The 144179-nt window shown below is 39.4% G+C and overlaps 3 protein-coding genes across 21 annotated transcripts in view; all 3 read left to right on the forward strand.

Annotated features, from left to right (window-relative positions):
* The first annotated feature begins 16227 nt into the window (after positions 1-16227).
* Positions 16228-80540, forward strand: VAT1L (vesicle amine transport 1 like). Its single transcript, XM_072873194.1, has 9 exons — positions 16228-16614; positions 23233-23362; positions 27410-27625; positions 38695-38837; positions 42417-42520; positions 43740-43795; positions 45552-45746; positions 75333-75416; positions 77486-80540. The coding sequence occupies exons 1-9, from the start codon at positions 16385-16387 to the stop codon at positions 77582-77584; spliced, it is 1257 nt and encodes a 418-aa protein (XP_072729295.1). The 5' UTR covers positions 16228-16384; the 3' UTR covers positions 77585-80540.
* A 14336-nt stretch (positions 80541-94876) lies between these two features.
* Positions 94877-100734, forward strand: CLEC3A (C-type lectin domain family 3 member A). The gene is made up of 3 exons (XM_072873450.1): positions 94877-94991; positions 97116-97196; positions 100343-100734. The coding sequence occupies exons 1-3, from the start codon at positions 94877-94879 to the stop codon at positions 100732-100734; spliced, it is 588 nt and encodes a 195-aa protein (XP_072729551.1).
* A 21322-nt stretch (positions 100735-122056) lies between these two features.
* WWOX (WW domain containing oxidoreductase) overlaps positions 122057-144179 on the forward strand; it is a 541832-nt gene continuing 519709 nt past the window's right edge. For all 19 annotated transcript variants that reach the window (XM_072872386.1, XM_072872390.1, XM_072872387.1 and 16 more), the window contains exons 1-4: positions 122057-122226; positions 124889-124953; positions 126235-126292; positions 127501-127679. In XM_072872386.1, coding sequence (XP_072728487.1) covers positions 122120-122226; positions 124889-124953; positions 126235-126292; positions 127501-127679 — 409 coding nt within the window. In that variant the 5' untranslated portion in view covers positions 122057-122119. The remainder of the gene's footprint in view (positions 122227-124888; positions 124954-126234; positions 126293-127500; positions 127680-144179) is intronic.

Below are 144179 nucleotides of genomic sequence, written 5' to 3' on the forward strand. Positions count from 1 at the left end.
GATGAAGCAATGTAACAGATGTGAACGAAGGTCCACCAATGCTTGGAAAACTGGGAATACTGTTAACAGAAAGGAAGTTGATGTTATACACCTGGCATCAAATTGTTCCTTACTTGAGGAAAAGAAAAAAGGTGTGTGCAGTGGATGGAGCACATTCTCTACAATCATCAGGCTGAAAAGGGCTAAAAGGCAGCTGATGTGATTGAGAGCTTTGTGTCTGTGAGAGCCTGTTAACCTGGACAGAGCTCTAGAAGGCTGCAAAAAAAGACTGAGAAAAAATGAGATGATTTGGATGTAAGAGCGCAAGAGTTCTGTGATTAAGAAACAGGATCTGTCTGGTGAGGGGAAATAGCAAGGGGCTGCTCTAGCAGAGGCTATGGTTAGATGTCCCTTCCAGTAAGGGGAAAAGACCAAAGAACTAGAAAGGTGCCTAATGTCAAGGAAGTGATGTGTGCCTGGAGAAAAGAAGGGATGAGCAGCCAGCATCTCAGCATACCGCCACGAGAGGGTGCCACCTCCCAGGTGCTTCAGAGCCAGCCTGGCCCAGCCTCCAGGCCAGCACAGGTAACCCTCAGGCAGCAGCTGGCTAGAACTACCTTAGACTGGCTGTTGTGTTCTGTGGGGCACCTAGATACAGGGTTATCCAAACAACATGATATATAGCTATTTAGAATGGGACTATATTCGTATATCTCCTCACCAGGACATGATTGACCACATATAACTTTCTGGTTTGCTCATATTATGACATCTGGGATGATAGATTTACTAAATAATTCTCCTGGAATTTGTTCTAATGTGCTAGAAATAATGATGTTCTTCCGATTCATTCAGACTGACTGTACATCAATGGCTGAGCAGCCTGAAGATACACTATAACCCTGGATTCATGCTTTTCTTCAAGACTGAACGAATAGCAGATGTCAAATATCCCTAGCCTGCCTTGTTCAGTCTGTCTTACTAGTCTGTTATATGGCTGTTTAGTGAAGCCATGCAAATTGATAATTGGTTTTCTTAAGCCCAAGAAATGAGCAAGAAAGAGCGCTCTGCTAGTAAAAATATTTCTCTCAAGTAGAAGGAAAAAATCTCTTTGGTCTAAGAACAGTCTTCCGAATATATTCCTGTTATTTAAAACTATAACACTGATTTTCATTATTAGAGTTTGCTGTGGTATTTACTCTAGCTTTGACTAAAGATAACTGATGACCACACTAATTTACGTACTACATAAAACATTGCTCTGAATTTAAGAACATCATTCAAAATAAATATTCCAGTAAAACTTTATTGAATAGTGTTGTTAGTTAGATTCTTCCCAGATAGCCCAGATGGGCGCTGGTATCTAATATTGCTAATATGCCACATTTAGATACATCCTTGGGTCTTAACTGTCAGTAAGGAAGCTCTTTTGACATCCTCCAAGTTGCGTCTTTTATATCTGAACTGGTTATTCACAGGTATCCAAGCTGAAAAGTTTTAGGTGAGCATTTTTACCAGTTTATGTTGTAAGTGTAACATGAAGAAAAAGAAGTGAATTTAGAATTCAAAGAGAGAAGCAGGGAAGGATGGAGGATGGTGAATGGGAACAAAGAGAGGGGGAAAAAGTTTCTTAGTTGCTTGAACTATTTGATCCTATTTATTAGTACCTACATTTGTGTCCAAATGCCCTGCTTAAGATATAAGCATCCTTCTGCTGAAGAAAAACATAGGAAAACCTTCTTCTCTTGAAGCCAGCTCATTAAGAAACGTTAATTTCAGAAAGCGTCTGGCATCAGAGGAGTTCCTCAGCTACATCCACAGAGGCAGAAATGCAGCTGTGTACGTTCCGTTAGCCATTTTGCACTTGGCAACTGTGCAGCCTGATTTCTGTAAATATTAAATATTTCATTTACTTATTAAACATTAAGGCTTATTAAGCAGGACAGACAGATGGTTCACAATTTTGTGTGGTGGGCAGTCATATGGTTCCTGGAGATGTATTGCAGAGCTCAGGATATAAAGACATTTCAGTCACATTTAAGCACTGTGAGTCAGATCTGCAGCTGGTGGAAATTAGTGCAGTTCCAGAGATACTGATGATTCGTCTACTGTGTGGAGCTGTCCATTAGAAAAGGCATGGTAAATTCTAGCTTTATTCACTACAAAAAAATGTGCTTTGTTCAAAAGCTTGAAGAAGTTTTCCTTGCTTTCAGTGAGACTGATCAGATAAATAGGACCAGAGCTCTTACTGAATTGGTAATCCAAATTTTCTCGCAGGTGCCTGTCAGCATGAGCCCTTTTACACTGACACAGAAGTCGGTGTCTTTCAGCCATCAGGGACTCAGAGTCCTGGGCTACCTTGCAAAGGCAGACAAAGCAGAGGAACACCTAATTCCCTCACACCAGCCTGGGCAGCAAAACTTATCCTTTTCACAGTCTCTCATAACATTTCTGAAATTCTTCAGAATAATCATCGGTCTTTTATTTCCACTCTATACAATTAAACCTTCTCTGGTCTGAATTACTTCAATTTGTCACTTTCTATTGACTTTCAGGTATATGTGCCTGAGAACAACAGACTCTGAATCCTTAGGCTTCAACCTTTCACAGTAGCACAATGGCATGATGCACCTCAAAAACAGTCATAACATATGTCTATTCTCCTGGAGTGAGGGTTGTATCTTAAGTAAATGCTGACTTAGTTCATCTGTCATTCTGTGCTTGAATCTGACAGCCCAGAAATGTGATACTGAAATGTTATCTTTTGAGATTACACTATTTGAGCTTTATGTGGCATTTTGGGGATGATTGTTGCTGGGGTTTTGAGGAAGGAGTTGGCTCTTACGCTCTATCTCTGTGTTTTTAAAGCAGGAAAAATATTAAAGGTAGAATTATTTCCTTTTTCTAATTTTTTAAAAATTACAATTCAAGTGATGCCAGGTAAGCTCACAGAGCCAGCCTGTTTAAAACTTTACTAGTTGAATCACTAGGTGCTTGAGTCAGAAAAAAATCCCTACTTAAAAGAAAATCAGTATTTAATTTTACACATTAACTTATATCCCATTAGAAAAACACCAAAGCCAAGAAGGGCAAAAGTAAGTGGCTTAAATGCTTTCCTGAATGAGAACCTATATTATATTCTTTAAAATTTCCACTATCCTATCAGACTCAATATTGGATAAAATTCACCTCGGTGTAAACTGTTCTGCACAGAATAATGCAAACCAGAGAAGGGCCACTTAAGTCCCCTCTTAAAATTCAAATGTGATTTCACTGAACATTTCCCTGGGCTAAACAGGACTTTGTCATAGATCTGATGCTTCTTTTAGGATCAAAAATCAGTCTGCGCACTACCAGGATGTGACAGAGATGAAAATAATGATGATGGTGCTAACAGTTAAAGTCTATCGGGTGCTCTGTTAAGACTATGGCATGTACCTTTGTGCTTTGTTTTGTTATTTCTCATCCATCTTCCTTCTGGTTTATGCCTCACTTACCTGGGCTCTATTTATTGCTATTGTTAAGGCCCTCACAATAATATTTTCTGACAGATAACTATACAGTAGGTAAAAGATGGAACATGAAAATAGATGTGCTCAAACATAAAAAAAAGCCATTGGTGCTAGATGATTGCAGGTGGATGTTATCTGTTCTTTATATTGCATTTAAGGCCTCAACCTCCAGAAACCACAACAACTTTCAAATAAAGAACCTTTCTTTTTTATCTATTCTTTTCCTTGGTGCTTTGTGTTTTGAGGGAGATATTGGAACAGTTATTCCTTTATGAAGCAACATTACATTCCTTTTGTAGTGAAAGCAATTAAAACTTAGTTGTGACCTGAGCATTCACTTAGATATGTCAGTTATTCCAGAGCCCATAGATCTTTGGTGAGTGGAGCTATCAGAGTAACTTAAGTTGCTATGCTACATATTTCTAAAAGAGCATGCATTACCAAAACCTGCTGATTTAAAGACAACCTCAGGCTGGCAGTCATATTTGATTGTACTAGTTCTTTATGTAAAACCAGATTTTATTGACAAGCAGGTAGTTTACTGTGTATTTATCCACAAACTGCCCTTTTTATCCTTTAATTATAGTAGAACTAGAAGCCAGTTCTGGAAAGGTGACCTAATCAGCCAACCTCAAGGGGAGAATAGGGAGGAGTGGGAGGAAGAGGAAGATGACGACTTGACCTGCATTTCCGCACTGTCAGAAGCAGCTAAACTCCTGTAACGATCCCAGTTGAGGTGCTCAGGAGAAGTGAGCAGTACCGGCGGTACCACATTTTCATCATTGCCTCGTTGGGAGGGGAGGAGGAGAGGCGAAGAGGTGGGGGAACAAGTTCATTTGCACATATACTCAAAATGCTTTGTGCTGAGGTAAAGATGATGCAGAGGACATGAGCTGCTGCTGCATACAGATATGTTTATTTAGTTAATTGAGTTGTCATGACAACTACTTCACCTAAACTTCTACGGTGTATAGGTTGTCATTGGCACTTGATGACTCTACACAAACCGTTATACTTTCCAACAAAATCAGCAAACTCTGTTCGGCCTACTTAGAACGAGTGTTAAAGAACGTAGTTTTAATGTCGTTTTAAGGGGGGGGGGGAAGGACTTAGTTGTTAATAGTAGGTCACCACAGCTTAATTTTAGTGAGTTCAGCTTCAGGCTGGAAGCACTCTTCTGGCTCATCCAGAAGAGCTGGCATTTCATCTCGTAACCCACAAAATATGAAACAACGGAGAGTTGCTCAGAACCTACAAAATAAGCCAGTAAAGAATAGAAGAGACTGATGATGCTTAGAAGAGCCTCTGAGTATATAATGTAGATGACGGACTTGCTCGATGTTAAATACACTGTAACCTGAAGGAAAGATAGAGCAGTTTAAATTTGAGTCAAGAAATAAAATACTATAATTTTTCACATGAAGTGAATATTGTTTCATTTATGGGGAGCTAGGATTTGTTGTGATAATGCTTATCACTGAACAAAGTGCAACTGGAATATCCCTGTCCTAGCACAATCTGGCAAGTATTCACAGCTAGAAATCCACGTTCCCTGGCACAACTGGCACGTCTGCAGTTAGAGTCAGGAGCTAGAGACATGCAAAAATGGATGCTCATGGGCATGCTCCTCTTGTTAAGCTCAGAAGCAAAGTGGCACAAGTTATAGCAGCAATTTTCATTTTAGAGTATCCTTGCCTTTGGGAGTGCACCTTACTGAGGCTTCTCCTCTTGAGTTTGAAATCTCAGTATTGATTGATGGGAAAGTGGAAGGTAGTGGAAGAGCTGCAGCATCAGGCCCAGTCCTGGCTGTAGGTTACCTTTGTAACTGCAGAGAGGGGGAAAATATTTAACAGCAGGAATCCTGTACCTTTGCTTGTCCTCAGCTTGGCACATAAGGTGACATATTTTATGGAAGAGGGTCTGTGGTACCACATGGGAAATGAAAAGGTCTGGGAAAGAGATCATTGAGTGAAAAAGTTTGGAAACTATTCTAAGTTCTTGTTGCATGGACGTTTATTTTCCTGTAGTTGACACTCTGGGGCATTTTCAGCCCCAGCAATTCCGTGGTGTGTCTCAGTGTGGCCACATACGCAGCTGGGCCAGCCCAGCTGAGGAGGCAACACCTTGCGGCAGGTTGAGGGAATAAGCAGCGAGCAGCTGAACAAGGGGTAAGTGAGAATACCCTAAACCAGTGGAAACTTTGTCTTCATGAGTTGCAGCTTGATTTATAGTTAGTTAGTTCCTGACAGCTAATCTTCCATAACTCTTTGTGGACTAATAATGTGCTCTTTTCCTACCCAGCTGTGAGGTACAATGTGTTGGGCTGGTTGAAAAAGAGGTCTACCTCATAGATTGGGTGATCTGTGGATGTGCAAAATCCACAAGAGCAGTTCAAATGAGAGGAAGTAACTCAGCAAGGCATGATATCGATCACAGGCATAAATCAATAAGAGGAGGACTGCAAGTTGTGACTTAGGGGTTGTTTTAAGCTTTGTCACTGATTAGCAGCATATGCATGTTGTGAAGGTTGCGATACAGGTGTCGTGAACACACTGGATGGTGTATTGCGAGATCTACTGCACAAACACTTCCTTCTTAGATGGCACAATTCAAAGGAGAGAGCAAGGATAAAGGGGAGTTACTATCAGGATGTACCATTAAGCATATCCTGTAATTCTGTCAAGGAGCACGTATGTTCAGGATAAGGATGCGCTGCTGTTAGGCTGGACTAACCCTCTCAGAATGGCTTTTTCCTGATGAAGGAATTTCCTGTTCTCCATTCTGGCAAAGAAACCCAGCTCCTGGCTGAGGTGCTCAAGCAGAAAAATCAGAGTCTGGCAGGAACCTATTCCTTCTGGGACCATTCTGTCTCTTGCGCAGCAATACTGTATGATGGGGCTAATGTACTGTCACTTTTGTTGACATTGACATGTCTATGTCACAGTTTCCCAATTAAAGGCCTCTTAATTTCCTTTTATTTTAATGTTTAAAATTATCTCTTCCCTTTTAACTTCTGTTGTTCCATTTCTGATGTTGCTCACCAGCAGCATGGGCTGTGATCACTGTAACTGTCCATCAGAATCTTTGCTAAAATTCTTGGCAGTTCCCTCCAAAATTTGACAAGACTTGGCTCTGTATTTTTATTTGAGGAGGACTTTGGTCACAAAATTCATGGCTGCTTGGTCATCCAGGAAGCTTGCTGATAGGTGTTCTGTTCAATTGTTTCTGTATAACTTTTGAAGTCTCCTCCAGAGGTCGGTCTCTGTAGCCGTGAAGCTGGAGCATCACTAAAGGAAGTATTGTTCTGTGTCCCTGATGTTTCTCACCCGCAGTACCTCAGACCACTGAACACTCATCCTGCTATCTAAAAGATTTCTTGCCTATCTTAAAGGAAAGTTTTATTTGGATAGGGCATGCATTTTCAAAAGTAACTCATGAACTGTTTTTGAACAGCTTCACATGGATTTCTCTTTTGATGTGCTTGCTTCCCAGGAAACGATACCAGATTCTTTTACTTAGGTGTGTCTGTAGGGCACTGCCTTCTCTCTTCATTCCTTCATGTCCTACCCACACTTCTTTCTCAAAATATAGCAAGTTCAACACCCCCACCACCACCACCTTGTTAAAATTTATTGCAATAAGAGAAAAATTCTACAGTGTTGACTTTCTGGAGCACTGTTCATCTTTTCTGAACCTAGGTAATAATTGTGGATAGGTTCTTGCTCCTCTTTTAACTTGATTAACCCAACAGTAGCTTTATCTTTTCTAAACCGGAGAAATTAAACCCTTCAGTTAAAGACTTGAAAGTAGTTTAGGCCTCCTCCATCTTCCTACTAAGGAGGTGACTTCAAGGTGACTAGAGGTCTGGCCTCTTATTGGAAAAATTCATTTTTTCATAGTCTTTTGGGACTACGTATGCCTGACAATCCCGCTGATTTCAAGGTCTCTGAGTAAACTTGGGTGACATTCAGCAGAAATAATTCTGATGCTGCAGCTTCACCAAGATAGTATTGGTATTTGGATCTGATTTAGTAACACAATCCCCCTTCTCCTCTACGTGAGACTCCAAACACTAGTCAGCATCTCCACATTTAAAGACAGATGCTGGCTGGTTACCTACCATGAAAGGACATTACTTAGCTCATGGTTAAAATATCAAGCAGAAAAGTTTCTGTTTATTTTTCTTGCACAACAAAAAAAGGAAGAGCTTTTCTATTTGTATAGTGCAAAATACCAATTTCCCTAGAAATCTCAATTTCCTTTGCCCTGACTTCTCTCTCCGTGTTAGCCCTTCCTGACTTTTATTTTTAACTGTACATATAGACTGCATTTTGAATTATTTCTTTTAAGACTAAGGCAAATGCCAGCACTTGTGTAGTCCACCTTGTACTGTGATTTCACAAAGTGACTCTTGGCTGCATTCCAAACTCTTGCCTCAAACGGTTTCCAATTTTAATTTAGATCATCTGATATATTGACCAGCTAGACTTTCGATATAAAATTTTCTCAAAGTGAGGGGGAATCAAACTGCATGCTCAGGAAGTAGTTGTGGCCCTTCCATTTTACCCTGAAAGAAAAAGATTTATCCAGAGTGCACAAATTTCCTTGCAGTTTTTCTTAGACTGTACAAAAGATCAAGCCAGTGATTGTTTACATGGATATCTAATTGTGTTAGGTCATACAGGGACATAGATGGTATGATCTAAAGCTTCCACATAAAAGATCATTTCATCAGGACTTCAAAGCCCTTTAACAATGTCTCAAAAAGACAGACATTTTTGAAATGCACTGCAATCACAATCATACAATGCGATTACATCATAGTAGTAAGCAGTCCCCACTTTGACCCCTTAGTTGGGACTTCAAGGTCTAATGTCCACTGTGGCCAAGTTCTACAATTCATGTTTAAGTACTTTCTCTGAATACTTATTCCTGATAGTTCACAAGTTATCAAATTAGAATCCATCTGCACAGTTTCTAGAGGGAGAAAAATACGAATGCTTCCCTTATGCAACAAGATATGTTGTCTACCTTGAGTCTACAACCCCGTCTTGCCCTGCTACCAAGATGCCTCTTGCCACACAGACTTAGTATCAGTGAAAGAAGCGTGAGAAAGCTGTACGGGCTCTTGACTCCTGACTTTTTTTCCCACAGAAATTCCAAATGCACTTACAAACCATGGAGTCTATTGGACCAGGTCTGATTTCTCAAAAGACTGGAGCACTGAAGAATCATTTGTCTCAGTTGCAGCTATGAAGGTTTGCTATGCAAGGTTTACATTAATTTTACAAGGTCTCCAGAAATCACCTTGATCTAACATTTAGCTTATTGTTATTGAAAAGCACATTGGAAATTAAGCCAGTTAAGCCCCTAAGAAACAGAATGGCATAGTCAGTCCTCTTCTGTAGTAACACTGGTGTCAGCAAACAGGCCCCATTTCAGACTACAGTACTTGTTTTTCAGTTATCTTCCAGTAATGTGAAATACAGCTACAGATGCAACAAATAAGTTGTAAAACTAGAACACTTATTCTATTGCTAATATAACTATTGGGTACAGTGCCATTATCAATAGTATAAGCTTACGTAAAGTACTTCACTAGTGTGCTTAACTGTAGGCCAAGGAACTACTTCTCTAGGTGGAAAAGGCATTAAGATTTTTCAAGCCTGTTTCCTAATTTATCAGTTTATGTGTTAAAATTACTATAAAAAGAAGACAGCTGTCTTTTTGGTTGTGTTGTGGGTTAACTCCGACAGGCAGATAAGCCCTACACAGCTGCTCGTTCTCTCCCCTGCAGTGGGATGGGGGAGAGAACTGGAAGGGCGAAATTGAGAAAACTCATGGGTTGAGATAAAGACAGATTAATAAGTGAAGCAAAGCTTCACGTGCAAGCAAAGCAAAGTAAGGAATTTATTCACTACTTCCCAGGCAGGCAGATGTTTAGCCATTTCCAGGAAAGCAAGGCCTCAGCCGTAACCCCAAATGTCCCCCCTCCCTCCTTCTTTCCCCAGCTTTTATTGCTCAGCACGATGTCATATGGTATAGGATACCCCTTCCATCAGTTGGGGTCAGCTGTCCCAGCTGTGTCCCCTCCCAGCTTCTTGTGCACCCCCAGCCTCCTTGCCGCTGGCCCAGCGTGAGAAACAGAGGAGGCCTTGACGCTGTGTAAGCGCTGCTGAGCAATAGGTAAAACATTGGTGTGTTATCAGCACTGTTGTTGTCACAAATCCAAAACACAGCATCATATGAGCTGCTGTGAAGAAAATTAACTCCATCCCAGCAAAAAAGAGTACAGGTTCTAAACCTTGCTTGCAAACTCATATGCTTTTATTCAGTGAAAATCCCTGTTTCTGCCAGCCCAAGTGAGATCTAACCTCGCAGCTTTGTAATGAATAGTTCCATTAGCATCTTAAGAGTGCTCAGAGTAAACCAATCTCCTAATAAGCTGGCGTTTATGTTTTGGTTATGTTTTTTTTTTTTCTCCAGAGGGAGAGTAGAAGAGAATACAGTGGCACGCTCAGTTGGTTTATTAAAATCAATGAGTTAGAAAGCAGTAACTAGCCATGGAACTGAGGAAGAGAGACCATTAATAGACCATGATAAAACACTCCACACAAAACACAATAATGCTAAAGAGCATCCTGTTCCTTTCTTCAGAAGGCCCACCACAGAGAGCACAACCAGAGTGGTACTGAAAGCTGCATCAAGAGTTTGTGGGGGAAACGGGGAGTTCATTGTATTGTAAACCCTACAGATATTCTGTGCTGTGACAGAGCTCTCACAAGAGCTGTACATTAGTATGATGCCTTCAAGTTTAAATTCAGGCTAGAAGCATCACTGCTTCCAGAGCAGCCACCTTTATGTCGCATGCTCTCGGACTGCAGCATCAGAAATATGCAAAACAGAGCTCAGCTTAGGAAACCTAAAAGCTCACTTTCATTTCCTTGAGCAGATTCAGGAGCTACCTGTATTATACGTATAAATACTTAACAAGAAAAAAACAAGAGCCACAAAAAGGTAAAATAGCTTGGTAATTTGTGGAAGGTAATTTTGATCAAAAATACAATGCATTATTAGATGTAATCAGTCTGGCAGATAACATTCACAGACGTGTTCCTGATGATATTGTGCACTGTACTGTAACATTGGATAACAACTGGATATAACCAGTATAATAACTGGATATATCCAGTATAGCATCGGCATATGCTTTTCAAACTTATTCTCAGTATTCATTGAATTCTCATTCTTTTGCACACTTCAGCTCTGTTGTAAAGTTCAGAGACATTTTTTCACAAGGTTCTAACAAGTTAGTCTGGATCCATAATTACTGAGGCCAAATTGAGTCAAAATGCCAAGCGGGATTACTCTTTCTCAATGCCTGGAGTCACACAGAATGAATAAGTACATAAAGCATCGTGTGCATCCCCAGATATCTAACAGTACAGTTACTGACCACAGTACTTTCAACAGATTTAACATGTGCAATATTTTTTTACTTTTGCTATGAATTACCTTAAAGAACAAGGTATCAATAATGTCTTGAACCTGCTGGAATTCAGGGATGGCATTGTAATAGCCTAAAAATGTCTCAGGGTACTTACTGTTTGCACAGTACTACAAGTGAACTGTAAGTGTGTGTTACTAGTCATCATTCATATGGGGTAAACGCGATTGAGCTCTGCTTTACAAAGAGGGAAACGAGTCATAAAGAGTTGAAATGATGGAGTTGGGACAGTATAGCCAGTCTGCTTATGTCCTGAGTGAAGCTTTTAAGCAAAGACAGTACTACTAATGTACTCATCTCCTGTAACTTTGCTCATTGTGATTTATGCTCATTGTGATTTGCTATCCAACTCTGTAATTGTTTCCTGCCTTTTTTTTCTTAATTTCTCAGAGTTGAGTCCAAAAAGGAAACATATAGCTTCAATTTTACTATAAAAAATAATACAATAGTATCTTTTTCAGTGTAAAAAATACTCAGAGCTTTCAGAAAACACAACAGAAGTGTTAGAATGTACAGACAGCAGGCAAAGATACTGAACAGTATTTTTTTCATTATACCAGGTATTCAGTTAGCCAAACAAATGCATAGTATGGCTCTAAAAATAAATAAATGAGGCTTTGTTAAAAGGGGTTATTTTGGTCTGTCTGTGTTTATTGATGACTGTCATCACCATGATGTAAAGATTTCACAATCTATTTCAATTTTCTTAAATTGTATTATTTCTTGATCAACAATAATGTGATCCCTTTATTTAATTTCTATTGTACCCATCACTGAATTATCTGAGCACGATTTCCATACAAGACAAATGGTAAAATAATGAAGGAATACAACAACTGAGCAGTCAACAGGATAAGTCATACTGGCATATATTGGCCTTGCCAAATCCTGCGTGAATGCTTTAATTTCTTTTCCTCTTAAATTTAAAACACAACACATTTTCATTACTCCTGAGGATTCTGAGGAGCTTTAAACTGCTTCTCTCTACTGTAGGCAAATGTACGGTTCTTTTCCATGAGAATTGCTTCATTCCTTCTATGATTCATACGTAGCTCCACCAGTAAGAGAAGGCCCCTGGCTAAGATAAAATAAAATAAAACAATTATCTCAATGTGAATCAACCTTACGAAATAGAGGTCTCCTTTGTTTTTAAAAAACCCAGAGAAATAAATCTAGCATCCTATACCCTTAGAGATTCCTTTGGAAATTTCTTTCTTTGTTAATACATTCTATGCACAAATACAGGGGGGGAAAGTCACTAAAGCCATTTTCTTATTGAGAGGAGATGTTGTGGACTATAGGTTAGAACAACAGCTGAAATATGTATTCTGAACATGCTCTCTAAACATAATACATAAGATGCATCTTCTGTCAAGCAATATGGATGTTTTATAGCATACAAAGCTGTAGGGAGAAGCTGTTGAGTAAGATTGAAAAGTAACAATGTTTTGGATGCAATGTATTAAAAGCTGCCCTGTTTACGCATTAAAGCAGCCCAAACATATATCAATATGATTTTACTAATGTTATTTATAACTATTAGAAAAATGCATCATTTAGCTTAAAAATATTTTTAATACTTTATTCTCTAAGACAAAATGTGATTTATGCCCCAGAGAAAACTACTGAGACAAAAAAGTGCAATATTATCCATTCTAACTGAGGGTTTGGTTTTGCCATCTGTGTGTTACTTCCTTTGAGCAAAGTGATTAGCCCTTATTTAGGGTCTTAAATGTTGCTCCTGCTAGGAAGGGAAACTGATACAATGATATCAAGTCCTTCTTGAATACAAACCTCGTTGTTCTTCCCCAAAAAACCTGACACAAAGTACATAATAGGTATCCAATATAGGATAGTTCTATTCCACCAAGGTCCAAGGGTTGTTTGGTTTGGTTTGGTTTGATTTGGTTTTTTTCATCTCCACACAGAATCAAACCTTGCATTTAACTCATCTACATTAGGTTTTGATTGACCTTTCACATGGTCTGTGTTTCCAGTAACAACTTCTATTTCTTCAGCTATCTTACTCGCAAAGTATGGTAATACTACAATTAGATTTACCCTGAATGGCTGCTCCCCTCCATGAAATTCAGGCACAAACCCTCCAAACAGTATCTGTGAAGACGACTGTTTTGTCCCAGACACAGGTTCTTTTGCTGAATAAATGATTATGTTCTGAAAATAAAGGATCTGAATCAGGAAGAGACGTTGACTGCAACTGCCAGCATTTATCCACAAGTACACTGTTCTATTTCCCTTCTTTTCTAGATAGCATTTTTAAAAATCACTATTGCAAAGAATAGATCGTACCAACTTGACCAGCAGATAAAGATGGTGATCAAAGAACTCTTAATTCCCTTTTGTTCAGGTTGTCGCAGTATGTTCATTAATATTGTCACTACTCGACTACACCCATCAAATTGAGTCCCATGTTTTCACTTTTAGAGGTCTAATCCACCGACCGCTGAAGTCAATGGAAAGCCACCATTAGCATGTTTTTATTGAAGTCTTAAGTGATATGAATGGCCATCCCACAGCCTATTTCTAGAGTGGTTAAATTTACAGTCAACTGTCAGAATAAATCCTGCTTTTACATCTTAATGTAAGCTTCTGTACTGCATCATCTAGTATTCTTAAAGAAGTGGTTATGAATGAAATCAAAATAATGGAATCAGGATTATGCAAAAATATCTGCTACATGGTACCTCAGTTGCCACAACTGATGCATGCAAGTACTGGTTCTACCATAAGCAAGACATTATGTTTCTACAAAATGGCCATCCTTCAATCATTTTGACTTGCAAACAGTACATGGTTAAATCACTTAGGACAAATTACTTTTGGTTCAGGATCAAGGAGGAATAGCTTTAAATAGCTTTAAATCATTATGGGTAGGGTCAATCAGAAAAATCCCAAGTCATCAGCATAAAACAGGACTACAATAGCAGACAAACTAATGCAAAACAAATGCAGTCTAAAGGTCCAGATTCGCTTCTTTGGATGTTTCAGGCTGCTGGAGTGATGCGAGCAAGCTGCCCCACGGCCTCTTCATTATTCTGGATGTCACTTAGTTGACATATGCTATCTGCTTTACTTTCCCCAGTCATTCTGCACTTGACCATTCATTTGAGTTAGAACTGTAATACGATGCCAGCTGAGTGAATCATTTGGAGTCAAATGCATGTTATTCTTTATTCAGCTGCTGCCTGCCTGGTCATGCATTCAAATGGCCAGATCTGAAGTGACAGAACTTTGTATTCCCTATTACAGCACTGAATTAGCCAAGTATAGGGAACAGAGAAGGGAATATTCATGGTATTGCCAGGGGAGCAAGGGAGGAGAAAAAGCTTCCTGACCTTTAAAACAGTTAGATCCCTCCGCGAGCTGTTACTCAGAATGAATCGGATGGCATCACTTTAATACATCACATAGAAAATTCTCGATGGTGTTAATGAGCTGGTTTTGAATCTTTGTCCAAAACATATCTGAAGGACAACGTAAGAGGTGTCTGAGGCATCAGACTTCACTTTTGATAAAATCTGTTTGAACTTCTTCTGATAATGAAGCTAGTGAAGTTTCCCTGTGGCTAGTACTCCTTTGCTCCTAACATGTATTTGTTTGCTGCTTCATTTATGACAGGCTTAGATGACAAATTCTCAGAAATAGGCTTTAAAAAATACTTTGTCTGCAAACTTTTTACAGACTAGACAGAAAAAAACCAAAAGTGTTACATACTAAGCACAAAGAAATACGAAAACTCTATCCATTCATCCGCTATCTCACTTTGTTAACGGGAATGAAAGTATTTTACCCCATTACTCGTCATAGCTAAGACATTTCCAAGTTTTTTTGCTTCCTCTAAATACAATACACTGAATACATAACCCAAGATGAAATAAATGCATATTGTGAAGTTCAGGAATCTTGATGAACTCAGACTGCAACAAATCCACAGCCCAAAGAGGGGGTGGTGATAATCCCTAGTCAGAAAGGTCCTGAAACTTCTTAAGCAGAACTCAGTTGCTGCAGGGGGGTTGATGGCAGAGCTGTGTCCACAAAGAGGTCTGCAGGAATGCTCACTATACACACAGCATGCTGCAATGAATTTTGAAACTCCATAAATACATGCATAATTTTAGGCATGTAAGATGTGGCTTTATTTAGAGCGAGGGGCCATCAACAACAAACTGATGCAGGCATCTAATACTGAACTCAACAGACAAAATTTAGACAGCTATGGAACCACAACTAGCGATCCCCCCAAATCCACGTTCAGCTGTCATAGGTGAGGCTGCAGGCACCCGCCCTCATTAACACAGAGCTAAGTGGCTGATGCCCGAGCCTCGTTAGGGGCCCCAGACAAGGCCAGTCCCAGGATGCTCCAGCTCGTGGGTGTCTTACAGTACACCGTGCGCTCGCATTAAAGGATAAAGCTCCCTGCAGAAACCAGCAAACACCAGCATCAATCACCAGGAAGAGACCTGTTGTATAAAGGCTTAAATGTTCATTACAGCAGAGTTTCAAGCTTGGGTCTCTTGCTTGCAAGTGTGTGTGTCAGTTGTGAGGCTACCGCCTGCCTGTATGATTTTCCTAACCCTAAGAGTATTCACTTCCTTGGCCCTGAGAACAGTTTCGGGACAAGGAATGGGGAAGGAGTAACTTTGCACACCCGGTTCCCCAGCAATGATCAAGACCTGGGCGCCTTAAGTGGAGATTTAAGCCACGATGCCATGAGGTGTGGGGCACGGAGGGGATGAGGGCGTTGGAGGGAGGCCAGTCGGATCAGACTACCTTCACCCGGCCCCAACTTGCACGCCAAGCTCCTCGGGGGCTTCGGGCTGTACCCAGGCCTAAGATGAAAGTATCGGGGGGATTTTACGGCTTTGCCTCGCAGGGGCGTGGAAGCACCTCCAGCACCGGACCCCTGCTCGGTGGGGAGGAGGGCGAGAGGTAGGGCGGCGGCTGCAGGCTCCCACCTGCGGCTGCAGGCGCTGCGCTCCCGTTCGCGGGCCCAGCCCGTGAGGAGAGGAGCCCGGCTGCCTCCGGAGGGGGGGATGCCGCCCGCAGCCTCGGCAGCCCCTCGCCCAGGAGCGAGCGCCGGGCCCGTCCGAGGCCGCCTCGGGGGACCGCCCGCCCCGCCCGGCCGCAGGGTGCGATTTTCGGCACGGCGGCGGCGCCGGGCGCTCCCCCCTCCTCCCGCTCGGGCGGCCGGGCAAGGACAGGGGACCGGCGGGGCGGCGGATGGCGCTGCGCAGCTAGTCGGTGCATTGCGGCGGGCGGGCGGACCCGCCGTGCCGCTCCGCGCCGCGCCCGCGGCCATTCCACTCGGCGGCACCGCGCCTCGCACAGGAGCAGCCGGCGGGAGCCGCGCCGCCGCAGCCCCGCCATGGCCAAGGAGGGAGCGCAGCGAGCGGAGGAGACGGAGCAGATGATCGAGAAGGAGGGCGGCAAGGAAGCCGCCGAGGGCAGCGCCGCCGGCAGCCTGCGGTCTGGGGACACGAAGGAGATGAGAGCCGTGGTGCTGTCCGCTTTCGGGGGGCTCAACAAGCTCCGCGTGTCCAAGAAAGCCATGCCGGAGCCGCAGGAGGGGGAGCTGAAGATCCGCGTCAAAGCCTGGTCCAGTATCGCCTCGCGCCCTCTCCTTCCCCCTGGGGCGGCCGAGGGGCCGCAGCCCCGCGGGGGGCGGGCGGGTGCGGATCCCCCTCAGGCGGGCGGGAGGCCGGGGGGTCCCCCCGCGCACCCGCGTCGCGCCAGCCGCCTCTCGCCGTGCTGGCGGCTTTGCCCTGCGGCGGGGCTTGCCTGGCCTCGGAGGGGGGCCGGGGGCGGCGGGCGGGGGCTCCCGGAGGGCCGGGGTGCGGGTGCGAGCCCCGCAGCCTCCCCTCCCGCTGCCCGGGGCGGGCGGGCGGCTGTTGCGCGAAGTTCCCTCACTTGTGGCTTCCCCCTCGGTGGGGAGCCCCGCTCCGAGCTGCCTCTGCAGCTTCCTGCCCCGCTGCCGCCAGGTACCGGCTGTTCTCGGCGGCAGCACCTGAGAAACCCACGCCGGGGTCGGGGCTGAGCTCCGAGCCACTGGGTACCAGACGGGCGTGGAGTAAAGCCGGGGTTTGTGTGCTGTCAGCAGCAGCTATGAGGGGGGAAAAAAAAAAAAAGTCATTGATTTTGGCGGTACCAGCAGGGAGAAATGGGGAAAAAAACCTGGCCAACTGTGTTCAGGGTTTTGTTGTTTTCTTTCTGAGAAATGTGGATGCCAGCTTGCGTGTGTTGCTCAGCACCTGTCCCTTTCCCTTCTGATACTAGCTGTTATTTTTCTCCTGGGAATCACTTACTTCAGTGATCATAATTTGTCTTTGGAGCTGGTGTGACAGCGTAGCCAGAGCTGAGGATAACTTACCAGTGTTTAATTCCTGTGCCCAGTGGACAAGTGGCTAGCAATCTGGTAGCATCCTGAAACGAGCTATCCTAGAAGGCTCATTCTTTTTTTCCCAGACAATTGAAGCAGACTGTTCTTCCTACATAGCTGGTTCTCAGTGCACATGCTCCTTCATGAAAATAGGGTTATTTTTTTAAGTGCTAGAAGCAACATTAGGGTCTTATGACACAACTTGATGTGTACCAAAGACCAAATTAATTTCACCTCAGCAGGGATTTGTTATCTTTTGTTGTCCTCTTCTGCTATGTGAAAACATGGTGCTTCCAGAAGATAAATTCCAAGGTGAAGGCCAAGTTGTTTATTTTAGAAGTAACTTGCATAAAAAATTATACTGGTATGGGGCAGTGAGCTTGTTTTGAACGACGTATCCAGTGGATGTGCCTCAGATCTTGGAACATCCTGGTAGGTTAATGTAGCTGAGTGTCTTGGCCTGTTCAGACACTGGGCTTGCCATCCTGTACTTAAAGGGGATCACAAGGTTTGTGACCTCTGCGAGTATTCCCCACCACGACCCCAAGGTGTTGCCCGTGAAAAATGGTGATATCCATCAATCCAAATGAGGACTAATAAATGAAGGACTGAGATTTTTTTTCATTCTCATTTGTTTATTTTTTTTCTCTACTAGTCACAATGGGAAATGCAAGAAATTCCATGCTACGTGAATGTAAGAAATAACGGTAGCACAGTAGCTGCTGGGTAGCTCATTTTGCTATCAAGCAGGGCTGTAATTCCATTTGAGAATAGGCTGTGTTTTCTGAGTGATTTTTTTTTTTCAGCCATTGAGTTAACAAAAGTAATATGCAAAACTTAAAATGTTCTGAGCACGTGGACATATTCCTTTAAATGCCTAAGGGGTTTACGGCACTCTCCAGTACCTGTATGAATTCCATTTTCATCAAAGCAGTAGATATGTGTGTATCATAAATAGCAAGTTACCTGCAAAAGAACAGTTGGTTGTAAAATACAAATATTCGGCTCTGCTACAACTACAGTTGCTTTCCAGGGTTGCATTATCACTAGTGAGCTGTGCAAGTTGCACGCTTGCTGTTTGACATCAGCATACCCGCTCAACTGCTTCGGAGTTACTGCCAGGTTGCACAATACCATGTGTGTTTCGGAAGCTTCCCTTCATGCCAGAGGAGCCGGTAGGCTGTATAGCATCCGCTTGTCATTCCTGGCTGGAAATGGCCATAGGGCTGAAATGTGATCAGGTCACCAAAGTGTGCTTCCAAACAAGGCAAAATCAATTTGCCGATCTTCTTGACCCGAGTTTGTAAATACAGAGTATCGATCAGGATGATGACGGACTTGCAGTCTAGTCTGGGAGACTGAGAAAAATGCCTGTTGGCTTTGCCCAGTGTAGTATGCACATGTTAATGCATGCCGTGCTGAACGCACCAAAGATGGGCTGCTCTAGTAAGACACATTGATGACAAATAATGTATTTAGTTGAATTAGTTTTGCAGTTGACCACCATTATAGATGATGATTATTTTTCTTCATCAACTTGTGGAGAAAAATAATCTTTATTTTAAGAAGAATGTGTGCATGCATGATGGATAGTATGTATCGGTAAAAAGTGCAAGTTCTATGTAGTCTCTGCATTCACTGGGGGATGAAACCAGTTGAATCATATGTATACACCAGTTAAATCATATGTATATGTTTTGTAGTATGGTACTATAAATGGAGGAGATGGAGAATATGTTGCCGTTAGCACTAAGCCAGATGAATAATTCTTTTGAAGGTCTGGAATATCAGTGATCCAATTGAAAATGTGTCAGCTGAGATGAGTCATGTGTTAGCCTCATTCAGTGACTAAGAAATGGAACAGCCATCGATGTCCAAGCTGAGTCACAGCTTCTGCATATTTCCTGAAATAATTTTTGATTGATAATGATGGAGCAGTTGAAATTGCTGTATTTGTTTGTATTGTAATTTGCAGTCTGCAGAACACTAGTGTACATGTTGTTTAAAAGCTCAGACAAGTAGCTAGAACAAACTGAAACAGTATTTCACATAGGGTGTGTGAATAAGAAATGGTGTCCCGTAATTACCTCCCTTTATTTTTCTTTTCTCTGTTATAAATATTTCTTCCTTGTGCCGCTAGACATATGCGTCATGAGGAATGAGGCAGAAGTGACCCTTCTGACTCTGTGACTGTGAGATAACAAGATTTTAAAAAACTGGTAGCAAATAAAAGAAATCCTAAGTATAGCAGAGTAGCGGACAGTGTATCAGTTTTGTTCTTAAAGGCAGTCTTGTTCATATGCTGTGGGTGTTTCTGGATAAAAAGGATGAGATCTGATAATTTTAAACCTTTCCAGGTTTTTTTGTTTGTTGTTTTTTTTTTTAAAGGTTGTCAGGCAATTCGCTAGCTAGGGGTAAGAGGAGGGATTTGAAGAATGTAAAACTTAGTGGTCCTCTTATTTGCTCTGTTGTGTTTCATTAACTTCAGTAATTCATTTCAGTGGAGTCTTACAGTGAAATAAGAAAGACAGATCAAAAGCAGCGCCTCTCCAAACCAAAGTGTGAAGGATGGTCTGCATGATTCAGTATTTTGCAGTGGAAGGTATTGGGCATGCTCGATTGCATGGGACAGAGCAAGGAGAACCAAGATGACCTGTGCTGGTCTGATGGTGAAAGAAGTCTAGAATACGGCTTTCTATCTGCAGGACTTGCCACACTTAAAAAAAAGAAAATAAAAATGCAGCAAAGCTAAACCACAAGTATAGAAAATAATATTCAAGATCCTCAAAATTGGTGTTAAGGCAGAGCACTGCAGACTTAGAAAGTCAGATTCAAAGATACTTCCATGTTTGATAAACTCTGCCTCCAGAGATGAACAGGTAATTCAGTCTATGCAGTTCACACCAATATCCCTGCTCTTTCACAGGAAGGTTCTTGCAGAATCCCTATGTCAATGTATTGATTTTGGTAATTCCTATCCTTCCCTATCTTTATGTGCATCCAACTCTTGATTTAGGATTAAAAACGCACAACTGCAAGAAGCTGTGCACTTTTTGTCACCGGATCTCTTTGCATTTACACTTCTCCCCCTGCTTATGCCCTTACTTAAAGTTCAGGAGTCACTTTCTCTGGCTAACACACCAGAACAGGCTATGCTGGTTTATACTGATACAAGAAATAAATTGTGCTTAGTCTCTAAAACCATCACTCTTCATGAGACATATTTTCTTGTGATATTCTGTGCAGACAAACTTCCGTTTTTCTGTGTCTGCTGTAGGTTGAATCTCAACGAAGGACTTGAAAAGGTTGGGTGTATTGGAGGTGGTTACTAAACTAGCCATTCATCTTTGGTCCCTCCAGGTTATTCAAGGGGAAAAAAAAATATAAATTGCTGGTTTTACCATACAACATAATTTTGCTTTCAGGTCTATTGGTGTTGATAAGGCTTGTTCAAATTTGGCAGGTAAAATAAAATAACTTATTTCTGTCCTTGTTTGAAAGTAGAGAAGAAGGGAAGCAAATGTGTGTAACAGGGATGTGACAACATGTAGACATATAGGAGATTAAAGATGAAGTGAATGAAGAGGAAAGTCTCTGGAAAGTGACTAGAAATTATTAGAAATGCTGATCAACACTCTGTTCCAGCTAGTAATTAAAATGATAAAAACATGTGACTTAGGTATTACGTACCTTGTGCAGTGTTTTTTCTCTCCTTATCGCACCTGTTCTAGCATCAAGTGTTGTAAGTTCATTGTAATAGAGATGAACTCTCTATTTTATTTACTATTGCTGCCTTTTATTGAGGATAAAGACAGACAAAAGAGAAATGGAACTAAAACAGAACTGAATTGGTAGTATTATGTCGTTAGATGCAAAACTGTATATGTGCCCTTTCAAAAATTGTCTGACAAGTTATTTAGTAAGAATGAATGTTTCTAGAAAGAGCTGCAGTAATGCATTTGTTATCGTACGTCATTATCAAATAGCTATGGTCTTTGCCATATCCATCTCTCTACTTGTTGCCTACTTGTTAGGACATCATGGTGTGTGTTCCTACACAGGTTTCCACATCACAGTTCTGCCTCCAGCTGCCCTTTCTTGCAGGAATGTAGAAAAAGTTAACTTTTTGTAAAATGCTCACAGTGTGGAAAGGTGTCTTCAAAAGATCATCACTGAAGTTAATGTACACAGACAGTGGTTGCCACCATCTATGTTGTGGGGTTTTTGGTTTTGTGGTGGGGTTTTGTTGTTTGTTATTCCCCCCCCCCCTCCCCCCCAAATGGTGACGCCTTGCAAGCATTTTGTTGCTTAGAATTTCTCTTTTGTTATCAACATTACAGTGGTGATACAGGAGGTGGTCTCAGGCACTGGATAAGAAGTGGCCTTTCCAAAATAATTTCAAAGCTCCCAACTTAATTGTGCCAAACCCCTCCTAACCTTCTATATGGTTAATGTTATGAGCTTTGTGTATGAGCATGTTGGGTTTTTTTTTTGTTTGGTATTTTTTATTTTTAATTTTTCTCCTGAGTTTGCCAAGCTAGATTGTCAAAGTCATGTTTTTCAAAAATAATCTATAATCTTGCTTTTACAGAGCTAAAAGTTGTGTGTTCAGGTTGCTCTTAAACCCTCCACCACAATTACAAATATTTAAATTTGGTGGATTTTCCTCCCCCTCCCCCCCCAGTGACCCACATCTCATGAATGCTGTCTTGTCTTCGTGCTTATGCTGTGTGTCTACTCCGTCTTTTTGTTTGTTGGGTCTGTTCAGTCTGTTTGTGTCTTGATTAGTATCTGACTAAAGCTCTATCTTATAAATACTTGTGCACATCAGTAATTTTATGTATCCAAGCAGTTGCTGGTATCATATGCATGAGTAGGACTGGCTGTGTGCATAGCTATCATAGAGTCGGGGGAGTTAGTATGCAGCAATTTCAGCTAACAATAAATACAGGGCTGTGTTTTGGAACAATGGATTAATGCTGAAGCATATTTTAGCTAGTTAGGAGTTTTAGAAGTTTTAACTACATGTGGCATTTGTGCCAGTAATCAGTATATGCACATAGTAGATAAACGGTACCTTTTTTAGTTGGGTTTTTTTTTGTGGCTGCCTAGAAAACCACAAAATTTTACTTAATAATATAAAAAACAAAGCAAAGATGCTTCAAGTTTTCTGCAATATTGGGAGTACAGGGGAAGACCTGTATTTTTTCTGAGCAGCAATCCTGAGGGCTCCAAATACCTAAATAACCTTTGCAAAACTGTACAGAAGTGATCCAGGAGGAACAGTTTTAAAACAGCAGCCTATCCGATACTTAATAAGTTCATGTCAAGGTTTGGACTCCCGCCTGGGATGAACACAGTATTCATTCCTGGAGTCACATCAGAGGTTAGGACAGTTACATCAGGTTGCTCTTGGCCCAAAACATCTATAATGTGTGAGGTTTGGGGTTTTCTTCTTAAATTGAACTGGGTTTACTTGCCAGCTAGTAATGCATTCATAGAAATCATAATGTTTCACTGTACTGAATTTTTAAATGCACTTTGTGAATTTCTACATGTGACTCCTAAACAGTCTTGTAAGCTCTGGGGCTAATGACAGTTGTGGTTGCCTTGCATGTGTACTCTTCTGCCCGAGGCCTGCACGGCACGGTGTAAAGTCAGTCTGTTCCACGCATGAAGAATGTGAATGTTTGCTGGGTTCCTCTTATGCTGTGGAGCCCAGCTTTTTAATGCTGCCCTGACATTTTCTGGCTTTCCCATCACTCAGGTCAAGTTTTTCTCCTCTGCTTTGATCTATGGTAATAGTCTTGATTTTATTTTTTTCCTGTGTCTTACAGTGGTTTGAACTTTATTGATTTGATGGTGCGACAGGGGAATATCGACAACCCTCCTAAGACACCACTTATTCCTGGGTTTGAATGTTCTGGAATTGTAGAAGCTCTTGGAGATAGCGTGAAAGGATTTGAGGTAATATTTTCTTTATTTGCAGAGCAAGACTAAATAATCACCAGTTCACTGAGTATGTTGTCCCTAATCCCTTCTGTTCTGCCAGTGACAGCAGCCTTCACCACCCTGTTGAGATTTGAAAGGTCAATTTTTCCTTGCTGCTTCCCAAGCATGAGAATGACCTCTTGAATTAGTTTCTAAAGCCACCACTGTCAGCTCCTTCAAATCCTTCCTGAAGAGTCACTTGTGCCATGTGCATATCCTGATGGCTAAGTAGGAACTGGAAAGCATGACTGGTGTGCTTTAAGAAAGTAAAAGAAATTGAGTTAACTTAAGTTTCTTTTCTTGGCCATGTTTGCTATCATTGTTGCACGGGCTTTGAGGAACAGAACACTGCTGATTCTAATTCCAACTTTTGATCTTGAGTTAATGAGACCCCCATCTACAATAAGCATTGCTTCTTACAACCATGTGCATTCATGAGATGCAGATAAAATTGGGACCCTGATTCTGGGTATGTGACTTATTCTCGTCACTCAGCATAAGGATCTATTTCACCTAACAGAATAGTGATAAATGACAAATAGTTAATGTATATAATAAAGCTTTCATAACTGGTTGGCATTATGTACTCTTTGGTATCTCTTATTACATATAAACAGCATTCTGTCCTACCTGCTATTCCATTATTGATGTTAAACATCTATATTCCCTCCAATCTTGCACTTTATTTCTTAAGTAGATAGGATTGATGTGCATTAACTCAGTTTTTATTTCAAAATTTTTCTATGATGTTAGCTATTTGCTGAGTCAGTCATGTCATCAAGTAACTGCATTTTCTGAATTCTTATTGTATCTTGATCTTAAGAAGGCAATCACCTAAAATATTTTTATTTAAAGGTAACATTTTTGCTCTTCTAGAAGAGCTGTAAAATTTCTCAGTTGAGTAAAGATAATGGCCAATTTAGTTTCTGGTAGGGCCTCAGTGATGAGCTCTTCTTAGGACATTTCTCTGCCTTCCCCCTCCTGCCCCACCTCTGCTTTGAAACAAGTCATAATCTTCCAATGCTTTTTGTGACAAACAATAACTTTGTTTGAAAAACTCTATTGCTTCAGCTGTTCCACTCTAGTATCTGTGTTTTATAGTTATGCTCCATACCAAATAATATTCTATGAAAGCTGTGTAGAAAGTCTCTGCTCTAGATCAGTATTCTCAGTTTAAAAGTTCTTGCTGTTTTCAAAGGGCATCATGAGGCTACAGCATTTGGTACTTGTTTGAATAACATTGCACCTGACTGAATATACTGGGTCTCTTTTAAAGTTATATCTTTGTTCTGACTATAGAACATGTTTGTACTCTGGTGTACTCCCTGAAATTGAAACAAGCTGTGGTATTTTATTTTTTGCATATAATCTGCATAGCCATGGTAGTGTTTGAGTGATCTAGAAGAAGGGTCGACACTCAGAATAACTGCTGTGCACAGGTATGAACCCATCAACAGGAGAACGTACCATGAGGAAGGTGCAAGAACATTCTGTCCGTTTCTTTATGGATTTCTTGCACAGAATAGCACGCCAGATGCTTGTTGTCTCCTTGACATGTGCTGTTACCACTGTCCATAGGATGGCAGGAATGGCAAAGATTGCACCCTACATCTTCTGACCTTCTTTCCCTTTGTAGGTCTCTTCCAGTTCAAGTCACGTTAAAGTTGTGGGGATTTAATGCTCTGGAAAAATGTGTCTTACTGGCCCTTAGTCTGTACTACCTGAGATCCTACACCTGAGATACTGCCAGCCGCTTATTGTCTTCATTTGCTGTGATTGTGTTACCGTATGACAAATGACAGCATTGAATGGCAGTCCATTTTGGCAGCGATATGTAAGAACATATTTTACATTGAAAGAAAGCCTTTTTTTAATGGAATAATGGTGTAAATGCCTATTCCTTCTCCCATTAAAAGAAAAAGCTGATTTCTACTGAGCTCAAATGTATCGGGCCTGATCTCCCTCTAGTTGTGGGAATGATTCTCAGGAGCTACAGCCTAATCTGACATGATGACTCGGCACTGTACAGTGTTTGTAGTAAAACATGGTATTTATTATTACTAAGAAACCCCTTGGGAATCACCAAGAGGGACTTCTCTGCATTCTTTTTGTAATAATTTACGTTTGTTTGCAAGGATATAGGACATATTAACATCTTCACTAATTAATCCTAGCAGACTTTAGATTTTAGACGCTTCTCTAACAGCAAAAGGGAACGACAGAGTAGTTACCAGTGAGGCGTTGTTAATTTGAATGTGTTTTTCAAAAGGAGGAGGCATTTTGGTGAAATTGGAATGACAGTTCTGTTTCAGCATTCTCATTCTAAAAGAGTCAAACCCTTCAGAACTGTCAGCAGCACCTTGGCTTTTAGCAAGCCTGCAATATCCCAAAGCCAAAGTGATGACAAGTACTTGGGAGACCAAAATGTGCTTGTGCTATAAACATTTGCCTGAAGGTACGAGTGTTGTGCTTTACTCCATTGCTGTGGAATATAGTTGAAATAGTCCAAGAACAACCTGTAGTATTTCTAAAGCATTAGTGGGTAGTAGTAGAATGTAAGATAGAGAATATCAGGCAGGTAAGCAAAGGTATTTTAGAGGGACAGCTTCTGTTAGTTTTAGTTAAAACATGAAGTCCTGAAGTTTGATGCTATCCTGCCTTATTACTTATACTGTGGCTCCATTGAAGAGCTCCTTTCATGTTTAAGGATGCTATATCTGTTGGTGTATTATAGAAAGGCAAAGAGGTCTAAGACAAGATAAAAGATGCGTAGGGACTGCTGGGGACAAGCCATTATCGAGCGTTTGTAAGAGTCGTGCCTATGAAGGTTTCAATATATATTCGCCAAACGTTTGCTCGCTGTGGCTCTCCCTAGTAGCCCCAGTAGACTAATTTCTACTTTGCGAGTGTTGCTTTCCAAGTCTGGTTGTACCCCTGCAGGAGCCTCAGAGCTCCAGTTGCCTTGTTATTATTCTTGTCTGTCTGTGGGGAGTCACTATCTCCATTTTAAGAAAGTGAAGTTGCGATGAAGGCCGTTGTACAAATGTATGAATTTGGTGTGCCTGGACCTCTGCAAGGTTCCTAGGAGCAGCCAACTGTATCTAATATTAACATAAAATCTTTATTTCTCCATAGTGAAATACCCTTTCACTACTATATATTTTCCAAAGAAATGGAGTATAGAAATGTTGCATTTGAAGAGAATATTTCATTGCTCCTTTAAATCCTGTCAAATTCACTTTGTAGGCTTAGTAGTGCCTCAGAATCCAGAGGTATATTTTTGATGTTTAAGGTGGCTTATTTGAAGTTGCAGGATCAAATTCTGCTCTGACACATGGCTGTAGAAATGACAATCATGGAAATGTTTTGGTAGAATCTGTTATTAAGGTAATAAAAATAGAGAGTGGATACAGATGGTGTTATCTTCTAAATGAGTGGTTTCCAAACCCTTTCATGTGCTCTATCTACCAGAGTACAAGGCCTCCCCTTCTCAATCCACAGAGAGGAAAAGTAGCTCTAAATTAGTGTGAAGACTGAGAAAGCAAAGTGAGAATTATCTTAGGTGTACTTTTATTTATTCCATGGATCTCATCAATATAATTATAATCCTCTTTCCCTTTTTTTTTTTTCTTTTTTCTGTAAGCAAATTTCCTGGTTATTAGTAAGAATGCTGTTTTCATTGTTTACAGCCCCATTTGTTATTTAGGAGCTCTGCTAGCAAAATATGATCTGTATTAGTGATGATGGAAGACTGCTCCGTCAGAGAAACTGTGTAGCAAAAAAGAAGAGGTGGCTTAACTGTGTTTGGATATTTTTGTTAAATTCAACTTTTTAAATAAATAAAAGTAAAAAATGGTAAAAGCCCAAAGCTGAGCAGCTTAACTGCTTTTTTGCCAAAGATGTAGAGCACCGTTATCTTCACAGTCAGTCAGTCACCCACAGCTTGAACAGGGAGAGTTGCAGGTCTTACAAGTTTCTCTCTACAGTCTCAACTGTACCTGTTGTTTTCTTCCTTGTTTGTAGATTGGAGACAGAGTCATGGCTTTTGTAAACTACAATGCATGGGCTGAAGTAGTATGTACCCCAGTAGAATTTGTCTACAAGATCCCAGATGACATGAGTTTTTCTGAAGCTGCTGCGTTTCCCATGAACTTTGTAACTGCCTACATGATGCTCTTTGAAGTTGCTAACCTAAGAGAAGGCATGTCTGTGCTGGTTCATTCGGCAGGAGGTGGGGTGGTAAGTTGGAACTTTTCTTACTTTCTTGTCATCAAGTAACTGAAGCAGTCTGATGTGTATTGATTTCTGAAATGAGCCAGACCCTGCAGTTTGATTCGATGTCAGACTTCCCTACGTGAGGGACTGTGGTGGGAGGAACTGCATCTGTTTTCCCATCAAAACACTGATGTGAATGGTTGACAGGAGCTTTTGGTGAAATAAAAATGTTCTGATAATAAACTTTACCCAAAACCCCCTCCAAAATCCCCTAATTGGTTGTCAGAGATCAAGGAGCAAGCGTTGTCCCAAACATTGCATTCCTGAACTTATGCACCTTGTACTTCTTCTATGTAAAAGAAGGCTGTAATGAAAGTAATAAATAAATCAACTCCCTGCACAAGGTATTTGTAGGTAACCATATTCCTCCTTGCAGTAAATGGCCCTCTTGGAATACTCCTGCAAATACCATGTGCAAGTGTGTGTGATGCTTTCTCTGTGAAAGCCTTTTTTTTTTTTCTTTTTTTTTTTTTTCCTTTGTTGTGGAGGGATTGAAAGCAATGAAAAGCATTATCATGCCAGCCCTGAGGAAAATATACAAATGCTGAATTTGGGTCAGTGGTGGCTGCTGCATGTCATAGTTTGGATCAGTAGTAAGGAGGTGTTGCGTTGCATGAGCAAAGCAACAGTAGGATGAATTTGGTGGAATACTAGGCTACACAATGAAATAAAAAGTCAGCATTTTGTGTACTGGTTCCTTGAACTATCTTTTAGGAAAATCTCTCTCTTTTGGAAAGTATTTAAGCTTGTGCAAAATATTAAGACACTGACAGGGGAGTTTGTTTACATTTGAAATTATGCAGTCCTTTTCCATAAGACAGATTTTATTACCTGAGAACATTAGCAGATTTTAGCCTTTTCAAATTGGAGTACCTCTTCTATTTTCCTGTTATGCCTTATTTATGCTAAATTAGTATTCTGTTGTCTACTGAGGTCTGGTGGGCAGCCCCAAACACCTTGTCCCTAATTCTATGCCCTTAGACCTTCTTTCAGGTTCTCATATAAAAGAAGGCTGTAATCAAAGGAATAAATCATGAGTTCCCTGTACTAAGTATTTTTAGCTAACGATAATCCTTCTTGCAGTAAATGGTCCTCTTGGAATACTTCTGTAAATGAAAGGAATTTATAATCGTATTATGCTTCAGCACAGTACAACCTAGAGCGTTATGGCTGACACTATTGTTCTTTTAATATTAATCTTTTCATGTGGAATTTAGGACTGTTAAAGCAACATGAGGCCACACATTCAGGGGGACTGTGTATTCTTCAGGAACTGAAGGCTCAGCTTTAGCTGTAAGGCTGTTTGTCCAGCTGACACTGTACAGACCCAGGCTGAGCCTACAGAATTAGCAAAAAACCCAAAAGCAATTCCTGCGCATCTGCACGTATCTAGAGAAAATGAACTCCTCCTCTTTATTAAGATAAAGCGTCCTTGCTAAATTTATTTATTTCTTTCTCTCTTCCTTTTTCTAACCTCACTTGCCTCTGTTATTTTTTCCTTCTCTTCCTGAAGCAGTGTTAATGCTCTACCAACTCTCACGTAGTTGTCTTCACTAGCATCCAACCTCTGTGCTGGGCCGTTCCTGTAAGAAGCTGCTGGCTTCCTCTGTTTTATCGCAGATGCTCAAAGAGCAGCTTTTGACTGGTCCTCTGCCGTGGCTGCTTGTGGACCTTCTCTGAGAGAAGCTAAAGGATGGGTCCTGGTTGGCTGCCAGGAGAAGAAGGAGAAACCAGATCCATCACGTGCTAAGTAGTTAAATAAAACAGAGTTTCTTAGGGAAGACCAGAGATGCAGGAAGAACAGCCAAGTTGGCCAATAACTGATATAGTACTGTGTATGATCCAGGGGGGACTGTACATAAGAGGGAAATGGGGCTGGCTGGCCTGCAAGGCAGGATGCCGATTGCTGCGTCACCGGGGAGAATGCCTCATGCAGCCTGTTGTTCCTTGTTAGGGAAGAGCATGTATAGCTAGAATTGGAAAGGAAAGCCTTTTTCCATTGCTTGATAGCTCTTACAGGTAAAATATCACTCTGGAGATGCATGGAATTTTTTCCTTTCTGCTAACTAGACATAAAGATTTCAGAGGGATCTGTATTACTCTTTAAACCGCTCTAATAATCTGTCTATTAATCCTTTGAAAAGTTGAACAGCCTCAGTTGAACAAATCACTCTCACAAAGTTCTTGGTTAATAAAACGGAAAACTGGCACTGAAATCACTATGGGAAGAGGTATTTTTTGTGCTGTTGCTTTAATAGATAGAAGGCCCATTCCCACTTTGAGCAAGTAGGAAACCTGTCCACTTTGTTTCTAAATGTCATATAAATTCCAGAATGCTTCAATGAGACAATAGGCTCCCTGTGGGACTAGACGTTTGTAATTGTTCTGTTCTCATTATGCAAGATCATTATTTTAGCTGCTTCAGGCAGTTTATGAAAAAGAGCTTGTTGCTTCAAAAATGTTTGTGAGGTTCTTTGTTCTGGCTCCCCAGTCCCCTTCAGGAGGATCCTGCAGCTTTTTCAGTAAATTGAGTCAGGGAAAATTCTCTAGGACCTTTACTTATGTATTGCCTCAGTTTATTTATGTGGCCTTATTTTTGTTTATAGATATTTTTGGTAGTGAGGTAACTATAGCAATTGTCTTCCCATCTGTTCCTGGGGTATGATTAGTATGTGATGGTATCCGTTAATGTCTGACAAGATCCTTTAGATAAGTCAGTTTACTTCTTTCCGGAAGTTCCAGGGGACATCCAAAGAGGATGTAGAGAAAAAGGAAATGTACCAAGATAATTTATCTTGAAAAAAGTCTCGCGTACCTGTCTCTCTGTTACAGAGGCTTGAATCCTGTTCCACGTACCAAATGAGTACCTGTCCTGCCGCCCACTCAACTGAACGGGCAGGGCATCATGCGATCTTCCCTGTTCATGGTAGGAAACGTGTCTAGTTGTAGGGAAGCACCTTCTCTCTCTGAGCCTGGAGGAGAGAGGTGGACACTCACAAACTCTGCTTCTGACACTTGGTATATTGTAGCCTTCCATCTGAAGAGGAGGACTCGGTGCAGTGCATAGAAAGGGGGTTTGAAAGGAGAGATTGTATTTGCTTTTGTTTGCTAGGGCCAGCTTGTTGATTTTGATTGTTTGGAAAGGGGGCTGCTTTGCAGGTTAGTTTGGTTTTCCTGTCTTTTTTTTTTCCCCTCTTGAGATAGGGGCGGTTAAGAGAGACTGACTGTCGGCTCTCAACCTGGACAGTGAATTAAGCTGGAGAAATTTCAGGGGCCTTCGAGGAAAGTATGGTACAGGCTTATAGTTGCATTGCATGATTCAATCAGACTTCAACGAGAAATTAATACCTTGCAAAGCATTCTGTTATCATTGCTCGAGCTGCTGCTGACCAAGACCTAACAAGGACAACGGTTGTCATATGCTCTTTTTCAGGCCTCTGCTTGGCAGGACACTTAACACTTCTGCTTAAACTGTTATATTGAGTAGCAGGGCAGTTCAATAATTGACAAAAGATATAATTGTGTAATACAAATAGAGTTTAAATGCTTAAAGCTACAGAAATGTTGAAGTGTCCTTCTGAACTGATGGCTAAAAATAAGGAGAAAGTCAGCTAACAATGAACTTCAAAAACTTCCTATTATCCGTACGTAGAAACGAATGCTCAGAAATATGAGTTTGCAAGAACATATCACTTACTGTAGGACATATATTGGCCTATCTTAACTGTAAAACACTGTAATTAATGTTTGAAATGACTGTAAGACAATGGTGGAGTAGCTCCCTTCACAAATATACTCCCACGTCTTTTTTTCAAGTGAAGCAAAGTGGTGATTGAAGAAAATACACTGAGAAGACTGAGCAGTAGCATGCACCCCGCTGGGACTGATCTGCTGTATGAAGCAATTAGTTCTTTAAAATGAAGACTGTTTAAGTTGGTGCATTCAGTGCAAGTCACAGCACAGGCTTGTATGAGATTTAAAAGTTGCTCTTAAAGTTATTAATGTAAACTTGTAAACTGTATCCTGGATTAGTTGAATTAGTATAAATACAGGACTGTTGTATTAAAAACAAACAAACAAAAGCAAAAAAACCCTAGGCTATTCTCTTCTAGCTTTAATAAATCCAGTCTCTATCTCTGATATCTACCTGGAAAATGAATTCTTCCAGGGATTTAGATTTGTGAGAGACAGCCATTATGCCCATTTGCTTATTTGTATGCTCTTTATGTACTTCCTAGTCTGAATATTTAGAGCACAAGACTTTGGTCATTTAGGAAGATTGTGTAAACACTTCGATTTCATTACTTAACCCCTCAGACACATGGCAGAATTATTAGCCAGTTCTTTAGCATTTCGATCCTACAGATGCTAAAATTAAGCTGCCTTTCATGCAGGAGCATCAGTTGCTATCCTGAAGCTGTGATCTGACCTTCCCTTTCAGGCTCAGCAGCAGAGGAAGTGCAAGCAGAGTAAGTTACAGATGCAGCTCTCATGTTTGAATTTGAAGGGTAAATCTGACTTGGCAACAGATTCAGGTCATCCTGGCAGGATTGGTTACTGCTTGGCAGGAACCCTCTTTTTTATTGTGTCTCCCCTGCATAAACTGCAAATATTTGAGGATGTGTTCCAAACTGGATCACTGAAGTGGTGATATTTTATCTGACAAAGAACTGGCACTCCTTAGTAAATCTAGTCACCCGCTATAACAGGCAGCATATAGGAACCCTTTCAAGAGGATGATCGCATTTCTTCTTAAAAAAATACCTGTGTGTTTATCCCTTCAAATTCTCTCTGCTCTGTCTCGCTTGGTGAGAAATCTTTCTCAATTTCCAGACTTCATTTGTGGCCAGTTAATGTATCTTTGTTCTTCTACTGATGTTGTCCATTAATTAAAATTAGCTATTCTTTCCTCTTGGGGCACTTCTTTCAGATCTTTTTGGTAGGATGGGTATGTGTTTATGGCTAGAACAAGCTCAAAATCAAATCTCTCCTTGGCCTGTATTTTTCAGGCTGAAAGCAGGTTTGTTTGTTCATACCCCTTTTTTGTAAGGTCAGATGTCTTTTTCCTTGATCATCCTACAGACACTGGTCCAGGCAGATACATACACATTTCCTGGACTCTGAGCTGGTTGGCAGCAAAGCAGCAGTAAGCTGGTATGAAAGCCAGAGCCTTTTAAAATAGGTCTCGCAGCATCCCTGATCCTTTTAAACATTGTATGGGTAGACTGAATTTAGGTCTGTCTGCACTTAGCAGGTAGGAGCACATTAAATAGCACTCTTGTGTTTGAGTCAGTCCTTCCTGAATGTGAATAATTAGAATTTACTCCACTCTTCTGACGATCCCGACCAGCATACTGTACCATGGCATTAATACTTCCCACTTTGCTGAAATCTTCACCTGATACCTCCCAGGACTGCACTTGCTATTTTCATATTAGCAGTTCATAGCGGTTCTGCATTTGATGAAGTGCTTTGCTCTTTACTTCATCTCCAGCAGCCAAGGAAGGGAATAAATCAGCTCACACAGAGCTCTATGTAACCAAGTCTAGGCTGCTTTAAGTACCCAAGCTACCTCACTTAAAGCCAGACAGGGTATCTCGACGCTGAGCTGCCCTGTGCCACTGAATGCCTCTAACGCAATGGATGTGCTCCCTCAGCAGCTCAGGAGAGTCCCGGTGCCATGCCTGAGTGTATTTCCAGACACTGCCTCAGAGCATAATCTGTTAATCAAACACAAAAGCCTGGCGAGTCATACACAAAAACCAATTTCCCTGACCAAAGCAGGCTGTAGTCTCTGAAGGCCTTTATTTTGCCTCTGGAAGCCCTGTGAAGCCCTGCACTCCCCAGAGGATGTGTCCTTTCCCTGAATCCCCTGCTGAGTCATGTCACAGACAGGCAGCGCTTAACTCTTCCTTGGCTGTTCTGCCTTTTCAGATAGAGCTTACATCCTCTGCGCAAGGATCTCAGCTGGGGTCCGTTGTCGTAGCTCCACTAAACCGAAGATGATTATACCAGATGGAGATTCAGCCCTGAGTTTGGGATGCACCTCAGCTGCACAATTTTGCAAGGGGGTAGGAAAAAAAACACACCCTGCTAATTGTTGCAGAAAATAAGAGATTTTGAGGGTAAAAGAGATCATTATCTCATGGTGACTCTTTCTTCCCCTCCCTCTACTCCAAAACTTATTTGTGGTGCACTGAGTGTAGCAGATGCTGCCTTATGCTTGTTCAGGAATTACGTTTTAGTTTGTCCACTCTGCAGTGTTCATCTTCATGTTTGGTTTCCAATTTCCTCTGCCGTAATTGGAAAAATGACACCTTCAGGAGATGGAGTGTTGTGTATCTGACTTCTCCTAACACCAGAGAAAAGTTTTCCTTGATGCCAGGAGATTAGTAGATGTCTTCTCTTGCCATTTTCTTACTATGTTTGTGTACTTTGTACCACCTTCAGATATGGTTATGTGGCATCAAAGCATTTTGGAAATGTGGATTCTCCTCACGTTTGGTTCCAGACAGGTTTCTTGTGCAAGATTAAGTCTGAATGATTTTTTTTTTTAAACTGCTGTAGCACCTTTGGGCTGCAAAAATATATCCTAGAAATGATAATTTCTTATGGATGCTATTGGTTCTAATAGATGTAGTTTTGCAGGGTGGTATCTTTTAGATGGTTTGTTCTCTCCTGCTATAAAGCTGGGCTCAGTTTACATAATAGCAAAAAAGATGCTTTCTTGAAAGTATACTGATCTATAACTGCTGTAATTCAGTGCACAGACTGAGGTCTGGCTTGTGCCATTAGGTCAGCCCCTTTCGGAAATCCACTAACTTATACCCCTTATTTATATTTCATCCAGTGTTAAGTTAGTATTAATAAGCTAATTAGATTAGTAAGTTTTCTTCTGTTCTTGTTTTCTATATTGACTTTTAAATGCCAATGACTTTTTTTTACTCTGAAATTGTTTAAATGCAAAGAACAGTCTATTTCATTTTTACTTCTTAAACATCTACTTTTCTGTTCTTTTATGTGATTATCTCAGTATGAGAAGTTTCCAATCCTGCAAGTTTAAAGTTGGGTTTTAAAGCAAAGGAATGTAAAGAAATCTCAATCTTTTTACTGGATCTGAAATGGCTATAAGCATATCCATTTATAATAAATTCTGTAATAATCATATACGTAGATTAGGTTCAACATACTGGCTTTATAAATTGACAGGATACCTTGAAAAGGAATCCATCAAACAGACTTTGAAGCTAAAGAGACACAAGACTTCTATGCTAAGTCCGGTATTAGGAGACATGCTTCATTTCCACAGAATGATTTAATCCAAGTTATTAATTTCTTTGAGGACTCACTGTGTGGAGTTCTGCATGATAAGTAGTATATAAAACATATATATTTTAAAGGAGATTAATTCCATTTTAAGGGAATATTTTGTAACCATGTCTATCCCTTCAGTGAAGCAATTGATCAGTTTTTTCAAAGACTGCTAAATCCTGTTAAAGTTAAAATTAAATGTCCAAGTGAGAATTATTTTTTGCCACTTATTAATTTTCCCAGGTTCAGGAAGCAAGAATCTAGTCTGTACTTATATGTAGAAATTTGCATCGTATATGAAAAATTAGATGTGTGAAGAGTTTTATTTTTATTTTTCAAATCCTGCTTATCTAATTAGACACTCTGTTGGAAGGTTTTAGAGTTCATACACTATTTCTGATAACATGGTGCCTGTTTCCATATCCACGTGGGCTCCACCGGGAAAGCTGGCAGCAGAGATGATGTGGTTCTGTCTGGGCAGGGAGGAGACAGAAAGCTCTCTTGTCTGTCTACCACAAAGCAGTTTTTAGGGGGGGAATGGCTTTGGAATCCAAAAGACAGGACGGGGCTCGTGTGCCCCCGTGATCAAAGGATGCTTCCCGGTGAGAGTGTGCGGTGGGACAGGAGCCGGCACGGATACCACGCCTGCCCCTCCACGGCCCTGGGAAGAGGATGTTCTTCCTTCCAGCTGCAAAACCCTTTGTGCATACTTCATTTGTGAACTATGGACGTTCTGAACACCGGGGCCTCACATACTTGCAATTAAAATGTATAGCCCTCTAAACACTAGCTACTAATCCAGAGGTAGCTAGATGACTTGAGGGATTAAGAGTGACTTGCGTAGCTACAGTGCTGTTTTGGAGCTTAGTTGAATTCCACAGAAATTAGTGAAATGTTTGAGTTCATAGGTTGAGTTCAATTCTCCTGTTTTGGTGGGGAAAGCCTGAAAGGTCCAATATTGGCCTTTATTCCAAGATTTCTGAAATACAAATACTAAGAATACTTTGCACAAAAATAAGTAAGAGTTGACGTCAAATTAAGATCTTCAGAAAGCTGTAGAAGAATGTTTTGTGGAATTGCCTCAAAATACTTCAGTGATTTTTTTCATCCAGTTATAAAAGTACTGGTCATATGAGTCAGTTTTAGGCTTTAAATATCTCCAGAAAGCTGGAAAGTATTCTGATCTGGGGTTTTAGATAAGCTTAACTCTACAGGGGAAGGGAGGGGTGTACTACCGAGTTTGAGTCAGGAGGAAAATAGGTTGTGCACATCCTGGGGTTTTTTGTGCCTTTCTCCTATTCATCTGACTGTCAGTTTGTTAAATGTTAATCATCTTGGGCAAGATAAAAATCAACATGTTTTCTACTCTAATATTTGACCTTTTAAACATTCATGTTTTTGGTTCAGGATATACTCATTATCCCTTGTCTTCCCAAGTTAGATTGAAAATGCAGAAAACTATTAGAGAATAGATCAATAATGTCAGAATTTCACTCAACTAGCATACACTATAAAATACCGACTTATCTAAATCGCTATGAGTGATGGTTTTCTGCGAGACGCAGAAAGTGAGAAAAGAGGATTGCTAGTGAAAATGACTAAGAAAAGGAGAGATACAAAATCCAGATTAATTTTTTTCTTGTAGTTTTATGTTACAATATTTGTGGAGGCTAAAACCTGGGCTTCAGAATGAGATGGTAAGTAGTAGAGAAATGAAGTATGAGATGAGTGAAACGTTTTCTGCTCCCCAAAGACATTACATCGTGTGAGATGAGGCCCCTCAGGAATGGATTTTCCTATGATTTCTAAGAGATTAGGGATTCCAACCCAGGAAAATGGTGGGTGATTTTAAAAGGAAAAGGTCATTTATGTTTGGTATTGGATTACCATTCTACGAATCAGCATTCATGCCTGGGTCCTGGTATAAGTTTCTGTGAGCTGTTGGACAGGTTGTTCAATTTGCTGTGCTATTCCATTTCTCAGCTGTAAAGTAAGAATGAGAACGCATCCCTTCTCCTGCTCTCTTCTCTGTGTCTATTGGTACCTGTCCAAAGGATCACATAAACTGTACCTTGCTGCGTAGCTATTTACTGACTAATCCAGTAGGAAACCAATCTGAAACTCCTGGATGCCACCATATATAAATAATAATACTGTTCTCTCTTGCAATGTTCAGCTCAGAGGATTGTCACTAGCAATTACCTTCAGCATTATATGTGAGGATGCCAAGACCCCCAGGGTATGCAGGGTTATCTAATTATTCTACTGTAAATAAAACCCAAGCACTGATTACTGGTATTTACATACTAATAATCAGGGTTTCTGGTTGGAATGAACAGAAATGTGTTTATCCATGGATGATTTTACTGGTCATGCATACAGTTTGCAAATGACAATCATTTGGCCGTAAATGTAAGTAAGAATCTGCTGAATTCCATCAGACATTATTTTTAGAACGGCAGTGCCATTTCTTGCTTCTGGGCATATCTGTGTAACCGTGCTAGCTCTAGTGGAATAATGTGGTTACAGCAAGAGGCAGGATGTGGCTACCAAAAATCTGTCTTCCATTCATTAGTGTGTTAAGAGTAAAACAAAACACCCAGGGTTGTAAAAAGACGACCTGTTAGGCTCTTTTTTGAAATCTAGATGGCTCAGCATTTATGCAGTGCTTCCCTTCTTTTCTCAGCCTGATGAAATTAGAGGTTAAAACTTAGAGAAGTTCTGGTGCCCGAAGCTAGAAAGTCGAAGTACAAATTCTCTAATGCCCAAGTCCTACCTAAACACTGACATAGCACCTGATTGCCTCCACTGGATTCCTGCCCAGGTGCAGGAGGAGTACACTAGGAGAATGATTTTCTTATACATGCTCTAGGCTGTTTTATCCCCTTTGCTGTTGATCAGTTTTGAGGTTGGGGCACTGGCCTAAGCAAACCTGTTAGTGTCACTCAAGGCTATTTCTGCATTTTGAATAATCAGTAATAATTATTGTTATTAATAAGAGGTAAACCAGATTTGCTTTACTGTGCAGTATTTGTTATACCAACTTGCTGTCTCCCGCTGAAACCATAAGAAAATGTGATTGCTTAGGAATGGTAGACTACATGCTGTCCTGGGACTGACTACCCTAGACCTTCTGTATTAGGACTGCAAAAACCTGAAGCATAAAAGCTGTATCTGAGTACCAGAGGACTCAAGTACTTTTATGTTATTTGCCAGAAATTCTGTTCTGGCATCTCACCCGTGAGCAGAGAGGATTTGAATCATGTGCGGAAGCAGTCAACACTGTTCTGAGGTATGAAGTGCAAAGAGGATTGCTGACGTTACTCAAGGGGCTCTGGGGAAAATGCACATAGGATGCAAGTGGCAGATGAGAAATATTTCTCTAGCACTCTTTGAGTAATCATTTTTGGTGGTCCTTGTAAATTAATGCCTTTTCCCTTAAATTACGCTGCCTTTGTTAAAAGAGTAAGAACAACTCTTTTCCAATACAATTTTTGATACATTAAATTACTTTTATCCCTGCAGTTGCTTTGTCTTCAGAATATCCTTTTAAGTGTATTTGTTTCCTGTGGCTGAACTGCATTGCACTGGCAAGAAATTAGTTTGGGAAGTCCTTGCACATGTCTGGTCTTGGATTTTGCTGTGTCACGAGTGAATTGGCAGCTGCAAAGTCTGTCAACCAATTTCTATGTCCGTGAACTAACATAATAATGTGTTTGCAGGGTCAAGCTGTTGCTCAGCTCTGTTCAACCATTCCCAATGTTACTGTTTTTGGAACAGCTTCATCTTTCAAACATGAAGCAATCAAAGACTCAGTAACTCACCTGTTTGACAGAAATGCAGACTATGTTCAAGAAGTTAAAAGGTAATCTCTTATTTTCCTGAGTAAGGGTTGTATAGTATCTGGCAAAATACTATGAAAGACACAGGGCTGACCTTATTTGTGGGAACAAATTACATTTGTGAGTTTGGGAACTGTAGTTTATTCCAGATATTCCACCCGTCCACTACAAGGGACAAGACAGCAAGCATCTCCCTATTTCTTTATAAGCCGCATAAGCTTTGTTAGTCCATGTTCATACTTGGACATCTGTTGCGAGCAAAGTAAATTAAGTGAAAAAGAATAAAGGTCTTAACAGAAGGATGAACTTTGGTATTATCTGCATATGTAGTAGCTCACTGTAATGCACTGAGTAAGATATTTTCAGTGGATCTGTAAGTTATCCATGTTTTGGAGTTCTCTGTGTTTCTATCTGACTGGGTTTTATCCTCTGCCAGGGATTGATATCAGAGCACGTGATGTCTGTTTTAATTTCAGAGCCTGAGATTTTGTTTGTTTCCATTCAGATTAGAATCATCCTGTTGCCTTTTGAAGTCATCATGTGTGTTTCTATTTACATGCTTTCAAATACTTTGTTTTCCAATTTGTCTAACTGTTTTTAGATATTGATGTTGATACAGGTAGCAAAACTTCAGAATTGATAAGAAAGTCTTAGTAAAAAATGTCTTTTTGATTTTACTTGTCAGACAGCTAAGAATAATGTTTTCCCTTCATCTTGTATCTGTCAAAATACTAGATTATGTAGCTGGGCATAAAACAAGAAATTTCTCAAAGGGGCACCCCAAGGTAGTACAGTTCACAGGCTTCCTGTCAAACTTGCGCCTTCCTCAGTGTGACGTGCAAAGTCTCAGAAGGTCTTTTAGTATGCGGGTTACTAGCCCTCAAAGAGGGCCTTCGGTCTGTAGCAGACTTTTGTCTGAGCTGTTAGCAATCCAGACTGCTGCTGGCGGCGAAACCAGGGTGTCTTGCTCCTGTTTCTGGGGCACTCCCAAGGGCTTAAGAGAACATTTGAAATGATCCATTACAAAGGACGTTTTTATATCAAAGGAAAATTTTTCCATATGGGAATTTTCACTGGAAAAGATAGGACTTGTCCAGCAGATGACACCCCTACCATTTTCTTACAGCTCAGAAGAATTGCAGCACATTTCTTCAGCCCTTTTGATAGCTTTTCTCTTGGGGAGGTATACATACCTAAGTGTTTCGCTGCCCCTGGAAAATTGCTGCAGTGAGGTGAAGACTGAATTCTAGCAATCCCCGCTTTACAAACATTGATTCAGCAAGAAAGAGCACCTGAAGACATTAATCAGAGTTCAGCACCAACCGTAATCCTAACTCTTGACAGGGGCAGCAGAAGGTCTGATCTAAGTAGGTATGTGATGTGGGAGCAGATACAACAGAAATTGGTGCTTAAAAAAAGGCATAAAGCCCCTTTAACTTCTGATAACTATGATTGCAGATAACATTGGCTGCTTCTGCCTGTCATCAGGACAGTTCTTTTTGGGACAGTTCCCTGACACCACCCCTGACTCTGTGTAACAGACTGTAACTACTGAAATCTAAAGGAGACCTGGTTACGAAGGGGTGGAATTCTGCTCTGTTAAGTCTGATAAAATCCCTTTTGGTGATCCTGCATATTCACATACTTTTTCACCTCACAATAGACCAATGAGGCAGAGAACCAGTGGATACAAAAGATAAAATGTAGATGCAACAAGCTAGTTTGTCCTTCTTGCCTGCTATAGAGTTGCGTAATATTAGTACAATTGGTAGTCCTGACTAAAAGTCAGAATTGGCACCCTGTAGAATATGCCAATAATCTGTTTTGTTGCTCAGATCCATGTATTTTCACTTTGCATTGAAAAAATAAAAAAAAAAATACAGTGGTAATTCTGAGAATGCTATAAAGACAAATTATCTTTTGAAAGAGGCAGTGGGGAGAACAGTGTAGTTGTTTGGTTTGCTGGATATTAGCTGTATACTATGTTCTGCTTAAAATGTTTGGCTGGCCAGTGGGTAAGACAGCTAGTCTGCATTTGCCTGCTGCACCCTGGGTCGGGGGAGCCCTAAGGGAAGGGGAAGGCTCTTCATTTGTTGAGTTTGTGAGCAAGAAAGGGTGGGCCTGTGGTTGAGAAAGGATAGTGGTAGGAACCTGCTTTACTGCAGGTGACTGGGGTATTCCAGGGAAGAGCTTTCATCAGGGAGCAAAGTAAAAAAAAAAAATAAAAAATCCCCCCAAAACCCCAAACAAATGAACAAACAACAACAACAAAAAAAAAAAACCCCAGAGGTGATATGAATGTGTAAATGTTCCTAAGGGATGAGGAATCGGTTCAACTGTGGAAGCCACCGAAAGCTGTTTGATTGCAAAGTCATTATTCAGTTACAGTGAAAGCTCATCCAGTGGCCTGAATATAAAAATCTATTACCCCCCTCACGGCAGCAGTACCAAAGAGTAAAGTTGTCCGATTTTGTTGCTGTTTGTAACCAGCGGATGTCTGAGTATCACCTTTGTTTTGTGAGGAAACAGAAAGATGCATTATAAGCCATAAAGCTTTACCTCTTTCCTGACTTCTAATTGCAGTTATACCACTGCAGAAGGCATGGTCATGAGGAGCTAATTGATGTTCCTGGGGATTAGATGCTATTGACTGCCCCTTAAACCTTTGATAGTCTCCAGGTTGCAATTTTCTTGTAGTCTGCACCAGTTATTTGCATAATTTTTTAAGAATATTAATCAAGAATTTACTACTGTTTGGACTGTTTACTTGGTTAGGAGGTAGGATATTAGACTTAGATCAAACTAGTGATAGGATTTTGCAGACTGGTGTTTTGCCAGAAAAGAAGGACTGAATCAGAATATTCGAGTGTATTTTTTTCTTCTTCTTCAGCTTCATATTGACATTGCATTCACAAAGCTATTTATTGGAAAATTATAAATATGCAAACGATTTATTGAAACAGTATAAATACTTTCTGCTTTCTATAATATGGCCTGATTGTATCTTTAGAGCTGGGTTTTTATCTCTTGGTGACTTCTCATTATGCTTGATTTAACTCTTTGCTGACGTCTAGTTGCTACGAAGTCTGAAACGGAAGATTCTCTAAATAACTTTATAAGGATATAATTTTATCTGAGAAGAACTAGGATAAGATCATCTGTTTCCTTATGAATTCAGAAAAAGAATATAAGAATATCTGAATAACAAAAATGTCCTTTTTCTCTGACATTCATTGACAAAAAAAAAAGACATTCTCTGACATTCGCATTCACTCAAAAATAACTTTATATCCACCACCTGTTTTTTGATAACATAATTTTACTGAAAGCCCTCAAAAAAGGGGGAACAAGATGGTTTCTCACTCTTCTAAGCCTGAAAGGCGTGGGTTGACTAGCCCAACAAACTCGCATTCCAGCATTGAATGAGTTTGAATTGTCTTTTGATGAGGAGAAAGTTTCCCCGTAGTCAAAGCCTCAGCCTTAGAGTCCTTTCTAAAGTACCTGGAAAATGTTAGTATTATGTTAACAATCAGCCTGTATCATGCTGGCTCACCAGTCCTGTGGATCTTATTGCAAAGTGAGATTTCTTTCTTGCTTTTTAGAATCTCGACAGATGGAGTAGATATTGTTTTGGACTGTCTCTGTGGAGAAAATACTGGGAAAGGCCTCAGTCTTCTCAAACCACTTGGGACTTACATTTTATATGGTGAGTGGAAAAAGTCAGGTACATATTTCAAAACTAAAGCTTTGCAAAGGTTAAAATCTCTTAAAATCACCCATGCCACTCTTTCCAGAACTGGAGGCCACCGTGTTATACTTTCTCAGTTTGACCACTTCCAATCAAGGATTTTAGTGAAGCTGAGCATGGACTAAATTATTGAGAAACAATAGGTAATACAAAGAAACCCTTAAAAAGATTTAAAAATTCCAAAAGTGAAACCGAACATACATTTCAGATTGTTAAACATTGGGTGATACAGGAGAAGTGTAGGAGAAAACTTGGATCTCTCATTCTACACGCCATTGGAATCACAGTGTGGCCAAGGAAACTGTAACATAGTCCTTGTGGGAGGGAAGCTTGGAGGAAGATTTCGGGAAGAATGCTATCGTTTTTATTTGACATGACTTTGAGGAATTCAAGCTCAGGCTTCTGTTCACAAATTTCCATTCGTGTACATGGACTGCTCCACATACCGAGTAAACATGTCTTTCCTGCAGTTCTGCCAGGTTGCCATGTTGCGTGTTGATAAAGCAGGCCAAGCTCCTGTAGGAGGACAGCTGAAGGGATTGCTAAACTTTTGAAATGGAGAATATATCTGTATTGCAGTGGAAGGTGCAGTGGCATCATGGATAAGCATACCTGCTTCTCTGGGCTTTCATCTAGCTAGCAGGGTGGCAGTAACGAGTGCATCGTCACTCGGATATCTGCTTGGACTGTACAGGCCAACCTGGTTGCTTGTTTGTAATGAAGTCCCAGCCAGTGAATTGTCATTACATTTAACATGTAGTGTACAATGCATGGATGTTCACACGTGTAGTGGTCAGATAAATGTACCTTTACAGATACAGAGAAAGGACACCTGTGTGGTGATCGCTGCTAAATAATAGTGGGTCAGAGACTGCAGAGAAGGAGAGAGCTATAGAAGAGTGTTGGTGTCAGGATGCCTGGTAGCACTTAACCTGTTCCTGGTTTTAGAAGATTTGATAGATTGTTTTTGTCATCTCAGAATACCTATAAACTTGTAGGGCTCAGTCACCTTGGCCTCGTTATTTATTCCCAAAGTATAAAGATGTCTGCTAATCCCTTTTAAACCTGGGGAAATCTTTTTCTTAAATGTGAATCATGGAAAAGATTTTTACCTATAATAAATAGACTGCTTGTCAGCATGTAATACGTTGTATGTGACTGTACTCATCTTTTACAGGTTCATCTAACATGGTTACTGGGGAGACAAAAAGCTTCTTCAGTTTTGCAAAATCAGTAAGTGTCACAGTGCTGTGATTCTGCTCTTTCCTCTAATTTCAGTCTTTTCAGTAGCATTTTCATCTTTATCATTCTCACTTATCTCTACTAAGTTGTTGCTTCTGATGTTGCTAAAGAGACCGTTTTTCTGACTGCGATGTGGTCTGACATGTTTTCTTCTGATACGACAGCTAGACGGGAATTGGATCTGTGTGCAACGCATATTTAAATTGTTAGCGATCAGACATGTATCTGTTACACAGCTAAGTTTAAAGTTAGACTGCATTATTTATTTACTTATGGCAGAATATCATATCCATGGATATGGATAACTGTACCCTGTAGGTTCCTTGTATCTGAAAACACTGTCAGGACAGTGCAGTGAATTAAAGGAGATATATCTCTTAAGATGGGGCTTGTGTCCAGTCATTTCCAGCTTTTCAGAGTTTAGTTCTATACAGAAATACATTTTTCAGTTCTCCATGTTCATTTCAAGTGACATCAAAGAGATGGTGATGTTGCATTTATTTCCTAATTGATGATGTCAACAAATCCAAAAATAGAATGTTAAATTGTTTTTCTTCAGCTTACTACAACAACAAAAATCTACTCAGAAATCCTAGAGATTGAAAAAGGAACAAATACATCAAATAAACTGCTAGCGAGAAATAAGTTAACCAGGAGTGAAAGTGATTCGTTCAGACAAGAAAAACAGAGGGAGAAGTCATGACTGAAGATCTATTATACGATCTTTCTGCCAAGAGCTCATTTACAGCTTCCAGCAACAACCCCTTCGCAGGAGAAATTAGCTTCAAAAGTCTCTGTAGTTGAAAACAAGATAAATCAAAGACTGTAGCAAGAAGCTATTCTTTGCCTCCTACATTTTCTTAATGGTTGTAGTGGCACAATCTTTGTTATTGTCATGCGTTTGTGAACTAAAGCAAGATAATCTTTACTATGCAGCCTTTTTACTGTTAATATAAACATATCCAGTTGCGTATAATTTGTGGGTAGGTTGGCCCAATGAAATCAATTTCAACTGAAATGTTTTTCAGATAGTACTGGTATTTATTGACTGAATAAATATGAATAAATTGAATTAATAAAAAATAGCATATCAAATTTTGTATAGAAGTATAACTAGTTTCTTTATGTAATTATACTGCAAAATGAACTCATCAAAATTGTATGAAAATTTTAATTAAAAATTGACCCATTCAAATAAAACTTGCTAGGAAGTGGGATCTCAGTCTCAAGGATGCTCTTGGGCTAAATGAGATAAGATAATTTCATTAGATATTATGAGGCTTGCTCAAATGTCACAAACATAATAATGGGTGAAAAGTAAATGGAAGCTGATAAGCAGTGCACGGTTTCCTTGCTTTTGAGAGAAGAGTAATAGTCAAAAGTTGCTTGCGAACGTTTGGGAAGCTTGTATGGCTCTCTTGAGATAACAAAGAAGGATAGCAGAAGTAAGAAGGGAGGTCCAAGTTCCTTACTTCTAGACCCACATCCTAAAACCAGATCTGTTCACCATTCTTCTAACGCCCTAATCTCATGCAACACAAGTCTGTGTTTTATTTCTGCATGTCAGTCAGCTGCATGCTTTTTTGCCTCTTCCTTAAATAAAATCCTTACTGCTTCTCATGGCTGTTGCTTCAGATCCGACAGATGAGTCGTATATCACATCTGCCCAGACAGCTTTCTTGTGAACTTTCCTGTACATTTCTTGAAAAATGTTTTTCTAACCCTGCTGTTGTTTATTGCTTTCCAGTGGTGGCAGGTTGAGAAAGTAAATCCTATCAAGCTGTACGAGGAGAACAAAGTCATTGCTGGATTTTCCCTGTTGAATCTACTTTTCAAACAGAATCGAGGTGGCCTGATCAAGGGTGTGATGGACAAACTCCTAAATCTGTATAACACTAAGAAGATCAAGCCTGTGGTTGATTCGTTATGGGCTTTGGAAGAGGTAGGAGCAAAATTTCTTTCCCCATTTTGAAATTGCTGAAACATACACACTTTTAGATGTAAAATTAGATTTAAATATGTTTTCTAGTTATTAATATATTCTGCTTTTTAGCTAGCGCACAAGTTCTCTCCAAAGCCTCTGCTATTCAGAAACTTCACGATCCAGAGTTATCCACATATTTCTCTAATAAATACTTCCGGAGTTTCAAATGCTCTGTGCAAAGTTCTTGAAAATACTAATAATAAATGTGGTTTTTCAATCTTAGAAAATTGTTTCTGTTTCCTAAGTACATGAAACACGTGACTAACAAGTGCAGCGTGAAATGCAGGCATCATATTTGAAAACAACTTAAAATCTATTCTGAGGAAAAGATCTAATACATAAGCTTTAGTTTCAATGTAATATTTGTGCTAGCAAACCTTGGAAGCTTGGAGGTTTTCAGGAATTTACTGAAGAGATATCACAGGCAGTCAAATCAGCAATCACTTTTAATGTAAGTTACATTTGTGGAATGTGGGGGTTTTGGTTCTTTTTTTTTTCCCCCTCTAATTGCTCAGCTGTCCTTAAAGACATGTAAAGAAACTAATCTGATCATAGCCTGGGCAATTATAAGCCCCTTGACCAAAGCATTGTTTCTGAGACCTTTATACTTAAGATGCTGATAAATGAATGTAAGTGTTTTTGGAGGTGTGAACAGATGTTAACATATAAAGAAACAGCATGATTCTAGTAGCACCGCCAGATTAATATTTGTGTTTTATGTGTTTGTGAAGTGCACGGAGCCTGACACTTAAGATGCATGATCTCTAAGAGCTCTGCTGAATGTGGATTGTGGTTGTATCCTCATATGGTTGCTATTCAGAAGGTGCTGCGACAAAATTCTGTCTGTGTCTGGACACGTTAGCTGATACTACCATGCATCCATGAGGAAACAGTAACCATCAGACTGAATACATTAATAATATTGTATTTTATTAAGATTTTGAATGCCCTGTGAGCAAGTTTTTGAGCCCAGCATGTTGTTCATTATTCAAGTGGCATTGTAGCACCATCATTGTCACGGACACAGGTAAGATATCTTCAGTTGTGTGGTGGGACTCCACAGCCTATGACCGTTCTTGGAGCAGGATGCATTGCATGTTCACTGGGGCTTGTACGTGCCTGGGCCAGGTTATATGACAAGGCGTGTACTGCCTTAGGCTGTGCTAATGTGGGAACTAAATATCTCGTCATGCTATCGCTACCTCTGCCCCCGTGTACCCCAACATGCCACTTTATGTGGTACAGCAGATGCAAACGGTCCAGCACAATATAGGCTCCATTTATTCCTCTCCAGCAAAACAGAAGGGAATGACAACTTCCCCAGGAATCTCTTCTTCTTTCTCTAAAATGTCTACCTGAGGCCACACTGTCACTGATAGCAACTCAGTAACACCTCAGGGTTTTACCAGCCAGTGGCATGGGAGTGGCTAATTCTCATCATTGAACTGCTTAAGGGAAATCAGATGTTGTGATAAAGAGCAGCTGGCTCAGGCAAGATGAAACCTTCTGCTATTGTCTGAAAGGGAGAGCCCTTTGAAGAGCAGTGTAAAATAGAAATGGGATCAGATTTAGGTTTTTGATGTGTGGGGGGGGTTTATTTAATTATTAAATAAGCTTACAAAGCATTTTAAAAATTTAAGTGGCACAAGCCTCTAGATAGGCATTCTGCAATTTCTTTGTTCATGTAAATATGTAATTTTCATGTATTGGTGAGTAAAAAAAGGATAATTAAAATAGTAACAATAGCCTAAAAATTATTGATCAGGGACATAACATGAAAAATTACACATGGCAGGCTGATCTCAATAGTCAACATGATGGAAATTTGTTGGGAGACTTCTGTTTGATAACATTTAATCTAACATTTGGCAGTAACTCGCACCATCCCTACCGGTAGATTGTGAAATGTGTAAATACATCTGTTAAAAAGCGCAGTCTAGAAAACTACAGCTCATTTATCACGCCTGCTCACTTTCCATGAGCTATCTGGTAATTTAAAAAGGAAATGTCTGGCTAGTATCTTCAGGGATATAACAGTGCTAGAGGTGTCCTTAATTGATTGCAAAGTATTACTGAAATACTATACTCATTCAGGGCATTATCATTTTGGGGATATGTTTTTGTGGGTATAAAAATAACTTAGGGCTGACTCTTAAGTTAATGTGATACACAGAAAAATGTGTCATAGCTGAGGACAAAATGGAACCAGACTGAAGAAAGGTTGGTATGTATTTTTGTTCTGTTTTGGGAGGTTTCTTTTTTTAACTCCATAGCTCTAATGTCTTCCCCCTTCAGAGTTTGACATTTGGTTGCTTTTCATTTCCTATTGAGTAAGCCTGATTTTCTCCAAATGTCCACTTCCATTTGACCATTCTCAGTAGTCTTCATTAGAGACTAAACCAGTATGACCAATTTTTACCATTGATGTTTCCTGAGGAAATTTCCTGCCCCATAAGAGCATTGATAATAAATATGTTTAACTAGAGAGTGGCAGAAGGGCAGAATCCCTGCATGGCATTTGAAAATGAATGATTGAATAGTTTTCTATGGAAGAATATCACCCTCTCCAGAAGCTCACGAGAATCCATTTGTCCTCTCACTAGTAATCCTGCCATAGAGATGAGCTTGAATCCAGTAAGTGACATTCAAAATTAAAATATTTTAAGGAAAAATCTCAGCAGAGCCTTAACCATGGGACACCTTTCTAAATGTTTAATGTTAAATACCTGAATATATCATCACATACTTGAATATATCACATACTGAATATATCATACACATACAAGTTTTGAGCTATATATGAAAGGCATATCCCCAACATATCCCTTCAGCTTGCTTTATTTGCTCTGCATCTGCATTTGTTTTCATGTATTCCTTCTTTGTGCAAATATCAATTCACAAATTAATGCAGATTCTCTAAAGCCAACGTGGAAGACACCTGGTTTTCTTCCAAAACTGTATTACAGTACAAATACTTGTCTTTTCAATCCTGTATCAGTTGCAATAGCCATCCGTGTATCAGAGCTGAAAAGCATCTTTTCAGTCTTAGAAGACAATGAGTTATATCTACAGTGGTGTTCCCCTTTGCTGCTTAAGGCTGGTTGCTACAGGACTACTTCCTTGCATGATAACCCCCAAATTGAGGGCTTTATGTTCTAGTGCTTGTGAGAACAGCCAGAGAAAGGTTTTGTGCCTGTTTTAATAAGTCTCCGTGAACTGTGTAAAAAAGATTTCATTGTTCTAAAAGCCTGGTATGGTTCTTTGAACAGCATTTATTTCTTAATACTTTCTGCAGGAGTACACAGTTTGAATTCAAAAGAACACACTGATTAGAGAATATTGTAATTGCAGTGAGATTTTGCATTTTAAAGTGTTTCAAGTGGCAGTAATACAGGGTTTAGAGAAAGTTATTAGATTCCTATTTGTCTCTCACGTAGTGTGTGTTAAGTGATGTCTAGTTGATTGTTGAATAATATTCAAGATAGCAGTGTTCAGAAACTATTAGACAGAGTTAGCTTGATACTATGCCTGTTGAACAATGAAGGTTTGGCTGAGTGTCAATGAGATCATTCTAATTAGGATATAATCCTTTCTGGTGTTCTGATTTCTTTGTTTTAGGGCCTCATCCAAAGGCCGTGGAAGTCAGTGGAAGGACTCCTGGTTTCACTGGCCTTTGTTTTAGGATGAGGATTGTCCTGCCTCTTCAGTACAGGCTGCTTAAACGAATTTACCAATTGACTGAAGAGACAGTAGGACAGAATTTTTTCTGGATGGAAACTTAGAAGTGACTTCATTTTCTTCAGTGCATCAGATTATTGCTGACACAAGGGAGATCAGGATCTAGGCTATTGACTACTGCTGTGGAGCAAAACTATTTGTATTGCTGTGTCTTCTGTTGGTGTTGTCTTGGGAAGTGTAATTTTAATCTCAAACTTACATCCATAAAGCCTAGTAAAGTCAAGTCTGTTCTCAAGTAGGCCATTAGAGCCATTTTGTGATGTTAATGTAAGAAAGGTTTAACTAAGAGAGACAGTAACAAAATCCATAGATACTTTAAAATGAAAATCTAACTGGGGAATTATTCATCACGAGATGAGTGAAGTGATACAATAAACTAGCTGCTGTTGAGATGTCTCGCTATTTTGCAGCTATTTGTTTATGCGTTCAAGTGTTTAAAAGATGAGATAATTTGTAGATGGTGCGTGCTTAAAATACTGTTCTGTAGTAAAAAGCTGATTGTCTGGTAAGATTGCATTTCATTACAAATAGTAGAGTTTAAAACAGAATTAGTATTCAGTGAATATTTGTTGAGCTTTGTGGTTGTTTCTTTGTTAGTAACTACTTACCTAATCCTTAATTTGCAGTTAGTCACTCTTCTTAGTTCTGATTAATTTGTAGTGTGCATTTATGCATTAGCATTCTCCTGAGGGTCTGTGAATCTGGCTTTACACAGTCGATGATTCTAGATTATTAAGCAGGATGAAAACTGAAGGTTCTTAAAAAATCTAGTGTGTTGAATGAAAATGTACATGTTGCACTTTTCTATTAAAATTCTGTTTTCTTCAGCTTTTTATCATTGCAAAACAAAATATATACTCAATGTAGAACGGGTTATTGACATAGAAGTTATATGTGCCTTCTTTGATGATTTACAGCAGTTAAAAGTAGCACTAATAGCATGTAAAACAAAACTCACAAATTCTTGCAGATGAACTGCCAGTCAGGAAAGTGAGAATGCAAAATATGGTCCATGTCATCAAAATATCTGTAGGCCCCTTTCCCTCATGCCAGACTACCTGTTTCAGAAAGGATTCTCAGTACGTCGGAAAGTTTTCAGCCTTGGGCTATTTTGGTCCGTATGGATGACCAGTGAGATTACGGAGAAACATCCTGACTACAGATCTGTGTTGCGTACCGAAGGATTCATGGCATTCTTGTCTCTCAAATGATTTAAAGGAGTGCACTCTTACATAGTAATAATGGTATCGAAGACCTGTACTGCCTTAGGGCCAGTAAGAATGATGAAGATACTGAAACCTGTGGAATGGAGTTGCTACTTACTCTTAAAAGGTAAGAGGATAATCTGATAATCTTACAAGAGCAGGGCGGTACCTTATAGTGGGCACGGAACGTCACCCCACGTCATTGTTTTGTAGTGATAATGTAATAATGTCTTCAGCAACTCCTTACTTAGCAAATAGTAATGCAACAACTGTAGCCCAGATCCAGGAATATACAGTGGCACTGAGCTGTGATTGAAATCGGTGGAATCAAGGCATTGAATACACTTACGAATCAAGCCCTGTGGATCTTGATATGAGTATCAGCGGATTCTAATGACTGCCTCGTGGTCGGTGCATAGAATATTTTTGACTGGAAAGAGCCCTGCACCATAATTTAGTTTGTAAGGATCACTGCACTGTCAGTTACTGGGTTTTTTGGCTGAATAATTATGAGACATGTTGCAGGTCTAGCTGTAAATACAATTTTTTTATAAGTGAGATTTCCTTGTCTTGAAGACAGAGCATTTCTCTAGTAAATTGCTAAGGAAAAACCAAGCTGTGTTTAAGAACCTAAACCTAAAGGAGTGCAGTGCAACTGATCACGTTATAGTAACATTATAGAATACCTGCTGATACAATAATTTCCTTTAAAAGAAACATTTTCTCGTATGTTGCTGTTCTTACATACTTTTCTGTCCCCTGCATTGGCTTTCAATGTTGTTAGCATGCAAAAGAAATCAGTAGCAACCTTACATCTAAGATCACAGCCTTACCAAGATCCAATCCAGTGATGAGAGCTGGACGAAGGAATGCTTTCCATACAGAATTTATAGCATATTTTGGGGAGAACAAAGCCATCACAATATATTTGTTTTTAGCACTGCTCTGTGGCTTCAAAGGATTCTGGTACTGTAAACCTGTTTTTCTTTCCACTGGACTCTTCCTCTCATATAAATTACCATCAGTGCGTGCTTTTAGATATCAACAATATCAACATTATTTGGGGTGGGAGGATGGGAAATCTCAAACCCATGATAGCAGAATAGTAACAGTGAACCCCCTAAAGTGTAGAGACTTTAATTTAATCAAAAGCTATTCATGCCTTTCACTGCCCTTAGCTTTAGGGCAAAAAGCCTTTCCTGTATCACTATAGTAAGACATAGAGAAAATTGACCCATTAGTTATTTCTAACATAGTAGGAGGGCAATCTAATAATATCAGATCAGGCTGGTACTTTGTTATGAATACTAAATGCTGTCTTGTGTTTAATTTTTATTTTTTTAGTGATAATATAATAATGGCATGTGCAGGTTTTTCTTTTTTCTGCTTGATGAAAACTGATTCTTCAGCTGAACAAACTACACCTTTTTTGAAGTCAAGTGACTTCTATAGCATTTAGAACCTGTATTTGTTCTTCAAGGTATGCAAAATAATCTAGAGTAACATGATAAAAGTGGAAGTTCATTTATAACCAAAGTAATAACCCACCCTGAAATACAGAAAAGAATAATATTTTCATAAGCATAAACCAATTCACTTTGCAGTATTATATTGTAGAAAGAGGGAAATGTAACTCATTCTGTGAAAACTCCCATGAGCATATCGGTGTTTCCTTTGCTGTGATTGCTCCTCTAGCATCACAGTGCAGAGTCTGCTTGTTTTGATGCTGCGAATCTTTCTTTGACAGTACTTCTTTTGCAGTTGTTCGTGAACTACGTTCCTGATTTACAGGTATTAGCTGTGCGTACATACTGTCCTGTGATACTGCCTTAGAACTCTCTTTGTTCTTCCGATGTGTGAGATTCTGTTCCCTTTGACTGTATAAAATAAACATCTGTAGTTCAAAGTAAATGTAAATGTTTTAGCTGTACATCACTGTTTCTTTGTATACAAACAAGTCTAACACAAGTTTAATACAAGCTTCATCCAGATATCAAAGCGTACAAAAATGCAAGGAGCTGTGTCTTACTGATGTAACAGGTTTCAAAAGAGAGATGTGGGGAAAGCAGACTGAGAAGCAAAACCTGAATAATTCAGGGTAGCTTGCTTCTATGTTCATGATCAAATTATACACAGTTATAGGCCAAAATGTCTTTCAAATTTTGGGAAGAGTAAGGGGAAAGCTATTCCACTTGAATTTTACCTGACTAACATGAAAGGTAATGAACACAAGCTCTAAATGAATGAAAATTGAGCCATGAGTAAGGTGATTTTTAATAAAGACTATGCAAAGATTTTTTCCCAAGATGCTTCTCTGAAGTAAATATTTAATTAAAACTCCAAATAATTTTGGTGCTATATACTTAGAGGAATAAAACATACCTTGAAAGTACTGGAGATTAATTGGGTATTGCCATTTTTTTCCCTCTAAAACGTTGTGTATATCTGATTATGGGATCCTCCCTGCTCTTACATGAATTATTAAGTTCCTACTAAATGCCTGTATAATTTCATCTACATTTCTTCCCCATTTAATGCTGTTTAACAGGACTTCATATTACTTCATAATTCATTCTACCCTTCCTACCTGTATCAGCAAGTGATGGCATAATCCAGTAGCCTTTTTGGCTTCACACACTGTTGATGGCAGTGTAACGTGATTATGATTTTATTAAAAGAGTGAGATAAAAAGAAGCAAGACAAGACTTAGATATAAGCACTGTGGCTCCATAATAAGGCCTCAGATATATGACATTAGCTACGGTTACCACAAAATCAGGTTGGGTAAACGAGCTGTTTTAGGAAACTCAGACTTCACTTGTTAAGTCTGTTAAGTATGTAAGCAGAAGTCAATTATTTTCAATTGCTATATATTATTCATAAACACTGCATGAAATTCAAGCTACGTGAATGGAATTTAATTAAGTAACTTATTTCAGCTCTGTGCTTTCTTTTGTTTTCTTTACAGCTTCTGAAATTTAGCTTGTTTTCTCTAGCCTGCTAGTTGAATACCTGTGTTTAAACAATTTTGCCATCTAGAGTCTTCAGAACGTTCCTTTGTGCATGCTGAGAATATTCATGCTATAATACTCATTTAATAGATAAATAACAAGAGACGGTGGATATCTTCACTTGCCTGATGCCATGCAGCATGTTAGTGGAAAGATCATGGATCAGCCTGAAAATCTCTAATTTCCCATTCTGGCCTCTAACAGCCAAGCCCCTGGGCTGTGTCTCGGCATCTCTGCGAGCCTTTGTGATTCAGTGCATTTACTGGGGGCTCTAATCCCAGAATGGTATGTGTTCTACCAAATTTCAGTAAGCTGTTCCATTTCAGGGGAATGGTATCTTAATGTTTTGGAATTAAGTAGCAGACCTGGAAAAGTATTTTGGCAATATTTCTGATGAACATTGATTCTGTGTTCAAATGTTGCTGTTACAAAGGTTAGAAGGTGACTTAGTGTGAGACGAAACCTCTCTCAATTAACATAAATACAGCCCGCAGCTACAGCACTTTTCTAATCTACTTAGTAAGCACTCTGCTAAGAATTAATTAGTTATGGAGATACACAGGCAGAAAATACTTTTCTAGAAGGCATGAGACACTGGAAGTTGAAAGTGCAGTGGTGAGTCATGACACGTGTTTCTGGGTCAGGACAGATTGTCATTTCTGTTTGCCCTTGTGTGCCACAGAGAGAATACCTTTCTGTAACTGCAGGCCAAAGGAAAACAACATGCAGACTTGGTTCCTGATGGATACTGTGAGGGCGGGGGGAAATAGGCAGGAAAAGAATATAGGAAGCATTGATAGATTCCACTCAAGCAAGTGTGCACTATTACACTAGTCACACGCTTGCAGTTAATTAAATTGGCAACAGGAGGTTGTATATGGGGAAAACTGGTTTGTCATTTATTAGAAAAAATAAGAACAAAGCTGTGACATGGAGCTAGTTGCTGATTAATTACTGCGAATAAGCAGTATTTTACAGGAGCAGTCTGCTTACTGAAATATATTAGCTGGCTTTTGAATAATAAATTGGCACACAGTCCTCATGCATTGAACTGATACGGTGATACTGTACCCGTGCAAGAAAACCAGAGACCTAGCTAGGGAAAGCTTTACCAAAGCAGAGGGGACATACTTTAGACATCAAGGACACCTTTAAAAACACCAACATGTGTACATAGCTCCAGGAGATAGAGTATATTTCATGTTTATCTTGAATGTTTGACTCTAACGTGTTTGTTTTACACTTCATTTTTACTGTTTGTGTCATAGAATTTAAGCTGTTCTCAAGAGTCAGGAAAACAGGGTTTCATGGAGTCACTTCCGTATTCAAAAACAATTTCTAGACTCTTCATGAAGTATTAGAGAACAAAAGCTACTTGCTTTTATACCCTTGATCCAAACATGCTTCAATCCATTCCTTTTTATTTCTGCCTGATAATGCAGTGAAACATCTGCCTGTGTTCTCCCAGTCTTGCATGCAGGTTGATTAAATATATGCCAATACGCTATATCCACCAGCAGAAATAATTTTAAATGGATTCTCACAGAAAGTTTACTTTATCTCCTGTTCCACAGACTTGATAATACCACTAACTGCAAGGAATTCTTAAGATTTGGAACAGTGAGTGTTTCCTGTCACTCAGAGAAATAACTACTAGATGCCATAAATGAAAAACACGAGATAAATAGCAGGTACTAAAGGGCAAATATTAGAAACTAAGTTTTCAAAGACACATTTAGATGCTCTTTCATTCTTGTGCTATGTGCTATTAGTGTGTGTAGTTTAAGCCACAGAGCCTGTGAATGGAACCCAGGATTGTCCTCTGTGTCAAAAAATTCCACTCACGCTTCTTTGTTAATTAGTTGACTGGTTTGGAAAGAAAGCTCTCGGTTGTTCAAGTTGAACTGGCAGGGACTGCTAATGTGAGAAATTCAGCTTTCCTCCCAGGGTATCATGAAGGAGAAATTGGAGGTTTGTGTTGACAATTCCTGGTGATTGTTTTCATTCTCTCGGAAACTTTTTTTGGTCTCAGTTCAAATTCAAAAGACCTATTTTCCCAGGTGCTAAGGGGTTTAAAAAAACTGAGATAGAAATAATGAAGTCTACTTGGTGATGTTGAGAGAGCTGAGAGATGTCATCCTTATATGTCCGGCACAATACAGAACACAAATAATTCCGATTCTTCCTGCCTTTGAAACCTTCCCATTTTCAGACTGGGAAGAGATCCCTGATGATTTTGGATGACGTTTTGGCCTCTGATTTGCAAAAAATCAGACTAGTTATTTTGGGTTTTTTTCTAGCTATAATCTATGATTCTAATACTTCATTAATCAATGAATGCCTAGAAAGCCATCTAAGGAGTCACAGAAAAGAATCAAAAGGGCGTGGGAGATAAGAATAAGGAAAATATGTCTCTGTATTTAAATGTGATAGGTCCATTTTGTCTAAATGATGCTACATGGGTAGCATTGGTCCCTGTGGCCATCGTCCATGACTGACAGTGAGTGGAAAGGTTAGTGGAGCAGAAGGGAATGAGGTTCTTTCAGAGACTGCAAAATTTCTGTGGTAAGAACATCAGTAGATACCACACCTTCAGCCTTTCCGCTGTATATTCTAGCTCATATTTTTCTGCTTTTGGGGATTTTGGGTGCTTGGCCTATAAAGAGAGAATGTTGACAGAAGCTTTTAGCTATAGTAGAAGGATGTTTAGTTGTTGGTAGATGCTAAAATCTGGAAAATGAAATGAATTGGGCCTTTTTGGTTTTAGAAATGCCTTTCTAAAGTGAACATTCTAGCCCTTCTCCTGGGATCTGCTTATCAGTGTATCTATGTAACAATAGCCAAAGAAAAAGTAAATTATTAGTTCCATCAGCAAAACCAAGTTTGTCTCTCGGCAACTGATCATGTTGATGACTAGTTTTGGCAGACTGGTAGAATTTTTTGAAATCTCATGAGCAGTAACACGAAATTCATCTCCTGGGTTGTTGTTTTCATTTTTCTTTTTTATTTTCATACTACTAGTCTAATTAGGTTAGTAGATTCTCTTTATTGCAAAGAAGACACAAGTTTTGTGTTCTATTTCATACAACTTTGCCGATATCCCCAAAAAAGCACTTATTACTGTCTTATCTACAAGACTTGTAGGTAAGATAATTTTGTAGTTTTATGTAGATAATCTTCTACATATTATCCAGATGATCCATTGCTGTTATTGATTGTAATTAGGAAGGACAGTTGAATATTAGACTTCATGAGTGAACATATTCCAGTGTTTGAGTCCTGCCTTACACACCTTGAGATTCATTACTGGATCATAACAACATGCACCAATTCGTTACTCTCTAGAGAGCAAGAGAATGAATAACCCAGTCAGTGAAAAATAGCGTCTTCCAGGTTGTGCTTTAAGCCCACCCTTGGGGTTCACCTAGAAACTCACGCAGTTTCCCCAAAGGCTGTGAAAGCTGGTCATGGGCACTTACTCAGTAGTGGTAGCAGCACACACTATGTACAACTCTGTTCTGATACCACCGGATTATTAGGCTGTTCTGATTTGGAATTTTTTTTTTATTATCCAAAATTCCCTGTCATGTGATTTTTAAAGTCTTAAAGCTTTAAGATTTTATAACATTTGACAACATTAATGCATACTAAGATTAAATTCTCCTTCTCTAAGTATAGTGGGGAACTTAAGTTGGAAGCAAGTTTGCTTTTCTGGTTTTTAATTTTACCCTGAACAAAATGCAATGATTGTATCCAAAATAACACTTTATTTTAGTGCATTACAATCATTAATCAAGATAAATGTTTTCACCTAATGAAAATGGCTCATATACACTTTTCAATCATTTTAAACACAGATGAGTTTTAAAAGCAAAATTACTCTTGGGCATAAAGACATCTCTTAGCATAATATAATCCAAATTTAATGTGATAATTTGGAGTTTTATGTGGTATTGCAGTTTAGTAAGGATATTATTGCTCATTACAGATAATGATATAAATTAACACCAAGGCAGCAAAGCAGATATATTGTCGATACTAAAAGGTTCCTCTATATATTAGCCTGCTGTGAATGATTGAACAGAAAGAGATTTTGTAGGGCGAATCTGTATGTTATGATCACTGACTTTAGAGAAAACAATACTAAAAGGAAGAAATGTAATTTAAGATTTTCAAATGAGCAACTGATTTTCCACTGTTTTGATTTTACTGAATATGCTAGTTTGAATACCGAAGTTCAGGCTTTGCATGTGGTATTGAAGTGCATACATTTGAAAATGTAGGCCATGTCAATAAGAAATAAAGCCTCGCACATCACAGCTCCAAATTTTTGTTTAAATGCATTCAGTTTAGTAGAATAAAGATTGTGTAAAAGTGAATTCCCTACCATCACTGAATACCAACAACCTTAAGAAGAAACGCAGTTTCCTTCTATTATATGCTATGGTTATGTCCTGGGTAAAATATCTTAACTGTAGGGCATAAGATCTTTAAGCCTACATTAGCCTAGAGCTAGCAAAATGTGTGTTATTAAAGTTCTTGCCTATTTTCCTGAATTATTGTAGCTGTTTGCTTTTTTTGGTGCATCTACACATACAAGTTTAATTGAATTAAATTAGAAACTGTCTCAGCTGAATCAGTGACGTTCTGTTGCATGAACACTTCTGCTTTGGCTCCCTGCTACCAATTACAGAGCAATTTGATTTCAGTCGATACAATGTAATGCTAAGCTGAATGAGTATTCACACATGAGCGTTAAACTTGTTGTAATCAATTTTATAGCAATCACATTGGTACAATACTTATGTGGAGTTAAGATCTTTAATATAGGCTTAGAATGAGACATTTTTAACAGTGCCAGGAGAAATATTAAGTAATAAGGCAAATAGGACTGTAAAATATATTGTAAAAGTGTCAACTAGCAAACAAGATAAATTCAAATACCTTTCATCTTACCTAGATGAATGATTTCAATCTTACTGTAAACTGATGTAGCTCAAACTGAGGGTAAGCATGAATCATACTCTCTAACATTGCAACTGTATTACAGTTTAATATATCGGTGGTTTTTGTTTAAGTATAATTTTAATGACGTTACAGAGTGGCACCCAGGGGTAGGATCTGACTTAGAGAGCTTTTCGAATAATCAAAAAATATGATGATGGCTTATGAATAATTAGATTTGCAATCCTCATGGTACTATTTTCTGAAACAAAAAAAGAAATATACAAGAAATCAAAGGAGAAATATTTTCCTCCTCTCTTACTGAGAAATATTTTATCCTTTGGATACTTAGAGACCTTTGGGATTTACCTTGATGAGTTTCAACGATTTACACAATTGGTTTACTGATTAGGGATGGATTTTATTGGAGGTAATCCATTGTTACAAAAGAATGTGGAGATTTCTTTCAAAGACATAATATTAATGTGCTCTTGTAATCTGATCCTAGTAGATGGATTTGTATATGAAGCTTCTCAGACTTTGGAAATTATAGTGCCAAGGCTTTTTAATGAGTACATCTTTACTATCCAGAAGACTGAATGTTTACTGTATTTTGTAACCAGTAAGTTCAGTTCCCATGGTTTGGAATAGTGGTTCTGGAGTAGAGCACAGTTTCTTCTCCATAGTAGCTATAAAGGAAGACTTAAAGTTGCTTGGAATAAGCAGACAGGTAGTACAGGAATTGCTAATTTTTTATTACTGACTTTTAAGATCCCATATTGTGTAATAAATAACTCAAAATAGAGCTCAAGGAAGAGTCTGAGGAATATGTGATAGAAGATCTTTGGGAGTAAAAATATTTGACTCACTTGAATTGTTTAGAAAATATGATGAAAAGTTGCAGTGGCAGAAGTCATGTTGGTCACAGGTTTTGTGCCTGACTTCCAAAAAAATCACCTGCTATTTGGGAAAGGTAGGGGAAGAAGCACATGTTTTCATGAGGCAGAATCTTATTACAAGGTTCAAGTAGAAGAAAGCAAGGCACAGTCAGCAGCCCCTACTACTGCAAGACAAAGAAGAGAGGCCATGACAGGGAGGGTTAAGGGAGGAAGAAGGCAACTACTGTCATGCAGGTTGTAGTGCTTTAAGTCTGGATTTAAAGGTGTTGGTGAGAAATACTGAAAAAAACAGTGGTGCTGGTAAGCTATGGAGAAGTCTTGAATAGCAAGACTGTAGGCATGAGGTTTTTTTGTGAAAATCCAGTTATTGAATGATGGTTCTGGTGGATTAGAGAACTGGAACAAGCCTGAAAGACAAATGAGGTGGGAGTAATATAGGCCATCAGCATGGAGTGCTGGTCAAATAATATGAGATAAAGGGTATTCCTTTTGGAAAGTTTTCTGTAGTTTTGCAGCTTCCTAAAACAAAGCAAATGCTCTCTAGTGAGGTACACACAAAGAAATCTCTCTTTTATATAAAATGAACAGTTTTGTTGCCAATAAACAGAAATCTGAATAAACAGGTACTGATAAAAGCTTGGGAAAGAGCAAGAAAGTAAGCACATGTGGGTTTTTGGTTTTGTTGTATCCAGAAGGTACTTGGAAGGGCTTTTGGTCTAAACATACAACTGCAAAAAAGAATAGCTGTTTTTTCACCATAGTAGCAAAAAAGTGATAGTACAAATTATCTTTTGCATACGCACACAAACCCAAATGGTGTGTGTCAGTCTGCATCCTGGAAGGAGGCAGAGTAACCAGTATTAATAACACATAGGAGTTAAACATCCATCTTTATTCATGCCTCAGACTTCAATGTACTGGGGTGAGCTCAGGTTGCATTATCCCTAATTTGATTGCATTTGGAGCACATAAACAGTCATATGAGGTCAGAACAGGGTTTCATCTACACCAATATCCAGTTTCTAACATGACAAGGACTGTTGGGTAGAGAGACAATAAAAGAAACAGCTTATAGAACAGGGACTTTGAGCTTTCTGGAATAATTTTCTTATATTATTTGACTCTGAACACTGAAGATTGTAATAGCCTGTATAGTAAAGCTGTGGTATGGTTTAAAAGGCCACCTGGCTGATGCACTAGCACACAGCAGTATTCCTATGGACTATGTAAATGGTGTGTGTCGTTGTAAAGACAAAGAAACCAAGGCCTGTAATTCAAATGTTTTGCACACGGCCATAGAGTGAAGCAGTGTTAAATCCACAAATAATATCGAGAGGTGCTGTGACCGTGAAGGTTTAACACTGCCATTAATGTAAAGTCTGCTGTGCCTGGAAACCTTGGGAAGCAGGGCCCCGTAGTCCCAAGTGTTGCTCAGATGGAGTGGAGTCCCTGCAGAAAAGAGCCTAGTCTTTGGCATTCACTTATATTCTGGTGTAACTACATACATGTACAAAAACATGGTAGAATTGGCATTGATTCTTGATAAATGCATGTTGAAGAATCGCCTAGTATTTTGCAAGCTGGTTTGTTGGGTTCCCCCCCACCTCCGCAAGTGGCAATGATTGTGCCCATTTGCCCAGAGGAAGAGTTAAGACATGGATTGACTTGGAACACCTTGAAGCTAGTTAGCTCAGAGGCAGTTCAGGATATGGTGTCAAAGAAAAGATTCTTCGGTCTCTAAATAGTGTCCCGCAAGTGTCTAGGCGGTCTGTGTGAAAAGCTGTGGTTCTGGAAGTATTTCAGACTTGAGTTCTCATATGGCTGTGAAACAATATAGTTCCAGAAAGGCTGTCTGATCTTTCACTCGTGTGTGAAGAGGGATGTCTGTTTGCCAGATTCCCACAGAGAAGTAACTAGACAGGATTGCTGCTGGAAGGCTGTGCAGCGGAGATCGACAACATTCACCTTCCACAGTCTAGGCATTATAATTAGAAAGGCAACAATACAACACTACGCAAAGCAGTATACTTGTAATTAAGTCTGCATGTTCTGGGCGTGGAGGAGTGGGAGAGTTTAATGACACTCTAACTATGGGAGCATGCTTATGGGAAAGAGAACAATGAGACATACTTGTGGGTTGGTGCAGTTTTCTCCAAACGTTTTTTTTCAGAGATCATAAGGCAACATTGCTGAGGCAAGTTTAAAAACTGATGTCATGGAGCTTGATAGTCAATAACAACATAAAATGTCTTTTTTTAATTGCATAGTGATGAATGTAATAAAGTTTATTTCCTGCCATAAATTGTTATAACAGATGGCGACAGAATACAGGAATACACCAAACTGAACATTATATGTGAATTCAATTTAGGCAGGGGACTGCTGCATCTTAACCAAATACAGAGGGCCTGTTTCTTTTGCCTGCGACTGCCAAAACTCCTTTGCAGCCAAAGGAATTTTCCCTAGTGTAAGAGCTGCTGCTGCAGACCAAACCAGACTCACTAGAGTGGAATCTGAACCACTACACTTTTGAATACCCCAAGGTTCAGGAGTGTCTGGGACATCCCTGTGTGCATAGTTGGCTGCAGCTGAACAAGATGAATTATTGCTTAGAATGGAGAAAGTTACCATAATGTGACCAGTTCTGAGCTCCTCTGCTCGTGGCTTTGATGTGCTTAAAGCCATCTTCCTAGTAGAAATTGGGACCATGCTATTGTCATTTCTGCCAGCAATCCAAAGATTCAGACAGCAGCTGGGAGTCAGTGGCTCAGGCATATAGTGGCAACCAGAGGTGTGATGTAGGAGGGATCCCCCTTTGGTCAGTGGATTTGAGGACCTTTTTAACTTTATCACAATAGTTCTATATCCCTTCCACATAACACTGTGCTCGTCTTCAGACTGGTTAATCTCAGTGTAGAGTCAGTATGATTGTATTGTGCTATTGACTAGACAGGCTGCTGCAGAAGATTTGGGTCCAGGAGTTCTGGCTTTATTCTGCTCTAAAAGAAATTCCAGCGCAGGATCCTTAAAGCTTCATCCTTATTCACAAGATGTGGCTTTTCTGCTCGAGTGTGTTCCAGGGATTTCTTCACCAAATCTCTACCCTTCAGAAACAACCCTTGACTTGAAAGTAATAAAGTAATTATTTCCCATATTAATGCAGAAAAAATTTCCTTTTTCTTCAATCTTATGTTAATAACAAGTGATAATGAGAAAAGCTGTGCTGTGCCAGTTTAAATCAAAAATAGCTTCCCTTCTCACTCTGTGCAGGTTTTTCTAAGATAATGCACATAGTCATATAGAGATGTTCTTGCTATAGCACTTCACTTGCAACCAAAACACTAGTCTTTTAACTGTCAAAATGCTGAATACCCCTGGGCTGTCCTAACTTGCTGGAATTCTCTGTGTTGATGGATCAAATTTCAAGGTCTTTTCTCCTTTTTTACCATGTAGGAAAGCTCCCAGCAAATTGATAATCTAGGCACTGCTGTTTAGTACTTCTACATATTTAATTTGATGTTGGTTCTGCCTTTTTTGTGCTTTATCCCTGTTCACTCCGTAAGTAAAAGCTGGCAAGATTTGGCTCAGTTATTCTCTAATTACAAGGCTTTAAATCTCTTTTTCTTTGAATTTTACTGAGGCAAAACAAATACTCATTGACGTCAGCAGGAGCTTATAGGAAAAAGGAAAGAGTGAAAACAGCACAGTTGCGCAGCTGTAGCTCTCCGTCTAAAAGATGTATAACTTAATAGATATCTTCAGTAGCCGAGGGAGGACTCAGAGTCAGAATTTGCCTGTAGCGTCAGTTTTTATTCCTTTGACATTTTTCTCATCTTGGGTCTGGTTTTAGTCTTGCTGCCATGGCAACATACAGTGAGGCTAAAAGGTATTCCAGAGAAAAGGTCTCTCCTCGCTGACAGGCAACAGAAGGGAATAGAGGCCAGAGCTGCTGTTTGCAGCTGTGAATAGCAATGGGGGAATAAAAGGGATTTAAAAAGTACTTTCTGTTTGCATGTATGCAGGCTTTTTAAACCATTGGTGCAAAAGTTCAGCGTAACAGAGCATAAACAGGTGAGTTGGATAAAATCATTTTTGATTTCAGATGGATACTAGCAGGATGACATGACATGTTAGCTCCACAGCAAGGAAACAGACTCCATGACCCAAGTTGTTTTCCTGCTCCTGTGTCTAAAATACTCTAATCAGCTCAAAATCATTGCTAACGATCTTAACTTTTTAACACTTTAGCAGTTGATTTGGATTGTATCCGTGTTTTCCCCATGCACTTTTTTTTCAGTAGGTGTTTATGAAAACTGGGCCCCAGATACCCTGAGTTTGATGTGTCGTCTTGCATATGCTCAGTGCTTGATTTCTGCATGTTAAGAGCTGGCTGTATCCACCATGGGCAGGAACAGAGCCTATTCAAAATCCTGTAAATATTATGCTGCTTTTCCATCTGTCTTGCAAGATGCTGCATACCCTCAGCCTCCAGGAGAAAAAAGAGAGTTTGAGAGGTCTCTTTAGAATTAATGGTGTGGGTAAGAGAGGAGAATCAGCCTGGGAAAGAGAGGATAATCCAGGCCAATTGCAGATGCAGGTTTGCCAGCCTCCCACATACCCAGCTCTGATGCAAACAGATAATTGGAGGATTTTGTCACAGCAGTTAGGTCCATTAAATAGTAGAAGCACTTTTCCGTTACCTATACTGCTACATCGTCCAAGGAAAATATTCCTATCATGAATGCAGATCATTCCCATGGAAGTGCGTTGTGGTCAATACAGGTTATTCCATTGCTCCCAAGGGAAATAATCCCTACCGGCAAAAGGATGGTTTTGTCCAAATAACTGTGTCTGTGGTAGGGTAATTGTCAGTAATCACACCTAGGCAAACAGCTTTTCTGTAAAAGCTTGTACGGAAGACTCAGCCTGAGAAAGGAAAGTATTGCAAACTCATTTTAAAAAAAAAAAAAAGCTTTAAAAAAAAGTCAGCATGTTTCCCAATGAAATATTACTCCACTAAATCGTATTGCATAAACATGAGAGAGACATTTCAAGATTAGTGAGGAGGAAATATGCCAGCAAAAACAATAGGACTAAATTTTGACAGATCTCACTTTTGAGAGAAGGACACAGTCATTAGTGCAAAGGAGCCCAGTGACTGCTCACCGCGTGCGTGTCACAGGATATCCAGGGAGCCCATGTCCTGTCCCTTCTCTTAGCCCAAGCCACGTTAACAGGGCTGTGGCAAATGTAGCCTAAAAGGGAGATTTACTTTTGCTCTATACTTGCTGTGCCCTAACACCCTGGTAAAATCTGCAAGGAGTAATATACCAGTTCCCTTCCCTCAGAGATGCCAGCAAGTTAAGAAACTGTTATCCGTGGTTTCTTGAGTTTCCTCCTTTCCACAGACCAAAGCTAAACAGACATAATCCAGAAGACAGACTACATGATTTTTCTTCGTATGGAGTGCTGTGTTCAGTTTTAAAAGCCATATATGCCAATGACATGAAAGAAAACTCTTCTCCTGAATCTGAGAAGAGCATCTGCAATTATAATGCAACTCACAATTTATATTAAAGACAACTTTGTAATAGACCACAGCAGTGATTCTGATAATAAAAATCATGTTGTCTTATAGCACTAATGAAAGCTATAGTATTAAAGCTTTGCTTATGTGGTATCTCAGCTAGAATAGACTGCAGTATGCATCTTTTTCTTCATTACTGCATACAAATGATGCTTAAATAAATATTATTGATATTAGTGTTTGTAATTCTAATGGAGATAGCTCTGGGCTCATTGAAATAGTGTCTGTTATGAACAGCAACAGAACAGAACCAGCCCTAGAATGAAAAACGGGCAAGTTCTTAATTCAGATTATTCTTTCATAAATCTGAACAAGATTTGGATCATTACCTGTGACACTTGGGTTGCCAAAGTAACCTTGACTAGCCAGCTGATGTTTGCATACCGCATGACACTATCACCATGGAGATCCTGTCCATGTGATTTTGCAGACATGATGCAGTTGCAGGCTTCTCAGACACACGGCAGTGAGCAAGGGAAGAATTAATTATTAGTAAGGAATGCTCTTGCAGACAGCTCTTCTCTCTGTCAGAGAGCGCCTGCACAGAAGTGGTGCAGAAGCGAAACTTCTCTTTATTGTTTTAGCTGCATATAGAGGACCAGGGCAAGGGTAAGAGGAGGAAGCTCTCCTGGCTTTCATAAGGAAAATACTGAGTTCTCCTAATGGAAAGTTCATGCTCTGCTGAGATTGGAGGAGTGGTCAGAAGGTGCTGACCTGTGTGAAAACCATGTTTGAAGGATAATATTTATTTACAGAAGATATGTTTGAGTAATTGAAGCCTATTGAACACTACTAGTATTCCTCTATCAACTGAGACTTTTATCCTCTCTCAATACCTGCTCTTCTCATTCATGTGCAACCTAGTGATGTCAGGGAAATTACACCAGTGGAACAAGGAGTGAAATTTGTTCATACACACAGAATATTTCAAATTCTCCTCAAAAAGTAGCTGTCATGCTGTGCATTTTCCTTTCCAACATCTACTGAACCTCACAATAGCACTACGAAGTAGATTTTTGGACCTGTTCTTCACAGCAATACCAAACCAAAGACCATGCTGAGTGTTAGAAAGATCCCATGAGATAATCTATATTTCTTTGTCTTTTCCAACCTATGTCTGAACCAAGGCTTCTAATTTTAAGTTCTAGCACATGCCTGTCTGTTTAGACAATTATCTAAATCCCTTCACTAGTTTCTGCATTTCTTGTATTTGGCCTTTACATTACTGCTATTTTTTTCTCTCCTGAACTTGAAAGTTCTTTTATGGCCAATACAGTTAAAACAAACAAACAAACCAAACTTTTGAGAAAAGACATGATTCTGTTTCTGATGGTTAAGTGGGCTAAATGGGTGCTCCTTCCTTTCTCTCTATATTCTTTGGACAACAGAAGTAAGAGAGCCTCAGGATAAAGGTATTGCGCTGTTGCAAAATGCTTCGTTCCACCTCTTTTACTTATATATGAAATTGGCTGTACAATGACAGATGGTTAAAAGGTGCTGCTACTATTTCTGTGTGCTACAGCTGTGATTAGCAGGCTTGGCTATGATCAGGTGGGGGTTCTGTTGACATGATATATACACACCCCTAAGAAGACACAGTCCCTGCTTCAAAAACTGTCCAAGAGCATCACGTGGTACGAGCCACTGAGTGAGGGAGCATGGGGTAACTGTTACATGACTATGGCTGCTACTTCTCAAATAATCATCTGTTTTCAGCCTCCCATATACACACCAAAAGAGACTTAGGAAGAATTTGAGGGGTGTAGTGACATTGCCGTTTTGGGAATTACTGTAAAGAAGCACTAAGGCACCAGCTTTGGAGATGTCTTTGTTGGACTCTCTCTTATGTGTAAATGCAGCACAGGAAAAATCGTGCAGGTGCTTAAATAATACTGGGTAAAAGTGCTCGTAGGAGGTGATGTGGGCAGAAAAGACTTGAGTTGATGGCCAGAGAGTAAATGTTGCTACTTATGTCTTCGCTTTAGTCTGAAGAATCAGCTGAAGGACTAAGGAGGGAAGGGACATAGCTGTAAAAGTAAGACTTCGGGGTGATCTTTGCAGCTCAGGTTTCAATGGATGATGGGATTATTCCAGGGCCAGAGGGGAACTGTCTTGACATGCTGGAAGGCTTGGATGTTTTAGATGTGTAAACAGAGGACAAAAGGTGATTTTTTGAGATGATGTGTGAAAATAAACAGCAATATTGAACCTAAAGGTGTGGAACTAATGAGAGGGAAGAATTATGGTTGTACATCATAAACTAAATTGATGTTCTGTTCCACTGTGCCCATCTGGAGGTGAGGGACATTCCCTTTATTTGGGTGCTGATCACCTTTTTGACAACACGTGATGATACAGCGTTAGAACGATTGGTGAGTTTGACAGATGATACTGAGATAATTGAACTAATTTAAGTTCTGGCTTGGATTAAATTTGTAACCTTGGCATAAGATTCTTCAGCCTTTCATACTATGACCTAATTTACCAAAAAGAGGAAGGAAGGGTTCCTTTATTGTAAGCAGAGATCCTTTCATATACCTCAGGGAAATCCAGTATCACCAGAGGGGCCCAAGAAAAGAAAAGTACACAGTCCTCTGCCACCATCCAATAAACCTGCCTTAGCTGAGAGTGAGGGGGTAAAGAAGTCATCTGCAAAAATGAAACTGTAATCTGTAGATGGCAGTTTGTGCAACAAACTGCATTCAATGTCATGGAGTTAAAAGAATATCCACTCTTCTATTGCACCAGTGTCTTTCAATTCCATTTTTTTTCTGAAGTAAATGTATAAGTTTACTAAAAAAAAGAATTTATTAAATTCATTATATTACTGAAGCTGAACATTATATTACATGAGCTGAACAGCTTCATGTAGGATGATGAAAGCATTATGTTTTGATGTTCACACTAGGAAGTTTTTCTATGGCATGTTGCCTTCATTGTTTCTCTCTACTAAACATCCATATTACTAACATGGGCCTAAAGCCCCCAATGTGTTATATTGGCATAGCGAGCGGTTTAGTGTTCCAGCTTTGCAGTCTCTCTTATTTTACTCTTGAGCTTGGTTCCTTATAAGAGCCAAATGCAGAAATGGATCATTATGTTTAAAATAATATCCAAAGGCTTGAAAATAGCATCCGTTTCTTAGGCAGGCTGCATTTATCTTTCACACTGTGAAATGGTGCAACAGATAATTAGCAATACATTTTCCATTTAACTTGTCCTATATTTATAAAGCAGTAGACCGCTTTTTCTATATTCTAACAACAAAATAAAGTTCCAGAGACAACTGAATGTCAGCAAGCATTTATGAATACCTCAGTAGAGATTGCTGGTGGCTCTTGATTTCAAACACAGAACAGCCAACAAATTAGTTTGAACTAAAATGGGTAAATATGTGGAGGCTTGACTATAGCAATACAAAGTTGAAGCATAATTGTTTGTTTCAGGCATATACTATTATTAAGGGTCAGACTTACATCCAGGAAAACATCTCTATTCAGGAACTTTCCAAAGTAATCATGGTCTCGTACTGTTTGCAAGCTTGTTCTGTAATGGAGATCCAAGGTTAAATCAGAAGATATCTTCTGTAAGGCACTGCACTCCTCACTTTGTCTCACTTCAGTTGCAGTCTTCGGCAAATTGAAGGATCAGTGCCACAACGACCAGGACAGTAGAGGTGGAGACCTGAAATGGATGACTTAAGATGAAAAGCCAGACAAGAAATCTGTCCCAGTATACTAATTTCACCTGGGGAAAATACAGTGCTAAAAACAAACAAGAAAAATCCAAGGAGAACAAAGGAAAAAAACTAGTACTAAGGCAGGTGTACAAGATGCATTTCAGGGAAAAAAGTCTTTTAGTCAATTTAAAATTAACTGTTTTTACACACATCCATCAAAAGCTGTAGAAAACCAATGTAATCAGAAGCTAGCTGCAAATATCCAAATACAATGTCATAATCTGATAGCATATTATGTTACTTGCTCTGTTTGGAATATACTTTGTTTTTCATAATTTTAGAGTTGCAGAAATTATTTGAGTAAAAACGTGTTGTGGCTGCTATTTTTAATTTTAGTATGAAGATCTTTTTTCTGGTCTGAGTGGTTACAGGTAATAACATGCTTAATGTGGGGCTTTTTTTACATATATTTCTCACACAGAAATGTATTGCAAATTAGTCAGGAGTGCTGACAGAGCACTTCATTAAACTTATGTAAGTCAGTTGTGGATATAATGAGATTCCTCACAGAGCTGGTTTCTTGGTTGCAGTATTAGTACTCTGCTATTATTACTACTTTACTATTTTAGAAATGCTAGTAAGAAAACAAAATATTTTTTCTCTTTTTTTATGCAAGCTTGTACTTTATTTTAAGTTAGAATTGCTATCAGCTCACTAATGACAGAATGGCTACAATAAAATCATAACATGTTCCCAGTGCATACACTGCTGTTGTATTCAGTAGAGGAAAATAATTTATGGCTGTTACTGTAGTGCATTCTCTTTTGCTGTTAGTGAAATAAAAACTTTGCAAATCATATGGTCTGCCATGAGGTATTAGCTAAATAAATATGGAAATCTGTCTTTCTTTTAGAGACTCTATATCAATTTAGCGTATCATTACTACAAGGAACAGGAAATCTTTTGTATTTATAATACCACGCTATTTCTTTTTAACAATCTCTAGAGCTAATGTGATACTACTAAATTAGTTGTTTTGTTAAATTGAGACTATATAGGCATCTCTGTGAACTACAGCCTAGTTGAAAACATTCCCTTTGCTGCGGCGACAACTTAATTTTTTTACAAAAATATACCATTTTAAAATTTCACAGAGAAACTTTAAAATTATTTAATTTTTGTGTCTTCTTTTTTGGCTTATTTTGGTAATAGGTAGCATCAAGACCTAAGTATCAGTAATTTCAAGGTACATAATTAGTCTTTCTAAAATTATATCAAATTACCCAAATCCAATAGAATCAGCAACACTGAATGAATCATTTTAGCAACCTACTCCATTGGAAAGATATCTTAAAAAAAAAAACAACCACAAAGTAAAGACCAGACTAGTCTTTTCCCCATCACAAAGCACAGAAATAAACACTCACCCAATACACACAAACAGAATACCCCAAAATACATACACCTGTCTAGTCTAAGCATCGTCCTGAGATGTGCTGAGATTTTCCTGTTGATTTATTTGTGTTGCTCTTGTATGAACTGGACAGGATTATGATATTCAATAATTTTAATTTTTTAATTAGTGAAGGAAGGTTGAGCAGAATGTTGCATGCCATTACCCCGGGTGTGGCATCATTTCTGAATTTGCAAACAACTATGGGCACAGCTAGTTGTTGTCAAAGTTCTCATTGGGAGGGACAAGTGTTGAGCTTTCTCAATCCAGGTTTTAAAAGTCTGTTAGACCCACATGGAATTCCAGACTTATCCATCGTTAGAATTTCCAAAATCCTGTTCTTTAGTGTATATCATTATCTGCATTGTCTCCAAAAGCCTGTAGTGCTCACGTGTTTGAAAGTAGAAAGGCAAGGCAGATATCTGTCCCTTGAATCTAGAACCCAGTGTGCCTGGTCAACTCGCTTTTTCCTTGCTTTTCTGTTTTAGTTTGTGTGCAAAATTTTAAAAACACTAACTTTTTGCAATACTTCTCTGTATAAAAATTGTTAAGAGGGAGGCCTCCTTGTTACAGCTTGTTTTTGAAGACAGAGAAAATGTAGTCTGGTAGGAGATGAAAGTATTAAATGGTATTCTGAAAATTACCATTGTTGATTATGATAAGTGCCTCGGCTTGATTTTGAAAAGATTTGAGGCTGGAGAATATGAGCCTATTTAAAGCAGAATAAGAAATTTTAAAGAGGACACCACATCCAAAGGTCTCAATACTTTTGAGGAGTATCCCAAGAGAGAAACTACAGTGGTGTTGGAGGGGGTTCAGTACAGCTGTCAGACTTTATACTTCCAGAGAACACAGCTGTCGTGAAACCTCTTTTAGAACATTCTCTGACCGGTAACATGAAGGCATTTCTGCCTTACTCTCCTACCAAGGTCTATTGACAGTAATTGTTGCTCTTCTCAGTATGATACACAACACAGATGGACAGAAATGGCTCTGATCCAAGAGAAGCCCTGAGATCCCGACCATAACATCCCCTCAGGAAAATATACTTGAATAGGCTTTTTTACAACACGCCTTCTTTGCCAGCTTTGTGATTTTTTTCAATCCTGTGTTTGTATCAAGACTTCTTTGAAGAATTCTGTTGCTAACACTGGTAGCATAGCACCTCTTTAAATGTGCAAGTGTGTGTTAATAGATTAAAATCTTCCAAGAAATGTTAAAGGTGCTAAATTTTGCCTATAATGCTAACACAGTGCAATGGTTCTGTATGTTCCCAATTAAGCTCTGTATATTTTATATTCCTTGCCTCTCTGCTTGGGTCCAGCAGAGTGGTATAAGGAAGGAGCTCGTAGAAGGCTCAGAAAATCTGCAGCACTTGGGGAGTTATGATAGAAAATGAGAATTTGAATATTTCTCACAGGGCATGGTAAGCATGACTTGTAACGGACCTTGAGGTACATTGGTTTTGTCTTTCTAGACCATGTTTTTTGTTTTACAGATGACCTCATTATTGCATAGGTCATCTTAATTTCCAGATTCACTGTCATTGCTGAAAAACACTTGAAGAGGATATATGATAACATATCCATGGCTCTACCATTTGTAGAGCTGAAAGGGATAGGAGAAATCCACTTATTCAAAATTGTTTTTCCAATTATAAAAGCATATTCCCTAAAGCAAATGCAAATTGTTTCAAACTAGGTTAGAAAGGTCCTTTTCCTGTACTTGTTATCATTTTCCTGTAGACTGAACAGATAGGGGAGGGTGATTCTGCTCTAGAGTATGCTTAAAAACAGTATGCCACACTAATATACAAATTAATGCTAGTGTGCTTGAGGGAAAAGACAAACTTGGGATTCCTTTTACTTCTCCTTCGCTATTAATCATTTTCCTCTACTGCTGCCTAGGAGGGCCTATGTAGGATTCATCAGACAGCGTATGGCTGTGCAGCATTCTGGGTCTTGTTTTTCAGCAACTGGTTTGCCAGCTTTCCTTACATAAATAATACGGAAAGTGGAAACATTTTCCAATTGTCCACTAAGGTGTAAAAATAGTTCTGATTCTAGTGCAGAGCTCTGTGATACATCTTGTGTCAATTTGGGGCCTCTCAAGGATAAAATCTGTAGTTGAGCATTAGTTTAGACACAAACCCTCAAAGGGCTGAGCTATACCGAAAGCAAACAAAGGCCAACAGAATTTGTCCTTTATTCCAGTGGAAACTCCTTATATTAGTAAACACTCCCTTGCAATATTTCCAATCCAAGAGCCCTCTGCTGATGATACTGCACAAGAAGACATTCAATTAACTCGTCCATTTAAACAAGAGTACGTCAGATCCGTTTACTTGGATTTGAGCTGAGAAATGCAAATAGCAACCAATATAGAATAATTGGTGAAAAGTAATTTAGGGACACAATTCTGTAAGAAGAGGGAAACCCTTTTGATCCTTGCTACTGGAAGGGATATTTATTTTGAATCAAACTTCAACCACTTCAGAGAATCTCCAATAAATTCCAGGATTTCCACATGCCTCACTGTACTACCAGTTAAGCCGGGATCTGATTTTAACCGAGCGCAGGGTGATTCACCATCTTCATTGGTAATGTGCAAACACTCAGGCACAGACTTAGCCTAAGCTCCATACCACGCTCTGTGAAAGGCAGACTGTACGCAGCACTTAAATGTTCGCATGAAAAAGTAAATGCTTTTGTATAATCTGCATAGAACAACTTAAGCCTTAACCATACTTGCATAGCAAAGAAGGTTTTTAATGCTCTCTGCTCTCTGTAGTTCCATAATCCAAAACCATCCCATAAGAGGGAATGGTTTTAATATTCAGGCACCTTGGGAAACAAGTAGTTGCAGTCTTGGTTGAACAAGAGGACCGTTAGCAGCCATAAGCATAAAAATTACTCATTTATAAAATAGCTCATAGTCTGTTAACTCAGACATAGCATACGGAATGGCATTGCACCAGTATGGAATTTGACTAACTGGGTAGGTAAGTTGCAAATAACGCTAAAATATACAGATGTTGTATCAGCTCTTCAAACTTTTTTTCAAATTTTTAATATATTTTAATAGCTCTATCTGGATCCTATAGCCACTATTATTGTTATAAGTTTTATTGTTCCCTTTGCCTCTGCCTGCTGTTTGCATTTGCAAGCTACTTACAAGTGTCCTGGAAACAACTCCTGAACCTTTCTCCAGAGTCTTAAATTTGATACTGTGCATGTGAAAAATGCAGGGAAAGCACATTTTCTCAAATTTGCCTTGCTAAATATAATATGGTACAAATTAAAATAAATGTTGCATGTCCTGCTTTCCACATGATGTGCTGGTAATAAATTTCAATGGACGGGCAAGCGTGTTTGCTGATTTCTCCAATTCTGTCACATCTATGTTGGTTATTTATGCTGTGCTATAGACTCCTAAAAGCTTGATTTGGCTAATAAGAGTCATAAAAAATAATACAGCTGCTGCTTCTTCAGAGCTTTTGTTGGATATTCTTAAAGGAATATTGTCCACAGTGCAGAACAAGTCTTATAGGATAGTTAGGAATTGTTTATGCTGTAAGGTAACTTCATAAAAGTTATTGTGATTTTGTGGACTACATTTAGAGGTCAACCTTCTATCCAGTGGGATTCATAAGACTGTGTTTTCCAAGGTTAATTTACAATTATGCCCTAAGTTAGAAAGTCATTGTGTTTTGCAGTGCAATTTTTCTTTTGTTCTAACAGATTATTTTTTTTTTTAAGTCTGGTATTTACTAATTGAGGGAACCACTTGGCAAAATTAAGGTTGTAATATTGAGTTCACTGCAGTCAGCTTTCAAAATAAGGCTGACAGATGGTAAAGACATTTTGTGCCCAGCATCCATTAAATTTAATTGGAAGTTGAAAGCTGTATTTGCTTAATATCTTTAAAAATCTCATACCTCCTTCTCTATTAGACATTCAGTAATGATCTTAGGTGCCTGGACCCCAATTCAGGCTTTTAAATGTAGTGTGGGACCCACCTGTTCCCAAGTCAGCATATTGTTTCAAACTTCTATGCCATTATTCTTAAAATATTCAATAACACTATGTCACAGATGGTAGATCCTATTAACATAAAACTCTTTCTTGTCTCAACATATCCTGTTATGCCAGCAAAAAATAGTGTGATGAGGATATGAAACAGCCTTTATGTGTACATTTTCAGTTCCTGAAGTTTCCCACAATGAAAGTGAGGAAACTCTTGACATCTTCCAATTTTCAGTGATTTAATAGTGGTCTGCATGCTGCACATTGAACATTCAGTGCAACACACACAATTTCAATTCATCAACACTGAGTTCTCATGAGTTCTGAAACTTCATACATCAAAATAAGCTCCTCTCCAGTGCACTAGTAAGAAGAGGTTTTTGGTCCTTTCTCACGTGCTAATTGCAGCCAGCTGTTAAATGTCTAGTCTTAGTGGTATTTGTAGGACACTACTTATTTAAAACTAAAAAAAGTGGAAAAAAAAAGGAAAGAAATACTCACTTATGCAGCGAGAACCACAGTATTGCGTTAATCACAGCCACTGCCTGGATTTGGCATTCCCTCTACAGGAATGCAAAAGAAATTAATTGAAAAATATCATAGGTCAATTAGAAAAACATTTCATACTTTCAGTGAAAGTAGGGTTTCTTGATAAATACTCTGCAAAGAGAAAATCTAATGAACAACCTGTAAGGATTAACTCCCTGAGCCTGTATCTTTCTCTGTGCCTCAAAAGTAACTAACCGTTACTTTTGTACTACATTGACATTATCTATGTATTAGCTATTCAGAAACTGTCATCAAAACTCACATCTCATTTTTGCAAACACAATGCAAAAATCAAAATGCACAAAAATGTTTACCTATTAATTTTCTTTCAAACAGCTGTTTGAATGACCTTGCACATAGCATGCTTTAAATGTATTGCTGGTTTTGGAAGGAAGGAATTCAGGCTTCTCTTAGTGTGTGCCTGAAAATTATCAATAGGTTATCTTTCTTTCAGGTGAAGGAGGCCATGCAGAGAATCCATGACCGAGGAAATATAGGAAAACTAATTCTGGATGTGGAGAAAGCACCCACTCCCCTGGTGAGTGCAAAGCACTACGTACGTGGTGTACAGTCACACAAGTTAAAGCATAGTAGTAACCTTTGGAGAAATGTCCCTTACGATTTTTTTTAATGCTGTTTTCTTCTAAATCCGTAGCACCTAAATAGAACCAATAATCATCATCTATATTTTTAACCCAAAGTGAAATACAACTGTAATTCCTAGAGTCTCGGTAGTTAATTTTCTATGCTGAATGTCTATCTACCTCTCCAAATATGTGCCTGTGAGTCTTAGATCAAGGTAAAATTGCCACATCTATTTCTGCCCCTGTGATGGAAAACAAATAGACATTTCACGTAACACAAAATTCCCGTATTAATAAGTGAATTGAACAGAAAAAGACACAGTCAATATTACTTCAGTGTACAAACGTAGAAGTGCTTTCTGATTCCTATACAGAAGGCGGAGTGTACCTTTGGTAGGAATTTCTTTTACTTCTATTGTAATATAGGAAGTATAATATCGACATACTTGCTTCTAGAAATGTTCTGAAGGAAGATAGTTATGATTGAGCTCTGGTCCACTGGATTTGGAGCATTTAACATGGTGCTGAAACATTACAGAGAGCAGTAGGAAGCGAAAGTCAGGCTCCTGCCTAAACATTCCCTGATGATGTAGGAAAGAGCAGTAAAGAAGATAATGAAAAATTGACTTCAAATCAATACTGATGCATGAAGTTTGCTTTCAGACCTGAGATATCTCCTGTTTTGAAAGACCAGAAAAGAACCTGGAATTACAGTTAAGCTCTCACTTGCTCTTACTCTAAAATTGGCCCCAAATCTCAAACAAAATCACTGCAAGGAAAAGGAAGGCTTTTGGGGCCTCACACATGGAAACTGGGCATTATTTTGTAGCTAAATTGCATCTTAAAACTGTAAACAAGAATCCCTAACACAACATTAATACATTTATTCCATCTGTTCTCTTGATATTGTATATTCACCATAGCCATTGGTTAGAAGGTGAGAACAAATCTGATACACTTTCATGAACGGGTGTTAATTTAAAAATACGGGTAACTTCAGAGCATTGCTTTCTCCATTAAAATCAGGTTGTGTTTGAGCTTTTTATTTTTATTTCCAGCAGAGGCTAGTAATCAAACAGGGAAGGTATAATGTCACTGCATTTCTCTTTAAAAAGTAAATGCCCTTGCTTAGTTGATTTGAAATAGTTATAGGCTAATACAAGAATCTTCTTGTGTCCTAAGAGAGGTAATGTTGGTGTATAAGAAAATTCAGTCATAGTAATCTATGCTGTCAAACACCACCACCTGCCCAGTTAACCAGACTCTTCTTGTGCCTCCAGAGACAAGTCAAACTGACAAGGTGAAGTACAGGAGGCTCTTCCACCTTTACACAGCTTGTAATAAATATTCTCATGAAAAAACACTTAAATGCTATCTTGAACTACAAATTTCTGCAACTGCCTACTACCTGTACAGGCATCTTCAATGAAATATGGAAACGCAGTTTCTCCCCACTCTTGTACGATCCAAGATTTGCACTCTGTCATGGGTATATTCTGCCAGCATCTACATATCCACTGCTCTATACAGTGTCATTGTTTTGTGTATAAAACAGTTGCTCTCTGAGTTTTCATGACACAATGCCTCATGTGGGACCAGATCCCATCCGGTAGCTGGCGTTAAAGAATAGTGTTACCTGTTTCTGGAAGAGCAGATACAGAAGGAGTTGTAAACCAGAGGTCTCACACATTCTGTAAACTTCCTACACAGTCATACTTCCTATCTGAGAGCTTTAATACGAGTTTGCTACAAGTGCACGGATCAGAGTCTGCTTGTGCAACTGTCCTGCAAACAGCTTTCCGTTACATAATTCAGCTGTAAGCCGTGAGGGAACAGCTTACAATTGTAGCTGGAAGTGGTGTAGTGCCAACAAAACTTCTGCACAGACAGAATGTTTATTCTCATGTTGCAGCCATGTCTTCTTTCATTTTTAAAGTCGCTTTACCAAATGAATCAAACTGAAATAAGAATGAATAAAACAATGTGAAAGGTGCTGTGATGTCCTTCATCTTTCATCCTACAGATGGCCAACGACAGCACAGAGACAAGTGAGGCTGGAGAAGAGGAAGAAGACCATGAAGGGGACAATGAGAATAAAGAGCGCATGCCATTCATCCAGTAACAGCCAGAGGTAGTGGAAGCAGAAAAATTGATGAAGTAGAAGGGAACAAGACTGGGAAATCTATTCTGTGCATCAGTGAACAGTGCTGTAGTACAGTGTGTGTTGTATTTGTCTGCAGTCAGCTGAGCTATGAGCTGTTGATCATTGTTGTTTTGAACTCAAGTGCCATTCTCATCCAGTGCAGTATTATGACATTCCTGTGTAATACCCAGTTTCCCTGTAGGAGTCCCATGGATTTTTCTGTTCTGGTTTAAAAGCCTTATTAACTTACTGTGTAATTTTAGATGGCATCTTTCTCATGCAAATGCCAACATTTTGCATAAAGTTATTTGGGGGGTTTGGGCTTTTTTTGCAAGGTGGAAACAGTAACAAAAAAAATTCCCCACTTGCTATCTGGAAGATTCTAGTAACTGGAGGGAGGATTTTAAGTTTGTGGGTTTTCAGTGTTAAAATAGTTTTCCTTTTATGAACCACAGATAAAAGTTGCAAAAACGGTGTGTTTTCATTCTCCTCAGTCATGCTTTATCATTTTATAAGCAATCCTATCTTAATTTTCAAAAATACCTCATTTAGAATTGTAGAATCTGAAATTGTGCAAGAAATCATTAATTGAGAGACTTTCATTAGTATTGTATAATCACGTTAGTCATCAGCACCAGTAATTAAACACTTCATTCCGAGTGCCAACTGTCATGCTTTCCTGTTGATCTGAGCTGTCACCCCATACATTACAGGCAAAGAAAAAGCTCAGTGAGCCACTCTTTTTAGACCCCGAACTTTAATTGCCTGTAGCAATTAGCATCGTTATTGACAGATCAACATCTTCTGCTAAGGACACATTGGCTCATCGGTGTCCAAAATCCAAACAAATTTTAAATTTCATTTTTAAATGGTACTGGTAAGGATCACTCATCAATTTGTGGAAAGAAATTTGCTGACGGAGTTTACTGCTCTGAAATCACTAATGTGTTCATCAACTATCAAGCTGGAGCTGAACTCCTACAGAAGTTAACCCTGTTAAAAAAGAGTTTTAGGCCTTAATCCCATCAGAAATTATGCACAGGGATAACTTTATCTAGGTGAGTAGTTCTATTAAAAGCTCTGCTCCATATGTACAGTTATGTTTGTAATTATTTGCAGGATCAAGTATTCAAAGACCAGCTAGTATTATCTACCTCCCACTAGTGGAAACTATATATAAACATGACAAAAGTAAATATTTTTTCCATGTCTTTCACCTATCCAAGCAGCAGCTACTCAGGTCCTCAATTGTCTTGTTAAAACAATTATTTTAAAATGCCTGCAATCACCTACAGTAGAAATGCTAAAGGAATGTCAGAGACCTTGTATAATGCCATATATCTTTGAATTAATGTATTTTTTTCCAAAATAAAGTATTTCCCCAGGCATGACTATTTGTTCACCTAAATCTACAAGTATCCTGCAGTGATAGAAGTTAAAAACTAATACAGAAAAGTGGAGAGGGAGGGCTTTGCCGGCTTTTCTCAATGTGAAAGGACTTGTGGGTCTGGATGGCTTTTATGTGTGGTTTTAGAAGATTCTCTCATTTTTTCTGTTTGTTTCATCTTGCTGCCTGAGTATTAATGTCCATCTCTTTACACTGTACTCATGAAGTAGCTGTTCTAATACCAGATAATTGTGCAGAATGTTCATTCTGAAGGAGTTTCCCTTGGGTTAAACAAATTCAAAAATAATGAGAAGAAATAACTGTGGAGAAAAATGCCAAAAAAGCTTTCGAAATATTAATCGAACCGGAACTTCAGTTTTCTCTAGATGTTGATGCAGAACTTCACTATAGTTGATTTTCTTTTCAAGCTGGACTTGCCTACAATTCCAGTGCCATATCAGGCCCAAACAGGGACTTTATCCACAGAAAAATATATATATTCAGTGAGAGTTTTCCAGGTATTGGGCTTGCCAATTGGGCTTTTAAGAAAGGCCATTAAGTTTTCACGACTCATAAGCTGACAACAGTAGGAAACATGCCCAATTTTGTTTTGCAGTTAGTGTAATGACGTCCTGCAACAAATCTTAACATAACTAGGAATTTTGATTTGACGCCAAAGTGAGCAATATTGCTGGTGACCTTCGAGCTGGCAGTAAAGTGGCATTCTCAAGGCCTTAAATTAGTAGGGCAAGCAGAATAGCAAATCCGTTCTGTTATAAACCGCAGTATGGTTGGGTCTACAGTTACATTACCCTTCAAGACAAATAAAGATGGGTGATCTTGGTCATGGCCACAGACACCATAGGCACAACAGTCAAATGAAATAATGTTGGCTAGTTCTTTCTGGTTTTGTTAGCAAGGCAAAAATACTCTTCATGCTAATTCATACCAATTTTAGGGCCATTTTCTGATCAGCAGAATATCAGGTAATTGCAGTGAGTACAAAGGAGTACATCTGGATCTACCTAAGTGCAACACAGATGAATATTACCATCCACAAGCTAAACTCTACTCTGTGTTTTACTGGTATTAAGATGGCATATATGAAGGTTACTACTGAAATGAACAGAAATTTTTCAGGTATCTGTTCTGGAAGCAGGATTTGTGCTAGCAGAATTTGGCCCACAAGCCCTAAGTACCTTTTAGAATACCACAAATAGTAGTATCGCATCTGAAGTGGTAGAGGGCATGCTATACAAAATGACGATGCTGAGACTTGTTACTGACCAAGTCTTCTTGTAGTAGAAGTGAAGGTTTGTGCTTACTACTGACAGTGTTGTTTGAACAACTCTAAGACAATTGGATAGTTTCTTCAAGTGAAACAAATTATTTCTCAATTTGCCTTAAAAGAACTGTGAAAGCTTCTCTTTAACTTAAGCCTGATTGAAGTGAACTGAAACACTGTTTAATTGTATTTGTTGCTTTAGAGCTTTTGTTATATTGTGCCTACAAAGCAAATTATGTTTACATAAAAATATAAATAAAATATTGAGCATAGCATTATCCTTGGCTTACATGTTTTATTCTAATATTATGGTCACATTAGGGAACTGACTTGGAATTGGCTAAGAGGAAAATGTGAGGTCTTATTTTCCATTTTGGTCACTGAGGGATATACAAAGAAAATTTTTTTATTACACAGTACATCAAGGTTATTAAAATGGCTGAGTGTGCTACTTTACAGAACATTAACAATTGAGATATAAAATGTTGAATGCTACAGTCTAAGAAATTCAAAACATTATATAAGCACCATTCATGAAGTGTTCAGGGAAGTGTATTTTGATATGGATAGAAACTAGTTTCCAGAATTTTAGCTCTCAGGTTGCACTGGGAGATGGATTGACACACAAGTTATCCTCAGAGAGACAGTTCCTTTCAGAAATGAAGATACTCTAAGGGAATAACAGGATCCAAAACAGCCACCACCGAATTAGCTAGTAGAAAGCAGAAGGACATGATTGAATCTAAAATCCCACTCTCCCTGGGTCTTGGTCTTAGCACTTCAAGGAGGCTTACACCTTTTCTTTCAAAGAACTGATTACGGTTACCAAACCTTACAGGTCATCTCAAGCCTGTACTTGAGTACATGGCTCTAAAGGTCTCCCTGCATGAAAGGAAGAAATGGTTCAATGAACTTCTGTCTAATATCTAAACAAAGAGGAAGTGTTAGCTTTGGTTCATTCCAGTCATGCAGGACATGTTCTAAAGCCTGTAACGTCCCTGGAAAATCTCACTTCAGTAGTTACTGCATCCGCTCTGTAATCTAAAAGCTCATATGAACACTTGTTAGTTTAGGACCAGCAGCTGCCAGCTATAAAAAGGGGAAGAGGGTTGTGGTTTGGGTAGATGGGGTCTGTGACCGAGGGAGGGCTGCAGGGGTGGGCGCCTGCTTGTTTTCCTTCTGAGATTAGGAGGGCTTTGATCTCTCTGAAAGAGCGCTTTTTTTTGCTTGCTTAGTGACCATGCTGAGATGCTACAATTAGCCCAAAAGAACTAGGGAAAATAGTGGAGGAAAAAACTGTTCTACTCTGAGGGCTGAGGGGTTGGGGAACAGGAGGTGAGCGCTCCTCTGGGGGCAGGTCTGCTCTTAGAGCTGCAGCTGTGAAGTACTTATGCCACCTATGCCCACAGCTCCTGCAAGCTGCCGTGCCCGCCAGGCACAGGGGCTCTCTGCCCGTCCCAGGTCCAAGGCCTGGCTGCCATCAATCAGCCTCCTGCTACCTGCAGCCCTGCTGGAAGCAGCTCTGCCTCTGCAACCGGCAGAACTGGAAATATGCTACGTTCTGCCAGACATTAGCTGTGTCCCTGCCAAACATCATTTTCCTGATAAGCTGCAGGTTCCAGTACAAATCATTTTGTGCTCTTCTGCTGGGTAATCTTTGTAAATACATTTCCCACATGGAGGGATGTGTTTCACTATATAGTGCAGCAGTAAATGGTGCAGCATCTTAGATGCCCTCGAAGAACAGAGTGAGATGGCAGATATGCTAGATGCATTATTTATGATAAGGATTTCTGTACTTTCCCTGAAATGGCTAGCCCTTGGGCTAGCCAGGTGATAAGCTAAAACCAAACAATAATTGTAAAGGCTGGTGCGTGAAGTTAGCTGAATGGTGACTGGGGTGTCTTCTGGTGATACAAGCATCGTGTGGCCTGGGGGACACGTCAGATCAGTGATGTTTTCCAGAGGATTCTAGGAGAAAACATTTCTTTTGTTGCTAACACAGAAGAGAGATGATGACAAGTGAAGTTTTTCTTTTCTAAGTCAGATTGCTTTGGCAGATTATTTTTCCATTTCTCTGCTGCTGTTTTTTTCCTTCTAGTGTCTGCATTTTATATTAGGAATATTTTCCCATTGCAAAAAAAAAAAAAAATCAAACCAACTCTCCTGTGACTAGCCAAGTATCTCATTGGTCCTATAAAAGCATCCCTTTGAGTTCCTGGACCATTTCTATTGTAGACAGGAAAAATGAAATTGACTTTTCCAACGCCATATTATTGCCATTTGGTTTAAGGACTTACGGTTCTCCGGCATTTAATTCTCCACTTACTGAAGGAATCCTGATTAAACTTAGCAGCTGAGCTGGAAGTTTTGCGTCCATGGCTGAAAGCTGTGTCTCAAATCATACCTGTTCCAAAGCAAAGGAGATGCACAGAACCTTATGCTGAATACCCTCAGCTGAGACCCTGTCAGCAAAGCCCCATAGAAATATATGCAGCTGAGAGACAATAGTCTGAATTTTCCTTGCTTTCTTATCAAATACAATAGCTCAGAGCCTGAACCAACACTGAATGTGGCCATTATAAGCATTTTCTACTATTTTCTTGATCATCCTCTCCACGTATATCTGAGTAATTGCCTCTGGTAGGGCATCACAGAGAAAGGAGCAACCCAGATTCCTGAACCCAGCCTTTTCCAACAAGCAGTGCCTGGATTCAGACGAGACTGCAGATCCTGCCGTTCTGGCTCATCCTCGCCTCATAGGTGGAACTGGCTTGCTCCATCTGAGGATCAGATGGGAAATGGTGGTGCATACTGGGCTGTAAAAATGAGTGCCATAATAAAGTCTGATTGCCAAGTGATGTTGGACCCATACATCAATGGTGTGTTTATGCAGTGTGTCACTAGAGAGAGGCAGTACTCGGACTCAGCATAGGCATGCGACAGGAGATTTACAGAAGGAATTGTCTTTAAGTTCTCACCTGAATGATCAATCTGCAACCACTCACCTAAATGTGTTAGATGCCATTGGCTGTGCTGTGTAATGCTTGCTCTAACCCATTTTCACAGTTCACGTATTAAATGTTAGTCTCATTTCAATATTGTCTTTCTTGCAGCACATTCCCTGGCATTGTAGGTTAATTTAATAAAGCATACATAATATGATTCATATGAGATTTTTGATCTGTGTTTTGTTCAATATGTCAGCGATGTATAAAGTTATTACACAGTGTTCTGTTTGCTAATCATCAAGCAAAACAGGATAATAAAAGGATAATTGTTGCAAGCTTCCTTCCTTATTCCCATTAAGATGGTAAATTCAACTGGAATCTCACAGGAGTTTTACCACCGGCTTTGATGGGGACAGCATCAAGCTGATTGGTCCGCTAAATGAACCTAGTCATAGCTGCAGTATTAAAAATTCAGGAAGTAATATTTATTTCCATGTCATAACTTTTTTTTTGTGGGGGGGGAAAACGCAGATTCTTTTTTTTAATCCTTACTCAGTTCTCCTTATTAGCATACACTATATGCATTTCCAAACCCCGTTCTTTCTTAAAGATGCAGTATTGGTTTATACTGGTTTTATGGAGCCACTGGAGCAAGGAAGTGAAGTACAAAATGGAAAATCCTTGCACAGAGAATACAGCTGCTCCTCTGCATTTGCAGCTGTGCTGCTTCTGACGCTCCAGGGGACTCGCGGCCCTCCGCTCTACAGGGGCAGCATGCAAAGGCCGGCCTGCATCAAGTGCCAGGCTGTGTAAGAAGCTTGGATATATAAAGCAAGCACTTATCTGACAGGTCCTGCATTGAGAGATGAATTTGCTAGCCTTTCTTTAGAACAGCTGTTTTGTGTCCTGGTCACATTAGATCCCTTGCAAAGGGACTGCCTTGACAGAGACCATTCATTGCTTGCAACCTGGAGAGCATCTACATCAAGCAGCAGTGTGCAGTGCCAAGTTCCTCAAACTAATGGAGACCCAAGCTGTTAAGTCTATGTGGCAGCATGTAGCTCTGCGCAAACCTGCCAGCTCATATCTGGAAGCAGTCTTGCCATCTCAGCAGGCTGGACTAGCTCAGTTCTAGTGCTGCACAAATATTACTGGCTTGCTTGCACACGTCCATCTTTGGTGACCTGGCACCACTTTTCCTCTGCATGGGGAGATTGTCCCTGACTGTTTTGCCATTAATTATCAGAGAAGGAGCAAAGGCAGTTGCCTTATGCAGGCAAAACTCTATTGCCTTTAGTGAGAATTTAACTCACAGGAACTTCCCCTTTTCTGTGGGCTCAGAGCCTTGCAGTAACGTGCAAATCTGTTGAGCAAGGGAGAGCACAGGGCTTGATAAAGCTGTAAAACAGCAGTGTTCTCCACTATTTGATTGCCCAGCACATGTGAGAGGGGAGGAACCATGGCACATGGCTGCAACCTGAGCCTGCGCTTGCCAGCACTGCACTGCAGCTGCGTACAGCTGCCAGTGCTGCAAGAGGAGAAACACAGGACAACGAGCAAGGTAAAGCATAAGACTTAGCAGGTCCATGTCAGCTGCAGGCCTCCATGTCAGCGGGGGACTGGGCCCTGCAGGGAGGAGTATGAGAACTGCAAAGATTTGTCCTGTGGCTGGAGAGGGACCGAGAATGAACATGGGCAGTGAATGTCAAATCCAGGCAAACCTAACCTGTTCGTTCTCCCACTGCAATGAAGTGGTGTCAAACACATATGATCCTGAGATTCAAAGATCTTTAGAAGATTAATCAGCCAATTTAATCAGTCAGATGTCCATGTAACTTGTGAAAACATGTCACCTTTTTATAGGAAGCTGCTTTAATCTGGGCAGAGCCCATAGCATTATTTTAGGAAACAATATTGACAAAGCCAGGAAAAACAATCTCTCATTCCTACTGAAACCCCAAACATGTTTGACCTGATGGGTGTCTGTCTGTAACTGTTCTTCCTACAGTAATGAAGCATCTAGAAACTGCATAATCAGACTGAGCCCGATCCTCTATTGGGTAAGACTGATGTAAGGCCATACAACAAAATGGATTTACCCTGAGTATTAAGCAGTCAGAAGAGAGCCTGGTCTTTTCTCTTTTACTTTGATGGATAAGCAATATAAAACCAGACCTTTCCTAATCATTCCTAGAGCACTTAAGACATCTGCTGGAAATGAGAATAAACTGCAGTAAGAATGTACATGACAGAGTGAATAATGAAATAATGAAAAATTCTGTGAAGTTTACATTTACACAGTGTCTAAATTACTTGGCAAGAGCCAGAATATTTTCCATTTGAAAGTACTATTTGAAAATATGTGAATAAATAGCCTGTTTATTCCTGTTCTTCTAGTTGCCACTGAGGAGTCAAATTTCAGTCTCAAAAAACTTCAAGTCTGAATGCAGTCTTTGAACTCCCTTCTTCCCTGATGTGTAAGGTCACGCAACAGACATACATGCACAATATGTAGCATCATATGCTGGGAAGAAGTTCTGACACTGAAGTACAGGCTAGGTTTCAGGCTTTGGATGGATGTGAGTGTCAGCTGCATTTGTAGTTGGATACAGGGGATGACACAAATCGCTCTTTCCTCCTTTACTTACAAATCTTGCTTACAAACTTCTTGCTTGCAAATAATAATGTGACTCCAAGCCCTCTTTAAAGAGCTTCCCAGAACATTGTATATTTTGTCAGGGCATGTGGCCCTGCCACTTGCACATCCTCGGCTGCTTAATCCCACACTATAAACCCACAGCTCAGGGTCTTCAGCAGCACCTGGCTTGTGGGGTCGTGGTGCAGGGAGAGGATACAGCACCAGGCTGGAAATACATGGGAGATGGACAATGACCCGGGAGTGTGACATGAGGTTCACACATGGCCCAAGCAGTGCACAGAGAGATACTTGTCTTACAGCATCCCCCAACTCCACCAGAGGAATCTCATTTTTCAGGAAGAAAAGAAGATGAGGAGAAACAGGGATTTGTATCCCCCTTTTCATGACCAACAGGCACTTTTAGCTAGTTATAATGTTAGAACGTTAATTCCTTCAGTTCTGAATCCCAAAGAATGCCATGTCCAGACCCATAACCCCTGCTTCTGAAATCTCCCTAAACTGCAGATGAATGCACCCTCTAAATTATAACTGCAGCTACCTTCTTGCTGGTCCCTTCAGCTTTTCATTAAAAACTCTGGGGTTCTCGCAGACATGTAGTGCAGGAGCTGGAACACCCCACAACTTCTGAAACAGACTAATTCTCTTCATTAAATATTGCCAGTATCTCAACCAGGGTCTATCTGCATAGACAGTGTAGACAGTGCAGTGAGTGTGTTTTATATGGACATTAACAAGCTGGCTTTATACTAGATAGCTTGAGTGCTATCAGCAAACAAGCTACAGAACGTATCAAAAAAGATAGGTAAATATGTGTTTTGCTAGTTTGCACTGGAGGCCACGCTAGTCTGGCTACAATACCCACCCAAGACATGTACTAAAATTTCAAATCCTTAAAGACAACAGCTAACAGGAAAGGTGGGTGCTGTGCTACCTCATCATGGTTCTTTCTGCCCAAGCTAGAATTCAACAGGGAAAAGTAACCAGGACTTCGAAAAAGCCCTCACAGATTTCTGTGTTGTAATCAGGAAAATTTTAGGGACAGCGTTTGAAATGACATCTAATACAGTAACAGCATGTAACTCTAATACAGTAACAGCGTGTATCATCAAAACACAGCCTTAAGGGTAGGAGAGCTGAAGATGGGAGGGCATGTTATACTGTTGACCTTTCACAAGAGGGCAGCATTCCCAGAGACGAATGTTACTTCTCAATAGACATACTGGGCTGTTGAAGAAAATTGCACGGATACAGGTTATTTTTTCTTTTCCACCCTCAACATCCAGTAGGTGATGTGTGATTTGCACTTTTATCCCATCATGGGGTCAGGGACGTGCATGGTGTGTGGCGGTAGGGCTTGCTAGGTGGGAGCTTGCAAGGTAGGAGGTAGGCAGTGCCCCCAGCTGCCCCTTTCCCAGTCCCCAGCAAGGCAGGGTCACTTTCCACTCCTCACTGCTTGAGTTTGCTTTCAGAGACAAGCAGACATCTCCCCAGCGTTTACATTTAGGTGCTATTTTTCCTTCCTGACCAGGCAGCTAAAAACTTCCTTTAAATTTTAAAGAACGGTGTTTTACTTGGACCACATTAGATGTTTTCCAGCCCTGGGGCCTGGTGCACGAGCTGATTATGCCTGTGCATGGGGGTAGTGCTGCTTCTAAGACACGGTAAAGCAGGGTTGGCTGTTTGCAGATCCTGTGAGAGCCTTGAACTGCAGAGCCGTGGTTTGGCTTCTTGCCCCGAGCCAGGCTGGCAGCCCCCAACTGAAGCATCTCCTTGTCAGTGGGCAGCCGCACTGGCTGGGTGGGAGCAGCAGCAATGGGAGTGTTTCTGAGAGCACCTCTGTCTGTAGAAGGGCCATGGCGCAGGAGTTAGGGACCTCAAAGGTCATACGGCCATACATGAGGTGGGAACTCAAGTTTCTGGGTCGGCAAAGCAGAAGGCCTCAGCCCTTGAGCAGAACCTTCGAGTCCTCAGTGAAGTGCAGCCACCAAAGGGAGACATGATCACACTCCTGAGAAGATCTGATTTTCCATCTGGTATAGGAAAATGCTACAAACATCTACACAAGCCAAAATGTAATCCTCACTCTGGCCGGCCCTACTGGCAGTACGCAAAGCTGCACTGTTGGTAACCTGCTCTGAACCTGTGAATGTGCAATTCAGACTGTCTGGAGAGCTTCACAGTGCCTCAATCAAGGCTTTGTCCAAATCGTTTTGTCTGGCACATGTAAGGATGAGCAGAACCTATTAAGATCATGTTAATGTGAAGCTGGAAAACCTCATATAAGGGAGACTATGATGATCAAAAATAAAATATTTAAAGGTAGAAATTAAATGCTCAGGATGTTTTCAGATCATTTTCAGGAAGGAAAAAAGGCAGCACACATTACAGGAGAAAAATTAGCACAACAGGTAATTTGTGTTTACAAAAGAGAAAGAGACACACATTCCCACACACATCCTGAGGGCTAAACAAGCTGAGCTGCTGCCAGTAATTCCCAACATGGAAACTTTGCCAAGTCCTCAGGAGTAGCATTTTAAAAGATCCCATTCAACTCTTCTATTTGCACCTGGACTGCAAAGAAACTGCTTTAAATTTTCTCCTAAAGTCCCTTATCTTTAGAGATGACACAGAATCAGCTGATCTGTAAAAAAAGTCTCTGGTTTGAGGAGGATTATGGTTTGCTCTCTTTGCACATTTCACATAGCCATCAAAACATTTATGTCTAAATAAGTAGCTATTTCTTTGGGGTCCTTCCTGCCTAAAGAAATAGGCAATGACAGTCAGCAAAACACTCAGCACCTACTTATTTTTGCAGCTAAAGGCCTGAAGTAAAAAGGATTTGGCAACTGTGCCATTCCTTTGAGCTATCTGAACCCTGTAAGAAGGCAACTTCATCAGTGCAGAGCGGCATTGGGTAGGTAACCAAAAAAAGAGTGCAATGGCTTTGCTAACATTGCTTCGTGTAGATTTGGTGAATCTCTTCTGAATTCTGAATCTCTTCTGACTTTAATAAGCAGTATTTTCTCAGCTTTACAACCTATAATCTCTATTCACTGCCATTACAAGAGAATGAAAGGAGTACAGGTGAGATAGTTTGGTCACATAGACAAGATAATGATATTTGCCTTAAATATGTGTGATAGATGTAAGACAAGTCTTTCTGCTGCCTCTTGCAAATTGTTTACCCTCCTCTCTCCTTGCTAAGACCCAGCTGTGAGATGCTGTTGTGACAAAGACCCCAAATAAGAGATACAAAAAGCACTTATTCCAGAAGCTCAAAATACTGCCCCGATTCATCTTTTCAGTACACGTACATTATTTATATCTCAAATTTCTTCATTTTTTGAAGCTTGTATTTACAGCATGGGAATTGAAAAGCACCAGACCTGTAGGTAATAACAGCTAGGTTTGGAACTGAAAAATACCACCTCGAGAAGCCAATTTATTGATCAATCCCATTATCAGTGCCACAGTGCCAAGGTGAGGCATGCATTTGGGATAGCAGCATCACACAGCTAAAGAAGACATGCATGCCCTCATTTCAACACTCAGCAACCTTCAGTGCAGGTCACTGGTGGGCAGCCTGGTTTTGCAATAAACCTGGAACCTCCTTTAATTCTAATAGACAGAGCAGATCACTTGTAGCCAGAAAATTTCCTTTCAAAAGAGCAAATTACCATGACAAGAAAAAACTTGAACTGATTGCAAAAACCCAAAATATTATTAATAAGTTTCACAGAACCTCACATACCATAAGGTTAGCCTTTCCCTTTTCTAAACACACAGTTTGTTTGTTCAAATTTCCCCAAAATAACTTTGGTGTTGGGATGTCAGCCATAATCCTGCCTCATACCTGATTGGACTGAGATCAAATCCTTAAGAAAGACTTTGCAAGACTTTTCAAGGCCAAAGAAACCAAGCATGCAGTAATTTTCCAAGCACAACATAATCCGTGACTAGCAGAATTTGCAAAATTTGTTACATTTATTTGAAACAAATGAAAATCAATGAGTGGATCCCATTTACCACCCAAGACAGTCATAAAAACTGATGCATGGGAGGTGATAAACCTTTTAACTAACCTTTGTGGTATCTACTTTTGTTGGCTATACTGGCTCTTCGGATTGCCCCACTTGAAATTCCTTAGCCTGGCAACAGTTCTGGTCAGTTTTCATTTTCTCTTTATACTGTGAGTAGAAGAGACAAATAGTTACCCACATACAAGGTTTTTTTCCAAATCCTATGCTGAGCTGAATTTTCCACAACTGAAATGCTGAAAAAAAAAAAAAAAAAAAGGTTTGCTATGATTTCAGTAGCAGATACAGCCCATCATTTTCCCATTTGGTCAAACATGCCACAGCACAATTAACCCTGAAGCATGGAGGGGACTGTAGATCTCAGTAAAACGTAGCCAGTCTACTAGCAATGTATGAGCAGTTTGCTTTTCAACAGTCTGAAGCATTAATTTTCTTTAAAGATATTTTTTACAAGTAGTGTTTTATTTGTAGCTCTACTACCTCAGGAGATAAGTAAAGGACATGATCTCCCTACATAGGATCTTACTCCACACAACAGGAAATGGCTTCTGCAGCCAGACCTATTTCAGGATCTCAGCCCAGCATCCAGTCCTCATCTCACACTGACTTCTCATACTCTGTGCCCAATTGCATGTTCTTTCCACAAACCGAGTGATGGCTGAGAATGGAGAGGAAAAAACAACTGTATGAAGAGTTTTTCTGAGACAGTTTACAGGAGCATATAAAGGTAGAACTGTCTCTGAGGGGAATAGACTTTTTACCTTGAAGAGCCTCTGTGGAGAAACTGAAATAAACCTTTTACCAAAGGATGCTTATGCTCTGAATGGTTCAGTTGTCTGAAAGCAAACGGAATCAGGTGGGGAGACAGGAGCCATAAAACCAGATGCCTGTGCAGTACAGCAGCTATGGCTTTTGCAAGATGTTTCTTATCAAACAAAGCACTTCAAGAGTGCTTTGAAGTGAACTAAGCACTCCAAGAGAAACAATGATTTTGTCTGTACACAGAAGTTCTGCTATACTGGTGTAAATAAAAAAGCGCAATCCCATCCTAGTCTGGATGCAGCTATAAAGGTATGAGGCTATTTATACTTGTACAGCACATTCTGAATATGGAAAGAGGAATAATTTGTCCCAGGAAAAATTACACCTATACATAGGTGTATAGGGCTGTATTATCACTCTCTGGGCTGTATTATATCACTATAACTATACTAGTAAAAGAAAAACTACAGCTCTAAATGACATTGTAATGCTGGTTTCAAGACCATACACGGAGCAGGTACTCACTTCAGTGAGGCTCTAGGCCTCCTCTGTGGTTCCGTTTCCTGCTTCCTCACAGTAGCACTGGGAGTTTACATCTTCTCAGCAACATATTTTGACTTTTCTCTGACTCTTCTGCCCACACACTGTATACAAGTTAAACTTGCTTCTTCAGTTGCTATAGATTAGTCATAAGTGTGAAACCTATTTCTGAGGTACTCTAGACAAACAAGCCCCTACACCCTTGTGGTCTCTCACAGCAGCTGCAAGGACAGCTTTGTGATTCAGGTTTTAGGAGTGAAGTCCAGCTGAGCTACTTGCAGACTGGTAAAATGCTCCAAGAGACTACTGAAAGAAGGGGATGAAGCTTTCAAAACAGAGTTTCAGTCTGTTCTTACAAGGACATAACATGGCATACTGCAAAAAAGCACAGGTTTTTACTCAGGCTCTTGGCCAAGAACTCTCAGAATACCAAATCTGTGTTTTCTTTATACCTCCATTTCTAGTGACTTGTGTGCTTGCCTCAGTAAAGTACAAATCTTTTTCTGTTAAACTCATTTCACAGAAAGAAAAGAAAGCCTGTGTTAGAAAACTCAGTTTCCTAGGAGAAGGAACAAATACATTCTGGTACCAAGTCCTTCAACATGCACGCTAAAATGCTTGCTGTCCCCAGCTGCTAGTCCTGTCTCTCTCAGAGGAGAGCTGTGGGACAGCTAAGCTCCACGTGAAACAGCTCCAGGGGTTTACAGCTCCCTTACTGAGGTAACCCAAAATTAGCACTAGTTTAATATGTCAGGCTACAAGCTGCAGTGGTTCAGGATCAGCTTCATGTGCAATTCCACAACCTCTGAGAAGGGACCAAGTGAAAAACTAACTGGAGGCAGTTATTGATTCAGCTGTCTGCCCTTAATTAACTTATATTGATGCCCCAATATTACTGGGATAAAATATGGATCAACCCTGAACTTAGGGTTAGTTCTAAATGACAGATTAAATCTTGAACTAGACCCTTGCAAAGCTCCTTGTTTTCCTCTCTGACAGCTCACATATCAGCTTCTGGTGTGCTAGTTGGAATGACAGCCTTTTCCACATTTAACTGTGTACTGGAATGTGCAGCTGTGTGAGTGATTTGTTAGACAGTCCTGGGTGGGTGGGACCCTGTAATAACCATCTCTGATGTACTATGCTCCGTAATAGCACTGAGGAGTTAGCATTGTTGATCCAGAGGTTTCCCTACACGATGTAACATACTTCAACATTTTGAGGCAGGAACATGGAAACTAAGTTTTATCATATCAGGATGCATTTATGAAAAGTTTATTAACTAATGATCAATAGATGCTTACTAGTTATAGATTATTAACAAGGACGGGTTAACAGGGGAGGTCCCAGACGACTGGAGGCTTGCCAACATGACACCCATCTACAAGAACGGCTGGAAGGAGGATCCGGGGAACTACAGGCCTGTCAGCCTGACCTCGGTACCGGGGAAGATTATGGAGTGGTTCATCTTGAGCGCGCTCAACAGGCACGTGCAGGCCACCCAGGGGATCAGGCCCAGCCAGCATGGGTCCTGCTTGACCAACCTGATCTCCTTCTATGACCAGGTGACCCACCTAGTGGATGAGGGAAAGGCTGTAGATGTTACCTACCTGGACTTTAGTAAAGCCTTTGACACTGTCTCCCACAGCATTCTCCTAGAGAAGCTGGCGGCTCATGGCTTAGGCGGGTGTACTCTTTGCTGGGCAAAAAAAGGGCTGGATAGCTGGGCCCAGAGAGTTGTGGTGAACAGAGTTAAATCAGGTCGGCAGCTGGTCACAAACGGTTCCCCAGGGCACAGTTTTGGGGCCAGTCTTGTTTAATATCTTTATCAATGATCTGGATGAAGAGATCGAGTGCACCCTCAGTCAGTTTGCAGATGACACCAAATTGGGTGGGAGTGTTGATCTGCTCAAGGGTAGGAAGGCTCTGCAGGGGGACCTGGACAGGCTGGATCAATGGGTCGAGGCCCATTCTATGAGGTTTAACAAGGCCAAGTGCAAGGTCCTGCACCTGAGTCACAACAACCCCATGCGACGCTACAGGCTTGGGGAAGAGTGGCTGGAAAGCTGCCAGGCAGAAAAGGACCTGGGGGTGCTGGCTGACAGCCAGCTGAACATGAGCCAGCAGTGTGCCCAGGTGGCCAAGAAAGCCAACAACATCCTGGCTTGTATCAGGAACAGTGTGGCCAGCAGGACTAGGGAAGTGATCCTGCCCCTGTACTTGGCACTTGTGAGGCTGCACCTCGAATACTGTGTGCAGTTTTGGGCCCCTCACTACAAGAGAGACATTGAGGGGCTGGAGCGTGTCCAGAGAAGGGCAACAAAGCTGGTGAAGGGTCTAGAGCACAAGGCTGATGAGGAGCAGCTGAGAGCACAAGTCCGATGAGGAGCAGCTGAGGGAACTGGGGTTGTTTAGCCTGGAGAAAAGGAGGCTGAGGGGAGACCTCATCGCTCTCTACAACTGCCTGAAAGGAGGCTGTAGTGAGGTGGGTGTTGGTCTCTTCTCCCAAGTAACCAGCAATAGGACAAGAGGAAATGGCCTCAAGTTGCATCAGGAGAGGTTTAGATTGGGTGTTAGGAAAAATTTCTTTACTGAAAGGGTTGTCAAGCATTGGAACAGGCTGCTCAGAGAGGTGGTGGAGTCACCATCCCTGGAGGAGTTAAAAAACGATGTAGATGTGGCACTTACCATGTGGATGGGCACATTATTGTGACAATTTCATTTGTCCACCAAAGTCAGTGAGAGGTTCTACTACTTACAGCAATCCCAATTAAAAGGCAGCCCCACAAAACTCAACAGAGCCCAGGGGCAAATTAAAGAGATCCAAATGCAGAGAGCTTTCTGGAGTCCAGAGAGACACAGTCATGGTTTGTGCATCTTGTGCTTTACTGAGAGCAGCATCCCTTCCTCTCACCATATAGTCAGGACCTGGGAACCTTTGGAAGCGTATCACTATCTTTTGTTCCCCTGATTAGACCCTGCTGACAGCACATACTGTTCTTAATCAGAAATGCAGTCATATCTATTAGGTATTAACTCTTCATAAATTAATAATTGCACTTCTCACATGATGCGATCTTAGTGTGTGTATATATATATGTGTGTGTGTGGAACTGCAATGTTTGCATTTACTCAGGAGTGAGTAAATTATTTTTTTGTTTCAATGTAAATAAGATCATGACCATTGTCATGACTTAGCCAGCTTGGGTCAGAGCCATGCTGGGTGAGCCGGTTATATTTGTAGAAATCTTTTGGCTACCCCTCCTTGAGGCTGGCATTGCACAAGGTGTTTTTGAGCATCCATCTGCTTTTACATACATTTTGGCCTCAAAGTAAAAACAGGAGATATGGCGCTCATTAGTGGCAATCAGTGCACTGTTCAGTGCTGGTACAGCCTCTGTAAAAGCAACCTGTCCCAGCTCAAAACGGGAACAGGAATTTCAGATGAGATTTGAGAACAAGGGGGTGCCTTATGCTACAGCCAGCTTAAGTATTAAACACATTTCGTAAGCAAGGAGTGCAGCCAACCCTATCACTACACTTTTATAAAACTGACCTCAGTCAGTCCCTACTGAGATGTGTCTATGTGACTTGCTCTCAGAGCTGCTAAGGAGAATCTCTTGAAGCTTCTTAAGTTCTTTAGAAGAGACATGGCACAAACTGGACTTATGATTTTTCTACTCATAAGTATACTACTGCTGGATCAGACCATCAGCGAGGCTTCCAAATTCAAAGCCAGGAAGCACAGCAAACGTAGAGTGAAAGGTACTGGGTTTTAACTGGGAGGAGGAATAGAAGCTTATAAACTATGCAAGTTTACTATGTACTTAAATAACATTGCATGAACCAGAAACTAACCTTATACAAATGCTTATTAACAAAGGACAGTTGAGTCTATATTATATCTGTCTTTAAAATATTTTATGTGAGTTAGCAAAGCTAAAAATAAGGTGGCGGAATGAGTTATGGAAATAGAGCTGTATAACAGTTGTAAATATATTGCTCTGTTATGCCTATTCATCTCTGTCGACGTTATTTAGGACTCAGAGGTACAGCTGAGAGGGGACTCTCTCTGATCATTCTTAGTTACATAGTTATATTGACTAAGATCAGAAGAATCGAAATTCATGTATATATGGTGGAAAAAAGCAGAATAAAATATTCAGTATCCAAGGGTTATTATTCAGATTTTTGTACCACTTCCTAATTTTAACAGAATGTCTGTCTAATATTTGTGGAATATTACTTTACCTGTGTGACAAATACTAACTGTGAAATGGCAAGTCAAACTAATGAAAAAGAATTAGCAGAAAAAGGTAAAGCATAAATTCCCAGAGCAAAGCTTACAGAGCAAATAAAAACCCGCTGAATGTTGTTTGGAAATGTCTGCGTATTTAATTTAAAGACTTATTTCTAATAAGAGGATATGATGGAGGTTACACTAATGGCAAATATTTAAACTCCTGGTCAATGAAAAAAACGCAGCTTTAATGAAGCCATTGTACAACATGATTACACTGCTCTGGAGCTATACAGTTATATATACTTCCTTCTCCTTTTGAATTTCTATAGTTTTTAGCTTGGTGTCCTAAGGACAGGCTGCTTAGACAGTTGTTTTGCCAGCACATTTGTCTGTCAACCTTCCACAAACTGAAACAATTTGGCAGAAGAATGGAGCTCCTGAGGATAAGTTTCCCAAAATTTTATGAAATTCAGAATGAGGGGGGAAAAAAAAAATCTGCATTAGTGTCCCACTATAAAAAGGTTGCACCAGGAGCTCACCTTGTTCTGCTTTTTGCTTCTTTTGAAGCAGACAGGGGACATAGAGAGGCTACTGTGAACTGGGAATTGCAGGGAGGAGCATGGATTGAGGAACTGGGAGTCCTGCCTGGGGAACCAGGGAGTCACGAAGAACAGCTGGGGTTATCCCCACAGGCAGTAGAAAATATGGAAAAGAGATGAGCTTTCTGGGGTGCAGCTGGAGGATTAGGTGATGTAACACAGATCTGTAGGAACTGTTGTTTTGTTAGTTCTGCTACATGTGAAAGAGCTCATTTATTCCTCATATTCATTACTGTGGCTTCTGGAAGGTCTGGGTACTGCTGCAATCAAATTGTCATCTTGTGCAATGGAAACATGCCTGCTAGTTGTTTGATGGTGGTGGAATATTATAATGATTAAGAAAAAAGAATGGAAAAGAGGACATGAAAATGGGGTTACATGCAAATTCTTTTCTTGTCCCACCATCTTCTTGGTGCTTTTGTAAGTGCTACAAAATGGTGATTCAGACTGAATTTGCGTGACTCAAGTCACCAGGCCCTCTCTTTACTGAGAGAGAGGAAGGCTCCTCCTAGGGAGGGGAAATTGTAGCTCAGCAAATTTGTCTGCATACATGCAGACTGGGAAGTTGGATTATATTAGTTGTTCCTCACTGTGTTAGAACAAGAGTTGTGTGAAACTTTCATGCTCACAGAAATAACATTTCTTTGAATAAACACAACTTGTCTCTTGCTATTATTTGTATGTCATATATATACATGCCATGGCATACAGGTTCAAAAGTAAATAGACAAATTTTGCTGTAAATTAGATACTGGCCCGGTAAACAATGATTAGCTGCAACAATCCATGGTTTTCAAACAGTTACCAGGACACAGTCCAACTGAAAGTGAGATTTAAACTATGAGGGTGAAAGGTAAAGGTGGGTTCCTCCTGTTTTTTATAGGAACCCTACAGGAATTCTTTCATTAAGGAAAAATCTTTAAAAGAAATCCAAACATATCTCAGCAGTGCAGAAACCCATGATATTTTGAAACAGCTTTTAACATTTTAAAAATATTTTTCTTTTTGCATGTGTATCTGTTCATTTCTCTATTTCTTTTATTTAAGAAAAAGATGACCTAAAGACCCAGATTGACAAATTGTGGCGAGAAGTAAATGCTCTGAAAGAAATGCAAGCACTTCAGACAGGTAAAGCAGCTCACACTGGTCAATGGCTTCCAAAAGTTATCACTGCCTTTCCTCTCTCCTTCACTCCCATCCTTCTCTTTAATGGGGATTTGTGACTGAGAAATACAACTCCTTAAGAGCATGGTATGCCATAGCTGTAATGGAGAGACAAATGTTGAAGGAAGCATTCAAGTAAAATCAAGTCTGAACTAATGGCGTACAAGTGACGATCCTTTGCTAAGAGCAAGAATTAGTCTGGAGCAAGAACTACTTTTGTATTTGCTATGCACAACCCCAAGCTGTGATTTTAGGTATAATCAGACAAAGGCAACACAATGAGGGTTGCTGGGTTTGAGGGTTTAGATGGTCAATGAGTTAGGTCCCCAGCTTTGATATGAACATGGGCTAACTATCAAGGCAAAAATATTCATGGAAAAGGCTGAGAATACCCCCAAAATTGGGAGCTAAAAGGACTGAGCCCTTTTAAAGTATGCAGCTTGTGACATTCAAATGTGAATGTTGCCATAAAACTTCAAAGTGATACCCACTGTGGGTTCAGAAATATCCCATATCAATGTGCAGAGTCCTTTAAGTATTTAAACAGCCAGATGGAAATTTCCAAACAAAATAAGAAGGGTAAATACACATGCACCTACTAGACAGTTGTGCTTTTTCACAGCTGTTGACACAAAACTTGGCATTTAAACATGTACAAGAGGACACTACAGAGGAAATTACATCATTCACATGAAACAGAACATATTTTCCTTCAGGATGGTAATATCTGGGTTGTCCTGTTTCACGTCTTGGGTTACATAGAGCTTTTTGAGCTTCACAAAATATTTTTATTTTAAATTTCTTATAAGACAACTTCAGAAATTTCTTAAAAGAGGGAGCCTGTACTAGACAAGTAACTCTTGTTTAAAAGTAATTCTTTTATTGCTTCCAGAAGGAGCTTGAGAGTGGCTAAGCAGTGGCTTAGAAATGAAACCAGAGCCAGGAGATTTCTATCCTCAAAACTTATTTTAAGCTATATTCTAAATTCAGAACCCACACTGTTCAACTGGATTCCAAATTTGGCAAAAAAAGATCTATCACCCCTCTAGCTCTGACTGCGTTTATTAATGGCCTTGTGATACTTGAAGAAGGAGCTGCTTTTTTTAGCTTACGGACATCTCCAAGGCACACATTACAATCTGATTTCTTCTTTTGCTTGAATTTCCTAGGTCTCCTTTCTACATACCATGAAATGTTGCCACATGCCATTTAGCAACACATACTTTCTCCCTAAAGCGCGCCAGTCTCCAACATTACTGCAGTATTGTTGAAGTAGATAAGGTCTCTCTGATCTTTCCCATGAATATAAATTTGTTAAAGAGTTCAACATTTAGCAAATATGTTCATTACTTTTCTTTGGCCATTAGCAGTTGGAAAGGATAAAATTTGAAGGATAAGCTCTAATATAAAGTGACCACCCTGAAAATGCAGCTAAGGAATGCAGTGAATACTACAACTGGAAATACTAAAAAACTGAGACATACAGGATATGGTCCAAAGTGGATTTCCATATCCTGTTGATCAGATACATAATTACTTTTTTACAAGAACAGATGACAGGAATTAGAAACAGATTATAGAAAACATCAGGACAGAAGATTTTTTCATGACATATTTCTAATATAAGTACAAGATGAGTTTAAGCAATGAATTAAATAATCTGGAAGTAGTCATATGCAGGATTCTAAAAATAATTGTTACAGGAGTTTATTCAAGGCCTTTGCTACCTTCCTCAGCTCAGAAGGAACACTCTTTCGAGGAGGGTTCTCTTCTTGTAAGTATTTTTCTTGGGAGAATCAGTTTTTCACATATCTGCATTAGGAGAGCTGGAAAGCAAAGTTTAAGGATTCACTCCTGCAAGCCTGCCCACACAGACCTTGGGCTGGAAGAACTCTGACAGCAGTTCTGCAAGGCAATTCCAGTTACAGAGCATATGCCAAATTAATGTTCTAGTACATTTGGACTTTACATCAAGACCTCCCTGATATGTTCCAGTAGAACTAAAAGCAAACAGATTTATAAATGCAAATGCTTAGATTATTTGGTTCAGATTGTCATGCAAGCTCAGTAATAAGTGTATACTTTTAAAAAGTGTTTATAGATTTAAGTCACTTTACCTCATTTGAATTTAGAGTTTGAAGGGATAGACTTTGCTGGAAAGCCCAGAAATTAAGAGCTAAAGAGGTGAATGTGTCCTCTTCTGCAGGTGGAAATATACTTTTATCAACCATCCAGGCAGAGATTTGCATTATGAATTGCAAATAATTATTTTTCTGGTGAGCAGGACACATTTAAAATAGCACTTTTCTGTCCTGCCTTTGTTTGCTAAGAACTAGGTTTAGTGAATTCATAAAACTTTGCTTTTCTTTGGCACTTAAATATCATAAATATGAAAAAACCTTTAGATCTGTCTCTTTACTATAAAGCCTAGTATAGATTTCCTGATTACCAGCTCACATCTGCCAACAATACAAACATCCATACCTCATCCATTCCGTCAGTTTTAAGACTGATGAAATAAGGTAAAAATGTGTGAAAGCAGGACTGTTTGCTAAAAGAAGACATAGGATACACTGACAACAGGCCTGGGTTATATTTTAGCATTCTGAAACAGCAAAATAAAAAAAATCCTTGAGAGAATTACATTGCTGGAGGGAATCTGGGGCTCAAGATCATACTTGAGGTTTATCAGCATAAACACAGGAAAGATTCTCCAAAGCACTTTATGGTGTTAAGATCACAGCTATGTCTGTCCTTCCTCTTAAGTGCCTCTTCTCTGGAGCAGCTATAAAAGCATGCCCTGCTTTTGGCTGTCCCTTGTAGTCCAAGGTGCTTTGCAGAGCGCCTGTGAGCAGTCTGTTCAGAGTTCCCAAGGGCACGCTAACATGCTGGCTGTGTACAAGGTCCTATGTGAACATGAGGAATAGCAGGAAAGTCTGATCTTACTGCTACTTTCAGGCCCACTCTGTGGAGGCAAGAGCTTTTCACCTGCTGAAGGGTTTGTCTGCTTAATTCCCAACATACCTTTAGAAAATTATCCTTTTAGGAAACATTATTCAAAGCTATAGCCCAAGCTTTTACTGAACATGCAAACCAATATCTATTCACAGTCTGTCTTCGTGGGACAAAGGCCCATAAGAAGTGCTACCTCATATCAGAAGGCACCAAACATTTCCATGAAGCCAACGAAGACTGCATAGCCAAGGGAGGGACACTGGCTATCCCAAGGAATAACGATGAAACAAACACCCTTCGAGATTATGGCAAGAAAAGTATGCCTAGAGTGTCTGAGTTTTGGTTGGGTGTCAATGACATGATAAACGAAGGGAAATTTGTTGATGTCAATGGCATGGCTCTACAGTACTTCAATTGGGATCGCGCCCAACCAAATGGGGGGAAGCGTGAAAACTGTGTCTTTTTTTCTCAGTCATCACAAGGCAAGTGGGTGGATGAAGTCTGCCGTACTGCCAAAAGATACATTTGTGAATTTCTGATCCCATAATTACATATATAAATGACATTGTCCATGTTTTGGGTTGTTAACATGCAGTTTTGCTTGTTAGTAACCCCTCCCACTTAGACAGTGGCGAGTTAAAAATATCCATCTCCTGCATTGTACTCACTCTTTCCTGAAACACAAGTTTTCTCTATTAATTTATTTTCTATTCAGATGCTAAAAATGTTATGTTTAGTGAGTGCTCTCATTATGTACAGGAATATATATTATGTTTCCACCTACATTGTATCATATTTTGGCATATTAATTCAGCCTGATGTTCAGGTTGCTGGAATTCACCTCCTATTTCTGTACTTTGTATCTCCATGGTAGGATAGTATTTACTTGAACTCAGAGCTCTGCTGAACTTATTGAAAGTTTACAAAAGATTGCTGTATGGTGACATGTGCCAATATAAGGCATAGGGATCCTTTCAGTTCCAGTGCTTAAGAGGGACTTTGGGATTATGTAAGCTCCTGTGAAAAATGGCCATCATCCTTATAGAGTTTAACAGGATGGATCTGTGACCAAGAGTTTTACCTATGGGTTAAGAAAGCCAAATGACACAGAAAAATCTGATGTTAATTTTTAAACTACACTGAGTTAAAAGTGATACACTACTAGAAAATGGGGGAAGTAGCTGTTCTAAAACATCAGTTAGTCTAGACATGTTTGCTTCTAAATGTCTCAATTATGGTTAAATATTAGATGTCATTTGGAACATTCCCATAGAAGAAACCAGCCTGGGACTAGATCATGCCTCTACTGTGTAATACCTAAGATGTGCAAAAGCCTTCTCTCCTGCAGGATCAGGAAGAGGCTTTATAATTCAGATGGTAACACTGCCTGGAAGCACAAGTAGAGAGGAAGGATCCCCTTTCTGGGCACATCATCACTGCTCATTCACCTCTCTCTACATGGCAGGCAGCACACCTGATTGGCACAAACGAGTGGGGCCAACCTGCGGCTCATTTGGCCACATGCAAGTTTTCCCAATTTAACACCTGACATTTGAAAATGGAGTAAAATGCGCTAGTTATTTTTTGCTGTTCTTAACCTCACAATAGAGATTTGCCTTCATGTTATAAACAGCAGTTTCTCTCTTGTGTAAAGGAATTTCATTTAAATATTTAAATATATTGCTGCTTGGAGGCTAATTCCTACTTTTTATCTTTTAGTTGTGCAAGATTTTCTTAAATTATGCAATAAATTTGTGATTACTGGTATTTAATTGTAGTATTTTTGACAGCTTATGCATACACGTGAAGGCCATGCTTTCCTAGGACTTTTCTTGAAGATTCAAAAGGGGTACCGTCTTTGGGCAGATTATACTATACTTTTTTTTTTTACTAGTGTACCTACATGCCACAGGACAAAATTTGGATCCCTGCTTGCCTACGTGCTGCATGAGATACAACTGTTCAACACACCACTAATGTGTTGTAATTACTTTCATTTTCCAACACTTAATATATTTGTAAAATAGGCCTGATTCCGAGTTCTCTCACTTAGCTCCTGAGTTAAAATAAAGGAGCAAGAAGTCCCCAAATATCTCCAATTTTCTTTCAAAATCTACCAACCTTTGCTAAAGTTGGGATCAATATTCCTTTTACCTACATTTTAACAACTAAAAGTCTGCAGCAATTTTATATGGCTTCTTTACCTCTGGCTTGTCTGAAATAAATCAGCATCTCAACATATCCCTGCAGCTACAGTCAAATTGAAAATTCACCACAAATTCCAGAACTTGTTTACCTTTGAGGAGTTTATAAATTTATGACCTATTCAATCTATGTCAGCCAAGCTTCTAAAGTTGTAAGCAGGAATTGAAAATGTTTATAGATATTATTGGTGGACATTTATCAACGGGTGGATACAGATACCAGAGACAGAAATAACTATTTGTTTAGTAGTGATTTACTGCAGAAAGACAAAACCCACCATACAGAAATCAGTAATCAATTTGAAGATTCCCAGCAGAATGCTTAGTTAAGAAATAACAAAGGGACATAAAGTAAACAAAGGAAAAATGATGGAGGAAAACTCAGGTGGATAGAGTTGGAGAGGAGATGGTAGGAGGATAAAAAACTCCTCCAGAAATGCCTGCAATGGGAGCAAGACAGACAGAAAACAAAGTAGAAACACAGCAGGGAGACAAACTTTGTCCTGTCAAATTAACTGCCACTATCTTTCCTCTCAATGACCGAATGTGCCTGTGCAAAGTGACCTCAGAGTGTGGATGAGTATTTGCTGCCTGGTGGGCCTGCTCTGACCCGCTGCTGCACCAGTTCTTGTCCCCAGACCTTTACTCCCTGCCTTTCCTCTCTCCTGATAAACATGTGGTATTGCCCATCTTTTCCATTGAAGCAGATTAGGCTCCCTTCTCTACACCAGTCTCCAGCAATTAGTTTCTGAAATCCTCTGAGGTCTCCCAGTGACTTTTTCTCTTCAAATTCCAACTCTGGGTTCCTCATCTCTGCAAAAGTCACACAAAACTGTGCACCAGGGGCCCCTGCTCCCCAGTACATGCATGTACAGCTGGCAAAAGGGATGTAAGAGCCGGAGTTTCCTGTGCAGTTGGGATATTCTGCTCTGCAGATGGGTACTCTCTCATGGGGGTGGGCAGTCACGTAGTGATTTCCCATTTGCACACTATAGTCATCACGGTTCAGTTGGGAATTGCTTGGGTGACTGGAAATTCAACAGGACACACAATAGCAATTTTTATACACATTGCTGCAAAACCAACAACAGAAAAAGCTCCAACACTCACACCTAGTGGTATAACAGGAGAATGCAGAGTTTACAAAGCTCGAAGTACCGCTTAAATGCGATTACTGTAACAAATACTGCTTCTAGTTGCTTACTAAAGGAAAAAGGCTAATGTAACATGTCCAAACATCTACTAGCATCTTTGCAAGAAAATAGAAAATAAAATTTTTTGAAAGACTTTATAGTAATTTTCAAAAGTGCTTACCATTCAGCTGCTAAGTCTACATCCTTTTTATTTTTTTATGACAAATATTAGCAAATTTTTATTTTAGGCAGAAAAAAAAGTTTTGTTTTTTTTTCTTCTTTTAACTCAAAATGTTTCATGGACTCTATCTTGACAGACCAAGCAGTCATTGTGATAAAAACCTCAGGAATGGTGCCCTGGATATACGATATGACAACGTAAAAACGCCTAAAAACATTCCTCACATTGCAGCACACAACAGGTTAAGTAATATGTGATTTTTCTCCCCACTTATTTCATGTTTATATTTATCCTCCTACCTTGCATCTGATGTGTCCATGGATTTCCCTCCTCCTTTGTCTCACCCCAAGGGAGGTCTCATTCTTCCCCCTTCCTGCCCTGAAGGAACGCAAAGCTGGCTGTGGGCACCTAAGTGGGCGAGTTCCCTCCCCAGCCTTTATGACTTGATAACAGAAGATGTTCACAGTCAAGTTACCCTATGGGGTGGCACAGGGTTAGGTCAGCATTCTCCACTCCATCCCTAGGCAACTCATCTCTCACTAGAGCAAGACGCTGTCCCTTGCAGTGTTCACATCTCTTTGCTTCTGCCTTGCTCTGTGTTTTAGCAGTAATTTGTTTCTAGCATAAGGGCTGGTAGTTACAAGAGGTTGTCGGAAGGAGAAGCTCTTTCTTCCTGTTCATTACACATGATATACACCCAGCATGATTTGGTCTGGCTTCAGTTGCGCTACATCTCACAGGATTGTCAACAGCTCAGCTTCATTCCTCCCTCTCTCTTTTTGACCACCTCAGCCCTGCCTGTGTATATTAATAAGGCTGATCCTCATCCTAGTGAGCCTGCTGACACTGCCTGCCAGCAAGGGGAAAGCAAGGTGGAAGAAAGACTGTCAGCACTAATGTCCAGCTGAGAGCTTCGCTGTACTACAGAGTTACCCTTCTTGGTCTACTCCTGAAGGGAGAGTTCTGATATTAGCTGAGAGGTGCTCAGGAGCATCTCCCAAGCTTTTCAAACTGCACAGCAGAGCCCAAGGCTTGCTGATTTGCCCCTGACCTTCATTAGAGAGCTTAGTGGGGAGTATAAAGCTCAAAGTAGAGCAGTTTGGAGTTGGAAGGAAGTTACAATTCCAAGCCAAGCCCAGAACTGGCCCTACACACAAGAATGTAAGCACAGTACTTTTATGTACTGGTATTTTCACCTTTTTCACCTTTCTCTCTTGACTTTTACTCCTTCCATTTATTTTTCTCCATATGCTCTTTCCATAGTCTTCACGTATCTGCATTAGCCCCCTGGAAAGGAAAATTTTCTAGGAACATAGAAGTTTGCTTTTGTAGCCAGGTCTCTAATTTAAAAGACTTTAAAGATCTATTCTGGAATACTCACCCTAGTACCAGTGCAAAATTCAACCTTGTTAAACTCCTTCATCCATCAGCAACATCCTAGTACCTTGTGGGGCACTGAGTGTTTCTGAGGCACTGATGTTATCGCAGTAAGCTCAGACCAGTTATGAAGTCACCTGTTGCTATGTCACAGAGGCATATGATTTGTCTGAATCACACACTGCAACTGCCTAAATCTGGGTAATTACTGAAGGACAGCAATTGTATCTGTGAACAACATGAAACAACCTCAGAGAGCCTTACCTTTGAATAGTAACAAGCAAGGGAAATTCCTCTGTAGGAGCAAAGAGCCTCAGCTGGAACCTCTGCTCATGTTTAAGCTCAGCCCAAGCTTGTTAGCATACATCAAGCACCCATCCCCACTTGAATGCTTGGGTTACAGTGAAAAGTTCTCAGCTGTGCTTGAGGCATAGGTTGTCTGATGGATTCATGCATGCTGTGGATTTCAGCAGCAGAAGCTTTAAAATTGGAAAATAGTCAAATGTTTACTAACTAAAACTAACTGGAAATCCATTAAAATGTTGGGAAATGGTTTCAAATTCCAGCTTTCTTGGTCTTAATCTCCAGTTTAAGCCTTCTTCTGGGATTAAGCCAGCTCTACAGACCACAGAGATGGCTGTGCTATCGGGAAAGCTGTGTTCCTTCCACTGTAGGGGTGTTTATAAAAGGAGAAAGTCCTCTTGTAGTAGACTCCAAGATAGGGGTTTGGAGGATATAATCCCAGATAAAATTTTTGCCTCCCAGCTGGAAGCACCCTTCTATGCTCAGGAGACCAGGCATATGTGTACCTAGGTGAGCTCAAAGCCTTCAGCAGGAGCTGGATTAGCCCACTGGGAGCAGAAGGCTACTGAGCACAGGACGCAGATGGAGGTTACATGCACAGCCACCACCTGTATACAAAAAGCCTGTTTACTTGCATCACAGGTATGGAGCTTCCTGCCTTGCAACCTCTCTGAGGAGAAATGAGCTATGCAGAACAAAAGTACTATAGGGGTTTTGCTGTGCCTCATTTGAACTGCATGAGAATTTTCTTATTAGTACAAGCCTTGTCCCTCCACCTTTGGAAAGAAGCAAACAATCTGCTTCAAGGAGTCCCAAATCCTCTTACTGATCACTATCAACACATGAAAAAGGAGTATCTGCCATGAACCAGTCTAGCCTTACTGGTGACCAAGTAACTTGCAGTTAGGCTGTCGAAGATCACATTCTAAAATAAAAACATGATGCACAATCTTAGGTTGTTTGTATCTGTCCTAATAGCTGGATGACTGCTTACAAATTGAGGCAGAATTTGGCCCATGTACGCTTAGCTAAACCTCTAACAGTTCCAGCACTATTTTCTGGGAAAAAAAAGGCTTAACTATGCATACTTTCTTCTTTAAAGGAACTCTACTCGTTTTTCTCTTTATTTCTTCCCCTCTGTGGCCTGCAATTACTCCTCAAAGTTTGGAAATATTTCCTTTTTTATTGATTTGCTATTTACTAGATAGGAGGTTTTTTATAGACTTTCTCCTACAAAGCCTCCATAGCTTCTCTTTTCTTGTTAAATTCCATCTTGTGGATCCCTTTAGAGAAGGATAAAAGCAGTACTAGATCTTGGAAACTAAAAAATGGGTACCTTAGAAACAGTTTATTGCACTGATAAATATAACACCAATCTCACTTAGCGTTGTCTAAACCAAAGATAACTTCCCTGGAGTGATGGTCTTGATACAGCATTCCTCCCCCCCCCCGCCAAGTTTTAGGCAGGAGGGGATGGCTTGAGAGTATTTTAAAGATATCTTTGTTCTCTCAGGTTGCAGCTGTCTATAGGCTCAGAGAAATAGGGGAACATAGTATTGCACTGTGCCAGATAGCCTCTTCTCCTCCTCAGCAGCACCTGAGATGAGGGTACAGATGGCCAAACTCTCAACTTGCTAGGCAGGAATAGCCCAGAGGCTGGGGTGCATGCAGAGCGTTGCTTTTTTGCACTGCCTCTGCGGAAAAGAAGGAGAATTTATAGTACAGGGGTTTGAATAATCTAGTACAGGGGTAAATAATCTAGTTTGAGCAAACTTGTAACACTTGTGGTTTTTCTTGAGAAAATCACTCTATGACATTCAGAGTATTACTTTGGCTTATACTTGCAGTCAACTAAGTAGAAAAGAAGTTTAAAAACTTTGTTTGGTGGTGAATAAAGCCTGTTGCAGATACAGTATGGCCAGGCTTCTGCAGATGGCACATTTAATTAGACAGGCTACCTATAAGATAGATGAATTCAGACCTAAAACATGGGAACATGATACATGTACTAAAGCACCGTGATTTATTTTTCTATGCTTATGCGGAAGCAATGTGGAAAATTCCACAAACATAGATCCCTTCTGTCAGGATAGCCAAAGACGAATATAGGTGTAGTTAAAAAGAAAAGCAGCAGTGCAGAAGACTCTAAAGATGGTTTAGTTGTTAAAGTAAATGATGTACTTTTACATGAGCCATCTTTTCTCTGTACTGTATCACAGCTATGAGAGCTACTAGTAATTAAGAAACCCTTCAAAATGAAAGTAATCTCCTTCTCTTTAATTTAAACAAGTATAATGAAAAATAGCTTTTCCAGGGATACTGAACCTCCTCAGTAGCACAGTGGCATTTCTCTTTGTTCTACTAAAGTACTACATTATTTGCCTATGTAATGGTAATCATTTTGTAAAAATAAAATGTACATTCTTAGGGAAAAAGGAGCAGAAACCTCCTAATGTTGCATTATTAGGGCATGACCCAAAGTTCTTTAAAGTGAATGGAAAGACTCCTGTTGAAATCAAGGTGGTTTCAACCAGATGAACCCAAATGTTGAAGTACAATCTGCTTTAAGGCAAGCATTCTCAAGCGCTCCTGCAGAAGATGGCTGTTCAAAAGACGGTGTTGCTAGGTCCTTTTGCTTTTTCAGAAGATTCAACTGTAAATGGAAAGACTCATTCCTCCTTCAGTAGCAGTGAATTTTTCCTTCCCAGTGAAGGAAACACAGAAGCAGAACTAGGTCTTAAGTGGTGTTTGCTTTGGAGATGTATTCACTAGTGAAATCCTTCGGTCCATCCAGGGTGCAAAGGCCTGATCTGCAAACTACTGAAGGAAAAGGACTGGTTTTCAATTTACTTAACAGACTTTGGGTCAAAACAGGAACTTGTCATTCCTCTTCTATTTTTACTGGCTATCACCCTGACTTCATTTCTGGAGGTGTTTAAACTAGTAAATGCAGACATCAGCTCAAGAAGAAAAGGAGCAGCAAAACCCCTGATATTTTTCCTATGATTTCCCAGCCCCAAAGAGGCATGAATCCTCAGTGGGCTAAGGGGGTATCTCAGCAGCAATTGATTTAGTCTTCCAGCATAGCAGCGCCTGTGGGCGCTGGCTGCCCTAAATACCGATGCCATCTGCTACATCACCGCTGTCCCTCCACGGTCCCTGCTCAGAAATCACCGGGAGAGCGGCTCTCCTGCCGGCTCTGCTAGCACCCAGAGGGAACTGTTGGTGGGCAGGAGCAAAGGGATTTTCGGGGGAAGCTCTTGCGTGCTGCAGGAGCTGTTCCCACGCTGCTTTCGCGCTTCCCCCGTGCACGCAGACAGCACTCACCGCCCACCCGACGGCAGCTCCCGGGGCACCGAGCCGCATCCCGGGGCACCGGGACCTGCCGGTCCGGGAAACGCAGAGCTCCACAACGGCCAGCCCACTACGAGCTGGGCTTGATGATGATGATGATTATTATTATTGAGACGATTTTTTTGTCCCCCGAGGTCAGCAGTGATCCGAGATGTGGCCACGCCGAAGCGCTGGGGCTGGGCCGGGACGGCTCCGGCCCCCGGGCAGCCCCGGCCCCCGGCAGCGGCGGCGCTGGGGGCGGCCCCGGCCCCGCGGCCCCCGGGGCGAGGCGGTGCCGGGGGCGGCGCTGCGCGGGGCGCTGTCCGCCGCGCCCGGTGCTGAAGCCGCCCGCGGAGCAGGGGCGCAGCGCCCGGCCCCGGAGGCGAGGAGCGCTCCTCCGGCGGGCCACCCGCTGAGCACCGCGGAGGAGAGGAGACCGCGGGCGAGCGCCTCTTCTCCTGTGAGTGTCCCGAAGGGGGATCCGCAAGGCGGGGAAGGCTGCCTCTGGCTGTACGGCAGGGGCGCGGTGCGGTTGCGTGCCTAGCCCCGGCTGGGGGCCGGGCTGCTACGCTTAGCCCCCAGACTCCCTCTGGAGCCTTCACCCTCCAGCCTCTGCTCCTGAGCAAGGGCTGCATCTCCTGCGCGGCACCTGTTGGCAAAAACAGTTTCTCACTCTTTGAAATACGTAGAATTTTAGGAAATTTTCTTTAAGTTAAGTTTTTGGGGTAACTTTTGCCAATTTTTTGTTGAGCTGGGGTTAGTGTGCAATATCAGGGGTATAGCTCGTCTGTGAGCTGTTGTTCAAGACATCTAGAAAATCAGTTGAAATGTGTTTTCGATCACAGTTTCTGTCTAGGCAAAAAGATATTTACCATGTGTTAAACATGTTGGTAGGAAAATGTGTCCCTGCTAGTCCTGCTGTCTGCTTTTGGAGGAATGGGGTGCAAAAAGAGTATGAGAAGGAGGAGAAAGAGGAGTTGTGGGACTCCTGAGAAAGGAAAGAGGTAAGGATTAAAAAAGCAAGCTGTTTTCTTAGGGAAGAATCAGCTTTAACCAGAAGTGCTCGGCAGCTGCAGAACTAGCCCTCTTCAAAAGATGGCTGATTTGCTTAATTTTTCCCTATATGTAATCAGAGTTACTTATTCTGACTTAAAATATTAGCATGTCCTGTGTTCAGGGCCATCTTGCGTACATGGTAAAACAAAGTGTCTGTTCCAAAAAGGTTATGGTCTAGATAGACAAAAGAAAGATAATTGTCCCCATTTTACAAAGGGAAAGCCAAAGCATTAAGAAATTAAGGATTGAAATAAAGCATTGTTGAGCAAGGAAAAGAAAATGAAATCTTCCAGACCCAGTATCTCAGCCACTAGGTTACCTTTCTTTCCCAAGCGTCAGATCTGAGGTGTGTGATGAATTATAACAAACGTATACCTCCATCCCGAGCACAGCGGTTGAGTGTGCATGTGTAGGAGTAGCACAGGGACTGACCAGGCTGAAGGATCCAGGTGCCAGGTAACAAAGACGGCAGCTGGGAGAGTGAGGAGGGCAAGGACTGCTCCTGCCAGAACTACCCTGTCCTCTGATAGAGACCCTGAATTTCCCTCCTATGAAAAAGCCCATATCAAATTAAATTTATTTTTGATTCTTGGATCAGGTAATGCTATGCCAAGCGTTCAGCTGGTAAACATGATATTTCATATTTACTCCAGTACGTCTAGAGTAATTACGTTAGCGTGCGCTATGTGATTAGTGTAGCCAATAATGAGTTACTGTTGAACTGCTCTATAAATCTAACATGCTGTTAAACTAATTATCATCTTACATATTTAGCTGAGCAATCAGTCTCCGCTAGCTAAAGCAATGTGAAAAATACCAAGATTAAAAGCATGAAACAAACCGTGGCTAGTATCTAATTAAGCAGAGAACAATACGGTGAAGTGCAAACATGGATACTGCAGACAAATTTGTTTTAGGAAATGTGTCCAAGTTTGAGAAGGCACTATTTCAGTTAATTTCACTGTCATCTGCTGAAGACTGACATATTTGCTGCGGTTCAAATACGTATTGTCTATTTATAATGTTACAATTTTAATTGGTCAGAGAAATGGAAAGAAAACTACTTCTGTTCCTTTTGCAAATATATTTCATACATGCTACACAAAGTTAAACCATTTCCTATAAAAATATGGCTAATGTAAAGATTTAAGACTGTGTAGTCAGTACTCTCTAGGCATAATTATGTTGGTACACTAGATGAGAAACAGCTTCCGTCGTTCCAAGCACCAATGTCGGAGGCTCAAACATTATCTTCAAAGATGTTTACTCATGCCTAACTTTACCTTGGCTCTGGAGTTATTGACATTATCAACCCATTCTCATTGTTAATCATCATACGTACTACCTGCAACCATGTAGTATGTTCTTTTGCTGACAAAAACGCAACATTTGCTGAGAATATTGCTTGCTAAGAATCACTGTAACCATATTGGAACATTATAAGAGATAGTTGAAAGGCATTGCTAAGGAGCCCTTTGGCCACCATAAATCCTGCATTTCATAAAATCTGTTCTGTAAAGACAATTATGTGAACATTGCTTAGTTTCCAGTTTATTAAAACTTTGGTACTAATTCTATGCAAAGACCTCAGTGGAATTTCTCCACTGCTTTAAATGAAATTAAATTCTAACTGCTTAATCGCCTAGGCTGCATCCCATGTCTATAAAATGGAATATACATAACTAGTTCAAAGTGTTATCAGGTCCAAAATTTTACTAATACTGCTGCAGTATTTTGAGATTTTTCTAAAGAATTGGCAAGTTTGTTTAGTCTGGACAAGGGATCTTTCAAACCAGGTGTAATGTTTTTGTTTATGTTTTCTTGTAACTTATTCCTAATGAGTTTAACTGATATAGGACTACATTTTCATAGGTCATTTTGCTGGTATACCCATTATAAAGAACGTGAACTACTTCATGCATTTCCCCTAGCAAATGTGAAATAATCACATATGAATATCCTTTTTTAAAAATTATTCTTCAGGTGATTCTGTAAGGAAGCATTTATCTTGAGACTTGCCAAAGAAACCTGAGGTAGTGGATGGATCTTGTGGAGAATCCAGTTCAGTTCTCGGGATCAGCCAGGTTTACATTGTGGAATCTTGGAATGCACATGGAGCAAATGCAGCTTTTGAGATCAGAGACAGGTAACAAAGAAAACAGCTTCAGCTTTCTTTTGTATACTCTGCTATAGAGACACTGTGATAAATGGAAGACAATGGGCTCATAGGGATTTTATAAGCATGTGAATCTTCCCAAACTTTTGTCTGCAATAGCACTATAATTTTTCCTACAATATTTTTTGGCAATATATGGCAATTAAGTAACATCCACTGGATCTTGCTGACATAGCAGGGACACTAAGAGACTTCATGTAGTCCTTACCCACCAGAACACAAGTTTTGCTGCCTTTTTTAAAATTTTAAAATCCAGATTTTTCATTCTTCATTAGATGCCCGACTGAAACTCGATATTCTACTAGTGTTAAACTAAAGCCAGATGGTTTCTTAGGAAATATAAACTGTATCTGCACATGTGTGTGTGTATGCAGCTGTTCAATAATGTTAATGACTGGAACCTAAGTCCATGAGTACACTTCTAGTAAGAGTTAATAAAGAAACTGGTAATAGCACCTTACATGAGCAATGTGTACCATACATCACTATGCCTCAACCTGGATCACTGATGGTTTGCCAGACATCACAAGGTAGCCTGCAAAATAGTCTCTCTCCCTTCCAAAAAAATGGTCTCACAAACAGTCCTATGCACATGACCAAACCATCAAGGCAAAATAAAAAGGGATATGTTAATATAAATAATAAAATAGAATGAATTCATTTGAAACACATTATGGCAGTGATGCACCAAATAGTCCATTTCTACAGGACTAGGCAGTCAGCATTTTTTTCAGGATAGTAGGTGGCCCTTTGTTTTTAGAAAGGTTGAGAAGTACTCTAAGCACATCAGAAGAGCTTTTATAGTTATAGGCAATTTATTGGTTGGCTGGTCCATGTAATAGGTGTTTATTAAGGCATACATTAAGCACTCTGTAACCTTTAACAAATTATTTGTAAGTGTTAATTAATGAAAAACATCTTTTTGTTAGCATGCTGCCAGCATTATTAATCTGTTCTCAATATCATGAAAGACAGATACCCCCAATAGTCTCATTCAGCTTTCTTGGCAAGTAGGAATAAGTAGGAGTAAATAAGCAAGGTTACATATGACACATTGATTAGAAGGAAATTATTACCATATGAATTGGGTAATTCTACTGAAATATTAAGGGAAGGTGATAAGAATAGAATGTTCTGGAGACTCTGCCAGTTTCCTTTCCCATGCATTGCATTAGTAGTACTGCAGTGTTAATCCATTCAGTCATTGAAAGAAAAGAGAAAAAGGCCATTGGTGAATAGGCAGGGAAATGTCAAGCTTTACACAAGATGCAGATGTTCTTCATTATGCAGGGTACAAAAACTCTCAGAAAGGAGCTCATTAGTGGAGCTGGGTGAATAATGGGTTGTCTGGTTTTGTGGTTAAACCAAAAAACCAGGAGGGGAAAAATGATCAAACTAAGCAGAAAATTTTGAGGGTTTTTTTCAAATTTTATTTTCTTGGAGGGAAGAAGAAAGAGAGATTGGATGCAGGGGAGGGGGGTAGGGAGAAAGAAACAAAAAAAAATGAAAAGCTGATCTCTGATCAGCTTTGCCTGGTAGCAATTGTACAAGCTATCCTCTCCAAAACAGCCAATGAGAACAGATACTTTTCAGGATAGAATGAATAGGGTATGTTTACAGCGTCAAATCCTCTAAGTTACATGTTCTTAGACAGCTAGACATGAGTTTCCTTTCTGGAAGCTATCTAGTCACTAAGCATGGAACTGAGAAGCTCTGCTGACACCAACTGTCTGCCTCAGATGCTATAGGTGCACCTTTTGTCTTTAAACTCAATCCTGAGAAAGTGAGAGCACACCAACTGCCATAATCTGTGACTGTTTTAGAAGTCTTCCTTAGCTGCCATGTCAACCAGGCAGTATTAAAAGGTGATTTTAAAACTACTTTTTGTCATGATATAGTAAACTTTGCTGGAAATATCTTGGTAAGGTAAGAACCTCTGCTTCTCTTACTTGTGCTTCTTCCCACCTCCTCGCTCGACAGTGGTATGTATACTATGTAGGCATCTCTGCTCCCCCTCTTGTGTCAGGACCTAGGACGGGTCCTCACATTCTTCTGTAAGATCAAGATATAATTGACCTTTATTGAGGAAAAAGTTAAATTGTATGTTATCAAGCTCTGCTCCCAAAGGAATCACGCTTGCTATTAGAAGCTAATGAACAATGTGAAAAAAAATCAGGAATATGATCTTTAGCTGAGAGGACTGAGATCTGCTTTTTAACACTGTCATATGCGACATTTGAGTATTCCAAACACTTGTTGAATATTTGTAGCAGAAGATCACCATTAGAGTCTTGTGTCTGGCTTAGGGATACAAAAGTGTGTGTTTGAAGATTTTTATTAACACATTTTGACGGTTTCATTTTACCACTGAAGATAGAGTAATTGTGAAGAGTTTTGTGAGTTTGATCAGAGATTTAAAATGCTGGATTCTCTCCAACTACAGAATAGAGGCTCCAGCATAGAAATGTTTCGTGCCAAGAAAAGCAATTTAAACATGAGTAATGAGGGCACATTGTTAACCATTACTCTTTAAAGATCTATTTTTCATTTTTAAAGGCTGCACAAGCACAGACTATTTCTGGAATTAACTTTCCCTTTGGTCCCTCTTCAAAACCACAGAACATATATTCTCATTCAGTAAGGAAAGGTGAATACCTTAATTCAAACATCTTGTACAATAAAAGCTAGACTTTCAAGGGGACTCATGACCAGGTTTTTAAGAGTACATTCAGACTCAAGACCCAAGGTTCAACAGCATTCAACACTCAATAACTTAAGCCCTTTTGAAAATCCAGCTACTTGGTGCCAACATGAGATTTTAGCCATTTGAAATTTTTCCTCCGATAGGGACATACCACTCAGTGAGATGCACTGTGCTTGCCAGGTCATTATGTAACATTTGAAATGAAATCCAATGTATCCATTAATTTGCACTTCCATAAATGCTTTTGTTCTCATTAGATCACCTTAACACTAAGTTAGTAGATTAAGCAACTGTGACTGCTTTTTTGTTACTGAATTACAGAACCAGGAGATGTCAGGAATGTAAATGAATGTACTGCTAGCCTTTTACTGAATTCAAATTGATTTTCAGGCAGAACAAAAATTGGCTGAAGGACCATAAACAGAAGATAATAGACCACTGAGGAGAAGTACCCAGTGAAATGCCTCAGGGACATGCATTAGGCCTCACGCTATTTCATTTATTTTATTTAGATGACAAGGCTGACTCTACAGGACACATTTTCAGCTCTGCGAGACTGTAGACCACTTAACTTCAAAGAAAGAAACATGACTAATGATTCACACAGAAATTTTACAAAAACAAGGTGTTTGTCACTAGTCTGTGCTGCCAGGCTTCTCTTTATCCCTTCTTACACTCAGTAAGCTTTATATGAGGAGCCCTTTTCTATTGTGCCTAAACCTACTGACTAGCCCATCATCACCCACACATGCCCTAAGAACTGTTTTGCCATGATTTTGTTGTTACAGGTGGCCTTACACCAAGATTTGCATGATAGGTTTTTTGGAGAAGGTCATGTGCAATATGAATGAAATCCAGCTGAATTTAGATAGTTGGTCCCTTTCCCCTGCATTCGTGGATGTTTTTCTAAGAGGTCAGTATTGCTCATGCCAAGCATATGGATATCCTGAAGCAGTCAATGAAGCGTCTTTAAAATCAAATTCTATCAGACAGCTTGAAATGCTGCTACAGGGTTGTCTGTAACATGCATTGAGGAAGAATTCCCACAGTCTTACCAAGGAAATAAAGTTATTACTGCAAACCAGATGTGATGTGCTTCACTAGGATGACAGAGATTCAGAGAGAGAAGGAAACAAAAGCAAGATTTTTAAACAGATAAACAGTGTATGGTCATCCAAAGGTAACTGAGAGGGGGGTGTAGAATGACTTATGATACTTCCTTATGCAAATGTATTACACATTAAAGTTCCTTTAAAATATAAGCTGGATTCAAATCTCTCACAAGTGAAATGTCACTATGTCAGTTATCAATAGTTTAAGCAAGATCAGAATCAGCTCAAGATTTTTCAGAGTATTTCCAAAATAAGTTTACTGCAGTCCATACTGCACTAACTTCTCTGACATTAGTCCTGTTTTTCTTTGACACAATCCAGCAGCCAGCCTATAAAAAAAAAATTGTCCACGACAATATTTTTGTAAAATTTATCAGAAATACTGTTTTTCTTTGTAGCAGTTCTATTTTTGCCTAGCAGTTTGGTATGGATTAGAATGCTTTGTTTAGTGGAGAGAAAGTCTTTTCCATTTGATCTTCTTGATCCTGTATCTAAATAATACCTTTTCTTCCGTAGTGCTGTAAAGTGATTGCACATCATCAGTGCTCAATACTTATTCTAATCAGTTGCTTTTATAAATAAGGTAGTCCTGGTCACTAACCTGCTAGATCAAGGAAAGGAGTGTGCAGTTACTTAGTTACAATGGGCTATTGTGCTGAAATAATTTTAGGAGAGAACAATTTTCAGGAAAGAACAATTTTTCTAAGAAAAATGCTAGAGTTTAAGCTAAACAACAACTATGTTTGAACTGTATTCATTGTGCATGGACTGCATCCATTGTTATGAGTGTGAAGAAGCTCATTAAAAATGAGATTAATCAGGAGTGATAGTTAATTTGATTAAGAGAGGGTACTGGTGATTAATATTTATAAACAGTTGTGATTTTTCTATTTTCTTTTAGTTATGCTCCATCTCTTTGATTTCTCCTGAGTAATTATAGACAGATCATCTGAATGCTTTTAAATCTCTCAGAATGAAAACTTCATCTTTTTCATGTCTGTGGCCAAATACCAACTCTCATCTTCATTTTGAAATATACTGGTAATTCCCCTTCTTCTTCCATTGCCATTATGTTGCATATGCATATTCTAGCTTTCTCACTGTTGCCTCAGGTAGGAGCTGGACTAATAATGAAAAATTAACCAGAAGTTCTCCTATACCCTCCAGGTCTGATGCTACAGACATTTCCATGTTTAACTTTAGATCTGTGAGTAGTATCCCTGAACTCAGAGAGAGATTGCAAAACCAAGAGTGAATAAAGGCGTTCATCGCACTGAGGTATAAAAACTTTACCATTAATCTGTTCTTTCAGTAATTAATTTTATTTACCTCTCACTTTCTTGTCTGTGCAAAGCAATTAAAGCCAAATGTTTAAACGAGTTTAGATACCTGAATTCCACCTCTTTTTTTCCTGGCTTATCAGTGTCCAATTTTGCAGCCTGGAAGATGAATAATTACTTAGTAGGTGTGAGTAAATACTTCTCTGTATGTTCAAATATGGGTTTTGTACCTAGGGAGGCTTGACTATTGTTTGTTCTTTTTTTTAACCAGCTCATGAAGAATATTCCATCAATCTTTCAATGCCTCCAAGATGGACATAGAATCCAGGGTGAACTGACTGACTTTGCGTCACATCCAATGTAGCAGCAGACTAACTGAGATATGGTGTCTCACAGGAGGTTTACAACTGCCTTCAATGAGGGGGTCAATGTCATTGCAGAATAAGTTCCCCGAATGATGAATTTTGACATTGGTAAGTTTGGAATTTATCTTACAGGCTTTTATGCATGCTGATGTACATATAAAGATATGGAAAAAAAGAAACTTCTTGATCATGCAACATGCAAGCAAGGAAATGCTTTATTATCAGTGTGTTTGTCTCTATAAGTGCCACTACTGGTGGAACCAGAGCACTCAGGGCTAAGGATACTTAAAGCTTAGAAAGAAGCAAATAGCATGAAAAATTATTAGTATATAAGGAAAACACTTATAAGCTCTTGAAATAACATATACATAGGCTGGAAGTTTGGCTGAACACTGCCTCATCTTTTGGATTATTTGACTTTTACTTTTCTGCAGTGGGTAAGGTTTGCTCCTGGAGAGTGATAGAAAGTTCTTGCCTGAATGATGAATAAAATGAATATGAATACAAATGAATATTAAATTAAATATAAAAGGTAGACTTTACAATATTCAAATTCGGCCTATCGGAGGTTACTCCGATAGCCATTTCAAGGCACAATTTTTGCCATTTCAAGGCACAATTGTATTCCACAGTTTTTTGCATCTCACTAGTATGTTGTTTTCTCTGGAAATATAATAATAAAAAAATAGACACAGAAACTCTTATGACTGGGATTCCAACTCTGCAGTTTCCACAGATGTTTCATAGACAGATTCCATATGCAAAATGGTCTTTATGTTGTTTTCAGGGGAAACCGGAAGATCATCAACAACAAGGCCTATCTGAATCCTATTAACTTTGAAATTATGTTGAAAATTATGTTATATGTAAGGAAGGAGGATAAAATTGACATTTCTAAAAATAAACTTGGGTAAAAACTTAGAGATTTTAAAAGTTTAAACAGTTTTCATAACTTGAAAGAAAGTCAGAAGTGACCTTGTAAACGTTTTTATGGAAAGCTGAGTTTAACTCCCCCAAAAAATTAAAAAATTAATTTGTTCACTTGAAGGACATGGCACATTCACACTAGCCAGTAGCTCAAATATTCATTTATCGTGTCCCAGTGGATTAAAATCATAGCCTTATACAGACTACACTGCTTTAGTCTAATGCTGAGGTAAGAAAGGCATGAGTCATGGAGGCAGAATTTTCACCTGAAAAGAAACAGCTGTAGCCTATGCAAACATGTTTTGGCAGCTGCTGAAAAATTACGATCTGAGGGCTGGTCAGATTTTTGTCATATTCCTGAATCATGATTTCCAACAAATAGACCCATGCTCTATCAAAAGGGTGAATCAACCTTTTGCTGTGTCATCTGGATGCTTTTGCAATATGTCATGATTCTTTTTCTCTTGTCCAGATAACTCTCAGTGCCCAAATCCTTGTCAGATAACTCAGTATTCAGGTCTTTGGCAGACAACGGCCATGATTCAGCAAAGCATATAAGCCTGTGACTAACGTTAAGGAAATGTTAAGTTTTTGCTGCCTTAGGCTTGCCAGTGTAATTATATGACCAAATTTTTGTCAATGTTTCTCATGGAGAAGCTAGACAAAAACATTTGATCCTGATGGTTTAAAGTACAGCTAACAGAAAATGAGATTAAGATTCTAATTGACATTTGTGTTATTGTGAAATCAACAACCATTTCTAAATGTCTTCTCATTTTAATTTATCCACTTTCTGGCAGGCTGTGGAATTAATCTTGGTCTGTGAGGCTTAGAATCATCAGAAGAATTAATTTACAGGATTGCTGCAGCAATGGATCAGAATGATAACTTTGAAGCACTATTTGCTAAAATATGACTCTGAAAGCAAGTGACAGATTTTAAGCAGAATGGATTATTTACTACCCTGCCTCAATGAACATGATGACTGAGATCACTCTAATAATACAGAGACTCATTCTTTTTCTGCAGTGCAAGAAAATGGATAGTAACTTTACACAACTGCTATTACAAAAAAAAAACAAAACCAAAAACAAAACCCAAAAAACCAAACAGAACAATGCACATACTGTACACCTCAAAGATAAGCGCATACACTCAATCAGTTTATATATATAATTTCTTGCTTTCCTAACACAGAGCTGATAGGGAAGAAGTGATAAGGAGGAAGGCTGCGTTACTCCTATCATTTTAGGTTCTGAAAAAGTGTCTTAATTTGTGGTAAAACTGTTACAGACCTCAATCTGTGTCCTAAAGTTACAGTCCTGCTCTGATGGAAATCATGGCCATTGCTTTCTGGCATTTGAGAAGCCTAACAGAACTACTTCTGCAATTTAATACAAATGGACAGAAACCTGAACTTGCATGGACCCCCACTGAAATCATACCTAAATCTTGTATGTCTTCATGAAGTTTCTTGATGTAATTTAGATTATGTAGGTAAGATATGTAGGTAACAGATGTAAAAAGAAAAAGCTGGAAAAGATGGCAAAGGACTTCTCTGACCCCCTGAAAGAGAATGAATCTTCCATTTGCCAGAATTTGAAATTGAAATACATGGTTGAATTTCAACATTCTTTGAAACAATTAAGTAAGTAACATGAGTCACCAAATTATCAAGACTTGTGACTTTTTTTTCCCCCCAGTGAAAACTTCCTGAAAAATAGAAGGTGGTTAAAAGTAGAGGGGAAGAAATATTTGTGAAAAGTATCATAACTGTTGGAGTCTCTGTTGATTCTGAATTTCCAAAGAGGGAAGTGTGGGATTTCTTACATATTTTTGTAGAAACTGAAATTGCACTGAAAACAATATAAACCCATAGGACTTCTGTGGTATTGTATTACTTGTGTACCAAGGCCTTCAAGACAATTTCTAAATATCCACATTGCTCTGTCAAACAAAGCCTTCACTTTTTAATTCAATAAATATTTTTACATGAAAGGCAGTGGTTCTATTTAATGAGTATATACACATATACATATATACATGTAATTTTAAGATTCTATTTCTCTTTCTGATGTAAAGTACACTGTACACCCTTAGCACTGAAATACTGTAATGCTGCTATTTACATTTAGGACATAATGCATACCTTATGCAATACACATGGTTGGGATAGGATAACTGTCAGACAAATGATTTCCACATTCCCACTGAACACAATTCATGGAATGCTGGATGCTGAATACCGACAGACTACAACAGGAAGAAAACTAACAACTACCTTTTCCTACAGTACTACCACTAGATTAATATCCTTTTTCTGTACTTCAAATATTGATTTAAATAATCTGTTTTCTTGAGACCTGGCACATCACCCAGTCACCTATGGAGTATTTCAGCAGCTTCCTGGACCAGAAGTGAGCATGCCACCGAAGTTTCCCTTCCCATATGTTTACCCAAGAGATTATGGTCACAGCCTTTTTTAATACTCCCAGTAATACTCACATGAAAACTGGCTCTTGATGATGCATGAGTTTTTATTTCTAGCAGGAGGAAATAATTTAGTAGGTGTAATTCCTCAGGGGAACCTGCAAAGTGATGGGAGCAGCAAGGCAGAAAAAGTTCAGGCTGCTTTTTCTAGACAGATATATATGCTATTGGTGGGGAGTGAGTGAGCCATATAGGTCAGTGTCTCAAATAGTGCATAAAAATGTTACCCAAAGGAGTCAGGGCACTGAACTGCATTTGTGGGGTTGCACTGCCACCTGGTGCAGTCCTCAGTGCTTACAGTCTCTGTCCAACACTGGGTTTGGCTTTTTTTTGCTTAAAACCCCTGCCAAAGGATTACAATGGGAAGGTGCTGTTACAAATGCTGACGGTTGGGTTTGGTTATATAAATAGATATGAATATGTGAGCATATGGGTACGGGATCAAAAGCACCGAGGTAGGTCAGGGGACATATGCCATGTCAGCTGAGTAATGGTAGCAGACAAGGTACTTCATCTGTCACAGCTCGCAAAGTGGGCTGCCCAGGCTTCAGCTGTGAGGACAGGAGTTACTATAGGTTACTGTCAATTCACTGACCTGTAGTGCTTCAGTCTTTGCAGCTGATTGTATTTACATCGCCAGTGACACAGGCTTGGCCAAGGGGCCCGTGCAGCCAGGTCGGTGAGGCAGCCTGCAGCCTCTCAGGTGGGCATTCAGCCCAGTGAGGTACTTCTCTCCAGCCAGGCCTTCCTCACCAAGCAAAGCAACACGGAGGAGCTCTGACTAACCCGGCTACGACGGAGAATCTTGTCCCAGAGATCAGGAGCTGACAACTAATTGCAAAAAGCTTGAAGAACAGTTAGCTTGTCATCGCTTTCAAGGGCCTTGTTGTATTCACACCCGTCTCTGAAAACAGAAGGCTGGAAAGGCTTAATGCCCCCAAAATATGAGATTCTTGTGCCATCCATGACGATTTCAACTCAGTCCGGGGCCCCTTGGGGGTTAAAAACTCAGTGACACACGTAAAACCCACTAGATTGAGGCGAAGTCGCTGTCCGGCCACGGCCCCCGCGGGCTGAGGGGAGCGCCTGCCGCGCGCCTGCCGCGCGCCTGCCGCCTGCCTGCCGCCCCCTCACCGCCCCGCTGCCCCGGACTACGCTTCCCATGGTGCCCCCCCGGCCGCCCCGCCGCGCCATTGGCTGGGCCGGCCGGAAGGGGCGGTGTGGCACGCGCCCGCTGGCCGGCGGCGGCGGCGGCGGCAGCAGCGCGGGGTTGCGCGGAGCGCCCGGCCCAATGGCGGCGCTGAAGTACGCGGGGCTGGAGGACACGGACAGCGAGGAGGAGCTGCCGCCGGGCTGGGAGGAGCGCACCACCAAGGACGGCTGGGTTTACTACGCGAAGTAAGGGAGGGGGGCGAGCACGCCTGGAGCCCTCTGGCCACCCGCCTCTCCGCCCTGGGGCGGCACCCGTGGAGCCGCCGCCGCTGCTGCCCCCTCAGCGCTGGGGGCGGGGGAGGGGTGGGGGGCAGGAGCCGCCATTTGCCGTCCTTTACTACAGGGGCGAGCTGCCGCCGTCGGGCGGCTGGGGCCGGAGCCGGGCTTTGGTGGCGGGACCGGTCTCCGTGTGACTCGGTTTCCGCGTGCGGTGCTCGCCTGACTCGTGGGAGCGCGGCGTGTGGGCTGGGCCCTCCCAGCGACAGCCTCCCCCTGCTGAGGCCTGCGGGTGTGGGAGGGCAGCGGGCAGGCCGGTCTGCGCGGTGCTGGCCCCGCCGGGCGGAGCCGCAGCCGCCCGCCTCGTGTGGGAGCGAGGCGGCAGCAGCTCTGGGCACTCCTGGGTCCGGGAGTGAGCTGTCAGACAGCTGTTGCAGTAGACGTCATGGTTCTGTGGGTAATCTTTATACGTATGGGCAGTTGAGCCTTACGCAATATTGTAGTTTTCTTAGTTGTCCTCCTTGTAGGAATAGAGGAGGAACAGGTACCGTGGAAGTTAAAAGTTACAAATGCTCTCCCTCAGCTCCTCAGTGTATACAGCTTTGACAAGAGATAAAAATTTCCGTTTCGCACCATCTGCTTTTGCCACTCTGAAAACGATTGCATCCTCACCGTTTACAAAAGGGGATGTGCTACAGGGCTGAGTAACCTAGTGGAATATATATTTATATGTTTTTCTTCTCTCTTGTGGTTTCTGTAACGATGCTGATCTTGGAATCTGTTTCAGTCTGTTTAAAGCTGCAAGATTTATTCCCTTTCACAGAAAGGGGGAAAAGTATAGTGCGTTCTCACCTGTGGTGAGTTGGCATCTTCCTCCCAAGTTCTGCTTTACAAACACTGGACAGAACACATTAGTTTATCTGAACTTTGTTTGTAAACACTGCAAATTCTCTCTAGATGTTTGTTTTTCTTAGGTCAAGCTTCTGTGTATTTCCTTTGACTTCAAAAACTCTTTCAGAAAGGAATCACTTGGTGAAAGTAGCAAACCTACAAAATAATAAGATATTACTGAGCATAATTTTTACAAAAACAATTAATTCAGTAGGTCTGTTTTTTAACTGTTGTGAAACTTAACTAATTCAATTTAATTTAATGACATGACATTAATATATCTTTACTGGCTGAAAATCTTGTCCAGTGTATCTAAAAAACATTTGATGTAAAGAGGTCTACCTTCAATATAAGCTCTATATCTGTGATACCTCTGCGTATTCTGGAAACTTGTTGTTAAACCTCCTCAACAATATAAACTTTAAACTTAGGTGGAGTAGGATTACTTTGGTTTAAGACTTTTAAAGGTCTTTGTGATGAGTCAGGTAGGAACACAGTCAGTTACCAAAGCTCGGTGGGCATGCATTTGTTTGTCATGCTATGGTAATTTGGTGATGTATCTCGCATCAGACAGGAGTAACTCAGGATCTTTAGTGTATGAGTGTCCTGAAGTTCAAGTGCTACTACAGGTCACACAGATGTATTTATTTAGTCTCAGACCACCAGCTGTGTTTGTTGTAATACAGTATGCTGTCACTGTGGGCTAGCCACATGATTAGTATAAGAAGGAAAAGTTGCTTATGTTGTGCATAAATTGCTGTTGGTACTAAATCTGTAGTTTAGTAATTATTTGTGTATGTTATTCAATAATGCTGTTAGTCTTTATTTCATACTTCGGCAGCTATCAATTTGGACACTCTTTCAACTAAACCGTGCCTGACTCTTAATATAAAAACTTGGTTATGATTTTAAAATATTTAATGAAAGATAAGAGTTTAATATCCAACCTGATTTCAGCACTTTGGGTATCTTAAGACCTCGTTTATGTGCACATCACTTTGCTTATTAGTCTGTAGTGCAGAAAACCTTATGATAGAATATCTATCATAATTAATTCTGCTACAGTGATTTAAGTGAATAAAATTTCTGAATTAGAAGAGGAGCTGTGATACCATTATCACCCATATTAAATAAATAGTCTGCTATTCAAGGCCTTTGGATAAACTTATCTGTCCAAAGCTGCAATTGCTTGTGTAGAAATCCAGACTTATTTACCTTACAGCTTGCAAATAATATTATTAGACAAGAGTTTTAGAAAGATGCTTTTGTCATTTGAAAACTTTCTAATGTTATTTCTACTAGTTTCTGATAATTTATTTTCTTGCTTCTTTCTTCCTTTTTCCCATCAAGGATCACTGTCTTTTTGAGACATTTTCTGAGTCTGTTAATGTTATTCTTTAAAAACTTTTGGGTTTTCTTTCTTCTAATCATAAGCAACAAAACTTAGATTGGAAGTCAAACATTTATTTGAATTTTTATAGACTCCTATGCTCTCTGGTTAGTTACTATTCCTTCAGAACTGTGGCAATATGGGAGCCTGATAACTTCTAACAGCAGTTTTGACCTTTCTTAAACAAGGGATTTACATGTTTCTTTTTTTGTAGGAGACAAGCCTTTTTCTAAATTGTATTTTTTTAAAAAAAGTGAAACTATATTTACTGTATGGAAAAAAAAAATTGGGATTACATCAGATAAATTATTAGGCAATTTTGTAAAATCTTAAACTTTTATTTTCCTGCAGCCACCTGGAAGAAAAAACACAGTGGGAACATCCTAAGTCTGGGAAGAGGAAACGTGTTGCAGGAGGTTTGTGTTAAGCTTTTGTAGTGAACTGAAATTATGTTACAAACATCAGTTGGAGTTTGTGCAGGAACTAGATCTCCTTTTGATCTTCTAGTTGACACTAATCACCTAGACCTACTGAGCTTGCAAAATACATCTGATTTCAGTGAGGTTTTACCTATGTGATTGTGTCTGTGTAGAGTGATCATTTTGCAGTTTTATGACTTTCTTGTATTGCTTTATAAAGCCAAAGTACTAATTCCAGGATAAAGGGATCTTTTACTGTGGCTTGTAAAGTATATCGTCAAAGGCTGGAATTCTCTGATTGGGTACTGATATCTTGGTGTCCATCAGATAATATTTATAGTTGGATTACATTCTTCAAATAATATATTTCATCAAAGAATATCCCTGGCACAGAAGAAAGTCCCATTAGTTTTCATTTTACTTGTTTACCCTAACCCAATTGAATGTTTGTGCCAGAGCAAAAGACAGCCAGTGTTGCAGGACACTTCCAAAGGTATATGACTTCTTAAGGACTTTGGATCAGTATCTTAAATTAGATCTTCCCAGAAGCTTCTATATGGTGTACCTAGGGGTTCTATGCTGTTGACAAGCCTTATTTCTTTTGGCATTGGTAATGTGACAGAAACTGGAATGTTTTCAGTAGGTTTTGAGCTGATTGAATTATAACTGAATACTATTCAGCCAGGATTAGAAATACTGGGAATGCTATCTGTTAAGTACTTCTGTAGAGTCTTTTATATGAGCATTTATTTTGTAGAGATCTGCCATTTTTGTTCTTTTATCTATCCTTCCAACTTCATAGAATCATTTAGGTTCAGTTTAACATATCCCATAGCCACTTGAGGGTTCTGATCTTTTAGTATGTGTTACATGTAACTTTTCCTACATTTAATTTGATGTTTTTGCTATTTACTTTATCAGGGATAGATAGTAAGCTGTGTGCAGTATAGACATGTGTGTGTACTAGGAAGCATGGTTGCATTTTGCCGGTTTGTGCCATAACATGAAATAATCTTTATAAAGAATTTTTTAATTATACTTAATATGCTAGTCATTACAGTTGTACTGGATCTGTATATTTTACTTTTATTAGAGAGAAATTGCATGTGATTAGGGAAGCAATCCTTCTTTCAAGTTCCAGTATTCAAGTGCAGCAGGTAGCTGCATTACCTACAGAAATAATGCAGAATTTTGCCACATCTCTGAGAAATCACTTAAACTTCAAATCTGAGTATACGCTAATGCCTGAAAAAAGATAATGTTTTATGTATTTCCTAGGTCTGCCATATGGATGGGAGCAGGAGACTGATGAAAATGGACAAGTCTATTTTGTAGAGTAAGTATGTCAAAATGTAGAATATGGACAAGTAGGACAACTGTGTTTCATGTTGGGTAGCCTTTTTGAGTTATGATACTGTGGCAATATCAGCTGGAAAGACAAATAAATTAATAAGTACAACTTCATAATCCATATGCAGATATTACAGTTCTAGCAGTGTCTAAACACCCATTTGTGGTTTTCTGAATTCTTCCACATGCACAGAAATACTAGCTTGGGTGGCAGATTGAAGTGACTTGCATATCCACATCTCAAAATGTGAGCTGACCCTCAGGCAGTGTTTATGTAGGCTAATTTTGTTTGTATACCTTGATGGATAAACTCTGTACATATAACTTCAAAAACATATCCAGAACTTCATGGGTGCTGTTAGCATGGCAGTAGTGCTTTAAACGTACAAGATGAAACCAAAATTGCTGCAGCTCTGGCTTGCTTGCAATGTAAAGCATAGAAAGAAAAGAGGACAGGGATTGAGCTAGGAAAGATTTTTAGATAGGTAAGGAAGGAGGAAGTTCACAGAAGCAGAAAGAAATTTCTGGGAACATTTCCTTTTGTATCTTTTTCAATGGCAGGGTCAAAATGCGGTGGTTATCTTAAACTGACTTGGCAGATTGAAGAACATTGACAGGCCAAAATAGTAAGTGTAGCCTGTGTCCTATAATTAAGGGCTGAGGACTGAAAGTTGTTGCTTAGTGTCTCTTTCTGATAATTGTCTGAAGACAACTAAAACCCTGTTTTAGAAAGGTGAGCCTGACCCAAATTGTGCCATTTGCTGAGCTGATGTGAAGCTATTTGTTTTCAGTCGTTTGAGGAAAAAAGTACTGAGCTACATTTCTCATTGGTATATTGTTTCAAGGGAGTAGTGTAGGACCCTTGTATAGAGCTCCTATGAGAATATGATCTTCCCCAATATAATGAGATTTTTCCCTTGACAAAATTCTGCTTTACGTGTCAGGGGTTCACATGAAGTTCACAATGGCGTTGTGAAGTATGTGAATACAATTATTAATGGATGCGGTCACAATTGGAAAAATGTTTGATAAAAAAAGTAATTTGGGTCATTTTAACAAAACTGAAAAAAAAAATATTTTTTGAAGTTTAAATAATCCACTGGAATTGTACACAACAGTGGTTGAAATACACTTAAAATCTAAATGTAGAGTATAGAAGGGTCCAAGCAGTTGAATTTTTGTGTTCTTTTGCAGCCACATAAACAAAAGGACTACCTACCTTGACCCAAGACTGGCCTTTACAGTTGAAGATAATCCAGTAAAACCTACTACTAGACAAAAATATGATGGAAATAGTACTGCAATGGAAATACTCCAGGGTCGTGACTTGAGTGGAAAAGTGGTTATAATCACGGGAGCAAATTCAGGAATAGGTAGGTTAACACTACACATAAGGTAAAATATGGCAGTCTTTATCTTACAGGCTATTTTGTTGCTTAAATATCTGTGTACTTTTGATATTAAAACTCGGTTTGCATTATTTCCATGTAAAACTTCTAGTTAGAAAACTTTGTTCAGGTTTGCATTACTGCTTTCTTAAAAAAGCGTGCAGAATTTGGAGCTTAGAGGAGAGCTACAGGAAAGACATCAAGTTCTGAAACTATTTTTGTCTAGAAAAATATCGATGGAGGCATTTTACATTATGTAAATATATAAAGGATGGCTGTGAAAGGGAAGGGAAGTTTCTTTTTATGATCTTGGTGGCTAGGACAAGGAGTAAGGCTTGTATGGCTGCAGAGGAGTTCGGATAAAGTATTTAGAAAAACTTTCTAATGGCAGCAAGTAAACTAAGGTAAAGATTTTCCAAGGAGGCTGTGGAATTTTTATCTCTGAAGGTATTTTCAAGTAAACTTGATGATGAACTTGTGTCGGAATGTCATATTTGATGCTCCTTTAGGGCAAAAAATATGTTTATGACCTTTTGAAATCCCTGTTAGTTGTATTTTCTAGCAGGTTCGTAATCCTTTTAGACACTCAGCTTGTTTAGGTATCTGTTACATAGTATTACTTCTATAGCCGGTGAGTATTTGAGAGATTCTAATTAGCTGCTTTTGTTTCATTTCATAACGAAGCTTTGGTGCTTAGGGGCTTTGCCTTTCTTCTCAGAAGACAGGATTTCTTCTCCAACTTAATTTGCTAGGCTGTTTGAAGTTTCACTCGGCAACCTGCACAGGATATGTCTTTTTCTGTGGCTTAAATTTGTGAAGGAGCCACAAATCTTAAAACACTGGTGTGGTTTAGTGTTAGATTTGAACTTTTTTGGTAAACGAGGGGATCTACCTAAATCCTACTGTTAATCTTTTGTTCCCTTTTGTGGTTTGCATTTTTCTTTATGGTTGGATTACATCAATATTGAAAGAGTCCTTATGCAAATTATTTGATGTCTTTTTTTTTTTAGAGCAGGATCTTGACTTAAATGCATTTATGAGGACTTTGGAAAACCTTGGAGATGTTCTGGAAAATGGGTTAATAGCAGGACTTATCACTCTGAATTTTCTTGGTCTTTATCTCTTAATTATTTAAGGGAGTGTTATCCCACAGGAGTAAGATGAAGAATTTAGAGCTTTGTGGCTTGCCATTTAGGCATTAACAGCTCATGTCCTGCTGTCACTGCATGATATGCTGCTACAGATTGGTATTGCAGTTCGGGCAGCAAGTGTTGTACTTATCTGTCTCAATGAGGAATTTGTGTTTTCTAGTAAGGCTTACATTCCAGGTTCTTGGTACAGCATGTCTTTACATTGTATCCAGCAGTAGAATTTGCTCTGTATGCAACTGTGCAGTCTCAGAACATTTAAGAATTACCTGGACTCAAATGATTTACCTTTAGCAGGAGAAGAGCTACCATTCAGACTTGCTGAATGAGCTGAAAGTGTTTCATATATGGCAAAAGATTAATCCAAGATGTATGATGCTTTTGTCAAGATTTTTTTTCCTCTGTTTCTCCCTTAGTTTATAATCTGGATTGATTACAAATAAGCGAGCATATCCTTGCACCAGATCATCTTTGCTTGTGACATATATGCACAAATATATATATACACACACATATATACTTTATTGATTTCTATTAGTAGGTGAGGGCAGGATATCACCCCTGGTCAGAATTATACCAAGAAGAGTGGGAGCATCAGTGAAATAAGCCTTGGGCTTGTGCTGCTATATGAGGTTAGGACATAAGGAGTCTAAAACTATGAAGGTGATGTAGCAAATATGTGATTAAGGTGGTGTTATGGCCTATATAACTCAAAACTCTTGCATACCATGTTGCATTTAATGTTGCTGTAGTCCTAGGCTTTGTGTCTGCTTACCAATTGCCATGGAGCATGGATTAAAGAGAAAGCAGTTCTAGGGTTTACGCTTCTTATGTAATCTATGTTATTTTTCCTAGCTCTAAGGGCTTCTGAGAGAGGATATAATCTGAGCTGGGCTTCTGCTGGTTATGACTTCTGATTGACCTGTTTGATGGAGAAGAACAAGTTTCAAACTCCTTGCTGTTGTGTGAAGGGAACACTACCCCTTTGGGGTTGGCTAATAGTGTTCTTGCCCAATTAATTTGGACATAATTGGCAGAATTTGAAGTTTTCTTGAAACTCTGTTGTCTGAGTCTTTAAAATGTATCAGTCTTAGCCATGCTTTGTGACTCTTGGCAAATTGCTTTGAATATGTCACTGTCATGTAATGGATTGCAATGTAGAGATCCCGGTGAGTTTTAGTACGTCTACGCAATTCTTTGGGACTCCATGTGGAAATACTAATTAGCTGGCTCACGCAGAGTCTTAGCAGTTTTGGAGCTTATTCCCCAGTTACTTTAGGATGTCAGTGCTGTGCTCCACTTTGTGTTGTAGATACTCCTCTTAAAGTCTCTGTGTATTTTGGAGCTAGTATTTCCCTCCCTGAGGATTTTGAGAAGTAAACAGTTACTGAGTTTTCAGAACACTAACATGCTTTCTTTAAGAGGTAAGTGTAAATATTTCCAAGGAAATATTGCTGTCCATTAAGTAGAAAGTGCTTGAAAAAGAATGGATTACTTGTTGAGCATTTGTACTTAATGATGTAAGAAAAAAAAAATCACTCAGCCCTTTCATTGTTGTCAAAATTAGTTTCAATGGTATATTTGAAACTAACTTTATGGTATCTGTACATTTGTTGAGGAAATTTTTATTTTCAAGATGGGTAGAACAAAGATCAAGGTGTAAGCTGGTAGACTGCAGTCTATCAAAATGCAGAAAAATGCATTTTCAATTACTGCATTGCTGGATGCTCAAGGTAAAGTTTGGAAAATGCTGAGAATCCCTTGAAAGATGGATGAACATAGAAGTTATTTTTTTATTCATCCATATATACCACTTTAAGATAGTAAAGTTAAAAACAAATCAACAAAGATGGAATGATATGTTAATTGACTTTGTGAATCTAATACAGGGAATCCAATGTAGCTTGCCAGGAACTTTCTTTTTCAGAAGACGAAGAGATTTTTCAACTATGGGGGGGGGGGGGGGGAAGAGATGCTTACTTAAGTACTGAGGGAGTACTTTGGATGACTTCAGCAGTGGTGGAGTTTTCATGGTATCACACGTTGGCTTCTCAAATGTTACTTCATTGCCATTAATTTCTCTTAATGTGTCTGTGAAATGGGGAGACTGTCTGCTCTGTGGTTCTTCTTTTCATTACTGATTAGGAATATGGACTGTAAGAATTTCCTTTATTACATACCCACTTTCTTAACTTAGTCCTTAAAAGTACAAGAAGTGTGTGTGTGGAAAAAAAGTACTAAAAAATTACATTTATAAACAATTCATTAGTTTTCATTAGTGACTTGGAAAAGGTTAATGAATTATTCTGTTCTTCCAATATAAAGAGATCATAGCACATCAAGAGTTATTAGTAAAATGTTTTCTTATTTTTTTTTATTTTGGCCGCTTTTTCTTCTGACAGTGCAGTCCAAATATTCTTCAGCTTTTTTTTTCCTCATCTATTTTTTAAACTCAATCTAAATTTCAGTCTGAGTATCACATTAGAAGTTGAGGTAACTTTTGGTCACAGTAAAGCTGGTGTAGTAAAAAACTAAGGCTGCCTTACTGAACAGTTTAGTCTTCTTGCATCAATTCTTCTGGTTTTAAAAACTTACTGTTCTATGTACATTTAAACATGAGTAGTGTAAAGTGTCAGTTTGTTCTCTTAAAGTCAGTAAGACTTATTCCACTGTGATGAATTAAAGATAGTGTGCAGTTTTGTGCGTGCGTGGTTTTTTGTTTTAAAGGTCTCAACATTAGTTAGGTTACAGAGAAAATACTTCCCTAGTATGCTTCTTGTATGAATAAAGTCCTACTTTCTAATTTTTCCACTAGAGGGCTGTGTTGCTCTTTGAAAATACTAAACAAAAGCGACCTGGTACTTTTTCCTGTTTTTGGTAAATGCTCCTGTAATTTTGTTGTTTGTGTTCTTAATTATTAGGGCTAGAATCCGAAATTTTAAAAGGCATGTGAGCTGTTCATCTAGGTTTAACTTTATAAAAAGGTGTGGTGTTTTCAACTGCATCTGTAAGCAATATCCTCAAATCAGTGTGGTTTGTTTGGTTTTTTTTTAAAGAATATTACTTGGTTTTAATATCAGGAAGACAGTTGTGTAGCTGATGTGATTTTTCTATGACTTGTATAAATATTGCTATCTGTTTTTAAGATTCATATAGCTATGTGACCTTGAAACTACATGTTCTGTTTTCTGTATCCGGTGCAGTTGCATCTAACCAATTGCGACTGCTAGAGTATGCATGAGTAGCAAAATATAAGTAGTATTGCCGTGTATTATGGAAGGGCAAAATGTATATGTTCTGTGCAGTAAGGCAGATTCCACAAAGTAGGGTTTTGCTTAATGCTTTTCCAAGATTTTATCACAAAACTGTATTGATAATCACAGCTAAACCATTGCTCAAACTGCAATTCTAATTTTTCTGCTATATGAAGGTCAAAAGAAATCTGTTAATTGCTTTTGTAAGGGATGCCTAGAACAAGCACAAATTATCTCAAGAAAATGAAAACCACTTTTGGCCTTGAGCAGCTTAATTTTTTCAAATACTAAAGAAAATCCAGAAGCTTCAGTCATAATGTGGCTTGCTATATTGCTTTTCTTGATTATGTTTTACCAGAGTAAAGCATGTAATTTTATAATTGTGGAAATGTTTTAGATTACTTCTTCAAAATAATTGTCGGTTAATGTTTGGTAAAATGGAATTCCTCTTTTTTCCTGGCACTTTTATTGCTATGCAATGAAGAGGCCTTAGCCAGGAGAAAAGTTGTATATTAGGTACTATTAAGCAGTACTTAAAAGATGAGTCACTACTCCAGCGAGCTTTTGGTCTGCATATACTTTTGGTGTGAGAAGTTATCGTGTTTCTTTTATTTCTTGTACAGAACTTCCATATTAGTAACATTTATCATACTGATGCAAAAGGTTGGTAAACGTGCTTAAAATGTATTGCAATTAAACGTCTGCTTTATCATTTATAAATTAAAGGGCCAGTTATTAGAAACAACTTTTTAAAACATAAACAGAAGTTTTTCTGTTTTATTCCTTTCTCTCATAGCTTTTTTTCTCCTGATGACTCTATTGGTATATTACGTTTTTAAGTGTGGAAAGCTAGCTTGACATAGTTAATAATAAAAAATGGTTGTTACAAAACTTGTGCAAATTAGATTGTAGCATATCACTTAGGTTTTTAAACTCTAAAAGTCTGATTGAGTTACAGGTAAAAATGATTAGTAAATTTTAGCAGATGACATGTTTTAATAAAACATGTTTTTACAAACAAAGGAAATGCAAAGCAGACTACTTTTTTTCTCTTAACTACTAAAGTCCAGTTAGCAGCTATATTCTTTCATTCTTTCTTTTTAAATTGATTTATGCTGCACCCATGGCTGATTTGCATCCCCTTAAATAAATGTAGCCAATACTTGAGGATCAGGTGTATGAAATCAGGGGAAGAGACCTAGCTCTAAAATGCTGTTTTGAGCTCAACTATCAGAGTAGACCCTGTGCAGCTTTTCAAATGCGTTGTATATTTAATGAGTGTATTCCCAGTATCAAATGTCATAGTTAATTGCAGTGAGGGTTTGTATATATACACAAACATAACTGAACATTGTGAAACTGTAGAAGGTAACATTTTGACAATGGGTAACTTGATAATTTACTTAGGATTAATCATCATGGTAACATGTAGATGATTAGATTTTGTTCACACATGGTGGTGCTTTTGTGATAAATACAAATTAGGTAGCTCTGCAATTTATCATGTGCCTTCCGCTGTATCACCTGCACCTAATTCAGAAATCTCTCTCATATGGGGCATTATTTGAACACTTTACATCTGTGAACAATGTAGAATGGCTAACCCTCTTAAATTATTCTGCTCCCAAAATACTAGAAACTTTTCTGTCTCCATTACTGGAAAAAAACAATAAAGTTTCAGTGGTCTGGGATGTGGGATTAACTGTGTTAATTCTGGGACCAATAGCATCTAAGATGTGATACTGTCAGAGTGGAAATAGGACTTTAAACTATTGGAAAGCTAGGAATCTCTCTTTTCAGTAAGCATACAGTGCTTACATTAATTCAGGAAGATCCCAAGATATTTTTCTGTCATCATTTTTTTGTATTAAAAAAAAAGTTCTTTTTGGTAGCTTTTACTTTTTTCTGTTTATCAAAGGAGTATAAAAAATAAGTAAACGTGTACATAAGTGAGACAATACACATGGCCAGACTGCTGTGCTTTGACTGTGTGCTTTTGTACTTCATACTGGCAGAAACTAATGAAAGTTTGTTTTATTGGGGGAGTGACGTATTGCACACCTTCAGAATTTCTGAATTCCTGATTTTTGAATTTCAGAATTTCTGAGCTGTTGTTTGTCTGTTGTGTAGTAGTGTTTGAGCATTTCCTATATTAGTATTGTTCTGAATCTTTCTTGTAGTTAAAAAGCAGAATCTACCTTTAGAGCCTTGATAGAGGCAGGTGCGGTTAACCTTTGTTGCATTTCTTATGCCAGTTGAGTAATAGCTAATTGAGTAATGGCTATTTAAGCTATTACCCATAAGAGGATCAAAATTAAACTTTTAAAACTTCTCTAAATTTCTAGTGAAGATCACTTAAGGTCTGTAACAGATGCTGGCTAGCTTTTGCCACTATGCCCTAAATCTATTGGCAATGGAGAGATATGGAAAGTATGATGAAAAAGAACAGCTGTACTTCTTAAGAAATCAAAAATTGACTGCTCTGTACCTGCAGAGAAGAGAATTCTGTGAATATTGGGAACTATTCTAGTTGTAGAGGTTACTGAGTTTATTTGTGGGTGACATAGCATTTTTACTGAGGCTGGCTTTCTTGGCCTTCACAAAGAAGGTAACATTTGCTGAATCCTAATTAGGCCAGTGAATGGTCTCATTTAAGTCAAACTCTGATCATATGGGAGGAATAAAACTGACCCTTACAAATACCATTGAGGACTCTCATTTTAATAGAATTAGTCTGACTGTCTTAAATATGTTCATTGTCTTTCACTGTATTGCATGGAGTTTGGTGGTCTAAGTCCACAGATGCTTGTCTGAACCTGTCAGTAAGGAATTGTTCAGCTCTATTTTTGAGCTAGATTGCAAACATTCCTTGAAAAATGTGCATATTTTTCTTTGAAATCACGAAGGTTATTTTCTAATTCCTCTTGTCTGTTTCCAGATGAAATAGTATTTAAAGGTTATACAACTGGCAGGACTTCTACAAAGGAACTGTTCAAGGTAGTCCTCTGTTTCAGAGTCACTTTATGATTTCTTGTATGGTCTTGGAATTTTTCTTATGCTGTAGCATCTGAACTTTGTCAGCCTTGAAAAAATCAGCCTGTTTTTGTTGGATAGTTTGTTTTGGAAAAAATAATCTTTAAGAGAAAATACATCTGTCTAGTTTTGGTCTGTATTGTTATTTTTCTCAATTCTATTAATATGTTACACTTAGAAATCTCTGAGAAAAGTTAAATTTCTTTTTTGTATGTTTTATTATGATGAATAAACAGCAAGGTGTTTGCTTTCCAGTAATTGTCTACTATTTGCATTCCTTTTTCTTATGAGAGCAGAAGAAAGGGATGCGACATGGGGGAGCAAGCTTGTGGCAATGCTTCTTGAATGGTCTTTTCCTACTATCTAGATCTTTTCCCCAATTTAGTGGAGTTTGTTGTGTGAATCAAAATTAGTTTTCATAAACGCATTAATTCCTGTGGATTAATAAGTTGAAACTTCTGCCTGTTTTTATTAAGAATTTCTGTATGTAATTCTGTTGTAGTTGGTGCAGAGAGAGAGGTGTATTCTGTTGATGGTGCAGAGAGAAGGGAAGTACTGGGGTTTTGCTAAGGAGGTGCATCTTTATGTTCTTGCTAAACCAGCATAACTTGTAGTGAACGCACTATTACAGCCTTTGCACAGTTGTACGTTTTCATAGTGGAAGTGTTTCACATGTGGAGAACTGAAGTGGATATTATTTATGGAGGTTTGGGTTCAAAGCTTATTGTGAGACAGACAAGAAAGATCAGCAATATATAACCTTAGATTATTTTTCTTGGCCAAGTCCTGGCTGTCCCTGAGATTGTTTTCATGGGATACTTCTGTACTTATTGGGCTTTTAAAAGCATGAAGGAGCTGTTCCTTGATGTATATTTTCATTTTTTTTGTGAATTCTAGGCTCCATGTATCACATGTTTCACTATTCTAAGCAGCACAGTATATTAACAGAAAAGTATGGCTAGCCTGGGTGCAGCCAGTGTGTGTATGCTTTGCCCTGGTAGAATAAAATAACCTCTCATGAGAAAAATAAGTTACCCAGTAAAAACATTTTGCAGATGTAACTTTTGCAGTGGGGTCTTCTGCCAGCACAGTTGTGTTGTTTGGGGACTGTTTTCTTGCTATCCTTCGCCAGCAAAACAGTGGCAATGAAGGTTAGGTTTTAAGCCCTTTTAAAATGTGGTTGGCTGAGGGGGAAAAAAATAATCATCCTTCAGCCTAATACACTTTGGTATTGTATATGCAGCTATGTATTTTAGTTTTATGTTGTTACTCTGGCTTCAACAGACTTACTCATTCTCTTGAGGAAAAACTGCTTAATGAAGAATTCATGGGAAAAGTAATGATGAAAAATTAAAGGCTGAATTTTTTAAGTCCTGTGATCCATGTGCTGTGGACCAAACTTGGCATGGATTATCTTAAACCACATGAGTAGCCCTACCATAAAAACGTTGGTGTCTGCATAGAAGTTTTGTTGTTTTCTTCTTACTTAAACACACCTTAAAAAACAAACTTACACTTTGCTAACTTTTTTCAGGTATTTTCTTTGTGGAAGTCCAAAACTTTGTAGCAAGCATGAATTTTGTAGTACCAGTGTTTTTTGGGGAATGGGAGTACAGTGCTTTTCCAGGAGAGCCTGGATCTTGCAGGAGGGGAAGCATATTTTTGGCCAGAGTACATTATGTGGGTAATTGGTGTAGAAAAGCACAGTTTATGGAGGGGAACGTGCCTGTGGGGTGGAACTTTTAACTCATTCTGTTGCGGGATGTTAGTAGCTGTCAGTCAGGGATTAGTACTGATGTATTTTGAACAATTAAAAAACTACTAAAAGCTATTATTTTCAAACTTTGAATAATGTTAATAGAAGAGGGTTCTCTTTAATTTACAGTGCTGTATTCTGAAAATTTGTGGTAGGTCATAGTGATTTTGTTTTCCATGGGTGCCATCACTCTCTTTTAACTCTGGCTTAATATTGTGGAATACTGATATTGCTCTGCTTTACATAAGGCTCCAACTGTCTATTTGTTACATATTGTAAATATTAAAAGGTCCTGTTGGACTTCTGTAATTTATTTTTCTTATTGAGTAAGCTGAAAATGGTGTCAGATGTTCATACTGCTTTTTCATGTCCATTTTGATGAATCTATTTATTACTTCTGTAATGAGTCGTACACATGGTTGGTTAGCCAAGTTATTGAACTTCATCAACCTTGGCTGAAATTCACAATGCATGTGAAACTTGTTGTAACATGTAAGAAATTACATCTGGGCTAAAAGGTTCAATAATGATTACTACTTGTAATGGAATCTTTTCACAAAGGATAGGATTGAGCTATATGCCTGTGGTGTACTTTCTGGTACTCCTTTTACAGGGGAATAACATATTTGTGGAACAGGAGCCTTCATAAATGGTGCTTACTTTCTTGTCTGTTATCTATGAGTTAAAAAATTTTTCAATGGGCTGCAACATAACTTGATCGCTTTTCTGTCTTTTGAAATACTTAATCTCACAAAGGTTTTTCTCATTATTTTATGCGTATTTCATAGTCCAGAGATGAAAAGACCTTTCGCATGATTCAGTCTATCTCGCTGCAACACAAGACTTACTTTCTGCATCATCTTGTGTCTTCGTGTTTTGAAAGCTAATTGTGTGGCAAGAGCTGTTTGAATATTTTCAGCTGTATATTTGTATTTTTTTTGAATGCTTGTTAGATGGTGGGGACAGAAGAGGTTGATAAATGTGTACTGTTTTCTAATGACAGTATCTTCTGAGACATCTAGTGACTCTTCTAGATACTGTCAACTAGTTACAGCCTAAAGATGAACATTAATGGACATGATGTTTTTGTCTTACCGGCAGAAAATTTCTTGGTGACTATACCTATGCTAAGCAGTAGGGTCACAAGAAGAAAGGATTTCAGTATCTTGTGTCCCTTTCAAACGCCTCATGCTTGATTGTGTCAAGGATTTATAAGGTTTTGAAACTCAAGTCTGAAACAGTAAATCCCTACCAAGAAGGAAGTGAAAGGAGGCAGGTAAGAATTTGGGAAGATAAAGGTCGAAATCTTGACCTGATTAACAGGAGTCGTGCTACTGACTTCAGAATTACTGAGGCCAGAATTTTGCCTGAATTACAGAATAGGAATAGTACTGTGAGAAGGAAGTTGATCTTATATTCGTTCTAAAGTCTACCGTATGCAAACCTTTCTAAAAGACTGTGTGTGACTTGGGAAAATAAATACATCAAATGTCACATTCTTTTAATAATTCTCAAGGGAAGACCATCAAAAACAAAAGTAGTTTTGTCTTCCGTGATTTTTTTTAATTAATGATATTTGCATTTCTTAGTTTTGTTATTGACCACACACTAAGTCTTATGCCTTCCTGTTGTTTTTATTTTTCTTCTGCAAGTGAAAGATTTTTTTTTCTCCTTTTTCCATTTCTTCTATAAGCTTTTCTTTTTAATATGTGAGATCTTTGTAGCCTTCTGTTCAGCTATATAACCTCAGTTTTTCTGTTCCTGTACCATCTAACTGGTTTTGATTTCCTGCTGTGCTTCTACGTGGTGGCTTTTAGTACTTTATCTGTTGCTTCAGAAAGCTCCCTCCAAACCGGCTGTCTTCAAATCTGAATAGTTTTGTAATAGTATGCTTTATGTTTCCTCTTCTTCATTTAAGTATAGTTACCTTGGTCACTGTTTCTAAGTTCCTATTCTTAGTTAGTGTCTCCTTTATACTAAAAAACTAGTGAAGTTAGGTTTTCTGGTTGTTATCATATTTTCTTGATAGTAGTAATATCTGTGTGAACAAGGAACTATCACAGTTCAGTTTTGGATATATTTATTTAAATCTTTTGCATGCACAGTGACTTGAGGTTCAGAAAAATGAGAGTTGCTTAGAAATTTTGCATTTTTTCCAGGTTATGTTATCTTTGTAGAAGGTACGTTTGTTGCCTCCTCATTATTTATTCTTTATCCAAGCAGCTTTATCAGCACATTCTTTAATTGGGTTTCCTTTATTTTTGATATCTAAACTCAAGTTCATAAAACTTGTGGGGCACTTTCCTCTTGTGATCATTAGTCGAAAAGCTGCCTTTATGCAAAAATTCACTGTTTGTTTAAAAGTTTGTGAGCAGGATCTCTAATTCTACTCTAACACAACCAAGTTGAAGAAAACAATATTATGTATTCAGAGATCCAGGAACTGTGAGAGGTTCTGATTATGTTCCTCTTCTGCCATTGGCAAGCATGAGCAGCATTTCTCACTTCTATACATTTGTACGTTACAGACATTAACTATGCTCCTTAAGATTTTAAGAAATGTGTGATTAGTCTTATTTTACATGTAGAGCAACATATGGCTGCAGTAACTGACCGACATTTACAGATTATGTCCATATTCCAATTTAAAGTGGGAGTTGGATTGTTCTGTCACAAGATAAAAAGTATACTCCTATGAAAGCTGTTCTAATTCTTTAGCAGAAGAAGTAATTCAGATATATTTAGAGTAGAAAATATGGCAACTAAAAATGTGTAAAGAAAGCTTTTGGAAAAGTGCTTTATTTGTCTGGGTCTGTGTCCAGCTGTGAGCAGTTGCTGAGGGGTATAAATCTTAGTCTTGTTGAAGGATTTTTTTTTTTTAACTATGAAGGTAAATTTGGGGTATTTTATGCCTTACTAAGATAGGCGATGAAGAGTGTATAAAAATGTTCATGGCCTACTTGGTAGCACACTTTTGGCATCCTGAGTGAATGAAGATTGTGATCTGTGAGAAGGTATCTTACTGTATCTGTTTCTGAATCTAATCTGTAGTCAAAGGAATAGAGACCTAGACTTCCTGATTCTGTTCTTTGTATCTGGTGCTTTAAACATGTCTCTTGCAAAACAAAAAGTTGTGTCTAGAATGTAAGGCAGACATATGCTTCATAATGGTATATGATGTAATTTGATGAATAAATACCACTTACTAGACTTCATACACACAAGCTAATATTTGGTCATTAAACTGGGGAACTTGTCACAGGCAAGGCAGAATGCATATGAAATCAGGAATTGTACAGCCTTATTTCTGTGTGATCTTGAGTGAACTATTCAACACTAGATTCTGACTATCAGTAGAAGTAATACTTTTTACCTAATTCACAGTAATGTTGCAAATTGTGACTCAAGATTTTAGAGTACAATATTGTCACAAAACCAGTAGGCTTTAGAAAACGTTTAGTATGCTTGTTCACCTGGCAGTTTTTCCTATTTTACAGGTGTGAAGTTTTGTAGGCATATGTATTTTTGGATTTAACATCCCTTTCCCCAAACTGGCAAGGTCTAACTTCTTGGAAGATGAAAAAAAAATGGTATAGAACATGCAGCTGTAACTGGTCATTTGCTTTAGAAGATTGCTGTCATTGAGCTCTTGGGTGGGTTGCTGGTGTTCCAGCTGTTAGCAGATAGACCTTAAATGTCATCTAAAAAAATATACATTAGTTTTGGTGTGAGAAGATGCATGATATGTTTTTGTGCCCTTCTTGAAAGTGTGGCAAAGAGGTCTTTTTTTGCCCATGGCCTTACATTATAATTTAATGACTTCTAATTCTTGCTTGTTTCCCATTCTCCTTGCTTTTGTGTGTAGTCACTTTTTGTTAATATTGTTCTTATTCTTCATCTTTTGTTTCAGAACTCCATCTCCTGCCTTACTTTGTATGTTGGAACCACATGATGGATCATTTGAGTTACATAACAGCTTCCCACCTCCCTCTTTCCTTCGTAGTTTAAAGTACGCCCAAAAGGTTTGCCAGTTTTGAACCTTGGGAGGTTGGTACCCATCCTGACTACCATCTAATCCAGAAAAACTAGAATTTAAGGAGGTAACCCAGGACTGTATAAATTCCCAAACCTCCATGTCTTCTTGTCTTGCCCTTTGCTAGCTGCCTCTTATCTGCTGTTTTTATTTGCTTGCACTAGAAAGAACGATGAACTGCATCTTCCCCATATTCAGTTCTTTTCACAGGATCCTGAAATGACTCTTGTATTAAAATCTTCCTCTGCTGCTTAACTAAACAAATTGTCTTATCTCATGTTGCCCAAAGACAGAGGTGGGTAGTGACTGCCAGAAATCAAGTAGCATTGTTTTAATTTTTGGTCTGCTCATCTATTCCTTTTCCACATGACATATACTGTGAGCTCTTTAGAACAGGACCTAGCTGTGTATGTGTGATTCTCTAAGACATCTTTTTTTTTTTTTTGTAACCTAGTTGTGAGCTGTTTAGGGCAGAACCTTGTTTTATTATTTATCTGTAAAATGTCTAGTGTACATTTTAAAATCTTTCACTGTGTAACTGATATAAATAAATATCAAGTTTTAAGAAAAAATTTGGTCCAATTTATGTTGTAGTACTTTCTTGGTACCTCTATGTAACATTGAATATTTCTCATGAAATAACTTACAGATTAAAGCTCGGAGGGTCTAGCACTTTAGCTGACAGCACAGTATGTCTTTTAATTATTCTGCCTTGGATGAAGTATTCCTCTTTATTAAATTTACTTCTTTTATTAACATTGCACCGTTGTACTTGCCAAAAGGAGATTCAAAACATGCAACTAATTTTTTTGTTATGTTTAATTAGGGCTCAGCTCAGCAGTACAGAAACCTATGATACTGTTGGCTTACAGAAGAACAGAAGTGTACTTGAAAAGAAACTAGACAACTTCTGGCTTTTTTCTCCATTTTTGCTTTGGTGGGAAAAGCTGTTGTGTTGCCTAAAGCTACTGCTGATGCAAAGAGCAGCTTTAGAGAAGGCGAGTTTGCCAACCCTATTTCTCTGAACTTGGAACTTTTATTTAAAATATCTGATTAAAAAAAAAAAGCCTGAGAGAGGCAGTCAAAGATAAAATTTAAATTCTCTGGGCTTTTTTCTGGTCACTTGAGTAAGCTTGTCTAAGAAGTTCTGTTAAAAATAGCAACAATAAGGGGGGAAAAAAGCCCCAAAGTTTTGGGGATGAGTTGGAAAAAAAAATATATATATACACCCCTCTGAACAGCTTTCAAAATGTAGTTGATACTGAATATCTCTGAATATCTGATCAGACTTTTTATAAACCCAGTTATGAATGCTCTTACACTGGCACTTCTCCAGAACACAAACCCTTCAGGGGTGTGTGGATTAGCTAGAAACTGGAGTCTCGTTATCACAGAATCATAGAATTGTTTAGGTTGGAAAAGATCTTTAAGATGATCAAGTCCAACCGTTAACCTAGCACTGCCAAGTCCACCACTAAACCATGTCCCTAAGCACCACATCTACACGTCTTTTGAATACCTCCAGGGATGGTGACTCAACCACTTCCCCGGGCAGCCTGTTCCAATGCTTGACAACCCTTTCCGTGAAGAAATTTTTCCTAATACCCAATCTAAACCTCCCATGGTGCAACTTGAGGCCGTTTCCTCTTGTCCTATGGCTTGTTACTTGGGAGAAGAGACCAACCCCCACCTCGCTACAACCTCCTTTCAGGTAGTTGTAGAGAGCGATAAGGTCTCCCCTCAGCCTCCTTTTCTCCAGGCTAAACAACCCCAGTTCCCTCAGCTGCTCCCCATCAGCCTTGTGCTCCAGACCCTTCACCAGCTTCGTTGCCCTTCTCTGGGCACGCTCCAGCCCCTCAATGTCTCTCTTGTAGTGAGGGGCCCAAAACTGCACACAGTATCCAAGGTGCGGCCTCACCAGTGCTGAGTACAGGGGCATGATCACTTCCCTAGTCCTGCTGGCCACACTATTCCTGATACAAGCCAGGATGCTGTTGGCTTTCTTGGCCACCTGGGCACACTGCTGGCTCATATTCATCCGGCTATTGACCACCACCCCCAGGTCCTTTTCCAGCAGGCCGCTTTCCAGCCTCTCTTCCCCAAGCCTGTAGCGTTGCATGGGGTTGCTGTGACCCATGTGCAGGACCTGGCACTTGGCCTTGTTGAACCTCATAGAATTGGCCTTGACCCATTGATCCGGCCTGTCCAGGTCCCTCTGCAGAGCCTTCCTAGCCTTGAGCAGATCAACACTCCCACCCAACTTGGTGTCATCTGCAAACTTACTGAGGGTGCACTCGATCCCCTTGTCCAGATCATTGAGAAAGATATTAAACAGGACTGGCCCCAGTACTGAGCCCTGGGGGACACCACTGGTGACCGGCCACCAACCTGATTTAACTCAATTCACCACAACTCTTTGGGCCCTTTGATACTTGCTACTGATGTTAGGTAAATCCTTAATGATTTTATTTTTGTGTGTGTGACTGTTATAAGTTTTGTTGCCACTGCTGCTCTTTAGATTGCCTCAGGTTTGCTATAAAATAGGGATGAAGCTACAGTAGGATGCACAAAAACGTTACTTCCTTAATAATGTATTCAAGTAATGGTACTTATAAATGGACTGGCTTTATTTAAATAAACAAAAAAAGTGGTCACTTATCCCATAGTGACTAAACATTCAGGAATTATTACTTACTAGGAAATAGTGTGCCCTAAATGTCATGTCAAATTTGAGTACTTGGATCTGATCTAGATTTCATTGAGATGCTGGTTTGATGTTGATGTCCATTGTGGGCAGATTTATTGTTTTCTGCTACTCTAGATTTCAGTTAAATGTTTATTTTGGAAGTGTTTATTTTGCAATAAAAATAGAAGTAGTGCATTAACATAAGTGTAGTCTAACAAAATATTTTTTATCCCTTATGAATAAAAACATATGTAATTCTGAATCGAGTAATTTAGGTTTTTTTCTAAAATTAAGAATATGAGTCACACTAAAGTGAGTTCTGCTCATTTTGAGACAAAGTTGCTAGCTCAGGTTTCTTTTACAATGTATGTAACTCTTTGTTTGACATGAGTTGGTAATAATACAGGTAGATGCACTTCTAGGTGGAAAAGTTATTTTTGTCTAGAAAATGTGAAGTTGTGTGCCAAATTGCTGTATATTCAGATGCCTGTCTTCCTCAGTGATATGTTATCTGTTACAAAGGAAAAAATTATATGCAAACAGAAAAAAATATACTCTCTAATAAATTATCCTTA

The sequence above is a fragment of the Ciconia boyciana genome, chromosome 9 (genome assembly GCF_034638445.1).
Source record: "Ciconia boyciana chromosome 9, ASM3463844v1, whole genome shotgun sequence".
NCBI classification, from domain to species: domain Eukaryota; kingdom Metazoa; phylum Chordata; class Aves; order Ciconiiformes; family Ciconiidae; genus Ciconia; species Ciconia boyciana.

Excerpts from the sequence above, each read along its gene's own strand:
- VAT1L (XM_072873194.1), top strand. The coding sequence starts at position 16,385 with ATGGCCAAGGAGGGAGCGCAGCGAGCGGAGGAGACGGAGCAGATGATC. Across the intron at positions 42,521-43,739 it reads TGGGACTTACATTTTATATG|GTTCATCTAACATGGTTACT; the intron begins GTGAGTGGAAAA and ends CATCTTTTACAG. Across the intron at positions 75,417-77,485 it reads AGAAAGCACCCACTCCCCTG|ATGGCCAACGACAGCACAGA; the intron begins GTGAGTGCAAAG and ends TTCATCCTACAG.
- CLEC3A (XM_072873450.1), top strand. The coding sequence starts at position 94,877 with ATGGCACAAACTGGACTTATGATTTTTCTACTCATAAGTATACTACTG. Across the intron at positions 94,992-97,115 it reads CAGCAAACGTAGAGTGAAAG|AAAAAGATGACCTAAAGACC; the intron begins GTACTGGGTTTT and ends CTTTTATTTAAG. Across the intron at positions 97,197-100,342 it reads AATGCAAGCACTTCAGACAG|TCTGTCTTCGTGGGACAAAG; the intron begins GTAAAGCAGCTC and ends ATCTATTCACAG.